Below are 140,982 nucleotides of genomic sequence, written 5' to 3'. Positions count from 1 at the left end.
GACCTCGCAGCCTCAGAATTGCCCCTGTGCATTGTGGGCTTCTGGTCAGTGGCTCAAATGCTAACCATGTGTTCTTGGGGCCTGGTGGGTCCTCTTACCATCTCCTTCAATCTCCTACAATCCCAGAGTGTAGATCGAAAGTAACTCACAGGACATGTCACACTGTCTCTCTGAAGCCTTCTCAAATGAGTCACAAGCAATTTCACGCCATTTAAAGAAAAGAGCAAGCTCCTTAAAGCCCGTGACTTTGAAAGTGGCCTTGGAGCTGGGAGCGTGGCCTCCCGTCTGAGCAAAGGCTGTGTCATTTAAAGAAAAATCCTTCAGGACCTCAGAGCGTGACGCTGAACCAGGCTTCGTGTGCTCATTTGAGTTTTGTAGACTTTTGACCAGTCGCTGTCATGCCCAAAAAGATTACTCAGAAATTGACTTTGAGCTTAAATGACTGGAGTTCAAGGTATTAGGATTGCAACCTAGTTCTCTCTTCAGCTTTCAAGTTCCCTTACAAATCTTTCTCTGTTTATATCAAGCGGATTTAGCAAGCACTTCCAAGAACTCTTTGAAGGGTATTTGCTTCTGGTAACAACATAATGAATTAAACACAGTTCACACCCTTTATATTGAATTTATAAATGTAATGTTTTTACTGACCACAGAGGGTACCTGGAGGGGTTTCCTGGGTCCCAGTATCGTTAGTGTTCCTGATCAAGTTCCATGGGTGTTCAGAACTTTTCCGTGTCTCCAGTACATCTCAATACAATTTTTTAAGCCATTTACTTGATTTTCTGTTAAACTCATTTGCCTGTTTTAACAAAATCTCCCTGGATACCTAATTAGTTTTCATATATCTATTAGATGAAACGTACCAATACCGTAAACCTGAAATTCTCTTAAATATCCTATTACCCAGCATAAGCTTCATAAGATTTCAACTTGAACTCACACTTCTAATTACCCGATTGCTTTTCAAATCAGGGTGATTAGATTCTTTCTTTAATAGGCTAACAGCATTACAAGTGAGCACAGTAATGGAGAAATAGGTTAGTCGGATTTAAATCCCCCTAAGTCCACCAAAGTCAAGCCCAGATCCTCCTGGAACGAAAAGATCCACACCCACCAAGGAGACCCGGGTGTCCTGTGAACTGGGGTTCCCAGCTCCATTCCCGGGGGGGGGGGGGGGGGGGGGGGGGGGGGGGGGGGGGGGGGGGGGGGGGGGCCTGGCATGGGGAATTTCTCCCTGGCGGCTGCTTGGTTTTTTCGGTGTCCCCAGAGCTTTCTGGATCCTGTTCTGTTTTCTGGATCCCAGACTGTTTCATATGCTCCTCCATCGCCTGCTCCTGCCTGCTGGTCCATCCTGGGCTCACATTTGCCTGTGAGCCCGACCATGAACTCTGGACCCCGACCATGAACTCTGGACCCTGGGACTTTGAGGAGGGCGGGGCCTGGCATTCTCGTGCACGCCTGGCATCTGAAATCCCAGGCGTCCGGGGCGCCGTCAGAGCGACTTCTGCCTGCTCAGCCCCAGGTGGGCTTGCATGACTTTCCTGGGGGCTGCAGAGGAAAGCCAGGAGACTGAGGCCTCCGGGGGCCTGGGGCGTGTCTGGCCGCCCCTCCTCTCTGCTGGCCCGAGCCCCGCCCAGTGCGCCGTGATCCGTGACGGAGCCCTGCCACCTCGGGAGCCTGCCCTGCGCAGCGCCCCACGCGCCTCTGTTACCACAGACTCCACCCGGTTCTTCCCAGCAGCCTGTGCAGAGAGGCGCTGGCCACCGGCCAAGTCCGTGACAACCTGTAGGCCCAGCACAGCTGACGTCCCAGAGGCTCTCCCCAGCCTCCTCTCTCGCCTCTCCAACGCCTCTTCTGGCCGCGAGCTCACGTGGCTCCCTCCCGCTACTCACTCGCCCGGTTCCCAGCAAGGCTGCCGGTGCAGGCAGGCGGCTCGGCTAGCGTGAGGAGCACAGGGGCGGCCGGGAGCCGGTGTGGCTTTAACGTGAGCAGCCTCAATGTGCTCACTTAGTTTGGGCTGTGTTTACCGTGCGCTTGATCCTTTCATCGGGACCAGAGCTCTGAGATGTCCGTGTTAGACTTTTGTGTGGAAGAAGAAGCTGAAGCACAGAGAGGCTAAGTAATCTCCCCAGGGTCACATAGCCAGTGATGAGGTCGCCACCTAGGTCTCTAATTAGAAATGCTGTCCATGTCACTCCTCCATCATATGCTGTTCAATTAGGGGAGGCCTCAGGCAGAGCCCGGGGCCTAGTTACTGAGGGAAGAAGCCCAGCTAACCACAGGGTAAAAGGGGAGGTGGGGGCATTCCAGTGGCACCCAGGGAGCAGACTTGGCAGAGATGGAGAAAACTGAAGAGAGTCAGAGGAGAGCCTCCAAGAGAGGAATTCGTGGGAGACCAGTCGGAGAGCTGCCTGCCTGCCTGCCAGGCTCTCCGTGGGCCCTGGACATCCTCGGTCCAAGAGCTTACACAGTCTTCGAAAACTGTGATCCTCTCTCCATGGTCTTTACAATCCCCTGAAAGCAAATTCCGCAGCTAACGATGAGTAAAAGCGGAGCCAGGAGACAGCGCTCAGTCGGGAGCTGCCCTCCCCGCCTGCCCAGAGGCCCTAGCAGCCGCCCCCCACAGCCAGGCCTGCCCACTGATCACCTCCCACGATGCTCTGAGATCTGTCCATTCTAGGGATGAGGACTTGGACTCGGAAGTGACAGAAGAGTTGGCTCCCTCTGGAGGCCTGTGACTTCCAAATCACAGGACTTCAAATCCTGGGCTGCCGTGGGGATATCAGCCTCCAGCTAATAGTCTGCTCAGGTGATGGGAAAGCCATCCCCTGCTTCGTGTCAGTAACTTTCCGTTGAAGCCAGTCGTTTCCAGGTTATACATAGGAGGGAGAACACAGGAAGTGAAAGGCTGCAGCTCAGAGAGGGTAAGTGATTTACCCAAAGCCACACAGCACACCCACGGTATCCTGGAGAGCAGAACACACGTCCTCTTGCCCCTGGATCTCTCCCGGGCCTCCCGCCGGGTGCACACTCTGCTCCTGAGACTCCCGCCTGGCCTGTGAATAAGCCTCTGCAGACTGATTTGGATGTGAATCGGCTCTGCCTGGCGTGCTGCTTAGTGATGGTTCTAAGCCCGCGTGTGGGTGCCTCCACTCCCCCATCTTCTATTTCTCTCCACGCCCGCGGCGCCCCCATCCCCCCGCACCCAGCACAGCAAGCACCCTCAGCAGGTGTTCCTCAGTGCCTGTGAGTGAGTGAGGCGCCCGCCATCTGCAGGGCCCACCCCCACCAGTGCCACCCAGGCCGAGCAGGTGGGGCTGCGCCGGTGAGCCCGAGGGCACCCGCTGCCGTGGGTGGAGAGGATCCACTCCTGGGGGAAGGGGGCCCGAGGCCCCAGCTGTGTCAGGGTCCCTCCCTGCCTGGTCGCTGTGGCACTGGGGAAAGCTCCTGCTCCGCCTGAGGGCCCAGACCCCTCCCCAGCCGGCAGCCTCTGAGCCCCTGGGTCCCCTGGACGTGTCAGCAGGCAGGCTTCTGGGAAAGGGGAGAAGATTCAGGCCTGGACTCGCTCAGGGGGCAGACTGGCGTCCCCAGGGAGTGCAGCCACGGGGCATGTGGGCACCAAGCACCGTCCCCCTTGGGCGTGAAAGGACTTCCCCTTTTCTGTGGCCCCTTGAGCCCCAAAGTCCCTAAACACCACTCTGCAGTCTTCACGTGGGGGCAGATTCCTGGGCCAGGGGTCTTGGGCAGGCCTCTCTCTGCCCCCCGGTGGGCTGCTGTGGGTGGTCTTTGAATCACATTGGGAAACACTTCCTGGGGTTTTTGTCCCCAGGACTGGAAGCACCTCCGCTTCTCTAGAAGAGGTTCCACGGGCAAAGCTGGAGTCCCCATCTTCTTGCAGAGACCCCTGTGTTCCAAGGGAAAGGCCCCGGCCTCTCCCTTCAGGAGCTAGCTCCGGGGCCATGTCCCAGGCTGTGGCTGCAGCTCCTCAGAAGGGATGGGAGACAGAAAGGGGCCAGGAGAGGTGGGCACAGCCTGAGAGTCTGAGCTGCACCGGCCCTGGAGGGTGCGGTGGCCTGGCCGTCTCCCCTGGGCAGCCCCGAGCAGGGTCAGCACTTCTGTCAGAGTCGGGAGGACCTGAGATGGGCCAGCCCCTCCGCGGACAGGAGGCTGGCTTTCCAGGGCTTTGGTGCCCACGTGGGGCATCTGTGGGTTCCTTCTGCGGCCCACACACTGCGGTGCCTCGAGCTCTGGTCTCAGACCCGGGAACTGTGAGCCCGGCTACACAGTCTCCGAGACCCCAGGAAGGACGCCCCAGGACCTGGGGTCACTCTCCACCTACAATGAGGATCTGGGGTCAATCGGCAGCACCACAGTGGATGGTCGCGGCGGTCTTGAGCATTGTCCTGAGGCACAGCCAGGGGGTCGGGGCGCCCAGGGCATCTCTCAGACACCTCCGGAGCCTGGGCCCAAGAACCGTTCTAGTAGTTTCCACCTAGGTCAGTCCCGTGTGCCCTCAAGTTCCGTTTCCGCGGATTCAATCAACTGCAGATTGGAAATACTGGGGAACATGGGCAGATTTCCCACTGGTGCTGGGAACCGGGACAGAGTACAGGAGAGCAGTGGCTAAGATCGGGGGCTCTGATGCCCTCTTGGCTGTGGCGTGCCCGGTTCCTGGGGATGATTCTGTGCAAGGGCACAGGATGCCTAGCTGCTGTGGCAATGCCCTGCATGAGGAGGCTCTGTGCAAGAGCCCTGTCAGTTCTGATCTCAGGGCACAGAGCTCCTGGGAAGGAAGGAATTCTTATGCTAGACAACCAGCTCCGCTCCTCCAGTTCCTGCCCGCCTTACAGTATCTTTAAGCAATGGACTTTCTCCAGAGCTACACAAAGCTCCTAACATTGCACTTTGCAACTGTGGATTGCAACCGTGGAAAAGATACATAGGATGTCCTGGTTTCTGTAACTTTCCTGAAAACAAAGAATAATGGTTGCATGGTCCTTAACCTGATAATGAGACACATATAAATAAAGATTGTTGGCTTAACTGTTTAAACCTGCATCTCCATCAGAGAGCAGGCTCCACCTGATCCCAGCTTCATCTTCAAGATCTGTGTTTGTGAATCTTTATTTTCCAATCCCCCTTCACCCCTCGCTGGACCCAAGAGTTTGGTTGTGTTGGTCACGACATGCAGGTAATTCCTAAACCACCCAGAATGACAGCCAGCTGCGTGGCGATTCCACTGGCCCGGGCGTTATGCGTGACCTCAAGGCGAGCTCAAGATGGGCAGGTGTGTGCGGGCCACGCTCCTATATTCCAGGGGATCTGCTTGCCACTCAAAGGTTGGTACTCGGGGGATGAAAATTGGAGAGGAAAATCAGGTTTATTCAAGGGTCAGTACCCTGAGAAGATGACAGGGAGCTATTATCCTCCCAAAAGACCACCTCGGGGAACTCATGGATGCAGAAGTGCAGGGCTGCCATCGTCCAGGCTGGGTGTCATTTCCTGTCTTTTTTTTCTGGCCATAACATTGCAATTGACCTTGAGGTTGACCTTCAGGGGGCTAGTTCCTATATCCTTTTTATTTTTATTTCTTTGGTACTGGGGATGAAGCCCAGGGGTGCTGAACCACTGAGCTATGTTCCCACCCTGCTTCCTTTGATTTGAGACCTGGTCTCCCTGAGTTGCTGAGGTTGGCCTCGACCTTGCGATTCTCCTGCCTCTGCCTCCCAAGTCGCCGGGACGACGGGCGACCCCGCACCAGCCAGCTCCTCTCATCCTTTAGACACACGCATCACATTCCTGCAAGTTAAACCTCATGGCAGCTCGCCAGCTTCCTGTTTGCTGACGCACAGGACTAAAGACTAAGGAGCGCATCGCCCCGTGTTATGGGAAGGGCACCGGGTGCTCTGGGTTCGGCAACCCTGAGGAAGGCCAGTTAGCAATTGACGTGTGACCCCTTAGGTGAGCCTGTCCTTTAGAATTTCAAATGCTGGGCAAGGGTGGGGGAGCAACTCCGCAAAGGGCACCTCGGGCAGGCCAGCGGCCATTGGGACCCCATGCCATCTTGTTTGAAGGCCTCCCATCCGCAGCTGCTGTTCCTGCGGGCTTCCCGAGTCCACTCCCTGCAGACACTGAGAGATGACAGTGTTCGCGTCAAGTTTGATTTAACTGCATTTAAAGCCATATAACCCCCGACACTATAAAGCAGGTACTCCCACTCTGCTTCACAGATGAGGAGTCAAGCAGATGGGTCAGTGCCCGAGGCTCTGAACCCCTGGCCCCAGCTCCAGGACAGGTGGGGAAGAAACCATGAAAAGCATCCCTTGGCCGCCCAGAAACTTCCAGGCTCACAGACAGCTGGACATGCACAATAAAGCCCCCACGCCTGTGTGCACCAGCACTCCCAGCCCCAGGGCACGTGGCTGGCCCCCAGGGACCTCCTGACTGGTGGACCTTGCCAAGCCACCAGGGGCCCTCTCTGCTCCTGCCTGGCTTTCCTCTCACTCCCTCAGAGGTCCTCCGCTCTGAAGGCCTTGCTGGGGAGGGGGACGGAAGAGTGGACCAGGGGGCCAGGGAAGGTGGGGATTGGGGCCACAGGCCCAGTCAGGGCCCAGGAGAGGCCCCTGGGAAAGTGGGGCCCTGGGTAGAGCCAGTGAGGCCCTCAACCTGCCTGTCACCACCCAGGGAAGCCATCCCCAGGGACAGGGTTGTCCCAGGGCCCAACCAGCAGAGGGGCCTCCAGAGTCAGCATGAGCCCTTCTGCAGTGAAGGGAGAGAGGGATGGAGAAATGGATGGATGGATGGACAGAAGGACAGATGGACAATGGATAGATGGAGGGATGGAGGGATCAATGGATGGATGGATAGATGGATGAGGGATGGATGGATGAATGGATGGATGGATGGATGGATGGACAGAAGGACAGATGGACGTGGAGAGATGGAGGGATGGAGGGATCAATGGTTGGATGGATGGATGAGGGATGGATGGATGAATGGATGGATGGAGGGAGGGACGGATGGATGGACAGAAGGACAGATGGACGGTGGAGAGATGGAGGGATGGAGGGATCAATGGGTGGATGGATGGATGGATGAACAGAAGGACAGATGGATGATGGAGAGATGGAGGGATGGAGGGATCAGTGGGTGGATGGATGGATGGATGGACAGAAGGACAGATGGATGATGGAGAGATGGAGGGATGGAGGGATCAATGGTTGGATGGATGGATGAGGGATGGATGGATGAATGGATGGATGGAGGGAGGGACGGATGGATGGACAGAAGGACAGATGGACGGTGGAGAGATGGAGGGATGGAGGGATCAGTGGGTGGATGGATGGATGGATGGACAGAAGGACAGATGGATGATGGAGAGATGGAGGGATGGAGGGATCAGTGGTGGATGGATAGATGGATGGATGGACAGAAGGACAGATGGACGATGGAGAGATGGAGGGATGGAGGGATCAGTGGGTGGATGGATGGATGGATGGATGGACAGAAGGACAGATGGACGATGGAGAGATGGAGGGATGGAGGGATCAATGGATGGATGGATGGATGGATGGATGGCCAGAAGGACAGATGGACGATGGAGAGATGGAGGGATGGAGGGATCAGTGGATGGATGGATGGATGGATGGACAGAAGGACAGATGGACGATGGGTGGGGATGAAGGTGGAGATGAGATTTGCAGGGCAGGTGAGTCTCCACTGGGAGTATCAGTGGTTCTTGCTTTTGGCACTTGACATTTGACAATCACAAGTTGTTTCTTTTATTTCTCCTCCTCCTCCTGCATCTTCCAAGCCCTGATGCGACGCAACACCTACTTCGGCTGGCACACAGCCCACACCTACACACAAAGCGCAGACACTCAGACCTACCGATAGGCAAACGGCTCTCTCCACTACACAGCCACACACACACACACCTGCGTCCTGACGCCTGACGCCTTCCCGTGCACCCGGGTCCTCACACATAGGCAGACACGCCTTCACGGACACGCGAGCAGATGCACCAGCGCCCAAGGACACAGACTTCCCACCACTGCGTCCTGCTTCTTTTCCCGCAGGACTTGCTTCTTTTCCACCGCTACCTACAGAGTGCTTTCCTGATCACTCGGGCCTGGCCTTTCAGAGGACGGCCGCTGCACTAGGTGCTGCCTGGGACTCGCCCTGCCCGCTGAGGCTCCCGGTGAAGCAGGAACAACAGGAAGTGACCTTCGAGATCTCCGGGGATCGTGCCACTCGGAAACCCTTTCTTGAGCACGTACTTTGTGCCGGACCTGTGTTGGGCTTTGGAGAGCCAGAGGTAAGTAAGGTCCTGTCTCCCTGGCCTCAAGAAACTTCCAGACCAAAGAGACAGGCACAGATGTAACACCTTGTCATTAAGCACACGGAATGTTGGCAGCCCAGAAAGGGGCGTGGTGCACGCCTTGGGGGAGAATCGGGAAGCGCATCGGTCCGTTCCAGCTGCTGTAACAAGAGTCCTTATTCTGGGTAACTGGAAATGTGTTGCTCGCAGTTATAGAAACTGGGAAGCCCGACATCAAGATGGCAGCGGACGAGGTGTCTGCTGAGGGCCTGTTCCTGCAGGTGGTGTCTCCTGTGTGTCCTCACATGGCAGAAGGGCCACAGACCTTGCCCTTGAGGGTGGACTCCTCATGACCCAGTCGCCTCCCCCAACGTGGCTCTTCCCACTCCAGTCTGCCCGAATCCGCTGCCCTCGCTCTCGGAAGGGCCAGCTGCTTGCCAGGGGCCCCGTGAGGGAAGCTCAGGCAGCTGGGAGGGGTCACTGCAGGAGCGATGATCGGGCCCTGAGTCGGCTTGGCAGGGCTCTGACTCGGCAATCAGCCGCCCAGCAGGCCTGGCAGGGCCACTTGGGCCTTTGAGGCTGAGCGGCCCCCTCCCCAGCCCCTGCCCCTCCCTGCCCTGCTGGGTCCCCTGTGCAGTGGCTGACTGCCCGGCTGTGTCCAGAAGCCACCCTAGGGACACCCCCTCTCCCTTTCTGGTTCCTACCAGGGCTGCCCACCCGGCCACCCTCTCATTAAGCCACCTTCCCCCTCCCACCGCCAATTATCTCTCATCAGGCAATTAGCGTTTCCTCCGCCTCTGAGCTTCTCCGCCCTGGTCCCTGGTGGTGCCGGGCTGAGTCACTTTCCTAAAAGGAGCTTTGTCAGAGGAGTCCGCCTGCCACCCCCGGCCAGCTGTGTGATCTCAGGCCGGCCACTCACCTCTCTGAGCCTCAGTTTCCTCTTCGGTATGGGGAGGGGGTGCTAACCCAGAGGATCATGGGTAGGAGAGGGGCTCACTGCCAGCTCAGGATCCCCGTTGCTTCCCCTGTGAAATGTAGGGGGGCGGTTAAGTCAGCAGTCTCCAACTCGTGGTGCCCCGGGGACAAACTTCCCCAGGACAGCTCTTGACACCTCACCTGGCCTTCAAGGCCCCTCTCAGTGCCGGGCAGAGGCCTGGGTGCCAGCAGGGGGCCGCACCCCGTCCTAGTCACCTTTTATCTGGAAAGGAGGCTGACATCTGTTGTAGGAATAAACAAAAATAGGGACATTTGGGGCCTCATTTAAAACTCAAGAGGCAGGAAGGCCGAAAAAAGTTCCACCACCCAGTCTGCCTAGCCTGCCATCCCTTGTCCCCAGGGTGCAAAGGAGGCCTGCTGGGCCCCAGGCTCCAGCCTCAGCAGGGAGCTGGGAGGACCCACCTCCCTGGAGACACTTCCCTATCCTCTGGCTGTGGGCGGCCATCCCTGCCGCCTCCTGTCACTCAGCAGGAGCAGGAATCCTGGCTGTGGGCTCTGTCTGGCTTTGTTTTTCTGTTTCTCTTTCTCTCACTTCAATAATGTCTGTCTGTCTGTCTCCCTCGGGGCAGCTCTCTCCCTTCTCTGCTTCTCCCTTCTCCTGAGTCAGTCTGGGTCCGCCTTTCTCCCCATAATTAGCTCGGCAGTAGCTCTCGCGCCCAGGCTCCAGGGCAGGGGCAGCGGGAGGCGGGCAGGACAGGAGGGAGCCTCTTTGTAGCCTGCAGAAAATGGTCCAATTAAAGACGGCTGCTGGGAAACAAGAAGAACGCAAAAACAGCCCCCAGCGAGTCTAACTGGAAACAGAGGAAAAGCCAGAAACGCTAGACAAGCACAGAATGCAGAGCCCAAGCCCCGCTGTGGCGCTTCACGGCCTGCCCGCTAGGGGGCGGCTCCCCTCCACGGGGACCGCCGGGTCGGGTGCTGGCTGCTGCTTTCCCTGGCCTGTCCCCACACCCCTGCCCCTGCCTGCTGCTCTCCTCTTACCTGGGAGCAGCCTGGGGCTGCTGGGCCTCCTCCTGTATCTCTGCCCCTCTGCACATCCTGGACTGAGGTGGCAGCACCAGGCGGTCTGTGCCTCCCGCTGGCCTGCTGGCAGCTGGGAGCCGGGAGAGGCAGGGACAGGCAGCCTGCCCACCTAAGGCCAGCTCCCTCCTGCCCTTCCAGTCCCCAGCCCAGGGCCTGCCCCTTGCCCGGCTCTCCCGAGCAAGGGACAGAAGGCGGTGAGCTGGCGATGGCCTGGCACGCACCACCTCTCCTCAAAGGAGCTCACAGTCCAGCCGGGAGCCAGCCGGACCACCACGGCCACAGGCAGGGTCTCACAGGAGGGCCTCTTAACCCAGGCCGGGGCCCACCAGGCCAGGGCTCCCAGGAACCATCTCCCCAGCACGCAGTCCGCCAGGGAGTCTGCTCAGAGTGGGCGTGGGGGCTGGAGGCTGCCTGCAGCAGAGGGAAACAGGGGACCCATTCCAGAAAATGAAAGAAAATGAAAATAAGGCCTTAGAGAAGAGGTGAGGGAGGGGGGAAATAGGGGGAGTTGCTCATAATCCAGAACAAGGAGCTCAGAATCCATGCCCTGGGCACTGGGGAGCCGTGGAGGGTTTTAGTCTGGGGCTGGGAAGGACCAAGGTATGCTTTTTGACGGACTGTTTGCAGAGAGGGCAGGATCCAGGAGGTGGGAGGAGGAGGAGCAGACTCGATGCTCCCACAGACGATCAGGAAAGATGCCCGACTAAGTGGCAGTGTCCATGGTGATGGGGGAGCCAAGTCTGGAGGGGAGAAGGTTCGAGGTGGGGGACCCAGCCTGCATGACCAAGCCTGTCCTCGGGTCAAACCCCATGTGGTCCCCTGTGCTTAGAAATGGCCCCCAGACTCAGAGCCTGATGAGGACACCTCGCCTCTATGCCCTGGAGCATATTAGGTGCTAAAAATATTCGCTAGAGAAATGAGCTCCTCCATGCCCCGTTCCTTGGCTGGCCTCCCAGGGAGGCCTGGCCTCCACGTCCTCTCTGACCTTCTCCCCAGCCACTCCTGCTCTTTCTGCTCCTGTTCTCCCGCTAGTGGGATTCCCCCATCTTGCCTGGATTTGTATCACTTCTGTGCCTTTGATGGCTTTCCTTCTAGAATGTTCTCCCATTTTACAGCACTAGGATCTCCTGAGAAACTGAGGCAGGGCAAGACCCCCTCCTTAAACCCTGATTCTTGCAATTGAGTCAGAAGTATTTCAGACATGTCACTCAGAGTAATAGGCATGAGTTTATTGAAGGAACAGGAGAAGGGAAGGGGGACACTCTCAAGGGAGACAGTGGGTCCTCTCAGAGAGGAGGGGGACATGGGTCTTCCTTGCACTCCAGTTTTATTGGGGATCCCAGATTAGTTTCCAGAGAGACCCACCCAGGCCCCCCTCTTGATTTACTGACATCAAGATGACATCAGACTTCCAAGTCCCCACTGCCATGGCAACTCTAGGTCACCTTGGCCCATGCTGACCAGTTCTAACTGGATTCTTAGCCATACATCCCCACAGATTTTATGGGGAGGAGGAAGTGACCTTATCTCCCTGCTGAGTTTTGAGATCTGATCTATGAAAAGGGTCATGGAAGGCGCCCCATTCACGGTGACGTGGGCTCCTCCTATCGACATTACTCAGGCCTGCGCTTCTCCTGCAGACAACGGAGTGTGACATCTCCTGCCCAGGCAGGCCAGGCAGGGCGCAGGTAAGTTGCTTCTTGGAAAAGAAAGCCTGTGGGCTCAGCACAGGGGCCCGTCTGATAGAATTCTTCCCTTCACCGCGTGTTCCCACCATTCACACCCGCCTGTCCCCAACACCCCCTCCACCCGACATCACCCGTCCACCAAGGCCCTAGCCCACGCCCTCCTCTGCGCAGCTTCCCCTCCTCCCCAGGTGCTCAGAGGACGCTACCTGGGCCTCTCTGCCGCCTGGGCATTGACGTTCATGCTGCCCTCGCAGCCCCCTAAAGACTCAGCGTCTGTACGGCAGAAATCTGTCTGATTCCACAGTCCTCAGGACAGGACAGGCCCAGAGAGGTCTCCGTGAAGCCCGGAGTGAGGGTGGCAGGGAGGGAGGATGGGGGTGAGAGTGGGCCTGTGGGTCATTCCAACCCGTGAGGCTTGAATTGCCCAGCTCCTGCTGGATGGACCGGTCCTCCCCGGCCGCTCCTGCTCCTTGCTCAGGGCTGCCCGCAGGATGGTTCTGCCCTTCAAACTTTCTGCTCTACCTCCTCACACCACATCTGACATTAACACCAGAAATCCTGACGTTTCTTATTTCACTGAGACTTACTGCACCTCCAACCTCACTGTTTCCTCCTCACCACAGAATTGGATGGATGGATGGGTGGATGGATAGGTGGATGAATGGGTGGGTGAATGGATGGGATAGGTGGATGGATGGATGGATGGATGGATGGATGAATAGATGGATGGGTGGATGGATTGGTGGTGGGTGGGTGGATGGATGGATGGATAGATGGATGGGTGGATGGATTGGTGGTGGGTGGGTGGGTGGATGGATGGATGGATAGATGGATGGGTGGATGAATGGGTGGTGGGTAGATGGATGGGTGGAGGGATTGGTGGTGGGTGGATGGATGGGTGGATGGATTGGTGGTAGGTGGATGGATGGGTGGATGGATGGATAGATGAATAGGTGGATGGATTGGTGGTGGGTGGGTGAGTGGGTGGGTGGAGGATGGATGGATGGATGGATGGATAGATGGATAGGTGGATGGATTGGTGGTGGGTGGATGGATGGGTGGGTGAATGTATGGATGGGTGGGTGGATGGGTAGATAGATAAACGGGTGGGTGAATGGATGGGATGGGTGAATGGATGGATGGATGGATGGATGTATAGATGGATGGGTGGATGGATTGGTGGTGGGTGGATGGATGGGTGGGTGAATGTATGGATGGGTGGGCGGATGGGTAGATAAACAGGTGGGTGAATGGATGGGATGGATGAATGGATAGATGGATGGATGGATGGATGGATGGATGGATGGATAGATGGATGGGTGGATGGATTGGTGGTAGGTGGATGGGTGGATGGATGGATGTATGGATAGATGGATGGGTGGATGGATTGGTGGTGATTGGGTGGATGGATGGATGTATGGTTAGATGGATGGGTGGATGAATGGGTGGTGGGTAGATGGATGGATGGATGAATAATCAATGGATAGATGGAGTGATTGATCAAATTAATAACTAAGAGGAAGCCATCCTAGAAGCATGAAGGATAGACTAAAATTGTGATCCCACATTTGTTAGACCTCACTGCAATTCTGGCAATGCATTAATTCACTCACCTGACATTAAAAGAGCACCTGGAATGTATGAAGCTTCATGGTAGACCCTAGGGATCCAGCAGTGGGCGAACTCACAAGGTCCCTGCCCTCCTAGAGCTAGCCTCTAGTCAAAGAGAGAGCTGGGAATCAGCCATTACCAAGACAGAGGAGTGGGATTAGCCTTAGGATGGGGAACAGGCAGGAGGCTCCTGAGCAAAGAGACGCCCTCTGGGGAGCTTCAGGGGGACTTTCTGGAAGAGAAGACATGGTAGCTGTGTCAAGAAGGCTGATGAGTAGTGGGTAGGGAGGCAAGCGAGACTGGCAGGGAACAGCGTGCACGCAGGCCCAGGAGGGAGAGAGCACGCGGCAGATTTCTTTTGGAAACCAGATTTTCCGGACCTCTGGAAAGGCAAGTGCTGGGTCAGGAAGACAGGACGGGTCTTGGTCACTGTGGCTCCTCCATAGTCCAGGCTCCAGCTCAGGACACGGACCTCCAAAGGTTGTCACCAGGAGAGATCTGACCGCGAACTCAGGGAGATTTTAATTTTAAAAAATGTCTATCAAAATGATTTCTGTTAGTGCAGAAGGACTATTTTCTTCTGATGTTTCCCCCATAAATAACACTGTGCTAAATCTAAAAATCACTGGGGAAATTAAAAAGGAGGAAATCTTGTACTGCTTTTCTCGGTGATGAAAAGCTAAGAAAACAAAACCAAAATCAGCCTCCTATCCCCGATTTAACGTTTCTCATTGACCAAGCTGACTTTTTTCTTTTTCTGATTCAGTGTAGTCTAAAAATGTCTCCATTTCACATTTATAAGGCAAAAGGTTAAAAGTTCAGAAATCAGAGCTCCTTTTAAGATGATACTATGCTTCATTGAAAAAAAATAAGCGGAAAGTCAAAGTTTTTCCTTTTGGTTAAATAATACGTTTTCTGGCAGAGAGAAGCCTTCTCACCAGCTCTCGGGAACCTGTTGAAGGAAGGACAGCTCCCGTGCAGACCCAAGGACCACGGTGAACAGCTTAGGGAAACACAATTTTAAAATTACCGTTTGATTTTCTGGTGCAGCTACCAACGTAATCAGAAAAGAGAAAGTGTCAGCCTAAGGTGGGGGCCCTTCTTAAGGAACAGGGACGGCTCTGTCCTAGCGCAGGCCGCCGCCTTCATTCAGTGGCATGATGTGGCCCAGGCTCTTCACGTCCCCTGCTGTGCCTTAGCTCTTCTTCCCCAAGTGCAAGGGCGCGGCCCCCCAGGCTGTTCAGGACGGTCTGTTCCCCGCCCCCTCCTGGCCAGTCAGCCTCTGGCTGCCGCTGTCCTGGATGTTGGGAACATGAAGTTAGCTGCCGGCACATGCATTTTTAAAAACCCAGCCATTTAAGGAAATGGCGTCTCTAAGCAAGGACTCAAAACCGCCCGGCGTTCATCCCCAGGGAGGTGGCAGCAGGCGGGTCAGCGATTCCGGTGGGTGAGCAGGGCCCGCAGGGAGGGAGGGAGCCCGTCTCCCGCCAGGCCTCTTTCCCCAGAGGGTCTCGTCCCCGCCCCTGAGACCCAGCCAGACCCCTGGGCCGTGGGCTGCCTTCCAGTGTCAGCATCAGTGCCAGCAGGAAGGCCAGCGCCATCGGGGCCGCGGGGCCGCGCTTCTGTTTCCTCTTTATTACTTCTTTGATTTTTACATTTTATTATGAAACACACATAGGAAGTAATGGATTCTCCCCTGTGCGTTCTAAAGTCTATCTCTATTCACAAAAAAATAAAAAACAAAGCCTTGTGTATTGGCCACTCAGCCGAAGGGACATTCTCCATGCCTTCCGTGGCCCTGTGCGCCCTGGCCCCGTGGCTGCCCCGCCCAGGTTAACCACCGGAGTGAATGCCACGCAGTTGGAGCCGCCACCCAACGACCTGGCACACTCTAGCAGAAAGAAGTAGCCAGACTCTGTGCGCGGGCAGAGGCGAGGGCACGCGGCCCAGGGGACGGGAGCGCCACAGGCTCTGGGGTCGTCTGGAGGGTTCTGGAGGGAAGGGCAACATCCCAGTCTGCAGCAGGGACCAGAGAGTCACAGGGGGCCAGAGGGTCACAGGTGAGCCAGCCGTGCCCACTCGGAGATGCAGCGCACAGGACGGGGAGCTTCACCGTTGTGGGGACCCACAGTGGCCGGCTCTGCTTGAGCCAGCTCACGGTTCCTCGGTGTCGACCGCTCTGCGGCCTTTCTTTACAGTTCGTGTGCAGAAAGTGTGCGTTTGCGTTTGTGTACGGCGAGACAGTACGTGACAGGCCACCATGGTCTGCCACGCCCCCACACCCCAACAGCAAATCCGCACCCCTACCACTGCCGCCAACATGTCCCCGTCCCCGCAGCCCAGGCAGCCGTGTGGGAAGTCGTGTGTCTGCTCGCGAGTGTGGGTGTGGATCTGCACAGTGGAGAGCAGCCTCAGGGAGTCAGAGGAGGCTATTTAAAGAGTACCAGGCCCAGCGGCCGGAGGCACGAAGACGGTGGCTGCCGAGGCCACTGGGCCCTGCCGCTCCTGCTCTCTCGCCTGCCTGAAGGGAGAGGCTGCACCCAATCAAGCAGGAACCCAGAGGCAGAAGGTAGCAGGGGCTCAGGGGTGGGGCTGCAGGGATAGGACCATCAGGGCCCATCCACCCAGTCCCAGCTGTGCTGGGAACAGCTATCCCCTAGCAGGGCACCCTCCCCCCTAGCAGGGCACCATCCCCCCTAGCAGGGCACCATCCCCCCTAGCATCTCACCCTCCCTCCTAGCAGCTCGCTGTCCCTCCTAGCAGCTCACCTTCCCTCCCAGCAGCTCACTGTCCCTCCCAGCAGCTCGCTGTCCCTCCTAGCAGCTCGCTGTCCCTCCTAGCAGCTCACCTTCCCTCCTAGCAGCTCACCCTCCCTCCTAGCAGCTCACCCTCCCTCCTAGCAGCTCACCCTCCCTCCTAGCAGCTCACCCTCCCTCCTAGCAGCTCACCCTCCCTCCTAGCAGCTCACCTTCCCTCATAGCACTCATCCATCCCTCCTAGCAGCTCACCCTCCCTCCTAGCAGCTCACCCTCCCTCCTAGCACTCATCCATCCCTCCTAGCAGCTCACCGTCCCTCCTAGCAGCTCACCGTCCCTCCTAGCAGCTCACCCTCCCTCCTAGCAGCTCACCCTCCCTCCTAGCAGCTCACCCTCCCTCCTAGCAGCTCACCCTCCCTCCTAGCAGCTCACCCTCCCTCCTAGCAGCTCACCTTCCCTCATAGCACTCATCCATCCCTCCTAGCAGCTCACCGTCCCTCCTAGCAGCTCACCTTCCCTCCTAGCACTCATCCATCCCTCCTAGCAGCTCACCCTCCCTCCTAGCAGCTCACCCTCCCTCCTAGCACTCATCCATCCCTCCTAGCAGCTCACCGTCCCTCCTAGCAGCTCACCGTCCCTCCTAGCAGCTCACCCTCCCTCCTAGCAGCTCACCCTCCCTCCTAGCACTCATCCATCCCTCCTAGCAGCTCACCCTCCCTCCTAGCAGCTCACCCTCCCTCCTAGCAGCTCACCCTCCCTCCTAGCACTCATCCATCCCTCCTAGCAGCTCACCGTCCCTCCTAGCAGCTCACCCTCCCTCCTAGCAGCTCACCTTCCCTCCTAGCAGCTCACCCTCCCTCCTAGCAGCTCACCCTCCCTCCTAGCAGCTCACCCTCCCTCCTAGCACTCATCCATCCCTCCTAGCAGCTCACCCTCCCTCCTAGCAGCTCACCCTCCCTCCTAGCAGCTCACCCTCCCTCCTAGCACTCATCCATCCCTCCTAGCAGCTCACCCTCCCTCCTAGCAGCTCACCTTCCCTCCTAGCAGCTCACCTTCCCTCCTAGCAGCTCACCCTCCCTCCTAGCAGCTCACCCTCCCTCCTAGCAGCTCACCCTCCCTCCTAGCAGCTCACCCTCCCTCCTAGCAGCTCACCCTCCCTCCTAGCAGCTCACCCTCCCTCCTAGCAGCTCACCCTCCCTCCTAGCAGCTCACCCTCCCTCCTAGCACTCATCCATCCCTCCTAGCAGCTCACCGTCCCTCCTAGCAGCTCACTGTCCCTCCTAGCAGCTCACCCTCCCTCCTAGCAGCTCACTGTCCCTCCTAGCAGCTCACCCTCCCTCCTAGCAGCTCACCCTCCCTCCTAGCAGCTCACCCTCCCTCCTAGCAGCTCACCCTCCCTCCTAGCACTCATCCATCCCTCCTAGCAGCTCACCCTCCCTCCTAGCACTCATCCATCCCTCCTAGCAGCTCACCCTCCCTCCTAGCAGCTCACCCTCCCTCCTAGCAGCTCACCCTCCCTCCTAGCAGCTCACCTTCCCTCCTAGCAGCTCACCCTCCCTCCTAGCAGCTCACCCTCCCTCCTAGCACTCATCCATCCCTCCTAGCAGCTCACCCTCCCTCCTAGCAGCTCACTGTCCCTCCTAGCACTCATCCATCCCTCCTAGCAGCTCACCGTCCCTCCTAGCAGCTCACTGTCCCTCCCAGCAGCTCACCCTCCCTCCTAGCAGCTCATCCTCCCTCCTAGCAGCTCACCTTCCCTCCTAGCAGCTCACCCTCCCTCCTAGCAGCTCACCCTCCCTCCTAGCACTCATCCATCCCTCCTAGCAGCTCACCCTCCCTCCTAGCAGCTCACTGTCCCTCCTAGCACTCATCCATCCCTCCTAGCAGCTCACCGTCCCTCCTAGCAGCTCACCGTCCCTCCTAGCAGCTCACCGTCCCTCCTAGCAGCTCACCTTCCCTCCTAGCAGCTCACCCTCCCTCCTAGCAGCTCACCCTCCCTCCTAGCACTCATCCATCCCTCCTAGCAGCTCACCCTCCCTCCTAGCAGCTCACCCTCCCTCCTAGCACTCATCCATCCCTCCTAGCAGCTCGCTGTCCCTCCTAGCAGCTCACCTTCCCTCCTAGCACTCATCCATCCCTCCTAGCACTCATCCATCCCTCCTAGCAGCTCACCCTCCCTCCTAGCAGCTCACCCTCCCTCCTAGCACTCATCCATCCCTCCTAGCAGCTCACCCTCCCTCCTAGCAGCTCACCCTCCCTCCTAGCAGCTCACCCTCCCTCCTAGCACTCATCCATCCCTCCTAGCAGCTCACCCTCCCTCCTAGCAGCTCACCCTCCCTCCTAGCAGCTCACCCTCCCTCCTAGCAGCTCACCCTCCCTCCTAGCAGCTCACCCTCCCTCCTAGCAGCTCACCCTCTTAGCAACTCACCATGAGGCTCTTAACAACTGTGCCTCCCTGAGCCTTAGTTTCCTCATCTGTAAAGTGAGAATAATTATAATCAGCCTCAATGGCCTGCAGTGAGGACTAAGTTTAAATTCTGGGCAACTGGCTGGCACGCAGTTGGAGTTCAATGAATGTCAGTCCCTTGTCTCCCTGGGGAAGGCCTAAAGCCAGTGTGATCCACAGGTGGGGCCTGACCTTGCAATACCCCATGGCCCCACGGTGCCATCCATCACACTGCCATTCGGTGACCTGTATGGAGCTGGACCACCTGCTGTCTGTCCCCAAGGGGGTGACATGACATGTCCCTGCCCTGGACCTCAGGACCAGCTGCCAACTTCACAGAGGCCATGGTGAGGGCCAGTGGTTGGGCCTCCCTCTGTCGGGCCTCTGCCCTCGGTGTCCCCCACGCCCACCCTGCCTCTATTCCCAGCCCTCTGCTTGCTCAGGGGCTGTCCCCAGGACCCCACCCTCAGGTCTGGCCTTGCTCCCAGTGGCCATTTCTCACCATTTTGGGGACAAGCAGAGGGAAAGAGCAGGAACAAGGGCACCAGGCAGTCGGGATGTGCGGATGTCAGTCCCAACTTTGTCACCGGGTTGGAGAGGGCCAGCTGTCCCTCACTATCTGCTCTTCCCTGCCTCCTGAAGAGTGGCACATCTGACTTTCTAGGAGGCACATGGCTGTTTGAATAAAAACTACATTTCCCAGGCTCCTTTGCATTTCAGTGTAGTCATGTGACCAAGTTCTGACCAGTGCAATAAAGCTACCACCCTAGGGGCAAGTTTTTCAACTCTCTTCCACCTTGTTGCCTTTCCTCTTGGAATGCAGGCATGATGGCTGCAGTGGGGACAGTTATATTGGGTCAGGAGGCAGAAGTCACATATCAAAGATGGCCGAGCAAACCAGGAGCCCTGGTCCCAGATGACCCTTGAGCTGCCAGCCAGCCCCGGACACTTTTCTCTATTTGTTTAATGGAGAGAGAAATGTACTTGCTTACACCACCCACTTGGGGGCTTTCTGTCACTTGCAGACATCTGTGATCTTGACTGGCAGAAGCTCTAGTGTGCAGTGTGACCTTGGACAAGTCACTTTTGTCTCTGGTCCTAGTTAATTCCTTTGAACAATCAAAGTGCTGCACTTTCAGAGTGTCTGAGGAACCTCCCTGCTCTGACACTGCCGTTGGCACCCAGGGCAGAGGCTCATTGTTGGGGTCAAAGGTTCTGCCTGGGGAACTGATTTCACAGACTCACAAGAGACTAGAAGGTAAAGTCACTTGGAGTTGAATGTCTATCAAGACCAAGAGAAAGTAACAAAAGGGTCTCACTGAGGCCTACAGTGAGGACCCTACCAGAATGGGGTCGGCCTGCCTCTCCCCCTTGTCTCCTGTGATACCCTCCCACCTCCAGCCACACTGGCCACTTTCCTGGGCACCAGCCTCGTGTCCACCACAGGACCTTTGCACTTGCCATTCCCGTCACCTACAATGCTCTCCCACCAGAGCTTGACTCAGCTCACCATCAGCACTTCAAAGAAACTCAAGCATGGCACCTTCCACTCCCATCACCAAAAAGCTGGAAGTTCTTCACAGCACTCACTGAGAGCAAAAATTCTCCTACTCAGTATTCGCTTCTATTTTTCTGGCTTTCCCCATAAAATACAAGCCGCAGGAGCGCAGGCACCTGTGTGTTAACCACCACCTGGACCTGACGCACGTGGCGGGCGTAAGTGTTCCAGAAGTGGAGAAGCCCAGGCGGGGCTGGAGGACCGCAAGGACATCGAGGTGGACGGGACTGCGTGTCTAGGGAGCCATCTCCTCTCCTCCCCCGTCCTCAGGTAGAAGATGTTAACCCCACTTGTTTTTCAAATCTGGAAACTGAGGTGGTAAGATTTTACGTGCGGTAACCTCAGAACACAGAGCTCTAAACAGGTCTGGAGCCTCTCACAGGTAGCAGGCACCCTCGGGTGCCTAGTGTGGCCATTCAGCCGGTCCCTCGTCCTCAAGCCGCCCCTCCCTGCGCCTCCCTGCGCTGGCTTTGATTCCAGCGTCTCTCACGATCGCCTGTGGAGACGGTGCTCAGAGCCTGCTGGAACCTCTGAGGTGTCTCTTCCCACTCTGAGACAGAGGACCGTCTCCTTCAGGAGGGAAACGGGGACACTGCCATTTCCAAGCATGTCCTCTGCCAGGCCCGCTTCCGGATCTCCTGCCTGCTCATCTCTTGAAGCTTTCTGCCGGTGCTGGCAGGGAGGTGGCTGTTGGGCACACACCCATCTCCCTGGACTTCCGAGCCCTTGCTTCCTCGTCTGAAAAAGGGGGACAACGATGATCCTAACCTGGGTGTGTGGTCACGAGGTCAGTGGATAAAGATAGGCTAACGGGATGTGGTTTTAGGTTTAAACCAAGAGTGTCCCCTCAGCCAAAAAGAATACGCCCAGAAATTCCCCCATCCTGTGGGAGTTCCAAACCTCCAGCTGCAGCCTCCTCGCCACTTCACAAGTTGGAAGAGTCCTCCCGCTTGCTGGTCATGTGACCTTACAGGAGTCCCTTCACCTGGCTGACCTCAGTTTCCTTCTTTGTGCACTGAGGAGGCTGGACTCGATTCTCTTCCGGCTCTGAAATTCTCAGGCTTCTTATCAAGGAAAAGTCCAGAGGAATGATTCTACTCTCCAGGGAACATTTATCAAGTGCCAGGCAGACTTGCCACTGCCTTTACTTACATTGCCTAGTTTTGTCCTCTCTGTGAGGACATCTGAAATTGTTCCCATTTCAGATGAGAAAACTGAGGCTCGGATGGAAGAGATCTGCCAATATCGCACAGGGGTGAGGTCCGTCCAACTCCACAGGTGCTCAGGACCTGGACTTATTCCCCTCCCCATTTGGGCCAGCATCCTGCTTGGCTTGACCTGGAGGGAGCCTGCGGAAGCTTCCAGGGCTTAGAACCACCTGTAGACGAGACGAGCAGGCTGCGGGCAGGAGGGTGCAGGCTGGCTGGCATCTAGGCCTCAGCTTGCACCCCAGACTCTTCGGTGCACATCTCGGGTGGTGTGTTCAAGTCTGGAGATGTTTGCAGTGGTGGGAGGGACGCGGGGGGGTGATAGGACAGTCATCCGAGGAATTTGGAAGGCAGGGGAAAGAGCCGCACAGGCAACATCACGTCATCGATGAGGGTGCCAAGGAAATGTCAGAACAAAGTGTGCTGGCAGAGGCTGGGGATGAAAACCGTTCCCGGCTGCCCCGAGGCAGATCCCTTCGCTCCCAACCTGTGTCTCTGGCGGGGAATGAGTCACTGTCGGTGTACTTCAGCACCGCGGACAGCGCCCGGGCCTTGCCCGGCCAGTGCCCACCCAAGCGCAGTGACTGGCACGAGAGCCAACTGGAGAGTCGGCCTCGCCCCCTGGCCTCCGGGGGCCTGCCATCTGGTTCAGGGAGGAAGACTGGCAGGTGAGGGAGACTCACACAGGGCTGGGTGTTCATTTGTGCTGGGGCAGGAGTGCTGAGCCAATGGCGGGCTTGTCATCCATCCATGCGCTTCACTGCTGTGTGCCCAGCCCACTCCAGACACCACGGGAAGAAGAAGACAGATGGACGAAGGGCCCACCTGCCCTTGCAGAGTTCCAGGTTGGCAGGGAGGACGGGAACCAGCCGTTTGCAGGACAGATAAGGAAAGAACTCACACTCGCGGGGACTTAGCCTGTGCGCCAGGCAGTGCGAGGAACTCGGTGCAGGAGGGTGGAGATGAGAGCCTCTGCTTTGAGTCCCAGTGTCCAGGCAAGGACACCAGGTCAGGTGACTCGTCCAAGGTCATGCAGTGACAGAGAGGCACAGCTGGGATTTGCACCCAAGTGGTCGGGCGTCAGAATCCCTGGTTTTGTAATTAGGAGGTGGGGGAGCCGCTAAAGGGTCAGGGAGAGTTCCTGGGGGAGGGGAAGCCTGGGCAGTGTTGTCCCAGGCAAGGAAGCGGGAAAGGGCAGGGAACAACTTCTGTGAAGCCTGGGACATGTTGCATCCGTCTTGGCTTTGAAAACACGGGTGGTAAAGGAGAAGCCAAAAGGCCTACCTTTGGGGGTGCTGTAGGAAATGAAGGAGTTTACTTGATTTCGTAGTTTACCGTCTCCAGAAGGTGGTCAAGTTTATCTCCTGGAAAGAGGCTGACAGTGTGTTGCAGGTTGGACGGGCAGGGACCATGGGTTGGTGGGGATGTCCAGCCAGGGGTGCTGCAGACAGAGGCGAGGCCCGGCTGAAGTGTGGCAGTCAAGGGGGGAGGTGACCTAAGGACCCCAAGGAGGGCAGGGCATCCTGGTAAGACCCCAGGCTCTGGCCCCGCCTCTTCCGGTTCGCAGCCAAGAGCAGGAGCGAGGAGCAGCTCCAGGACCCAGTCTCCTAAAGCTCATGTACTTCGCCCAAGGGGCCCAGTCCCAAATCCACAGCAGACTAGGCGCAGGAAGGTAAACCGATGGAAGGACCCGCAAGAGGCTGGTGAAGGTAGCAGTATGGAATGATGGCTGACCTGAAGAAACCAGAGTTACATGCACACACACGCACACACACACACACATGCACCTGCACATGCATGCACACACGTACGTGTGCACAGACACATACGCTCACACACGCAGACACACACATGCACACACGCTAAATGGCATTGTTTGAAGGGTTTTGAAAACATCAGTACAACTTAAGTTAATGACCCATTTAACAAAGTAAGGAAACGGCTGGTCATCTGTTTTTTAGATAACTAAGTATTCATTTAAAAAATTTTTCCCACTTTTTTATGAGTGCATTATACTTGTACAATAATGATGGGCAACTGGTCCTCTTTTAAAAATATTTCCATCCAAAGGGCAAATTGAGTGTGTTGCTGATCTCTAGTCAGGTGTGACGGTAGAGCGTATTTTGACACCGCATACATACACGGAGAGCAACTTCCCATGCTCCTGGTTGAACGCGATGTGGTCACACTGGTCGTGTGTTCCTAGGTGAGCATGGGAGGTGCGTCCCACTCATTCTGAGCTCTTTCCCGTTCCCATTCCCGTTTCCCGCATTCCCCTTTGTCTGATTCAGGGAACTTCTATTCTTCCCGCCCTCCACCCCGCCTTATTGAGAGTTAGCATCCACACAGCCGATAGAGAATTCGGCCTTTGGTTTTGGGGGTTTGGCTCATTTCATTAGAGTGATAGTCTCCAAGTTTGAGTAATTTAAAGAGCAATCCTTCAGCTGCACAGATTGGCCAAGGACCCCAAAGTCTTGGGAGACTAAGAACTTTTTGTACTTTTTAGAACCCCTCACTTAGCCATTGGCTGTCCTGATGCTCACCATCACCCCTTGAGGACAACAGGCAGAAGGACCACCTCCAAGTCACAGATGAAGAAACTCAGATGAAGACAACTCTTCAATTTCAGAGTCAGGCTTGAGTCTGGGTTTCCCAACTAGTGGCCCCCAGCTTTCCATCCTCCTTCGGCCTCCTGGCCCCTCCCCAGACAGGCCACACCCACCCACAGGTGCTCCTCCCCTGCTGCTACTGATTGGCTGGCGAGCCGACCCTGAGCCGCAGCCCTCTCCTCCATAGGTCCATGGTGTGGTGACGTCACAGGTATTTGCATGCACCAACTGGCAGCTTCCTGTCTTCCACCACACTATCCTCTTGACCGGGCTAGCCTTCGCATGGAGACGGCTCGTAAGCACCGTAATAGAAGTTGCTTTGTATTGAACTCTTAGGGGCCAGGACTGCAAAACGTGGCTCACATGTTTTCTCTCACTCAAGTAGGCTGAGGTAGACACTGTTTTTGTTTTTGTTTTTGTTTTTTCCAGTTTCTCAAGTTTAAGCATTTGCCAAGGCCACACACACCATAAGAGACGGAGGTGGAATCTGGGGCCTGACCCTAAACGCTGGGGTCTTATACAGCCCCAGCCTCTTCCCACAGGGACACAGTGTGCATTTGCTCAGACGTGGGTGGGGTCTGAGCAGGACCTGAGCCGAGAAGTACAGCTCCTCTGACCCCATTTCCTATGGTCCTGGTCCCCAAGCCACCAGTATTTGTTGGTCCAAGAGGGTCCCCTGGGGACTACTCCATCTGAGGAGGAGCTAAGAACTTAGAGCCAGTCAAGATGTGGCCAGGCTACAAGGGGACACTTGCCCCGTCCTCAGACTTGGGAGGCCTCCGGGAGACCTTCTGGGGAGCCCTGGGTTCAGGTCAGAGGTGAATTGCTGCCTTGTGCTGCGTGCCCTGGCGTTGTGCTGTTCTTGATCTCCGAGGGCACTTTCCTGGGTGGAGTTGGCCGCTGCCAGCTGGATGCGAATGAGCCTTAGCTACTCCCCTGGGCGGGGCAGGTGGAGCAGCCTGGGACCAGCAGGCCGCTCCCTCTGCAACCCAGCCCCTCCCAGAGACGGAAGAGCACGGGTCCTCTGGGGCAGGGGTCCTCCTCACGAGCCAGGGCCTCCTTCCTTGCATCCAGCCCAGTCCACCAGGTCAGCCAGCAAGTAGTGTGCTTGGGCATCCAACCCAGGCCCTGGCAGAGGCGGAGACTCGCGAGGTGGCCTCTGCCCACGGCGGCCCCTGCCTGGTTCACGTGGGGATGCTGTGGGAGTCAGCTGGTGCCCAGGCAGTCAGGGGAGGCTTCCAGGAGACCGTGGCTGTGGAACCCAGCTTGCTAGGTTGGCTGGTGTGGCTGCAGAACCTGGAGGGGAAGGTAGAACGGGGGGAGAGGTTCAGCCAGTGCAGATAGGTGGGGGACAAGACCACCCCTGAGGTGGGGCAGGAAGGTGGCTCAGAGAGGGTGTGACGGGTGAAGTGAGCACCGGTCTCTTCAGCACCAGCCCAGGCTTCATCTAAATCTGAGTCCCAGCTTGCATCTGAATCCTCTTCTCTGTGCGGTCATCACTGGATGCAGCCTGGGATGGACAGGGTAACCGCTGCCATGTCTTCTGGTCGGGACCCAGGTGGCCTCCAGCAACAACTACCCCCTGCCTGTCTCTGCCGAGGGCCAGGCCCAAACTTGGCCTCTAAGGTGCTGGAGTACGGTCTGGATTTCCCGGATGGTCATTTGGCGCCATCTGGTGGTAGATTTTCAAAATGACAACAGGTGGCCCTTCAAGGTCGGGGGAGGAGGGAGTGGTGCTGGCGGAGGAGAGGGGGAGGGAGCAGAGGAAGATGGGTAACCCATAGGGATCACCATGGATTTTGCTAGGGACAGACCAATTGGTCCTGCCCCTTAGCAACCATGGAAACAGAACTTTGGGTTGTTGACAGCTCCTTTCAGAGCCTGTTTCCTCATCTGTTCAATGGAGATAAAAAACCGCAACTGTAAAATGTTCCCACCGGTGAGGTGCTGAGCAGGCCTTCCAGGGGGCTGGAAATGCCCTCTGTGTCGGTGGTGGTCACGGATTTCAAAAGTCATTACATCGTGCACCCCGGGCCTGAGCCCTTCACTGCATAGAGACCCTCGTTCTCTGGGGTTCTCAGCCACTGATTCAAGCAACCACGGATGGAAGGGACTCAGGAAAAAATTGCCCCCATGATAAACACGTACAGACTTTTTGTCATTCCCTAAACAATAAGCGCAAGCAATTTGCATAGCACTGACATGGCTAGGTGTTGTAAGTAGTCTAAGAGGTGATTGAAAGGGCGGGAAGATGTATCAAGTGGATTATATGCAAATGTTGTGCCATTTTCTATAAGGGATGTGAGCACCCACAAATTTTGATATCTCTGGGGGTTCCTGGAATCAATCCCCCTCTGTGACCTTTTGTTGAGGACTATAAAGCAAAAAAAGGAATCAATATTTTCTACCTGTGTCATTGGTTTTGTGAGGACTAAATGAGATCATACCGGGAACCTGGCACAGAGAAGGCGATGTTCCCCCTGTGGTCACCAAGCACTTTCAAACACTGCTATGCATTCAGCTGTACGGCAAGCCTGTAAACTGACTTGCTTTTATAGCTGCGGGATTGAGGCTCAGTGGAGAAACTCGCTCCAGATTGTCCAATTCCATAGCCTAGGGCTTTCCACCTGAGCTGGCTCATCCAGCCAGGGTGGGCCCCACAGGGTTCAGGGCAGCACGGCTGTCTGGACAGGCCAGTCCTCGGGGGCCACTGCTTCTAGATTAGTGCCACACCTCACCATGTGGCTCCGGGTTCCAAGAGCGAGCTCCCCAGGAGAGCTGGGCAGAAGTGCATGCATTTTCAGATCCAGCCTTGGAAAGGGTCTTAAATGTCCCCCAAAGAAACGTGTGTGGGAGGCTTGGTCTCCGGTTGCTGGCGCTCTTGGGACGTGGTAGAAAGTTCAGGAGGCAGGGTCAGTGGGAGGAGGGTGGGACACTGGGGGCGGGGCCTGGAAGGGGGCATGGGGACCCCACCCCTTTCTCTTTCACTTCCTGGCCCCCGCAAGGTGAGCAGCTATGCTTGCCACTGCAGTCGCTGCCTTCTCACAGACAAAGCAATGTGCCAATCAACCCTCAACTGGAACCCTGAACCCTGAGCCCAAATAAACCTTTCCTCCTTGTTAGTTATCTCTGGAAATTTGTCATAGCAACCGAACGTCGACTGACACACCGAGCGTCTTCCTCGGTACTCTGCCAGTCGGAAGAGTCACAATGGTCTGCCCAAGTCAGAGAAGGGACTGAGGCCCCACCACCGGAGGGTAGTGATGTCAGGGTCACACCAGAAACCTAACCTCCTGGAAAATGAGGCCCTGCTCTCCAACCTGACTCCCCAGACTCCTAGAGCAGAGGCGCTCGGGACAGGGACACGGGCTGACCTCAGGAGGGGAGTGTGTGGGGGCTCCGGGTACTCCTGCCCACGTGGCCGTGGCCGCTGTTCCCTGAAAAGCTTCAGGCAGGGGAAGCAGGGTGTGGCTCGGATCCTGAGTGCTCCCCTGCGTTAAAGTATGCAGCGTGTTCAGAGGAGGGCTTTGGGAAAGGGGCTGGATCTTGAGGGTAGGAGGTGAACCTAGTTAAAAAGGAGCGGGTCTTGGTGTGTGACCCTGGGGACCGTGCCGCGTCCCAGGTCTCTCTGGCTCTTTTCTCCTCCTCTTCTCCCTCTCCTTCCCAGCTGCCTGGACTGAGCTGCTTTCCTCCCCACGCCCTTCCGCCACGATGCTCTGCCTCACCTCAGGCCCAAGGCAACAGAGCTGGCTGACCTTGGACTGAGCCTCTGAAACCCTGAGCCAAGATAAACTTCCCCCCTCTGCGTTGTTCGCGTCAGGTACTTTGGCCACAGCACGAGGACAAGCTGACGAACACGCAGCAGGCGCTCCCTGACCTTCTCAGGTGGCACTTCCTGCTGAGACCGCAGAGCCCCTGCTGGGCCTTAGCCCTGCTTGCGGGGTCCTGGAGACCCAGGCCGGGCACCCTGCCGATGGTGGGTGCCTGGCCTCTCCCCAGCGCTCCCTCTACACCCCCAGGATGCCTGCTCATGCCAACAGCAGGAACCCGGGCTTTCAGCAGGCCGGCCAGACAGCTGGGCTGAAGCAGCTGCCACCAGTGGGGACTTGCTTTGAAGTCTGGGTTCTGTCTCCAAAATGCAGCAGATTCTGTGTCCTGATCAATAACATCCCACTGTTGTGTGAATTCAAAAAAGTGCTCCCAATGCCTTTCACTTGCAGAAGTTCTCTCTCCAGGAATGATGATCTCACCCTGTGGCTTCCCTGACTCTCTGGCTCCTGCCACGGACCTCTGGACACCACAGGCTGGAATTCGGCAAGGCGGACCCCACCTCTCAGAACCCGTCAGTTCTGACCTTTCACCTCTGACCCATGCCTAGACACACTCTGACCCACCTTCAGTTTCTTTTTTTTTTTTTTTGGTAGGGGGTATCGGGGATTGAACTCGGGGGCACTCGGCCACTGAGCCACATCCCCAGCCCTTTTTTACATTTTATTTAGAAACAGGGTCTCACTGAGTTGCTTAGGGCCTCGCTGTGGCAGAGGCTGACTGTGAACTCTCGATCCTCCTGCCTCAGCCTCCCGAGCCCCTGGGATTACAGGCGTGCGGCCCCGCGCCCGGCTTGCCACCTTCTCTCTCTGTCCCTCTGAATCCACAGTTGACTCTGACCAGTGCCCGGGCGATGAGGAAGGATGGTCTGGCGTTGTGACAACAGGATGCAGGCTTGGCAAGGCTGGTGAGGCTGCCCCCCCCCGCCCCGCCTGAGAGTGAAAATAACAAGCCCAGGGAGAGGATGCCCAGGACGGCAGCTCCTGCTCCCGGCACTTGGGGTGTCTGGTGGCGCCCACAAACTCCTCTCGATCTCCCTAAGAAATCGGAGCAGGGCTTTATCACTCGCACCCGAGTCCTGGTTAGTCACCCCCCTGAGCGGAGACCCCTTGGGGGAGGCTCTGGTTTTCTCAAATCTTGGGAGGGGCGAGAGGAAGCAGACCCCCATCCTGGCTGGGCCAGAAGCCAGACGGAGAGGAAAGCAGGAGACGCAGGACAGCAGGAGAAAGCCTTCCAGCTCCCCGGGGCGTGAGCGCCCGCCCCTGCAGGGCTTCCGGCTGGGCAGCCCGGGGTGAGGCTAGGTGGGGAGGGGTGGGCTGTGCGTCCCCTCCGCTTCCTCTCTCTCCCTGTCTCTGGTTCCAGGCTGCCCTGAGAGTCCCCGTCAGGGAGGATGCCTCCCCACGTGGAGCCAGCTGATCAAAGCCGCAGCTGCTCTCCCGGAGGGGGACAGGGGCCCCTCAGTGGGCGTCTCACCACATGCGGCCTGCTCTCTGTGCAGGTGTGGTCAGCCACCTGAGTGCCTGGACCCCAGAGACTAGGAGACCGGTGACCCTCGGCGCCCTGGGCCCTGCTCCTGATTCATTCCGAAGTTCCCTCCTTTGCACGCAGACATCCCCCGAGAGGCCATGCATGCACCGCTGGGGAGACTTGCCAAAGCCCCTCCTTTAGTTTTTTCCAGGGAGATTGGTGCTTGGGAGGCCAGACCCAGAAGCCATGGCTGAGCGCTGGAGCGAGAAATGCCACCGTGACATCTGAGTAAAATGTACTCTGCAGGTCTGACTTAGCCCGCCACCCCAGCACCTCCCGGAGCTGCCAAGAGGCGTGGGAAGGACGGGAGCGAGAGGTGGAGGGATCCTGCAGCAATCTAAAACAGGAACCCAGGGGATCCAGTGGGTCCCATGGCATCAGTGGGACCAAGTTGGGGGAAGATCCCAAAGGCCATATGGAGCTGCCCCAGGCATCTGATGAGCTGGTCGGATCCAGGGGGTCTTTCCTGATCCATGGGCAACAGTGCCCAGGACAGGTCATGCTGCTCTGGCCACCTGGGCACATCCTTGCCACACAGCTCAGACAAACAGCTGTTCTTCAGCAGAGCCCTCCATGGCGAGCCCCTGGCCCGCCAGCTCCCTCCGCAGGTTGAATAATGCCTCAGCTTGGTTTGGGGGTTGGGGACAGTGATCACTGCGCAGTTGCCCCACAGCGGTAAAGGTATTACTCCGGCTGTCCAGAAGATGGCAGCAAAGCGTTCCAAACAAGAGGCGCCTTTTGCAATTTGCCCAAAGCAGTTCCTGCTCCCAACTCAGGCAGCGGCGATCTTGCAAAAGACCACCTCCAGGCTCAAGTCCAAGGCTGAGTCTCATTTCTTCCCCTATTTCCATAACCTTATTTCACCAAAGTAACACATTTTGCGGTGTTACATGTTTCTTCATTGCAAGCCCAAACCCAGGCACCTCCTCTGGACCCCACCCCGCCAGCCTCCCCAGACAATCCCTCACCCTTCCTGCAGGCGTCTGCCTGGGCCCGGCTGGAGCAGAAGGCTGCACGCTGGGTCATTTAGGAAGAAAGGAAGCTCATTCCTCAGTTTTGGGGAGGCCAGCAGGCCAAGATCAAGGCTCTAGCATCTGGCCAGGGTTTTTGTGCTACAGTCCCAGGGGAGGGAAGGCAGGAGGGATGGGGGGACGGGGCAGAACCCCCCACAACCCCACTGCCTATCAGGAGCAGATCCACCATGATGAACCCACTCCTGTGAGGACCACACCCATCCATTCACAGAGCAGGGCCCCCAGGGCCTGCTCACCCCTTAAGGTCCCCTCTTAACACTGTTGCATTGGAAGCCAGGTTTCCAACAAGCAAATTTTGAGGACATGTTCTAGCCATGACAGTGTCTCTTCTGATGTTTGTTTGTTTGTTTTGTCTTGTTTTGTTACTGAAAATTGAACCTGGAGGCATTTAACCATTGAGTCACATCCCCAGTCTTTTTTTTTTTTTTTTTGAGACAGGGTCTCACAAAGTTGCTTAGGGCCTCGCTGAGGCTGGTTCTGAACTTGTGATCCTCCTGCCTCAGCCTCCCATATTCTAAATAGCTCTCTCATAGTCCTGGTCCTCGATTTCTCCATACCCCACACCATCTCTATGATAGAAGATTCATCTTCCGTACACGCTCCCTGCCCACCTCCCTCCCCTCTGCTTCCTCATCTAAAACTAACTCCCTGTTTTTGGTTAAACCCATGTTCTGAATGCTTCCTTGCCTGTTGGTTTTGTCTACAATGTTTCTGCCACCTCTGGGGATTTATGGGATGCCTGGTTTGTCGCCATGGTGTTCCACCCAGGCTTGCTTCTGACCTGGGAACTCATTTCGTAGCCAAGGGTGACAAAGGTCTGTGGAGGTCTCTGGCTTACCATCATCCCTCACGCAGGGGCAGTTGGCCTGATGTGAAGGTGGTCCCGCCCTCTGAAGCTTGGAGAAGCTCCCACCCAGGCACAAGGTCCCGGCAGGCAGGCTGGGGTTCTCTTGCAGGATGCACAGCGCTCTGATCCACGGCCAGCATGAGGTTTGCGCCCTCCCACCTGCAGGTGCGGGGCCAGGAAGCAGTGAGTGGCAGCGGAATCCAGGCCTTGAGAGGAAGCGAGTCACGGCTTCGCTGGCAGGTGGGGCAGCACGAGCGGCAGCCAGAGGTGCCGAGGCTCTGGAGTGGGCCGTGACGCTGGGCTGCAGCAACCCCACCAGCTCACCTTGGATTTCTTCTCTCCGGGTCCTTGTCTGGCGACTGGGAAGAATGGACTCCACAGACCAGGATGCGCCAGTGCCACCGCAGGGACAGAACTGGGGCACTGCAGGAGGGGCGACGGCAGACTTTCTCCAGCCCAGTGAGCAAGGCTAGGGGTTTACACCCCACCTGCTGTTGGTCCAAACTTGTGCTATTGGGATTTTGGAGACATACACCCCTCCTGGCTCCACCGCTGCTTCTCACGGCTGGGTGGCCAGGGAGCCGGTCAGCAAGGCTTCCCCAGTTGCACTTGAACTTGGGGGACTCCTCCCACTTACCGTCTTTGCTCCCAGCGAGACCACGAGGGGCCCATTCGGTTGACTGATGAGTCTGGAAACTCTGGGAGCTATTTTCACCAAACGGACAGGCACAGACATGAGTCACCTCCTGTCCGCTGAGACCACGTTATCGAGTTAGGCTGGCCATGTGATGGAAGGCCCGTCTAAATCCTGGAGGGGCTTCTGGGGGCACCTCCATGTCCCTCCACGTCCAATAACAAAACAATGGAAAACCACGGCAAGCGAGAGAGGTCCGCCCGCGGGAGCTCGGACGGTTCCCGACGAAGGTCTCGCTTCACAGCCAGCCGAGGTTTTGGCGGAAGGAACTGGCGCGACCGCAGCAGAGGGGCTGCCGAGGATCCACCTTGGCCTGGCGGCCGGCGGCAAGAGAAGCGCGGTCGCAGCTGCGCATGTCCCCTCTTGTTCATCCTGTGAGTCTTTCTACCAAAGTCGAACCGGTTCCTGGTTTCTTCCCCTCGATCTCCTTTCTCCTTCAGGGTTGTTGGTGGCGGTTACTTTTGCAGCTCAGCCCTTGGGTCACAGAATAGACAGGCAAGACTCTGAGTCGGGCTGTGATTTTGGGAAGTGTTACTGTCACCCACAGAGGTCTGAGTGACAGCCGTGCAGAGCTCCACCTTTGAGGTCTGGAGATGCCAGCGCCTCTGAGGAGGTCCGAAGCCCAGCTCTGTGCAACATCTCTCCCCAAAACATCTCTCTGCCGCGACCCCTACCCACGGGGCTGGTCGATGTCCCCACTTTGCTGTGACTCCTCGGAGTTTCCCTCTGCCTTTGCAGCCCTCGGGTCCCTAAGTGACCAACTACTACTCTGTCTCTCTTTCTATAATAAACTGGTGTGGTGTATGACTTCCTGACTGGACCCCAGTGGATATAACCGTGGATGGATGAACGTGGTCAATTCACATTTTCATACTTGAGAGAAAATGAGGGGAAAATATTATTCTGAAAATTTCATAAAAAGCTTATATTACCAAATATTTCGTGATAAAATGTACAGAAGTGAGTAGGCTCCCGATGAAGAAAACTATAAAATATTGGTGACCAACATAACACATAAATGGAACCAATGGAGACACTCTATTATAGGGAGAAAGTTATGTTACTGATAGGCCAATAAACTACTATATTGTGTTAGTCACCTTTTCATGGCTGTGACCAAACACCTGCAAGAGCAACTCAGAAGAGGAAAGGTTTATTTTGGCTCACAGTATCAGAGGTTCAGTCTAAAATCAGCTGACTCCATTGCTCTGGACCTGAGAGGAGGCCAAACATCATGGCGGAAGGGCCGGATGGAGGAAAGCTGCTCACTTCATGGCATTCAGGAAACAGAAAGGGAGGGAGGGAGGGAGAGAGAGAGAGAGATCTACCAGAAGGACCAGATATAACCCCCCAGAGCACACCCCCAGAGACCCACTTCCTCCAACCCCAACCCACCTGCCTACAATTACCACCAGTTTAGTCCATTCAAATTATCAATCCAGCAAATGAATGAATACACTGATTAATAATCTATTCATAATCTATTCATTTCACCTCATGCATTAACACAGGAGCTTTTGGGAGACACCTCATGTCCAAAACACAACATTCTGCCCTCTGGTCCCCAAAAGCTCATGTCCATCTTGCAATGCAAAATGCATTTAGTCCCTTTCCAAGAGTCCGCATAGTCCTAGCAATTTCAGCATTGCCCCAAACTCCAAACTCAAAGTCTGCTCTGGGACTCAAGGCAGACCCTTGGCTGTGAGCCTCTGTAAAGATCAAAAGCAAGTTACATACATCCAACGTACAGTGGCAGAGGGCAAATATCTCCATTCCAAAGAAGCAAAATAGAAGCATAGAAAGAAAGGACAGGACCAAGGCAATACTGAAGCCCAGCTGGGAAACAAGACCTGGAGTTGCACATCTAGGGTCCAGGGCACATGGTGGAAAGATGTGATCTCCAAGAGTTTGGGAAGTCCCACCCCTGTGGCCTTACTGGCTGCGGCCCACATGGCTTCGGTCTCAGGCTGGCTCTGTCTGCACCTGCAGCCTTCCTTAGCTCGCTCTACACATTACTGGCAGCTCTTAATTTGGGGTGTTCCCACTGCAGCTTCCACTTCCTCCACACAGCCTCGTGAATTGCCCTCACAGGTGCTTCCTGCAGACTCCAACCCTGCTCCACTCTGCCTGGCCTCCCAGGCTTTTCTCTGAAATCTCAGTGGAAGCCTGGAGGCCTGTCTTCCTGTAGAACCAACATCAGACAGGGTCTGCTGCCAGCTCAGGCATAGCCAAGCCCCCCTGGACCATGCCTCTAAGTGCCTGGGCAACTGAGCAAGGTGAAACAAATCCTGGGGAAGCAGCCTTCTAGGCATTCTTGTGCAAGCAGCATGCCTCCATGATCTCTCAAATGCATTTTAACCTCCACACCCATTGGCCTGCCATGAGTGGTCTTGCTGATAACTGAGGGGCCCTCAAGGCATCTTTTCTATCGTCTCTGTGCAAAGTACTTAGTTTCTCCTTAGTGGTGGTAATCTCTTCAGCAACTACACATCCCTTGGCTCTGATATTATGCATGCTTCTTTTTTGGACAAAGTGCAGGTTTTTCAAATCTTTATCTCTGCTTTTTGTTCCTGATTCTCATAGTAATTGTGATTAAAAGCTGCCAAAAACACCCATGCCATCACTCGAATGCTATGCTGCCTTGAAATTTCCTATACCAGATTAATTAGTCAGTCACCTTTAAATTCAACTTCACAGAAACATGGGCAAATTCTTTGCCAGGATGTAACATGAATGACCTGTAGTCCAATTTCCAACAGAGTCTCTGTTCAGAGAATTCTCCATCCAGGGGATCCTCTGAAACCTCATGAGCACAGTCTTTACTGTCTGCATTCCTATCAGCTTTCTGGTCTTCTCAGATCCCACCAGAATCACCTATTCAGTTCTGTTTACAGTATTCTAAGGCCTGTATCTCCAAACTTTTCCAAAACTCCTTCCATAAACCAGTTCCAAAGGCTCCTGAACCATACAGTCAATTTATTCACAGCAATGAACCCACTTCTTGGTACCAATTTTTGTTAGTCAGTTTTTCAGTCCTGGGACAAAAAACACCTGACAAGAACAATCTAAATAAAACAGAGTTTATTTTGGCTCATAGTTTCAGAGGTTCAGTCCATGGTCAGCTAATTGTGTTGCTCTGGGCCTGAGGTGAGGCAGAACAGCATGGCGGAAGGATGTGGAGGAAAGCTGCTCACCTCACAGGAGCTGAGAAGGAGAGAGAGAGGGAGGAGAAAGAGAGAGAGAAGAGCTGTGAGGATAAAATGTAATCCCCGGGGGTCCCCCCTTAACTCACTTCCTTCAGTCATGCCCCACCATCCTACACTTACCACCCAGCGAGTCCATTCAAATTATTGATCCAGCAAATGGATCAACACACTGATTAGGTTCTAACCCTCTCGTAATCTAATCATTTCACCTCCTTCCTGAACACATGAACCTAACATGTACCTGAAGAAATAAATTATTAGTAGTCAATAAAATACTGAAAATATGGGAAACCTACATGATAGTGACTAAAATGTATTACAAAAATACACCCGTTAAAAGAGTGTGGTTTGCTTCCAGGTCCAGTAACAGCAAAATGGAGTTAACTGAATTAAACATTCTTCCAGATAACAATTATACACTCTGAACAAAATATTTTTAAACCACTATTTCAAGGACCAGAGCAATAGTGACCACAAGAGGTATGATAATCAAAAGGATCTGAAGTACCGTCTAAGAATCACGCCTATTTGTTTTCACTTGAGAGCACTCCTTGGTCCACGCAGGGTGGGGTGGCTAACCCTGCAGGAGAAAGCTGCAGCCCTGTTGGCTTGAGGTGTTCAATGGTAGAATTTGGAGCTGCAAAGAGCAAATCGAGTATGACTGTAAATCCCAGAAAGGATGAGTCATGAAAGGAGGCCCACATGCTGGGTCTAAACTCTATAAATTCCTTGGCTGATCTGAGGGTCACTAAAAAAAGGCAAGAAGGAATAAAGAGGAAAGAGAATCGATGAGTGATTTCAGCAGCTGCCCAATAGCGCAGAGACAGTTTGTAATTTGAATCCAGTCAAACTAAGTGATTGCTACAACAAATATCGACATTTTCCATGAGAAGAGGACACACTCTACTTTCTCTGAATGTACTGTGCACATTGTCCAGCATCCAATAAAAAATCTCTGTAGAATGTATGGAGAGTGAGGAGAAAGGAAAACGTGACCCACAATGCAGTGTGGCAGTGTGAGAATTAGCACAAGAAATTTAAAGCAGACATTGGGTATGTGCCCAAGGACCTTAAAGAAAAGTTCTGAATGAACAGATGAAAAAAAATCACAGCAGAGAAATGGAAATTCTGAAGAAGAACCAAATAGAAATTCTAGAATTGAAAAGTACAACGTATGAAATAAAAATTCACTGGATGGGCATGAGAGCAGACAGCAGCTGGCAGAAGGGTCAGTGAACTTGAAGCTTGATAAACAGAAATACTCCAATCTGAAGGGGAAATGTTTGAAACAAGCTACACAGGGTCTCAAAACTGTGGGGTGCTATGAGTGGGCATAATATGTAATTTCACTCTCGAGAGAAAAAATATTTGAAAAATCTACGGATTAAAAATGTCCCAAACTGGACAGAAAACATAATTTACATATTCATGAAGTTCACTGAATTCATGTAAATACAATAGGAAGTCATACCTAGGCACATTGTAATTGGAAGAAAAAACTAAAGATATTTCATGTTAATGTACATCACAGTCTAACGGAAACATAAAATAGGAAGCCACATCTGGGCACATCACAATCTAAAGACCAAAGACAAGAAGAAAATCATAAAAGCAGCCAGAAAAATAAATGAACGACAGCAAAATGAACCCCAAACCCATAATCAACTCTGAGAACACCTAACACCTACGAGGGATGGATGAATTGCCATCAGAGTCAATAGAGGCCCGAAGGAACAGAGGAGCACCTTCAGTGTGTTATAAGTGGGGTGGGGTGGGGGGTCCAAGATTATATGTGAGGAGAAAAAATAGCCTTCACACATGGGGAAATAAAGATACTTCAAATAAACCAAAACCAAGAGAATTCATCTCTTATGTTCCCCCCACCCCCCAAAAAAGGCAAAAAGAAATTCTTCATGTTGAAGGGAAATTGACATCAGAAGGAACCTCAGAATAATAGGAAAGAATGAAAAACCTAAAAAAAGGTTAACATGTAAGTCATTATTAAAGAAAACCCTTGTGACTGTTCTTAATTGTCTTAAAAGACACTCGTTAGAAGTAAAAGTGATAACAATGGCGTTTGTAGCGTATGCTGTTCTCGTGCACATGGTAAAGCCAAGCCAACGACAGGGAGCTCCTGCATGGTCACCTGGGGTGTGAAGTGAAGAAACAGTGACAAGCTAAGGATGCAGACGGCAGCGAACCAGGCCACCTAAAGCGGAAGTTAGCTCAGCGGTCTACAGAGAAAAGACCACTTACAAACGGTTGGACTAGCTCAACAGAGGAGCTGAAAGGAAGACCAACAGATGCACGGGAAAAACAGAAGACAGACAGCCAAGGGGACGACCCGTCAGCTCAGTAGTCCTGCTCAGTGTAAATGGATCGAACACTCCAGGCAACGAGCAGAGCCGTCAGACCAGATAAAAGAGCAAGAAGGAAGTGCACTCCTTCTACCGGAGGTACTCTGTCAATAGGAGGGTGAGTAGGTGAAAGGAAAAGTGGGAAGAAGATATTCCACACCAGGCTTCGGAGGCTGGAGCTGTGGCGTTAGAATCAGATCTCACGTGTCTTAAAGTAAGCATACCAGCTGAGATGTTAAAAAGTGACATAGCCACATCAGTGTGGCAGCTCAACTCACAGTAACTAAACTATAGAAACAACCTAGGTGTCCTTCAACAGATATATGGGTAAATAAAATGTGGTGTGTGTGTGTATATATATATGATGGAATATAACTCAGCTTTGAAGAAGAATGAAATTATGGCATTGCTAGTAAATGGATGGAGTTGGAGAATATCATGCTAAGCAAAATAAGCCAAACCAAAAAACAGAAAGCCAAATGTTTTCTCTGATACGTGGATGCTAATTCTCAATAAGGGGAGGGGGGCACTAGGGAAGAATAGAGTTACTTTACATCAGGTAGAGGGGAGTGAAGGGAGGGGAAGGGGTATGAGGGTAGGAAGGATAGGAGAGTGAAACAGACATTATTACCTCGTGTACATATATGACTGCATGACTGGTGTGATCCTACTATATGTACAATCATAAAAACGTGAAATTACACTCCATTTATGTATGAACTATCAAAATGTATAAATGCATTCTACGGTCATGTACAACTAATTTTATTTTATTTTATTTTATTTTTTTATTGTAAACAAATGGGATACATGTTGTTTCTCTGTTTGTACATAGAGTAAAGGCATACCATTTGTGTAATCATAAATTTACATAGGGTGATGTTGGTTGATTCATTCTGTTATTTTTTCCCCTTCCCCCCACCCCTCCCATCCCTCTTTTCCCTCTATACAGTCCTTCCTTCCCCCATTCTTGCCCCCGTCCCTAACCCCCACTCTAACCCTATAACTAACCCCTCCCACGCCCCATTATGTATCATCATCCACTTATCAGCAAGATCATTTTTCCTTTGGTTTTTTGAGATTGGCTTATCTCACTTAGCGTGATATTCTCCAATTTCGTCCATTTGCCTGCAAATGCCATAATTTTATCATTCTTTATGGCTGAGTAATATTCCATTATATATATATGCCACAGTTTCTTTATCCATTCATCAACTGAAGGGCATCTAGGTTGGTTCCACAATCTGGTTATGGTGAATTGAGCAGCAATGAACATTGATGTGGCTATATCTCTGTAGTATGCTGATTTTAAGTCCTTTGGGTATAGGCCAAGGAGTGGGATAGCTGGGTCAAATGGTAGTTCCATTCCAAGTTTTCTAAGGAATCTCCATACTGCCTTCCAGAGTGGCTGCACTACATTGCACATACATTGCAACCCCACCAGCAATGTATGAGTGTACCTTTTTCCCCACATCCTCCCCAACACCTGTTGTTGCTTGTATTCTTGATAATCGCCATTCTGATTGAGGTGAGATGGAATCTTAGGGTGATTTTGATTTGCATTTCTCTTATTACTAGAGATGTTGAACATTTTTCCATATGTTTGTTGATTGCCTGTAGATCTTCTTCTGTGAAGTGTCTGTTCATTTCCTTAGACCATTTGTCGATTGGGTTATTTGTAGTCTTGGTGTTGAGTTTTTTGAGTTCTTTATAGATTCTGGAGATTAGTGCTCTATCTGAAGTATGATTGGCAAAGATTTTCTCCCACTCTGTAGGCTCTTTTTCGCATTGCTCATAGTTTCCTTTGCTGAGAGAAAGCTTTTTAGTTTGAATATATCCCAGTTGTTGATTCTTGCTTTTATTTCTTGTGCTATGGGAGTCCTGTTGAGGAAGTCTGGTCCTAAGCCGACATGTTAAAGATCTGGAACTACTTTTTCTTCTATAAAATGCAGGGTCTCTGGTCTGATTCCGAGGTCCTTAATCCATTTTGAGTTTAGTTTTGTGCACGGTGAGAGATATGGGTTTAGTTTCATTCTGTTGCATATGGATTTCCAATTTTCCCAGCACCATTTGTTGAAGAGGCTATCTTTTCTCCATTGCATATTTTTGGCCCCTTTGTCTACTATGAGAAAATTATATTTATTTGGGTTTGTGTCCATGTCCTCTATTCTGTACCATTGATCTACCTGTCTATTTTGGTACCAATACCATGCCGTTTTTGTTACTATTGCTTTGTAGTACAGTTGAAGTTCTGGTATTGCAATACCCCCTGCTTCATTTTTCCTGCGAAGGATTGCTTTAGCAATTCTGGGTTTCTTATTCTTCCAGATGAATTTCATAATTGCTTGCTCTATTTCTGTAAAGTACATCGTTGGGATTTTAATTGGAATTGCATTGAATCTGTATAGCACTTTTGGTAGTATGGCCATTTTGACAATATTAATTCTACCTATCCAGGAACATGGGAGATCTTTGCATCTTCTAAGGTGTTCTTTAATTTCTTTCTTTAGTGTTCTGTAGTTCTCATTGTAGAGGTCTTTCACCTCTTTTGTGAGATTGATTCCCAAGTATTTTATTTTTTTCGATGCTATTGTGAATGGGGTAGTTTTCCTAACTTCTCTTTCTGAAGATTCATCACTTATGTATAAAAATGCATTAGATTTATGAGCATTGATCTTATATCCCGCTACTTTACTAAATTCACTTATGAGTTCTAAGAGTTTTCTGGTGGAATTTCCTGGTTCCTCTAAGTATATAATCATATCATCAGCAAATAGGGATAGTTTGAGTTCTTCTTTTCCTATTCGTATCCCTTTAATTTCTTTGGTCTGTCTAATTGCTCTGGCTAGAGTTTCAAGGACGATATTGAATAGGAGTGGTGAGAGAGGGCATCCCTGCCTTGTTCCAGATTTTAGGGGGAATGCTTTCAGTTTTTCACTTAAGAATGATATTAGCCATGGGCTTAGCATAGATGGCCTTTACAATGTTAAGGAACGTTCCCACTATCCCTATTTTTTCTAGTGTTTTGAGCATGAAGGGATGCTGTATTTTATCAAATGTTTTTTCTGCATCTATTGAAATAATTATGTGATTCTTGACTTTAAGTCTATTGATATGGTGAATGACATTTATTGATTTCCTGATGTTGAACCAACCTTGCATCCCTGGGATGAAACCCACTTGATCATGGTGCACTATCTTTTTAATATGTTTTTGTATGAGAATTGCTAAAATTTTGTTGAGAATTTTTGCGTCGATGTTCATTAAGGATATTGGTCTGAAATTTTCTTTCCTCGATGTGTCTCTGTCTGGTTTAGGTATCAGGGTGATATTGGCTTCGTAGAATGAGTTTGGGAGAGTTCCCTCCTCTTCTATTTCATGGAATACTTTGAAAAGTATTGGAATGAGCTCTTCTTTAAAGGTTTTGTAGAACTCGGCTGAGAAACCATCAGGTCCTGGACTTTTCTTTGTTGGTAGGCTTTTGATGACTTCTTCTATTTCCTTACTTGAAATTGGTCTATTTAAATTGTGTATGTCCTCCTCGTTTAGTTTTAGGCAATTCATACGTCTCTAGAAACTTGTTGATATCTTCGAAATTTTCTATTTTGTTGGAGTATAGATTTTCAAAATAGCTTCTAATTATGTTTTGTATTTCAATCGTGTCTGTTGTGATATTTCCTTGTTCATTCCGAATTTTGGTGATCTGGGTTTTCTCTCGTCTTCTCTTTGTTAGTGTGGCTAAAGGTTTATCAATTTTGTTTATTTTTTCGAAGACCCAACTATTTATTTTGCCAATTTTTTGTATTGTTTCTTTTGTTTCAATTTTGTTGATTTCAGCTCTGAGTTTAACTATTTCCTGTCTTCTACTACTTTTGGTGTTGGTCTGTTCTTCTTTTTCTAGGGCTTTGAGCTGTAGTGTTAGGTCGTTTATTTGTTGAGTTTTACTTCTTTTATTGAATGAGCTCCATGAAATAAATTTTCCTCTAAGTACTGCTCTCATAGTGTCCCAGAGATTTTTATATGATGTTCCTTTGTTCTCATTTACCTCTAAGAATTTTTTAATTTCCTTCCTAATATCTTCTGTTATCCATTCATCATATAATAGCATATTGTTTAATCTCCAGGTGTTGGAGTAATTTCTGTTTTTTACTCTTTCATTTATTTCTAATTTCAATCCATTATGATCTGATAAAATACAAGGAAGTGTCTCTATCTTCTTGTATTTGCTAACATTAGCTTTGTGGCATAATATATGGTCTATTTTAGAGAAGGATCCATGTGCTGCTGAGAAGAAAGTGTATTCACTCTTCGTTGGATGGTATATTCTATAAATGTCTGTTAAGTCTAAATTATTGATTGTGTTATTGAGATCTATGGTTTCTTTGTTCAATTTTTGTTTGGAAGATCTGTCCAGTGGTGAGAGAGGCGTGTTAAAATCACCTAGTATTATTGTATTATGGTCTATTTGGTTTCTGAGATTGAGAAGGATTTGTTTGACATACATGGGTGAGCCACTGTTTGGGGCATAGATATTTATGATTGTTATGTCTTGCTGATTTATGGTTCCCTTAAGCAGTATGAAATGTCCTTCTTTATCCCTTCTGACTAACTTTGGCTTGAAGTCCACTTTATCTGAAATGAGGATGGATACCCCAGCTTTTTTTCTGGGTCCATGTGCATGGTAAGTTTTTTCCCATCCTTTCACCTTTAGTCTTTGGGTATCTCTTTCTAAGAGATGAGTCTCTTGCAGGCAACATATTGTTGGATCTTTCTTTTTTATCCAATCTGCCAGTCTATGTCTTTTGATTGATGAATTCAGGTCATTAATATTCAGGGTTATTATTGAGATATGATTTTTATTCCCGGTCATTTGACTCATTTTATTCATTTATTTGTTTATTTTTGACACGACTTGGTTCCTCTTTATTTGACAGTTCCTTTAGGGTAGCTCCTCCCTTTGCTGATTTGCTTCTTTGTTTTTCATCTCTTCTTCATGGAATATTTTGCTGAGAATGTTCTGTAATGCTGGCTTTCTTTTTGTATATTCTTTTAGCTTTTGTTTATCATGGAAGAATTTTATTTCGTCGTCAAATCTGAAGGTAAGTTTTGCTGGGTATAAGATTCTTGGTTGGCATCCATTTTCTTTTAGGGCTTGAAAATGTTATTCCAGGCCCTTCTAGCTTTTAAGGTCTGGATTGAAAAATCTGCTGATATCCGTATTGGTTTCCCCCTGAATGTAATTTGGTTCTTTTCTTTTCATAGCCTTTAAGATTCTGTCTTTATTTTGTATGTTAGGTATTTTCATTATAATGTGCCTTGGTGTGGGTCTGTTGTAATTTTGTGTATTTGGAGTCCTATAAGCCTCTTGAACTTGATTTTCCATTTCATTCTTCAGATTTGGGAAATTTTCTGAAATTATCTCATTGAATAGGTTGTTCATTCCTTTGGTTTGTTTCTCTAAGCCTTCCTCAATCCCAATAATTCTCAAATTTGGCCTTTTCATGATATCCCATAGTTCTTGGAGATTCTGTTCATGATTTCTTACCATCTTCTCTTTTTGTTTGACTTTGTTTTCGAGGTTAAATATTTTGTCTTCAATATCTGAAGTTCTGTCTTCCAGGTGTTCTATCCTATTGATTGTGCTTTCTATGGAGTTCTTAATTTGGTTTATTGTTTCCTTCATTTCAAGGATTTCTGTTTGGCTTTTTTTCAATATCTCTAACTCTTTATTGAAATGGTCTTTTGCTTTCTGTATTTGCTCTTTTAACTGTCGATTGGTGCGTTCATTCAGTGCCTGCATTTGCTCTTTCATTTCATCGTTTGCTTCCCTTATCATGTTAATTATGTACATTCTGAACTCCCTTTCTGTCATTTCTTCTGCCATGCTGTTATTGGATTTTATTGATGTAACATCCAGATTTGTTTGAGGCATTTTCTTCCCTTGTTTTCTCATGTCGTTCAGGTATCAGTGGACTGCAGAGATATTGCAGATTTCCTCTATTGACTTATAGTGTCCCTGAAGATTGCTAGTGTATCCCCTCTTATCCTTCAGTAGCCTGAAGTCTTGGAGGAAGTTGATACTGCGGTGTTCCCCTAGGAAGCTGCCTCTCTAGGGGTGGCGGTCCTCAGGTGGGGTATATTCCCTGCTAGTGGGCAGAGGTGCCTCCACTTGTTGACCAATGGTCATCTAAAGGGGAACTAGGCTGCGGGCTGAGGCAAGGCCTGTTTGGTCCTGTGTCTCTGGTTTTACTGTCCTTGTGGGAAAACCTCACCCGGCGGGGAAGACTCATCCGGTGGGGAGGTCTCGCTGGTCAGTTCCTCTCCTAGAGGTTCCCCTCAGTCCACAACTACTGCCTGGGCAGGGCAGCCTTCCCAGGCAACGTTCCCAGGGGCCTGGACCTACCTCCTGGGCCTGGGAGCCCTGCCCTTCGTAGACGAGCCTCCTTAGGTTGCCCCTCCTCAGAGAAGCTGCCCGCAGTCCTGGAACCTTTGCTCCACCCCTCAGCTTGTCTCTGTGCAGCTCTTTCACCAAAAGGTGCCTAGGTCCCCGGACCAGACCGTGCTTTGCACCTAATCACCTGGCTATGCGACCCCTCCTCTGAGCAGCCACTTGGAGCCTCGTACATATGCTCCAAGTCCCAGTGACCCGCCGCTCGCCTCTTCCTCCAGGCAGCCACCCGGTGTTCTGTGTGGGCGCTTGGAGAGCCCCCCCTCCCCCCGTTGTTCAGGTGGTTGCTGAGTCCAAATAGCTCGCCGCCCAGCTCTTCCTCTGGCAGCCGCCAGAGCCCCGGCAGCTTGCTCCGAAACCAAGTGCTGTGCTGCACAGCCTCCTCTGCAAAGTTCCCTGCTGTCCGTGTTTACCGCTCCAGTGGGGGGAGGGGCGTCTCGCCGAGCAACTCTACTTCACAAAGTTCCCTGCGTTCCGGGGCTACCCCCCATCCAGGACGCCTCCCCAACGGGAGAGACTCACCCAGCGGCTTTGAGTTGGTCCCAAGTCACTCACTATCTCCTCTTTTGAATCTTGAGTCCTGGAGCAACGTGAAATGCAGCCGCCCTCTAGTCGGCCATCTTGAAACCTCCTGCACAACTAATTTTAAAAAATTAAAATTTTTTAAAAAAAATGTAAAAAAAAAGTCCAATTTTATCAGGATAGGACAATTGCACATGTACGTGCCTTTAAAAAGAGGTTCAATTTGGGCTGGAGTTGTGGCTCAGTGGAAGAGCGCTTGCCTAACATGTGTGAGACACTGGGTTTGATCATCAGCATCACATAAAAATAAATAAAATAAAAGTATTGTGTCCATCTACAACTAAAAATGTTTTTTAAAAAGAGGTTCAATTTACATGAAAAAAAAAAAAAACTTATCAAAACTGAAAGGAGGGAAAGAGAAGACCTGCAATCATGTTTGGAGGCATTGTACCTCTTTCCCGAAAACTGATGGGCTGCACAGATCAAAAGGCCTGTTAAGATCTGGGTGTCATGCGTAACACCATGAGGTACTTTGATCTAGCTGCCGTCTATAGAAAGCCACCCCAAACAATCGCAGAATGCACTTCGTTTGCAAGTGTGTACCCAGTGTGTTCTCCATCCACAATTTTGAACCTACGTTAGGTGCCAGGAACAATCAGATGTCTAGAAAGTCCCCCAAATAATTGCAAATTTAAAAACCCATCTTTAAATAGTCTATTGGTTGAAGAAGAAATCAGAGAAAATTGAAAAATAGTTTGGACCGAATTCCATGACAGTATGACATTTAAACTGTGTGCAATGCTGCAGAAGCCGAGCTTAGAAATTTAGACCTAGAATTGTAGGAAAACTCCTTTCTGTTGCTTAAGCCACCTTGTCTATTGTCCTGTGTTATGGCAACCCTAGCAAACTAACACAGACCTCTCTAACCTATGACGGTTTGACTTAGGATTTTTTTTTAAACTTTACTAAGGTGCAAAAGTAGTAGACATTTGGTAGAAATCATATTGAATCTGGAACTGGGGTCTTCTCCCGGGCCAGTCATGTGCGTAGCTCCGCTCTCTGGATGCTGTGCTCCCCTCGGCCACGTGACCATAGGGCTAAACTCCAGTGCGCTCTGCTGCCAGCACAGTGTGCGTGGAGGCGCTCGATAAATTGCATGATAGATTTTATTATGAAACAGACCTCATGTTAGACGATTTTGCCCAACTCTAGGTGAATGCATTCTGAGCATGTCCAACGTAGTCCAGGTTACGCTATGATGTTCAGAGGGGTAGATGTGAATTTGGACTCAGGAAATTTTCAACCTTGATGGGTTCATCCATACATAACCCTACCCTAATCTAGGAGCAGGTGCACAGGGTGGCATATTCCAATGAGGGAATCAGGGCTCCTGATTCTAGGTCGGAGGAAGGAGATACACGAGATGAGCGTGGAACATTTTGTGGTCCTAGAAAGTAAGGAAGGGCTTAAAAGGAGACACACACACACACACACACACACACACACACGCCCACACACATTGATGAAGTATGTCGAAGGAGAATAGAAACCAGCTGACAGAGATCCTGATGGCTAAATCTGGAATAATTTGAGCAATCAAATTAATAACGTGCTAAGGGATGATAAAACGCATAAAATAAATACTGATATGAATCAATGATGCAGTAAATTAACAAATGGAAAAAATAGACCAATCTCCATGCAGAAGAACTCAATCCATCAGTGGTGGACATTCTGCCCCCAGGGAGAAGCATAACTCCGCACTCCCTGGGGTGGGGGCAGGGGTTGTGCACCGGGCTTCCCTCCAACGCGTCCAGCACAGAAACAGGGAAGGTGACTTTACAACGGAGAAACCTGACAAACGCTACCCAGCCGGGTGCCCAAGGACAACATCAATGGCCATAAATCATTCTGATGACATATGTACTTGGTATGACGTGGCAAAGATAGCGCTCAATGATCCACCTCCCAGTCCTATAGCAACATTGAAAGACTGTACATTTAACCAGTTTCACTTACTTAACATGATACAACATCATACTGAATAACCGTAGCATGAATACTCTTTTGAGGTTCGTAAGGAATATTTGTAAGACAGACCGTGTCAGCAGCTAATATAGACTATGTTAGCCTTGGAGCAATTAAACAAAACGTCAAAGTCCTGAAAAGTATTCTGAGTGTACTCTCTCAGTGAAATGGAATTCAATTAGAAATCTATACAAAAAGGAAATGAGAACAAGCTCTACATGCTTGCAAATGAAGCAACACACTGCTAAATAGCCCATGAGCCAAACAAGAAATCACAATAGCAATTAGAAAATATTTCAGATTAAAGGATAATGAAAATGATGATGTTTCTAAGGGTGGAGGGAAATTTGAATGTTTGAATAATTAAGACTAAACACTCAGCTATGAGATTCCCTAGCTATACAGACTGACTAATGGCACCTATGATCCAGGTAATTAAGATCAGTTTGTGTTTACTGAACAATTATTATGTTCCAGGAACTGCACTGGGTTTCCTTTATGTATGTTATCTAGTTTAATTTGCAAAAACTTACATTAAATGAAAAAATTACTTGAAAATACAACTTACCATTTGAGAGGTAGTAAAAACCCTGTAGACTGATATTCTTTTGCTAATTGAATCTGTCATTTAAACTTCTTCTAGAAAGAAGCTTTCAGAACAAGACAGCTTCACTGGTGAATTTTCACAAGTACTTAGGAAGAAGCAGTGTTGATCTTATATAAATTCTTTGAGAAAATAAAGAGAAACCGCTTTCAAACTCCTTTTTATAAGGTCAACACAATGCTTATAAAAGATCTGACACTTTTATTACTGTATTTCTCGGGAAAGGAAAAGAAAATTATAGACCAATGCCTCTCATTAACATAAACATAAAAACCGTAAGTAAAATGTTAGCAAATCAAATCTACTGACACATAAAAAGATAATATATCATGAACTAATTATGTTTATTCCAAGAACACAAGGTTACTTGAACATTCTTTCAGTGCAATTCACCATATTAGCCAAATAAAGGAGAAAAAATACATAATCATCTTAATAGATGCAAAAACATCGTTTGACAAAATGCAAGACCTTTTCATGATAAACTATCAGCAAACAGGAATAGAAAGGAGCGTCCCTAATCTAATGCAAGGTATCTACAAAAACTCTGGGGTAGCGTATTTTTTTATACCTTTATTTTATTTTTATGTGGTGCTGAGGATCGAAACCAGGGCCTCATGTGCGCTAGGCAAGCGCTCTGCCACCGAGCCACAACCCCAGTCCCAGGTAACATATTTTAATGGTGAGTAGTGAATGCTTTCCACGGGGCTTAGGAAAAAACCAGGCTACCATCACTATTTCTATTCAGCCTTGTGCCGCAGATTCTAGCCAGGGAAATGATGTAAGAAAAGATCTAAAAAGTATAAGACTATAAAGAGAAGACTAAAACTATTCATATATGGCAGGATATGGAGAAAGTTCAAAAGAACCTACGAGCAAACCATTACGATTAATAAGCAAGTTCAGAAAGGCTATTTAAATAAGGTGACTTAACAAAAATCCATTGTAACCAGCCATGGTGATGCACACCTATAATCCCAGTGACTCAGGAGGCTGAGGCTGGAGGATCACAAGTGTGAGGCCAACCTGGGTAACTTAGCAAGATCCTGCTTCAAAATGAAGGTAAAAAGGACTGAGGATGTAGCTCTGTGGTAAATCATCCCTGGGTTCAATCCCCAGTACTGTCAAAAAAAATTAATTTTATTTATACATACTATAAAACAAATTGAAAGTAGAAGTTTAAAAACCTCTATTTGCAACTGAATTTTAAGTCAAGCATTTGAGCTTAAGATTGTGAAAAATTAAGGTATCCACACTGAAAGCTAGAAAACATTGCTGAGAGAAATTAAATGAGATGAAAATAAATGGATTGACATTCCATGTTTATCGATTGGAAAATTCAAATGTTTGGCTTCCAATGTCAAACAAATCTGTCTATTGAGTGCTAGTTCAATCAAAATACCAGAACTGAATTGAAAAACTAACTCCAAAATATACACAGAAATGCAGAGAAGTCAGAATGCCCAAAACGATGTTGATGAGTAAAGTTGGAAGACTCACGGCCCCAGGTAACAATTCTCCATCTAAAGTTGCAGTGCTTAGGAAGACCACATGGGGGTGCACCAGTGCACACCCAGAACGTGCAGTGGATGGAGTCTAGCAAGCCCCACCTGATTGACAGCGGTACCACTGCAATCCAGGAGATAGGTCACCTTTTAAATAGATATTCTAATGTTCTTAGATCATCATCTATTTATGTGGGGAAAAGTGATCCTTGATCCCTACCTCACGTCATATACAAAAATAATTTGAAATGGATGTAGATCTAAGTGTGTGACAGACAAAACAGTGAAATTTATGGAAGCAAATGTTTAAAAATAAAATATTTTTAAAAAGCACGCTAGCAGAGCAAGTTGGTGACATGGGCAGGAAGAAACGAGTATGCTCATACTCTGCTGACATCATCAGACATCTTCACGACCTCGTTCTATAGTTGGGATATGGTTTGAGGGTGTGTCCCAACGTTCGTGTGCGGAAGCTTGATCTAGGGGTGATGGTAGTGAGGCAAAAGAACCTTTAAGGGGAGGGGCCAAGTGGAAGATAATTAGGTCATGGGACCCAACCTCGTGAATGGAATGATCCTGCCCCTCTGTGAATGGGCCAGGTCTGGTAGGAATGGGTTCCTTCCTTGGAGAGAGGGTTGCTAGAAAAAGAGCAAGCTTGGCCCCTCCCTAGGGTCTTGCTTTCCTGTTGGGATGCAGCCAGGGGGCCCTAACCAGGACAGCACCATGCTGTCTGGACTCTCAAGCCACCAGAATTGTGAGCCAAACCTCTTTACTCTGTAAGTTACTCAGCCCCAGGTATTTGTTCTAGCAATAGAAAATGAACTGAAAGACCTTGGGATGGGCAAAAACCTGTTAGAACACCAAAACCCTACCCGTGAGATAGACGTCATTAAAATCAAGAACTTCTGTTGACTGAATTTCGGGTGATGAAATGACAAACCACAGACTGGGAGAAGCTATTGGCAATAGGTTCACCCAGTGAATCAATGAAACAAACAACTCAATTAAACACTGGGCACAAAGCTTCAGCATTTTGTAGGAGAGGGTGTCCAAATGGCCGATAAACACGAGAAGGTGCTCATCAGCACTCATCAGGAGAAAGCTAGTTAAAGCTACAGTGAGATCTCACTACACGCTCTCCAAAAGAATAAATATTAAAAAGTTTAAAAACCGAGCCAGGCTTGGTCACACGTGCCAGTAATTCCAGTGACTCAGGAGGCTGAGACCGGAGGATCACAAGTTCAAGTCCAGCGTGAACAACTTAGTGAAATTCTGTCTCAAAATAAAACATTAAAAGGGCTTCTAAAGAAGCTTTGGTGGTAAAGCACTTCTAGGTTTGATCCCCAGTACCAAATTAAAAAAACAAAAATAAATAAAAGGCTGAGCACACTAAGTGTTGTTAAAGATATGGAACACCTGGAACTTTCTCACATTTTGTTTTTGATAGCATGAATTGATACAACTATTGGAAAAAAACTGTTCAGAAATTCTGTATGAAGTTGATCATTCACCTACCCTATCAACAGATGATATAAATCCTAGGTAGCCATACAAGAGACGGTATTATACACATGTCCATCAAAAAGCATGTACAAAGCTGGGCACAGGGGTGCATGCCTGGAATTCCAGAGACTCGGGAGGCTGAGGCAGGAGGATTGCAAGTGCAAAACCAGCCTCAGCAAAAATGAGGCTCAAAGCAATTCAGTGAAACCCTGTCTCTAAATAAAATTCAAAATAGGGCTGGGGATGTGACTCAGTGGTCGAGGGCCCCCGAGTTCAATCCCTGATACCACCCCCACAAGAAAAGCACATACAAAATGTGAACAGCTCTTGTTCAAAAGAGCCAAGAATTAGACACAACTCTGGAGTCCACCGGGCGAGGTGGATCGCTGGCATGTCTGTACCGTGGAACACCACTCAGCACCCAGGGACAGCTCCGCCAATCCCAACGTGGCTGAATCCACCAAGGTAGCAGTGAGCAAAGGAGCGAGCAGGAAACTGCCCAGTGCTGCTGTCCTTGTACGAAGTTCAAGAGGTGACACAGTCCTCGTGGCAGCGGAATCCCAGCAGGGGCTTCTGGGAGCGCCGAGGGGAGGAGGCATGGCCACCCCGCTGGGACCCCACAGGCTCCCTGATCCCGGTGTGGGCTAGACGGGTGTTCGCCTTGGGAGAAAGGGACGTGATTTGTGCAGCTTTCTGTATGTCAATACTTCAGCGAAAATTTGAAAGATGGAGTGCTAATGAAGTTGGTGACAAGGCAGACATGGACATGCGCGACCTCTGCTGATCAGATGACAAGTTACCGAGCAGTCCTGGAGATGAAGGCAAGGAAGAGACGGTGCTATGGTGCCGGGTGCGGAATAGTTTCATTCTTAGGAAATCATCCGAGAGGCAGACGAAGGAGCACAGGAGACGTATGTGCACAGGGAGGCCACCGCCACGCGCCTTTGTTTATAGAGGCAACAGGTAAATGTCTCATAATGCTGTGTACAATGCAGCCATTAACGATCCTGTGGATTTTTACAAGGTTTTTGTAAAAATATCTCAGGTATATTGGAAATGAAAGGGCGGCTCCATAGGATCTGGTTTGCAAAAGTTAGAAGGCTTTCACATTTAACAAAGATAATGCTTTGTTAGCGGCAAATAAAAACTCCGCCTGAACGCAGCTCCAGCAACAGGGCGGTTTATCATCTCCAATCGCAGCAGCCCAAAGACAGGGCAGGTCTGGCCCCCTAGCTAAGTAGCTCAACGGTGCTGGGACCTGCTTCCCTTGCTTGGCATGGATCTTATTTTCAGCGCTGTCCTCCCCTGCTGGGTGGGTGGCCGCAGCACCTGCCTGAATCTCCCACTCGCCCAACCTGGTCAGGTGCAGAAACAGGAGCAGCAGCTCCCGTGGATCTCTGGAGCCAGAGGAGGACAGAGTTTCCCCAAGGCGGCCCCTGGCCCTCACCGGTCAGGGGCGGTGTCTAAACCAAACACAGAAGAGGGAAAGGGGACCCTGTCCTGTCTTTGACCAAGGACAATTGGCTCCCCTGGAGCTGCCTTGCAGAGGTGGCACCTAGAGCCCAAAGCACATGGACGTCAAAGAGTCACACAAAACCAGCCCTTTGTCCACCAGGAAGGAATGGGGGAGAGGAGAGATGGCTCGGAACAGGCAGCCTCGACTTGGCACAAGCCTTACCTTGGGTGGTAAAACCAACATCTTTTTATATTAGTGTTTTGCTCTTGGCTTTCTGCGTTGAATATATTCAATATATACATACATATATTCAATGAAAAATTAGCTTTCTTAATTTCTCTTTTAGAGGATTCATCACTTTTGAATTGAAATGTATTAGATTTATGAGTGTTGGTTTTATTTCCTGCTACTTTGCTGAATTCGTTTATTAAATCTAGAAGTTTTCTGGTAGAATTTTTTGGATTTTCTAAATATAGAATCATGTCATCAGCAAATAGTGATAGTTGGAGTTCTTCTTTTCCTATTTGTATCCCTTTAATATATTTGGTCTTTCTAATAGCTCTGGCTAGAGTTTCAAGGACTATGTTGAATAGAAGTGGTGAAAGAGGGCATCCCTGCCTTGTTCTAGCATTTAGCGGGAATTCTTTCAATTTTTCCCCCTTTGGGCTTAGCATAGATAGCCTTTATAATGTTGAGGTATGTTCCTACTATCCCTATTTTTTCTAGTGTTTTGAACATGAACAGGTACTGTATTCTATCAAATGCTATCTATTATAATGATCTTATGATTCTTAACCTTAAGTCTATTGATGTGGTGAATTACATTTATTGATTTCTGGATATTGAACCAACCTTGCATCCCTGGAATGAAACACACTTGATTATGGTGCACTATCTTTTAATATGTTTTTGTATGGGATTTGCCAGAATTTTGTTAAGAATTTTTGCATCTATGTTCATCAGGGATATTGGTCTGAAGGTTTCTTTCCTTGATGAGTCTTTGTCTGGTTTTTGGTATCAGAGTGATACTAGCTTCACAGAATGAGTTTGGAAGGGTTCACTCCTTTTCTATTTCATGGAATACTTTGAGGAGTATTAATATTAGTTCTTCTTTGAAGGTCTTGTAGAACTCAGCTGAGAATCTGTCTGGTCTGGGGCTTTTATTGGTCAGTGGGCTTTTGATGTCACCTTCTGTTTTATTGCTTGAAGTTGATCTGTTTAAATTGTGCATGTCCTCCTGATTCAGTTTGGGAGGATCATACGTCCCTAGAAATTTGTTGATGTCTTCGAGATTTTCTATTTTGTTGGAGTATAGATTTTCAAAATAGCTTCTAATTATGTTTTGTATTTCAATAGTGTCTGTCGTGATATTTCCTTTTTCATCTTTGGATAGTGTAGAGGGAAATGGGTGGAGGGGAGGGGCAGGGGGTGGGAAAGATGGTGGAATGAGACAAACATCATCACCCTATGGACAGGTATGGTTGCACAAATGGTGTGACTCCACATCATGTACAATCAGGGAAATGAAAAGTTGTGCTCCATTTGTGTACAATGAAACCAAATGCATTCTGCCGTCAGGTGTAACTAAATAGAACAAACAATAAAATAATTAATTAATGTGGTTCAGATATCTAAAAAAAATAAAATAAAATGAAACAAAAGCAGAGCGTGGTTTATGAAGCCATAGGCCTCTCCTCACTCCTTCGTGTGTTTCTGTCAGGTTCCACCGTCCTCAAAATCTGCCCCTGAGCTGCTCAAAGTCACACTCAGATGTCTGAGACTTCTAATAACATTGTGGTCCACCTCTTAGGGGAAACCCAGGACAGCAGCTCAAGGTCACTCCACTAATTAGGGACAAACACCTGAATCCAGGACAGATGGGTGCTTTATAAATCCCCTGAGGAATACACTTCTATGCAGTTCTGAAGCCAGCCCAGAGGCCACCAAGGCTGGGCAGGGAACAGGGAAATACCAATGGCTCTGTGGTGTCGTTGGGGAGAGAGGATTCTTTAACCTGTGTGGGTTACTGTAACAAAATGCCACACACTGTTTGCTTATGTCCACAAAAGTTGATTTCTTACGGTCTGTTATGGTTTAGATGTGTTGTCCCCACAAAACTCATGTGTGAGACAAGGCAAGAAGGTTTGGAGGAGAAATGATCAGGTTACAGCCTTAACCTTATCAGTTAATTAATCCCTGATGGGATTACCTGAGTGGTGGCTGGAGGCAGGTGGGGTGTGGCTGGAGGAAGTGGTTCATTGGGACGTGGCTATGGGGTATAGGTTTGTATCTGGCAAGTGGAGTCTCTCTCTGCTTTCTGATCACCATGTGAGCTGCTTCCCTCCACCACACTCTCCACTATGATGTTCAGCCTCACCTTGAGCCCCAAGGAATGCAACCAGCTGTCCATGGCCTGAGACCTCTGAAACCATGAGCCCTCTAATAACTCTTCCTCCTTTATAGTTGTGCTGGCCAGGTTCTTTAGTCACAGCAACAAAAAAGTTGACTAAAACAGAAATTGGTCCTGGGAAGTGGGGCTGTTGCTGTGACTAACCTGACCGTGTGGTTCAGAAGCTTTTTGACCATTTTGGAATCGGTGGGAGGAATTTTGAGATGCTCAGCAGTGTTATGGTCTGGATGTGAGGTGTCCCCCTGAAGCGCACGTGTGACATGCAAGGAGGCTTAGAGGAGAGATGCTTGGGTTGTGAGAGCCTTAACCCAGGCAGTGAATTGATCCCTGATGGGGTGAACTGAGTGGTGACCGGAGGCAGGTGGGGTGGCTGGAGGGAGTGGTTCAGTGGGGACGTGGCTGGAGGGTACATATTTTGTGTCTGGAGAGGAGGCTCTCTCTGCTTGCTGATCATGAGGTGAGCTGCTTCCCTCTGCCACACTCTCCTGCCATGAGCCCCAAGGAATGGAGTCTGCCATCTGTGGGTTGAGACCTCTGAAACCGTGAGCCCCCCAATAAACCTTCCTCCCCTGTGGTTGTTCTGGTCGGGTCCTTTAGTCACAGTGTGGAGAAAGCCGACTAGAACACAGGCCGAAAGGCTAAGCAAGCCGAGAGGTCTGTGAGGACTCACTCTCTGGTTCCTTGTACGTGTATTGTCGCTGTGTCCTCCTGGGGCAGATGGAGCAGCACGCTCCCTCTGACCTCTGTTGTAAGGGCGCTAATCCCTTCAGAGGGCCCCAGCAGGCAGGATCCAATCGCCTGCCAGAGGCCCCACCTCCAACACCACCACATCGTGATCAGGTCTCAACCTGCATATTTGGCGGAGGGAGATGTCGCAAAGGGTCAGATCACAGCTGAGGAGCAACCAGTGCAGGGCCACATACCCTGACCCCCACCTCCAAATTAAAGTGGAAGTCCCCTCTCTAACACCACCTCTCTGCTGTGACCTTGCCTCCTTCACCCGCCGGAATTGTGCCCTATTTCCTCCCATTCTTTAAACAATTAAAACCCTTTAAAAAAATAAACAAACAAACAACAACAAAAAAAATTACCCCTCCTTTTTTCTAATTCCTCACCTCACATTTTCCACACTCTCCTGCCATGATGTTCTGCCTCACCTTGAGCCCTGAGGAACGGAACTGGGCTTCTATGAACTGAGACCTCAGAAACTATGAGAACTCAAATAAACTTCTCCTTCTTTAAAATTGTCCTGGTCAGATCCTTTAGTCATAGTGGCAAAAAAGCTGACTAAAACAGGCAGTGAAAATTCTCTGGGCCCAGGAAGACAATCAGTAGCCTGACTAATAATCAGACCCAAGAACACTTGCTGAAACAGAGCTAATGCAGGAAACAGAAGAAAAGTTCAACTAGTCCGGCTGCCAAGTCCTGGGGGGCCACTAGCATCCTGCATGGACAGACAAATCTCAGACTGTTACAGGGGAAACAAAAAGTCACCGAGACTCACGTGAAACAGCAATTGCATCAGCAATCAGAATGCAGGAGACTATTAAAGAAAGAACTCGCCTTGGCATATTTCATTCTAGGAATTCAAAGATGGCGGACTGATTACCAGGCATGACATGTTTGCAAATGATTACAGAGTCGTGATTATTGCATTTAAAGCTTAATGTGGAAAAATAGGCTGATGCTGATGGAGACCAAAAACAGCATTAATCAAATTCAATTTTAATTCCTAAACGTATAAACTCCCACTGAAACAGAACTAGAAGGATGTTTCTGAAACATAACAAAAAGATTATCAGAACCCCATAGCAACCACTGTGGAAACAGGGCAAAGCTGAGCCGGTAACAAATAAGAATGCCTGCTGTCCTCACTTAGAGTCATCCTTGTCTTGGAGCTTCTAATGAAGGTAATAATATAAGAAAATTAACTGAGACTCATATTCAAAAAGAAGGGACACCACAATTGTTTGCCTGAGATACTCTCATCTACCCAAAAAGTTCAAGGGAATCAACTCAGAACCAAGGAAACAACGTGTGAATTCAGTAAGAAAGATGGTCAGAATATAAATGAGTAAAGATATTGATGGCGATAAAAATAGTTTTGCAATTTAAGGACAAGGACAATTCAGAATATAAGTGTAATTGAGAAAGATCCTATAGCAGCAAGAGCTATAAGATACCTAGAAATAAACCTATTAGGTCTAGAAGAAGCAAACTACATACAAAATAATAGAAGGCTGAACGCACAGAGACATGTACCAAGTCCCAGAGGGGAAACTTGAATGCGTGGGAATCTCCATTGTCCTCAAATCATCCTGTCAATGTGACGACATTCCCATCCAAATCCCTAAGACTCCTTCCACAAAACCCACACCCCCAGTCTAACCATGAGGAAACATCAGGTGAGGTACCACAGAGGGACATTCTGCCAAACACCTGGCCACCTCCCCTCCAGGGTGAGGAAGAACGAGGGAAGTCACAGAGACTGTCATCGCCAAGGGAGCCCAAGGAGACCCAGGACTAACTGCAGTGTGGAATCCCGGACCAGAGGAAGGGCGTTAGGTAAAAGTGAAGGAAAACCCAATGAACCATGAACTTAGGTTGAAAATAATGTAGCAATATTGGCTCCTTAATCATAGCTGAGGTACCACACTCATGGAAAATGTTAATAACAAGGGAACCTAGCTCAGGGCTATGTGGGGACTCTGTAGTCCCTTCTCCACTTTTCTGTAAAATTTTAAAGAAATGATTTAAAACAAAAAAGTCTGTTTTTTAAAAAATCCCATTGCATTTTTCCCCCTTAGGGTGGAAAGTGAGGGAAGAAGGGAAGAAGGGGAATCTTTTGGACAGGATTTTAAATTTTCGCCTGAAGAATACTGCATCACCACCAAAGTTTCCATTAATGGTACCTAAGTCAAGGTGAAGGGAAGAGGTTCCCACATCTCCTTCTTCTCTTGAAAACTTGCCCTCAAACAAGATCAAAAGACACCTTGTGAGATCCACCTTGGACAAAATGAGGAGCGACCATAACACCAGGTTCCAGCCTGATAGCTGGAGGGCCGCTGGAGGAGGAGACCTGAGCACCCCAGAAGGCCGTGGGAAAAGGGAAAGCCACTCTTCCCGGGAACCACAGGGACGGCCCAGGGATGGACCAGGGACAGGAGTGACCAAGGCCTGGAAGGTTGTGGCTGAAAATAAGAGGATCTTTCCCGAGGCAGGGCCGCAGCGCTTTCCTCTTCTGTCCCTGCAGAGCCGGAGAAGCCTTTCCTGGAGAAATGGACACTGAGCATGCTCCGCGTTGTTTCACCTGAGTCAGAGGAGAGTGAGGAGCAGCTGAACCGAAAACAGGTGGGGAAAGAGCCGCAGAGCCCCCGCTCCCTCTCTGCTCGTCCAAAGTCAGAGGCCCCTCCTGATCGGGCGTCACTTTACGTCAGACCCGGACTAGAGCTATGATGTCACTCCCAGCCCCCAACCCCTCACACCCCACACCCCACACGTCTGCTAGGAGAGCAGAGGATCAGGCTTTGTAAAAGAAAGAACGTCCCGGCCACAGGGCCACAGGCCACATGGCCGCAGGCCACACAGCCACAGGGCCACAGGCCACATGGGGGTACAGCTTGGCCCTGCAGGGGAGCTGCTTACAATCCTGCACCCCCGGTCAGGGCCTTGCTCTGCACAGACGTTTGCAGTCACCCCGAAAGAGCGCAATAAATGGGGAAAGACCTGGAAGGGAGACAGCGCACGCAGCACAGAGCGGGGGGCAGGGGGAGGTGCTATTAGGGGGCACTGCACCCATTAAAAAAGCAAAACTCCAAGAAACGGTGACGAGTGGGGTGTGGTGACCATGCCTGTCATCCCAGCTGCCCCGCAGGCTGAGGCAGGAGCGTCTGGTGAGCCGTGGAGTTTGAGACTAGCCTGGGCAACCTAATGAGACCACATCTCAGCCAAAGAGAGAGAGGGAAGAAAAGAAAGTGAGGACTCTCTTGCTTGATGGAAACTTAAAATATGAAAAAGGAAAAAAAATTTTTTTTGAATGTTTTAACATTTAAATATTGAAAGATAAGGTCACAGAATTCTCCAGTGAAGTCTAAAAAAGGCAGAAATTATGTTATATCCACAGAAAGGAATGCTCCCCAGTGCTAAAAATGAACAGTCTGCTGGTTCAAGTGACAACATGAATGAATCTCAAAACATGCTGAGCGAAAGCGTCCTAAAAAAAAAAAAAGACAAAAGAGGAATAACCACAAAAAGAGGAGGGGGAGGGAGGAGGGAGAGGAGGAGGGGGAAGAGGAGGGGGAGGAGGGGGAGGAGGGGGAGGAGGGATAGGGGAGGGAAGGGGGAGGAGAGGAGGGGGAGGGGGAGGGTAAGGAGTGGGAGGAGGGATAGGGGAGAGGAGGAGGGGGAGGGGAAGGGAAAGGGGAGGGGAGGAGGGGGAGGAGGAGGAAGGTGCAGCAGATGCCAGAGGTGGCCCCCAGAGCCTGCGGTGTGGTTTACTATCTGACTCTTTTCAGAAAGTCTGCAAATCTCTGCTGCAGGACAATATCTCCAGGGGAAAATGCTTCCGGTAGGTAACCAATAGGGTTGAGGATGCTGAAATGGTGGTGAAGGGCATTTGGCAGAGTGGTCGGGGTAAATAAAATGTTAGATGTTAAAAAAACAGCTCAGCAAATTAAAGGATGTGTCTGTTATCAACTCTGGTTATTATCAAACCAGAAAAGGTGCAGATGAAGGGAACTTGAGTTCCAGGGTCTCTTTGGCTCGGCAGCTGACAATTTGGTCACTGTCAGTCAAGCGAGGACCTGGGAAGAGGGAATCCACGCGAATTAAAAACTCAGGTACCCGGTGGGAAATCATCGGGTAACACCAAGCTGGTCAGAAACACAGCAAGAGATTTAAACTGGGAAGCCAGGAAGGAGTTAAAACTGCTGTCTCCAGGAGGTAGACCAATGGAGTTAACATAAAAAGATAAGGGAAGGCCAGGAACGTCCTGCTTAATATTAAAACGCACCGTAAGCTCGCCATGGCTTAACTGGTCCTGCACACATAGATAAGCCATCAGCAGTACACACTAAGGAAACAGGCCCATGGAAAATAAGGGACTGTAGCACCTGGCACTGGTGTCGTTACCAAGCAATGTCAAGGACGCGGGTTGTTCTATAATTGGGGTTGGGACAGCTATCCACTAAGGAAAAACCAGATTCCTATGCTACGCTCTGCACCGAAATAAATTCCAGATGGATCAACTGTTTAAACAAAAAATTAAATTAAAAAAGGAAATCCAAGAGAATGTTTTTACAATTTTCTGAAGGAGGGCTTTCTACCTATGATCACAAACCCTAGAGAAAAATAGAAGACATCTAAATGTCATATAGCGATAGGCATCATAAATCATACAAATTGCTGCTTTGAGAAAAAAATTGTATTTCAAAGTCTTTTGGTATCCTTAATATATAAATTACATTTACAAATCAATAAGAAAAACATAAGCCCTCAATTTTAAAACACACAATCAAGCAATTTGCAAATGATGGGTGAATATGAAAGGGCACTCATCTTGCTAATGGCATCCCATAATTTAAAACAACCCTGAGATATATGTATATCGGTGTTAAAGATGAAATAGAGTGACAGCGCTCAGCATGAGTGTGGCGAGACGAACATCCTCCTGCAAAGTCAACGAGAACTGATGCTGAGACCACTTTGCAGGACAATTTGGCAAAATGTTTTAGGACATAAAGCTGGACAGAGCTTCTCACCCTGCAACTCCACTTTCAGAATTTATCCTAAGGGAATAATCAGAGAAGCACCCAAAGGATATGTGCCATGGTCATCTGCTGCAGCATTTTGTCACGGAGACAAGCCCTACCCTGTTGAGGTGAGTGTGACATCCTCTGGTGTCTTCCCTGGACACGGCTGGTCTCATGTGGGAAGGGATGGAGGTGTGCTGCCCAGCTCGGGGATTCCAGAGCAAAGTGTACCAGTGAAAGGCACGGGAGTGACGGGTGAGAGAGCCCGGGAGAGAGGAGGAAGCTGGGGCTCGGCCGGGGCTGGAGCCGAGGTTCCTGCGGTCCTCGATTTCTTATGCCAGTGTAAATGCCAGGGTCAGGGGCCGACCTGCCACGGGTTTGGTGACTGATCATTTGGCCAGGCCGCTGGGATGCCAACGGCAGAAAATGTGCCTCCACCCTCCAGGGCTGGCACCCTTTCATAGAAGGACCTTAGAGCCCCAAGGAGCCGGGGCAGGTGCCTCGGAAGGGAAGGCGCCTCGGCTACACGGAGCCCCGCGGGGAGAGCGCCGGGTCCCTCCGGAGGCTGACGCTCAGGGCAGAGGGCCGACCTGTTGCACCCCAGGGCCAATCCCACAGCTGGGACCAGACTGCGCTCCTTCTGGACCATGCTCCCCACCTGCCGCTGCGGTGGCATGGGTCCCAAACCCGACACCCCACTGGGCAGGAACCACCTCTGGGAGAGCCCCAAACCCACTCGCACCCCAGCACCAGGAGGCTCGGCACTTCGGGAGGCAGAGCCTCTGGCGATCGGGTGGCCGCGTCTCTCTGGCAGTTCTTTTTCTTCCTGGAGCTCAACTCTGCCGCCACGTGGCTCCACCCTGAGGTTCTAAGTCTGCTCCCCCATCGGTGCGAGGCTCCTGGGGGTTTAGGCACGGGTGACATTCAGGAGTGATCCCCGGGGCTCCTGGGACTGGAAAACTGTCCCCCGCCCCTGCCTCCTTTCCTATGGGCAAGGCTCAGAATCACTTCATCCTCTGAAGGACGGCTGAATCCAACATTGCCAGCTGATCTACAGATGAGGAGACTGAGACTCGGAAAGGGGCCACGGAAGCCATCAGCGGCGACAGGACCAAGGGCCCCGGGACGGAGGGAGTGGCCAGGGCCGGGTTCGGAGGCAGTGCGTCAGGACTCACACTGACGCCTGCCCCGCCTCTGACCACCAACCTGCCACCGCCTTGTCTATGACGCAGGGCAAGCTCTCCAACCCACACATCTGGGGTCAGGGCTTTCTGCCCTCGGGCCCCTGGGGACAGGCGCTTCAGGAATTCTAGTGCAATTTCTTAGGTTTCAACCTTGCAAGTAACAGGAATTGCCTCCAAGGTGACCACCAATCAATATCCCTCCTCCTGGGATCACGCCCTGTTTTGTCCCTTCCCACACTGTACCAGGGTTGGTCTGTATGACCAACAGAGGTGTGCCACTTCTGAGATTCATTTATAGAAGGCTGTGGCTTTCTAGCAGGGCGTGACGGCACGCCTATAATCCCAGCAGCTCAGGAGGCTGAGGAAGGAGGATCTCGAATTCAAAGCCAGCCTCAGCAAAAGTGAGGCACTAAGCAACTCAGTGAGACCCTGTCTCTAAATAAAATACAAAATAGGGCTGGGTGTGTGGCTCAGTGGCTGAGTGCCCGAGTTCAATCCCCAGTACTCCACACCCAAAAAAAGACTGTGTCTATCTAGGACCCTCATATGGTGAGATAGTAGATGTTTACTGCCTTGATGGCTAAGTGTTGGGGTGGGTCCTTTGTTACGCAGCAAGAGATAACTATTGCACTGGCTTAAGCAGAAGAGGAACACAGAGAGCGGGTTCCAGGTAGCTCACCATACTCTGGAAGGCTGGAGAAGCAGGTGTTGGGTCCCACAGCCAAGGTCACACTTGAGAGCCAGGATAGCGAGGACACTGCTCCCAGCACTGACCAGCAGGCCCCGCACCCACCCCACTCCACTACCCCAACTCTGTGGCCGCTGACCAACAGCCGGAGAACCCACGGCACGGCTCCGCCCTCACCAGGAAGGACGTGCCCTGGCCACGCCTCCGTGTCCTTGGCTCCCCTCCCCCTGCCCGTGACCGCACCTTGCCTCACACAGGACAAGCCTTCAGGAAGTGTCTGTGGCTCCTCGGGGAAGAGGGTCCAGTTCCTGCCATGCCTCCACAGCAGGGACTAATGGGGGTATTTTCTCAGCAGGGGAAGCGTAGGAGATGGTGGTTTATGCGTCGTGGGGAGCTGGCCGAGGAGAGGTGGGATGCTTGTCAGTAAAGCAAAAAATAGCAGCCATGAATCGGGCCGGGGCAGTTTGATCTTAGCCATCGTTGACAGCTGGGTGAGCAACTGCTTGATCTGAAGCCAGTCCCTCCTTCCTTCCAAGACAGGGATCCCTCAGCTGCTGGGCAAGTGGACAAGACCAAAACAGAACCGTGCCCGGCTTAGCACGAGGCCGCAGGAATCCAAGTCCCCTCAACAACTCTTTAAATGTGGATTTATTTGGAGGATTTATTTCTCACCATTAAAAGGGGGACATCTTTAATAAAAGGCAGCAAAAGCAAGGCTGAGCCAGTAGGATTAGTAGTGGGACAGCAGGAATGAGAAGGAAGCAACTGCCAAAGTTGCTGGAAATAAGGGTGGAATTTGGCTCTGAGCTTCCTGGCAGCCTGTGCAAAAAGGGAAGCCTGATCAGTTACAGAGCTCCTCTTATTAGCAAGAAAGATGCTTGCCGGTCTCTCCGGGGACATGTAGTTTATTTCAGTTTTAGTTTTTTCCAGGCAGTAAATAAATCGTGAATGAGATTTCTCCCTTGGGACTTTAGGAGGGATTATTAATTGATGGAATAAAAGCCCCTGTTGTGTGGCAAATGTGGAAGTGACTCTCCAGTGACTGTCCCTTCCAGAGCCCGGGACAGGGGGCTCTCAACTTGCAGCTTGCTGGATGAATGTTTGCTTGGGTATTATCATTAGCAGTAGGAGTGGGTCTGGGGAGGCTGCAGGTGGACTTCTCCTTCCAAAGAGCTGGACTGCATTCATGTGGACCCTTGCAATGTTCTCACAGGAACCGAAGGTGGCTGGGATTCCATATTTTGCCAGGGGAGCTCACAAAATACCTGACCCCATATCCAAAGTTCTGGTCAGCTTCCTCTGTGCACTATGCCTGAGGGAGAAAATTAGGGGAACGCTTCACTAACCATTAGTCTGCATTTTGGGAAAGGACAATGAATCAGAAGTGACAAAGAGTGGAAGACACCAAGCAACAGAGTCAGGTGGTCCTGGGTTTGAATCTCACCCTACCTCGAACTAGCTGTGTGACCTCTGGTAAATCTCTTAACCTCTCTGAGCATGCTTCCTCTGTCTGTAAGAACAGTGATGATGATGTCTGCCTGGGATTGCTGAGTGGTCAAACGGTAAATGGCAGCACCCTTGAAAGGAATTTCACTTCAATTCCCTTCTCCTTCTCATCCCCCTGGTTCTCAGAGTAGAGCTCCCACGGCACCCCCACTTCCGGGTTCCAGGACCAACTCAGCTCACAGAAGGAGGCTGAGGCACAGCCTCACAGAGTGCAGACAGCTCCTCCAAGGTAGCTGCATTCCGGTCCCAGGGCCACCGTCCACCCACACAACCCACGGCGCCTCTGCCAGCCCTCCAGCTGACCTGGGCTTCCCTTCTGGGATGGCGGGCAAGCCTCCCAGCAGGGTTCCAGAGTCCTTCCTGGGTCTTGCACTAGACTTGGGCTGAAGGGACAGCTCCTGGAGGGCAGGTGGGACCCCTGGTGGCAATGCCCTATGCTATGCAGGACGAACCTGCTGCCTAGGGGGCAAGAGTCACATGCCCCAGGGCAGTGTCCCAGGACCCAACTATTTGTCCTTGGCAGAGGGAAATCCCCCCTGGGCCAGGAGGCTGGGAGGCCTGGACGGAGCCCCGCTGGAGCCCCCCTGCCTCACAGCCGCACCTGCACCGCTCCACCTGCTTCTCTCTGGCGTCGCCTCATTTCTCTGCCCACCCCTCCCCCTCCAGTCCCTGCGGCCACGAGTCAACCCCCCTGGGCACTCTGACACCTCCGTGTCCTTGCTTCTGCTGTTTGCCTTCCTGGAACGCCAACTTTCCCAAGGTGGGAGTTCCAGGCCACCTCTGCTGTCACTTCCTTGGTGGACTCTTCTCCTCCAATGGGACATGGGCTCGTCCCCAGCACCCCTTCCCCTGCCCGAGGCCCCGGCACGATGCTCGGTGTCTCGGGCCGGCATAGCCACCCGATGAACCTGAGGTGGCCCGGGTGTTTGTCTCCAGGCCAGACTGAGGCCTCCTTGAGGACATGCACCTCGGTCTTTCCCCAGCCCAAGGCTCTGCCTGGCACAGTGGAGACTCTCCGGGAACCTGGCTCTCTACTCCAATAACGATGGCACTGCTGCTGCTTCTCCAGCCTTGACCGTGGGCAGCAGAGTGAGCCTCAGAGCTCCTCACCAGAGCGGCAGATGAGGAAACTGAGGCTCAGAGAAGTGGCTGCTCACTTAAGATCACACAGAATGTAACGGGCGTGGGATTCCTTCCACGGAGTCACGAGGAGCATGATGAGGGACACAGGGAACCTCCCTCCAGGAGCCATGAGTGTGCCCCGAGTGGCCAGCAGGGACAGGGGACTCTTCCCCTGGGAGGGACCTCCCTGAGGTGTTACTTTCTGGGGCTGCCCATGCCCAATATCGCAGGCTTCCGTGGACATCTGTGGGGAGGGCCCTGCCCGGTTGCCTTCCTAGGGTGAAATCTGGCGACCACCGGCTGGGCTGTGCCACGGGTCGCGGAGCCAGCGCTGTACACCTCCCTGGAAGGACAGACCTGGCCATCGATCGGCCACACGCCTCCCAGACAACGCTAGGAAAAAGGGTTTGTTTGAAGAACGGTTGTCCTGGTTACGCCCTCCCGCGGTGGCGGGGCCTCTCTGAAGGTCCCAGCCTCATCACAACCCGTCGGTTTTCCAGGCGCCCGGGGTGGCATTTAGCCTTCCAAGCACTTTGTTTTCATGCGAATTCCTCCCCGCCTTCCCTCGCTCGGTGACCCTGAATCCCATTTCACAGACGGAGAAACTGAGGGACCGGGCGACCGAGTGTGGCTTCACCGTCTTCTCCGAGCCGGCCGCCCACCCGCGCGTCCAGGTCTCCCACCTCGATCTCGAGCCCACTTTGATCTGCACACGGGCGGTTCGAGCCGTCCGAACGCGGCCCGTCGTGAACAGTTCATATTTGGACCGAGCCCGACCCTCAGCCTGGCCGGGGCGCCCGGCTTCTACAGCCGGAGCCTGCGCCTCCAAACCAGCGGGCGCGCCAAGGGTTAAGGGGGACCTGCGCGGACCGGCTGGCGAGCCCCGAAAGGGTTAAAAATATCCGCGCACTTTTCGCCCCCGACTCTCGGGTCCCCGAAGGCCGGCCGGGAGCCCCCGGGAGTGAAGTCGCCAGTTGGCCAACTTTTCCTTCCGACCCCCCGAAAGTATCCCGGCGGGAAAGTTGGCGGCCTCTCGGTTCCCGTTGGCTCCGGCCGCCCTTTCCCGGCGGGCGGGAGAGAGCTCGCCCTCCGCTCCCGGGCTCGGGGGGCGCGCGCCCTCGGCGCGGGCGGGGGCGCGGGCCCCGGGAGGCCCCTCCGGGCCGGGCTGGGACGCGGCTGCCGAGTCCCGGCTCCGGCCCCTGAATTGGGGGGTCCGCGTCTGCCCCAAACGCCGCTTTCTTCCGTTTTCCATGTCATTTCCTGTACTAATAAGATGGTGGTCAAAGCAGGGGAGGAGAGCAGCAGCGAGTCGCCGCCGCCGCCGCGCCGAGGCTGGCGCTGAAACTTTGCCTCGCCGGGGACCCGCGCGCCCGCAGCGCGGCCGCTCCCGCCGCGGGGCCGCAGCCCGGGCCGCGCCGCCTCCGCCGAGCCGCCCTCCGGGCCGCCCGCGCCGCCCGGCCCCGCGGCCGCCGCCGCATCCCGGGGAAGGTGAGTCAGCCCGGTAGCCACTGTGGCCATTGAAAATGGCTTCGGAGAGCGCTCGGCAGTTTGCCAGCGAGCGCGGGGCGCCGGGCGCGGGGCGGCGCGGGGGCGGCGGCGGCGCGGGCAGCGGGGCCGGGGCGGCGCGGGCGCGGGCGGAGGGCGGCCCGCGGCCCCGAGGTGGGTTAACCCGCGGCAGGTAGCCGCCGCCGCGGGACTCGGCCGCCCTCCGCCTCCTTCCTCCCGGCTGGCTCGCTCGCTCGCTCGCCTTGTTACAATGTAGCCTTTTCTCTCCGCGTTCGTTCCGCCCGCTGACGGACGGGGCCGCCGACCAATGGGAGCGGCCGCCCGCGCCGAGCGTTCGGAATGAGAACGCGGTGACACGGGAGGGGCGGGGCGCGGGCCGCCCGAGGGCTCGCGCGGCCGCTGGCCTAGTTCTCGGGGGCGGCGAGGTGCGGGGCGCGGGAGGGGGCGGCGCGGGGCTCCTGCGAGGTGCTGTGCCCCACCGTTGCGGTGGCGCCTCTTCGGCAGCCTCCACCCCCACTCGCAGTCCCCAAGGTACTCTGGATGCAGAAACTGCAGAAACTTGGTGGCCAATGACCTTCCTCCGTCAAGGCCAGCGTGCCCTAGGCGAGTCGCTGCAGGGAGAGGAGCTGGCGTGGCGATGGGCCATGCGGGGAAAGTTGCTGGAGTCCTGACCCGGGTGGAGAGCGGGTCAGGCGCCCAGGATGGGCCGGGGCTTAGGGGAGAAAATGTTCAACCTCTCTTCTTTCGCGGCCCTTCGCTTCATGGGGAGAGAAGCCGAGGTATATAATTTAGAGTGGCGGAGAGGAAACACGCCCAGTTGTTTGTGTGTGGGGACAGGAGGCAGTAAGGCCAGAGTGCTCTTAATGCCTGGAAACCCCATAAACTTTGGGGATTTTGTCTGTGCTGGAGCAAAAGAATTTTCCATTCTTTTGTGCTGGAGCGCCATGCCGGTGGCACACAAGCTGGCCTTTGCCCACATGTCCCCTCCAGAGGAAGGAGGCTGGGGACTCCTGGTGTGGTGGTTGGGAGCGTGGGTCCGTGGGCCAAAAGTAACAAGCTGTGAATTCCTTCCCTTGGGAGTGGGGCATGGTCTCAGAAAGGTGGGTGCTGTCTGCAGACCTTTCCTTCTGGGAACACAGCCCGGGCCCCTTGCTTTATTTAGCTTGATGGGAAGGTTTTCTCCGTCAGAATCCCTTCTCAACAGCTGTGTGACTTTGGGCTTTGTTCTGTTACTTTCGACCTCTCTGAACCTGTTTCTCCTTCCCTAAAGAGGGGCCACCAAAACTTGGCTAGCAAGGCAGTCTGGAGATGAAATGAGACAGAGATCAGGTTCCTGAGATAGCCCGGGTTCTGGTTCATGGTTATGTAGTGTTGCTATGTGACCCTAGGTATTTCGGGAAGGCACCAGCTTGGGAACATCAGGATTACCTGAGGGTCCCACCCTGCTCCACCCAGGGCCCTCAAGGATCAGCTGATGGCAGGGTCTGGTTCCCTTCCCTGGTAACATTCTCCAAGATGACAGGCTCCTATCACTTGTCCCCAGAGCCCTGATCAGCCACCATACACCCTACATATGATTTTGACCGAGCTACTGGATCCCTCAGTTTGAGAAGTTTTATAAATTTGCTCTTCTTGGTGTCCAGTAAGATTCTGTCCTCTAGATCGTTCTTCTCTTGCACGTCCCTGGTTCTGGGTGGTTAGCAAGCGTGAGGGAGGTGAGGGGCACTGGGCAAGGGGTCAGGAGTCACCTGCTTCTTTAGCAACCTACCCGGCCTGCCCTTCTAGCTGTTTCAGGGTGGTGGTGAACATACGGGGCTCCCAGCTGTCCTTAACCTTCCTCACTGACCTCCTCCAGATTGCTGAGCTTGGCTGAGGGGTACCATCCTGCTGGTCCTTCGGCAGAAACCCTGGTATCTCTCTCCCTCGCCCAGTCCCTGCTATCCGCAAGCGCGGAGAGCTTCGACCTCTCAAGGGAATCGTCCCTCTGCCAGCTCCTCCAGCGCCTCAGTCCAGCCACAGCTGTCCCTCTGCAGGACCACAGCAAGAGCCTGCGAGGCCACCTGCAACCGCCCCCTCCGTCCCTCTCAGTGTGTTCCAAGTCGATCACGTCAGGCCTCCCAGTTTCTGCTTGAAACAACTGAAGGCTTCCCAGCGCGTGTGGGATAGAGAACGAAAATGTTACCGTGATCGCAAAGCCTCTGAGTACAGCCCTGCCTTTTCCAGACCTCATCTCCTACCCTTCCTGGACCCCTCTGATCGTACCTCCTGGCCTGGCTGCTCCCACCCCGGGAACCCTGGCCCAGCTGCCACCTGTGAGTGACTGGAGGCTGGCAGGGAAGGCCGGAGAGTGGTTCTAGAGGCCCTTAATGCCCTCCTCTAGGTATCTCCAGTTCTTCAGGTACATAGCGGGGTTGAAAGGAGGTCCCCTCGCTTGTGGGAGCAAGTGGCTGGCTGGTGGGACCGTGGGCTACGGTGATGCGTGATACACGTGGCTTCTGGGCTAAAGCATTAGCCTGCTGGCCTGAGAACCTCTGGGTGCCCTTTCCCTGGGCATGGACACTGGTAGGAGGTGGGATGTGTCTGCTTCTGCCAGTCTGGTCCTTGCATCTTCCCTGCCCTGAGTCCTTGATGGCCTGTGATGGATCCGCAGTGTGAGTGACAACAGACCTTTGTTACTTGGAGCCACTGAGAGCTGGGATTTTTTGTTATTGAAGCATAACCTAGCCTGTCCTCATGGCTGTGGGGACCAGCTAGCAGCCTAGGCAGAGTGTCAAGTAGTGACATGCTGTTCATGCACAGAAGGAAGGACGTGACTTGGGAAGCAGCCCAGCCTGGGGGACCTTTCTAGCGTGCAGATCTGAGCCTATCAGTTCCTGGCCACGAAACATTCACCCACTCCCCGGCTGCAGGAGAAAGGCAGCCTCCTGCCCCGCCCTCCAGTCCCTGTGGGGACACTGTCCTGCCAGCCTCCCCTCTGCCCCTGCCCTGGGAGCCCCCCCCCCCCCCCCCCCCCCCCCCCGTGCCCTTCCCTCTCCACTCCCCTTCAGGGAAGTTGCTGCCTCCGCCCGCTCCCCTACCTCTCCTGCCAACACCCACCTCTGAGGCATCTCCCTTTCTTGTGTGATTGGTCACAACCCCATTCTTCCATGGGATCCCAGCTCTGTGAGGGTTGGCGCAAGCGATCCAGAGTTCTGATTTGAGAGCGCCTCAGTAAACACCTCTGTGGACAAAGGACTCGCCGTGTCCCCAGGGCTGAGAATGGAAGCATGAGAGCCGCTTCTGTCCGCCGGGGACTGGTGTCAGACAAGGCAGGCAAAATCAGTGGCCTGTGGAGGAAGGACGATAAACTCCCCCTCCTCATGGGTGAGGAAGTTCCAGGAGGGCGACAGGTGAGAAGAGCCCCTTAAAGTCTGTGCTGATCTGGAGGTTAAGTGATTCAATGGAAGGTCCACAGAGCAGGAGACCCAGGGGTGACAACGATGGCGATGGCAGTTCCTGTTTATCAAGGACTTCCGTGGCTAGATCTGGTCCTAAGCACGCCCTGTACCGTGCTAATCATTTCATAACAAAATACCTGAGGCTGGGTGCTTTTTGGAGGAAAGAGGTTTATTTAGTTCATAGTTCTGGAACCGGAGAGTGCACACAGCGTGGCCCCGTGGGAGGGCCTCCTTGGCTGCCTGCTGTCATGGCGGGGGCCACATGGCAAGAGTTGGGGAGAACAGGTGGTCCCACTCAAGACAGGAAGCCGGGGGTGAAGAGGCCAGGCTTGTCCTTGTCACAGCCTCTGAAAAGAACTAACCAGGGCTGAGAATTACATCAGTTTGTAGCAGGGACAGTGCCCTCAGTGCCCCAGTGACTGCTGTGTCTTCAAGTCACTGCCCCACGGAGAACCAGGCTTTCAACACATGACCGTTGGGGGCACATTCAGACCAAAGCCAGCCCCCAGCACCACCCTCTGTGAACCACAGCGGGGGACCCAGGGCCAGCGGCTGGCTGATGTGGCCTCCTCGGGCGGCCTCCTGAAGTGAGGGCAGAAGGCCAGAACCCCTGGGCAGAGCCCTCCTTGGATGACCCCAACGCTGGGCCTGCAGCAGAGGGGCTCCTGGCTCCAGGTGTCGGGGGCCCTGGTGGCAGGGCTGGTCCAAAGCCAGCGGGCGTGTCTGCACTCCCCGCTGGAGCCCAGAGCCCCGGAGGCCCCAGAGCTCCTTCTAGGAGTGGGGCTGGGAGGGGCTTCCCGGCCGGCCCAGGGCTGTACCGGAAAAACAAGCTGTGCAGAAAGAAAGAAAAAGAAAAAAAGCAATAAAGAAAAAGGAACCATGTGCTTTATTTTTAAAGAGCCTATTTCCTATTGCAGATGCGTATCTCCAAAGGGCTGGCGTCCCAGGGTGCACCCCGCCTAGAGGCTCTGCAGGGGGGAGGCTGGGGTGGGCTGGGTGTCATCCTGTCCTCCGCACATTCACCAGGTGGCCGTGCCCATGAGCAGTCGCGGCGCTGGCCAGGCCTGGTGCAGGGCTCGGGACCCCCTGCAGCCCAGTCCTTGTGCACGGGCCACAGTGGGAGGTCACCGCGCGCACTTACCCAGGCAGGGCCGGGTCACGCAGGGGCGCAGGGAGACGGCCACTGATTCTAAGTCAAGTTATGCCACCTCTCCGAGCCTCGGTTTCCTAGAGTACCAGGAAATGGAGTCCCCACGTCGCACTGCTGTGAGGATGAGGGAGCGCAGGTGACGCCCTGCACCTAGTCAGCAGCTCCTTCGTGTTCCACACGATCGGGCCCTGCTTAGGGTTCTGCTCAGGGTCCTACGCACTGCTCATGTAAAAGTGAACAAAACCAACAAATATCTCAGCGCCCTGGGAACTTACACCATAGCAAAGGGAGGCAGAGAAAAATCAAAATAAGTAAGTAAAACAGAGGCACATTACATATGCTCCACGCTGAGGAGAAAGAGGAAGCAGGGAGAGGGAGCTGCTGTGGGCTGCAGTTCTAAACTGGGAGGGCCTGAGAAGGGCCATGTGGATAACCTCATGAGAGCGTTCTAGGGAGAGGGAGCAACAGTGCAAAGGCCCTGGGGTAGGAGCAGGACGTGGTGCGACTTGTGTTATTACTCTGCTCTTTCCGGGCTCCTCTCCCTCCATCTCCTCCTTCACACGCACTTTCCAGCCAAATAAACTGCTCAAGCCTCAGAGGGTTTTATAAAGAGGAAGCAGATGTAGCAAACAGACTCACATTCCAGAAAGCTGGAGTAGCAGCTTGGGACGAGGCTGGTGGCAGGGAGGCCAGGTAGGCGGTAATGCAACAGTAGAGGCAGGCGAGGAGGATGAGATCTGGGGCCCTCCACACAGAGGGACAGAGTGAATAGGCTGGGGCTCAGTCTTGGGGGGCCACAAATTTCCTAGAAATGTGCCTGGCTTCCCTTTCTGAGTAGCCAGGGAGCCCCAGGTAGGATCTGGCAGAGGGCCTTGGGCTGGTCCTTGGGTAGGGACGTGGGGTGGGCTGGAGGGGTCACGCTGTGCCCTGCAGAGCGGGTGGGCCTGAGGCTCGCTCCTGCCTCTGCTGCTTGGCTGTGGACCCCAGGTGAGAGGCTGGCCTCTGAGGCCTGGGCCTCATCTGCAGAGTTCCGTGATGACAGTGCCCGCCCAGGGCTCACAGTGGCCCCCAGGAAGACACTGAGCTCTGGCCAACCCAAGGCCACTGCTCAGATGTGAGGTTAGTGTGTCCTTTGCTGGTGACAGCAGTGCCTGAAAATGGGACCACATCTTAGTGACCTTTCTGCTTAGAGGTGACCAGCAACATCCTCAGAGACTCATCCCACTCCCTGGCTTGAGTTCAAGGTCAACCATTCAGCCTCAGTTTCCTCTTCTGTAAATGGAGACGGTCACGTCTGTCCTGCTGCACAGTCTGCGGAAGAAAATGTTTCCCTTGATGTTTTCGGGACCAGGTTTAAGACGCTGTCATCTCTGGGATGGCGAAAAGCTGGAAGGAGCAGGAGTTGGGCACCATGGTTCTTGACGACAGCCCCACAAGGTTGCTTCTGCATCATTTTATGGAAAAGTAAACTTGGAGCTCAGAGAGGTTAAGTGACCTTTCGAGATCACACAGCCATATTCTAGTCTTGGTGGTCACCTTGAGAAAGCCACATTTATTCAAGCAGCCCTGGGGGACTCCTTCTTGTGTGACATAGTTCCCAGCAGGTTCCTTAGGGGTTCTGAAAATGGGATGTGATTTATTGGGTCTTAATTCACACTGAGGATTTCAAGACCCTCTCCATAGCAGGAACCTGAGGGGTCAGTACTTGGAGGCACATTTGGAGAGACCAGGAGCTTCTGTGGAATGGGCCCCGGGCAGGGGAGCGGCGGCGGGGGCCGGAGGCTGCTGGCCACCTGATGTCCAGCGTCAGCCTCTGGGCAGGCCGGCTGAGGAAGCCTGGGTCCTGGCTGTGAAGGACCCTGGGCCCCTGGAGCCTTCGGTCTTCTGGGGCCTTCCCTTCCTGCTTCCCCCCCTGCCCAGCTGACCCGTGGTGGCCTTTCAGGATGCTGCTCCTGCTTCCCCAGAACCTGTATCCTGAACCCCGGAGGCAGGCAGGCAGCCGGCTCTACGACCTATTGTGCAGCTGAGAAAACCGAGGCCCAGAGACCAGAGTGACTTGCAGGTCATACGTTCAGAGTGTGCGCAAGCCCCCTCCTGACCCTGCGCCTGGCGTCCCTTCCTCCGCACGCCAGTCCCGCTCCTCCTGCAGGCGGAGCCGCGTGCGGACCTGGGAGGGCGTCTGGCCTCGTGTCTGTCTGTCTGGACACAGAGGCCGCCTGGTTGCTGCCCAGAGATCTGCCTGGCCGGCGCTCAGCCCTGCTGAGGGAGGGTGGCAGCGGCCCCCAGCCATGTGGCTGGAAGGAGCCTGGGGAGCAGAGGGGTGGTGGCCAGCGGGCCACTCGTCCCACGCTCGAGGCAGGGCTGAGCCCAGAGCGGGCCATGGCAGCAGGGGCGCTGGGCTCGGATGTGAGGCTGGGCTGGACGTGACTGAGCCAGTCAGCAGGGAGCCGCCCCCTCAGTGCCTGCTCTCCCCGAGTGACCCCCACATCGCACACTTTCCCCAGGGGAAGGAGGGACAGCCCCGGAGGGTCCTGCCGCCAGCCGCCGGGGAATGGAGACGGCCAGCGTGGGAGACTGCAGGATGGCCAGGGGACAGCTGTGGCTCCAGCCCGTCCCTCTGCCCCCAGGTGTGCACACCTGAGAATGCAGACACCGAGCACAGAGCCGTGGTGCAGGCTGGCTGGGACTTCCTGCCCAGTGCTGGCTGCACAGGTGTTGTGGAGCCCCGGGCTCTGGTGTGTGCCCTGCACCCAGGCTCCTCTGCCAACAGCATGGTGGCCCTGCCACCACAGTGCCGTGTAGAGAGCAGAGCGTGGGCTCCACAGCCGCCTGGCCACCCGCTCTGCGTCCCTGGTCCGCGGTGAGATAGGTGCAGATGCTGAGACGAGCGGTGAGGGACTCTTTCTGCAACCTGACGGCGCTGCGTCAGTTTTTATTGTGTTTTACAAAAGCGTCAGTTGGCAACAGATCGGAAATGCCAAAAAGTCTCTCCCACAGATAGTGTGAGCAGCCCTGGCGCGGATCCTGGCAGCCACGGGAGTGTTCGACGACTCCACGCGGGGACTGGGAGCGGGGAGCTGGGAGGAGCCGGCCCTGGAGGAGGAAGGGCCTTGGGGACCTGGGAACAGTGTGTGCCAAGATAGGCAAGGAGAGGACCCGAGGTCAGGGCACGGTGGGGGCTTGGAGAAGAGGAGGAGCAGGTCCTGGAAAGCAGTGGAGGGCCACCTAGGGAGGGCCCCAAATGCCAGTAGGTGAAGTTGGGACTTTGCCTCAGAGGCACTGGGGAGCCATTGATAGTTTCTGAGTAGTGGAGAGAAACAGGCTTATGCTTTAGAAATTCTGTCCAGATAGCATCAGGTGGGGAGTAAGGTCATGGTGCTTGAAAGGACAAAAGGGGCCAGGCGAGGGTCTCCTCGGGGTCTTAGCGGTCACAAGGGTGCTTCCAGTGGAATACTTGCTGGTGAGCAGGTCTCTTCCTGTCCCGAGTCAGTCCTGGCTGGACAGGACGCAGGCCTCGGGGTGGCCAGGCAGCCTTCCCAGGCTGTCCAGGTTGTGGGTTGACACCTGGACACCTGTGGCAGGCCTTCCTGACCCCACGTCCTGGGCGCAAGGGCACGGACTGGCGTGCTGCCAGCAGGTGTCCACTGGCCATCGGGGTCAGAGCCCTGTTGGGGGTGTGGCCAGAGGAGGGAGGCTGAGGCCAGGGGCTTGGCCAGGCACTGGGGTCCATTTAGGAGCTGAGTGGTGGCTGGTGACCACCTGCAGGGTCCCTCTGAAGGGCCGGGGGCGTGGCCTGTACGAGTGGCCTCAGAAGTCAGCAAGCCCCTGGTGTGGCAGCGAGGACAGGTCCTGTCCAGCCTGGGCAGCCACGGAGCTGCAGGGCAGTGTCCTGAGCTGCCACCTAACCTTTGGCTCTGTCCCCAGAGGCGCCGACTCGCCCTGTCCCGTGGCTCCTGGGACAGACCAAGGTGCGGCTGGGCCTGTGGTGGCCACGAGTCCACAGAGTGGGGCCGCCCGGGGAGCTGGGGGCGCCTCTCCCACCGGCCACACCTGTGCCCTCCTCTCTGGGGCCCGTCCAGGGTGGCCCAGCCTCTGTCCCTCCCTGCAGTTCTGGGCGGGCAGCAGGGCTGGCGGCTGTCCAGAGGGGCTCTGGCTGCCTGAGGTCCTGCACCAGGGGCCTGGCTGCCTCCTGTGGCCATCCTGGCACTGGCTTCACGGCCAGCAAGGTAGGAGTCCCCGAGGTGCCTCGGTTTGGGCAGCGGCCTGGCCCTGCTTGGAGGTTGGCAGGACCCCTGCTTACTGCGGGTCGGGGTCATCTCAGGCGCCAGGGGGACCTGCTTGATCCGTGGTGGCCCTGCTCTCAGAGGACACCACGAGCCTGGTGTGGCCCAGGCTCCCTTCATAGTGATGCGTCCCAGATGGAATCCCTCAGGGCCATGCCCAGAGGTGAAGGGCACCGTCCAGCTGCCCGTCACTGCCCGTCACTGCTTCTCGGGTGGCTGCGTCCTTCTCCACCTCCAGCTCCTCCTGGCTCTGTGCCCCGTCCTGCCCGGAGCCCCAGCTGGCTGGTGTCCAGGGGCCCTCCCCCAGTCTCAGGCAGAAACCGGACTCTGGTGGCACCTGCCAGTGGCTCCCTCATCCTCCCCGAGGCCTGCCCTGAACTCAGGACGCGCTCCTGCCTCTGGGCCTTTCTCTCTGCCTGGAGTGTTCCCTGGCTCGCTGCCCAGGCCAGCAGCAGGCTCTTCCCGGATGCCCCAGGCTCCTGGCCCCGCGGCCAGTCTGGAGTCCAGCACTTGCCACCTGCAACCCCAGGGCCCTGGGTGCAAGGACGGGAGTGGCCTCTTGTGCGGGCACAGTGGCACGCTCTGCGGAGGAAGCACCCGGGTCAGCTTGCTGCGTCCTTGGGGCAGGCAGTGGCCTCCACGGGCCCACCTCATAGACCAGCCCTGCGGCCTTGTCGAGGTCCAGCAGGGAGCTAGGTGGGGCTGGGTGACTGTCAGGAACACAGCCACATGGCCGGCTTGTGCCCGTGACTTGGTCAGGGCCAGTCCCCAACTGGGACCGGGCCTCCCAGGCTCGCAGGTTCTGCCTGTGGGTACAGGCCTATCATGGCTGGGCCATGGTGGGCGCAGCCGGGGACGCTGCCTGTCCATGTCCCCCTCCTCTTCCCAGGCGCCTGCCTCTGTGCAGAGTCCTCCTGGAGACACGGCCCTTCCCCGGGAGCACCCCTGAAGCTGGTCATTCATCTGGGGACGAGGGCGACGCTGGGACAGACTCTGGGGGTCCCTGGGGAAGCTGGACCAAGGTGGCGCCCGGTGCACCTCTGACCTCCCGGACACTCCTCGAGTCTTGTGGAGGTCCCGTGTCCTGGCTCCTGTGCACGCTGATTCCTCCACCGGCTCTCATGCGGCTGGAATAGACCTTTGCTCCTGGTCCCGCAGGGATCCCCCTGAGGCTCAGCAGGGCCACCAAGCCCGCCTATCCCTGTGGGTCTGAGTTTCTCTGATCCCCTGCTCCCACGTGGAGACTCGCTCCCCAGGAACTCTGTGTCTTTTTAATTTCATCATACTACATTTCAGTTACATAAAGAAAACACTCGCGTGTGCACGTGCGTGTGTGTACATGTATGTACACACGTATGTGTGCCGTATAGATTCACTATTGTCATCGGTACTGCCGTGCAGGTGTGGGACCAGGGCCAGCCGCGTGAGGGCAAGCACTCTGCCACTGAGCCACATCCCCAGCCCTACACGGGTATGTTTCTGCCATTAAAAAATCAAATCCTGGCTGTCTCCTTGGCAGCCACGACATTTAGGTGGCCTCACAGAGTTAGACCTCGTCGTTATTACTTCTGAAGATCCTTCTAGATCTTTTTCTGTGCACTGACACATGGAACCTGTAGGAGTACCTTCTACTAGTGTGTGTGTGTGTGTGTGTGTGTGTGTGTGTGTGAACAAATGGTTTCATGTTGTCCAGATCATTCTGAAAATTGCTTTTCTGACTTAGCATTCCATTTCCATGGCTAGAAAACCTAACTACGGTTTTACATGAACGGCTACCAGGATTACTTTTCTTTACTGATTCACCCTGGTTTGGGGAGTGGCTCCTCATTTATTCAGCCACTCCCCTCCTGCTGGACACGTAGGTTAATTCTGATTTTATTCGAGTGCCTTCTTGGGCATGTCTGGAGTTGCCGCTGCTTGGTTATGGGAGCCTGTTACATTTTTAAAGTTCATTGTGCCGTATTTAAAATTGGTCAGCTAAGAGTTTTCCCAGAACCAAATGCCTTCCCGCGGGGGCCCTGTTATTCCTGGAGACCTCGTTAGAGCCAGAGAGAAGCTCTGCCGCCCTGGCCCCGGAGCCTCTCTCCCTCACACTGGGACCTTTCTGTCCTTGCTTAAAGCCACAGTTCCAGGGGACCCTGGGGCGGCTTACGAGTAGGTGGCCTCTGGACTCAGAAGGCCTCGGTCAGATCCTGGCTCAGCCCCTCCCCAACGGTGTGCTTCTGGGGAAGTGGCATAACCCTCTGTGGCTTAGAAGCCGTGTCCCAGAGCTGCCATGGGAGCCAGCACCCATGCAGGCCAGCGCTGCGCCAGGCGCATAGCAAAGGCCCAGCAGCGTCCCCTCCCCGGTCTCCTCTCCGCACTCCCCAGTCCCCACTGCACTGGGACAGGACCTGTGCCCCTGCTGGGCGGCCCTGTTGGCTCTGGCCTTTGTGACAGCTCCGTCCCATCGTCCACTGGCATCCCAGAGGAGGCCGCTGCCCGGAATGCAGTGGGCGATCAGATTTCTGCCCTGCTTGGCCCTGGCGGGTCTGGACTGCGGCCTACGCTGAGGGAAAGAGGTCATTCTGACCATTTGCTCTGGCGAGGTGGCCAGGAGCCTGGTAACGTAACCCCACACCCCGGGGATTTACGGGCTCAGTGGGGCCGCTGTGGCTGCGGACTTGATCTCCCTCGGCTGCAGGGTGGGCAGGAGAAGAAAGCGGCCTGGGGTCGGCCTCTCCCGGAGCCACTGCGGCTGCCCAGGTGCGGTTGCCTCGGCTCAGGGCAGATGCTGCAGCTGGTTATTTACTTAGAGCTGCAGAGAAAGACCCTCTGCTCCTCCCTCACGCCCGGGTTCGGTCAGCTCCTGTTGTCCTGACCAAAATGCTGACGAGCAGCCGCGCAGGCGAAGTTCACCGCAGCTTGCCGTCTCAGGGGCCTCAGTCCACAGACGGCCGGGCCATCGCGCAGCCCCAGGCGAGGCAGAGCGTTGTGGCAGGAGGGCCCGGGGGAGCCACCGGGTCAGGACATAATGCAGGGACGAGGCCGCAGGGACGACGCACCCTTCCAGGTCACACGCCTGGTGACCCACCTCCCACAGCCTCACCCGCCTGCCTACATTTACCAGGCCGCTCAAGCTGGGGAGGACCGTCCGGGGTACAGCTCTGCCAACCCCGTCAGCCCCTCTGGATGCACCTGTATTGACACAGGTGCTTTTGGGGGACACCACATTCCCAAACCATCCCCCTGCTCCCCTCAGGAGCCTTGTGCCACGGCCTGCGGAGCCCCTCGCAGCCCCCGGAGACAGGCGCCGCCGCCGTCCTTTCCCAGAGCTGGAGTCTGAGGCCCTGGCAGGCGGACAGACTTTCCCTAGGCCACACAGGTAGCCGCCAGCAGTGCGGACAGAAGCCTGGCCATCTGGCTCTCCGTCCACTTGGTTTTCCCAAGGCCACCGATGTGCTGGTCTTGGCTGGAGGAGGCCGACTGGGCAGCCCTGCTGGGCCTCTTGCTCTGGGGCGCTGGCGGGCGGTCAGCGAGTGCAGAGGGCTGGGATTACTTCCTAAGAGGCGAGAAGTGCCCTGCTGGCCGGGGCCCAGCCTCCCCAGCGCCAGCCACAGCCCTCTTGGTAGCCCAGGTGGCCGGCAGAGCGGCTGCTTCAGCGGAGGCCCGTCTGCCCTGCTGCAGGAGGACAGGCTGTTGGAGCCACCTGGGGACGAGGCAGGAGAGCAGCCACCACGGGAGCCCGTGCGGGTGGGTGGCAGGGCAGCCCGGGCCTGCCTCTGTCCTGAGGGCCTTGCCCACTGCAGCCTGCAGGGCCGGCCTTGGCCTGGAGCAGCTGCCAGAGGCCCTCGCTGGGTCTGGCTTCATAGCAACGCTGGTGTTCACTCAGCACTTACTACGTGCACTGTGGCACTTCTTGCTCCTCAGAACCACCTGATGAGGTAGATGTCGCTACCGTTGTTCATCCTAAGGTCACGCAGGATGGAGCAGGGATGCAGAGGGTCTCCGAGCTTGCGTGGGGCTGCTCCCTCCACCGGCGGAGTCCGCCCCTTGGCAGGTGCTCTGCAAATCTGTTAGTAAAGGGTTGCGCGCGGGGAGCTAGAGTGGGGGGCTCTGGGCCAGCGATGCTGGCTCTCTGGACACGGGTTTGGAAGGGAGGGCTCAGCACGGTGCTCTCTGAAGATGTGGCAGTGGCTGCTGAGGTCCCTCTGGGAGACAGTGCCACTGAACTGCCCTGGGGAGGGGTCTGTGCCGCTCCCAGCTGTCCACGCAGGTGCAAGGTCAGGTGCTTTCTGCCTGGGGGTGTGGAGTGTCCCCTGGGCTGGCCGGTCTTGGGCTTCCTGCGGGCGAAGCTGAGGGAGGCAGGGGCCCTGCAGTGGCTCACATGACTGTACACTGTGCACACATCTTCCCGCAGATTTTGTGAGCCCGTCTTTAATGGGGGTGCCCCTCCACAGGTGCTCATGCCCCTTGCAGATTCCAGAATGGGGGCGGGTGTCTGGGGCAGCATCAGGTGAAGTGGGGCCCGTTGGTCTCAGGCAGTGACCTACCTCAGCTGCCTCTGCGTGCAGGGGCGCCCACTCTCCCCAGGCTTGCTCTCTTTATAAACAGCCCTGCAACAGGACCTCTGCTGAGTTCCAGCCTGGTCGCAGCCATGGGTTCACTGTGTGGCTTTGAGTGTGTCCCTCCCCGTCTCTGGGCCTTGATGTACCACCCTGTAATAGAGACCGGCCTCTGCTGTTCTGTCCCTCCTGTTTGAATTAGGTCTGAGGACACAGGCTGACAGTTTCTTGGAGCCTTTTGAAGACACTGGGGTGCTGGAGACCCTCCCCCTCGCCCGTGCGGATATTTGGGCATGGAGTCAGGAGCCGGGTGCTGGTAGTGATGGGACTGAAGAGCACAGGACAGCATGGGGCTGCAGGTCCCGCTCCTCCAGTGCCACCTGGGACGCTGAGATGCAGCAGGCAGCAGGGCGTGGGGAACCCTGCTCTGAGGCCAGGTTCTGCCGCTTCCTCTGGCTGTGCACTACGGTTTCCTCTCCTGTGAAATGGGTGACTGGAAACTCCTCCCAAGGTCAGGACGAGGAGGCAACAGGCCAGTGGACCCAGTCCTGGGGCACTCACCGCGTGGCCAGGGCCCGTGGGTGGGCCCGGGAAGGCTCCAGGAGCTTGCCACCAGCCTGGAAGCCGAGTCCAGAAATAGAAGACCCTGGCGACAGAGGCTCCAGATGGCCAGCTGCCCTCGCCAGCCCTGGAGGCCACGCCGAGCCGGCAGCGTGGCTCTCTCCCTCCCGGGACGCCGTCTGCATAAATCACCCGGCAGCCTTCGGGCTAATTTTACCTTCTTGGTTTTCATGAATCATTTCCCATCGGGGGCGTGTGAGCGGGCTGGAAACGGCTCTGCCGGCTGGTGCCGGGTGCCAGCCGCAGCGGAACGCCCGTGCCCAGCCCGCTCCAGCGTTTTCCGCAGGGCCCTCTGCAGGACAGGCCACCCGAAGGCCAGGGAGGCCCTGCAGACTGGCTCCTTCCAGCCACGCCCTGTGCCTCGGGTTAGCGTGACTCGGTCCAAGGGCTCCACCATGGTGGTCCTGAGGGTCTGTTTCATCCTCGGGCTGGAAGGGTTTGGCATAGAAACCCCGGGTCCCTCTGGCCCAGCCCCAAGAGTTTGCATGAAGGTTCATAGTCACAGAACACCAGGGCCAGTGGGCCCTAATGGACCATTGTACAGATGGGTAAACTGAGGCTCAGAGGGAAAAGGATTTACAAGGTCAGTGCATCAGTGGAAGAGGTCAGACTGATATTCATTTGCTGACAGCCTACTTTTTACTTATGACAACCCAACCTGACTCACATTATCTCCCTTTAATGGAGGAGCAACTGAAGAAGGCACACGGAGGGAAAACTTCCCTGTATTACCATCAGAACTGGTAGAGCTGGGTTTGCACCCAGCAGCCCCCCACCCGATTCCACCCCCACTCCCGAGCCTGCAATCCCAACCCCCATGCAGAGCTGCATCTTGCTGTGGCCCTCGGGGCTGCCTTTGCTCCTGCCCTCACCACCTCTCCCCCTTCCCTCAGGCAGTGGTTTCCAGGGCTGCCGCCGAGCCACCCTGGAAGCCCCCAGCTGACACCTCCGCAGTTCTTCATGCATCGCCCAGTGGGTACTGAGCCTCTGCCAGGTCCTGGGGGCGGGGGAGCCACAGGTGCAGGCAGGCTGGGAGGCGGGTGATCCTGAGCAGCATCTCCGGGAGCGCACGCGCCTGTGCAGTACTCCTGCCTCTGCCACTTGGGTCTGCAGCACCAGGCCCGGCCCGGGCAGGGGGCGCACAGGAATGCCAGGCTCCCAGAGGCCTGGAGAGCGAGTGCCTGGCCTGTCTGAGCAGGGCCACCACCCAACAACTTGTCGCCTGGTTTGGTGCCTGTAAAGAGTTGCCATCCCTTCCAGTTTTCCAGAAAAATCAAATATCCACATTTTCTCAAGAAATCTGTTTCTTCAAAATCGGCAAAAATGAAAATTGAAAAAAGAGATCAGCTGCCAGTCCGCCCCGTGCTTCCTTTCTTCTCTGCCTCTCAACAGGCCCGTTGAGCAAGTCGGAGCAAGTTTCCATGGGAAGCCCCACACTCCCTGCCCCGAACAACTCTTCCTTCCCTTTGCAGCTTGTCACCCACCACACTGGATCACCAGTAGTGGCAAGGGTGTAGGCTCTGAGTTGGGCGGTGTAGCCTTGTTAAACTCACTTAACCTCTCTGAGCCTCCATTTCCTATCTGAAAAACAAAGTAAACTGTACTTCCTAGATTGTTAAAATGCAGTTTGACAGAAACTCAGGTCAAGCAGGATTAGGCAAAAAAAGGAATTTATGGATTCAGCACAAGTCCCAGAGGATCTTGAGAGCTTCAGGCACAGTTGGATCCAGGAGCTCGCACACTGTCAGCAGGATTCAGTCTATCCATCCTACTCTGCTTTCTGCTGTACTGGCCCCCTTCGTAGGCAGGCTGTTGTAAGTGGCAAGTGGCCTCGTGCCCTGTTCTTTCCACAGTGCCTGAGGTAAAGGGGTTTTTTCCTTCTCAGTAGATTCCCCAGAGCTGTAGTTCATCAGCTGAGTAGGTGACCTACCTTTCCCTGCACCAATCCCTATGGCCCGTCTGCAGATACAAGCTCTGACTGATTGGCCTTCAGTCACACTCCGACCCTTAGGATGAAGTGTTTGGATGAGGGGACTTCCCAGGGACAACAGGGCTTTGGTGCCAGAAGTGACAATGGGTGCTAGCAGACAAATCCAGAGACATTCTACCATGACTGCAAGCCCAGGAGAGCAGGGACCTCGGTCACCTGGGGTGCCTAGCACTGAGGCTGGCACTCATAGTACTGGGACACACTGGAGAGCAAACAACTGTCGTGTTCCACAGTGTGTGGAAGATGCACCTGCAGCCAGCTGTGGCCACAGCCCCGCCCACCTCCCGGCCACGCCCACCTCCAAGCCCCGCCCACCGCCTCCCCTCCAGGCCAGCCCCGCCCACCTCCTTCCTCCAGCGCAGAGATGAAGGTCTTCTGCCCGCAGAGGGACACCTCCTGGACAGTGTCGCCACCCTGCAGAGCCTCCTTCAGGTTGGGGTTGTCAGCTCGCCAAAGATGCCCCAGAGCTCTGTTCCCAGATGTGACGTTTGGCAGTTATAATCATCAGTGACCAAATCACCGTGCGTTCACAGGAGTCCTCCTCCGACGGCCGCTCTGATTGCTTCCTCTGTGTTCGGGCCCCAGCGTTCATGCTGCTTCTTGTTCTGAGCCTGAGGTGCAGGCAGAGCCCAGTTCCTGCAGCCGTAGAAAGGGTCGCAGAGGAGACTGGGTAACAGCACGGGGTAGGCGTTCAGGTTCCGTTTCTGTCCGAATCCCTTCAAGTCAAGGTCAGGATCAGCCGTGTGCATGACCGGTCCATGATACTCGGAAGGGTGCCCTATAAATTCTTGATAAATGATCCTGCGTGTGTGCGTGCACATGCGGAGTCATGGACGAATCCCAGTGTAGGTGCCGAACGCGACGGTTTATCACCTGCAGGGACCATTAGCATGGAAGTGCCAGAGGCCCCATCCCCAGCGCAGTGGGACCCTTGGCGACTGCAGTGGGTGGCACTGCACCAGAACTCAGGCTAAGGGCACCACACCTCTTGTAGCAAGCAGTAAACCAGCCGGTGCGCCTCCCCAGGAATTTAGCTGTTGTGATGTTCTGGTGCAGTCACCTTGACCTGCCTAACTGCCCAGATGATTGGCAGCAGAAACGGCTCAGGGGAAGGTGAGGTTCTTACAGTTTGATGTGCCCAGTGAGGGCGAGCCGTGCTGCCCAGCACGCATGGCAGACGCCCTCTCATCTCACCCCCACGCCTGCGTGTGCATGGCTAGTCTGTAGACGGTGCTGGCCTGCCTGCCTGACAGCGGCTCCCGGTCCCTGCTGTGCTCGGGATGGTGTGCACTGGGGCCCCTGCAGCTTGTGACTCAGAGCATCTGCTCAAGCTTTGATGTGCCTGGAATCCCTAGGCAGACTCTGATTCAGCAGACCTGGGGGGCAGCTCAGGGTTTGGCATTTCCAACATGCCCCCTGCCAGGCCAGTGCTGCAGGTCCGCCGACCACACTTTGAGAAGAAAGGGTCGAGAGCACAGGTTTCCTCTGGCTCCAGTCCCTCCTTGCCCCCTAAGGGCCCAGGTGTGCCGGGAGCCTGGGGTGGCTGAGACTTTGCTTCCTCCTCAGCAGTACTGGGTTAGGAGCTGGATCACCCAGAGCACACCCGGCTCCAGGCCCAAGTGGACACGAGATAGCTGGGATGATCCTCGAAAGAACCCATGTGTCCAGACCTGGACCAGTTGCCCCCCACCCTCCTCCTTCGTCATCTGCAAATGCGGCCTCCGCTCAGATGCCCTATGCTCTGCCCACTGCCCCTGGCCCTCCGCAGGCCACACCTCCTGCTCCCGATTCTGAACTGGTCCTGGCTGATCTGGTGCTTAGATTCTGGGGTCAGGTGGACTCAGGGAATTTGTTTGGGGTCCCCTCACAGGAATAGCAAGTGGTTGACAGGAGCCCTCCCCATGGTTGGCATGACAGGGCCAGGGCCAGGGGGCAGGCTGGGACTTGTTTTTAAAACTATTAGTACTAATAAGTATTTCACTACACGGAAAAGATAGAAGAAGTCATCGATTCCCACACACCTGTCACCCGTCCTCAATAATTAATCGGCATCACTAGTAGGTTTTTAAAGTCAGAGGTGTCCGATGGGAAGCCGCTCTCCTTCCCTGGCCCTCCCTCCATCCCTGAGCAGCGAATGTTACCACCTAGCGCTGCGTGGAGCATAACGAGTACCTATGATGTGTACGTCTTTTTTTTTTTTTTCTTCTTTTTTTGGGTGTGTGTTGCTGGGGACAGAACCCAGGGCCACACGCTGGCTAGACCAAGCACTGTACCACCACGCCACGCCCCCGCCGTGTCCTGCAGCCAGGATGTGTTGATTTTATATTCCACACAGAGCTTATTTGCTCTGTGCCAGACGCAGTTCTAAGTATATTACAAATAACTCATTTGTTTCTCATAACCTGACCTTACCTATAGGTGCTACTGCAGCCCCCAGGCCCAGAGAGGCCAAACAACTCCCCAGCATCACACAGACGGCAAAATGGTACAGCTGGAACTCAGCCCCAGGCGGCCCAGCTCCGGAACCCATGCTCTTAAACACCAGGGTCTGCTGCCTCTCAAATTAGGCATCGGTCCTGACTTCGGTCACACCGCTAGCCTAATCCATGTGACAACCGTGCTTGGTGTGTCTGCTTCGCACCAGGCACTGCTCTGGTCGCCGGGGACACCGCGGTGGAGGAAGTGCCTCGCCGCCTTCCTGGAGTCCACATCCTCACTGGGGACGGAGGCAGCTAATCATATAAATAAACGCTGTGAAAGACCATGGGGATGTGCATTCTGGAAAGAGAGCATTCCGGTGGAGGGAGCCGCGGGCCAAGGCTCATGCCGGTGATGGGGCCGCAGCCCCCATGGCTGGAGGGGCTGGTGCAGGGTGGGCGCAGAAAGAGGAGGGCCCAGCCGTGGAGACGCCTCCAGCTGGCACTGTGCGCCAGAGACTTGACATCTGCAGCGGGGGAGGGTGCACCGTGGGGTTTGGAGCAGGTGGTGGGGTGCTTGATCTGTCTTATGCTGAAACAGGTTCAGGCTCAACCTGATGTGGGGGCAAGCAGTGGACAGTGGAGTGGCCGGTCGCCCTGGGGCCAGGGAGAGGCCCCGCAGCTGGGGCCAGGGTGGAGGCGTGGTGGAGGGGCTTGAGTCTGTTCCCTGGCTTCCTTCTTTGTCACAGCAGCCTTTAAAAACCCACACCACAATGGCCGCATCGGCTGCTTTCCCTCTGCCGTACCAGTTGAGGTTGCAATGACCACTCTTGCAAGGATGCTGCAGAGAAAGTTCTAGAAGCAGAATGGATTTCCAGTTATGAGCAGTTGGTAACAAGCCCTAGTGCCACACTGCTGTCCCTGGAGGTGACAGGTTACACTGGCATCAGAGGCGGTGGCCGGTCTGAATGCTGTGGCCACACCCAGCTGCCCCTCAGAGGCCAAGGCACCACGGAGTCTGACCTCTGTCGGGTCAGTGCTGGGGCCAGCTGGAGTGGGCCCGGGAGATGAGCTCACGGCTCAGCAGAGCTGTGCACCTTGGCTTGTGGCTGCAGCAACTGAAGGCCCGGTCTGGCCCCGGTTCTGGGGCGTGTGGAACGAGGACATCTCCAGAAGCCCAGTGGCCAGGCGGCTTGAGGACGGTGATCCGCCACCCCTGCAGCCACGTGGGTTAGTCTGGCCTCAGCGATGCTCCCAGAACCAGCCGATCGCTGAGCCTTGGTCCCGACGTGTCCAGCAATTCTGCTCCGTCCTGACGTGGACCCACCAGAGTTGGCACAGACCCCGCAGGTTGAGGGCGCAGTGGCACGAGTGTCCCCTTCCCGGATGCTGGTCGCACATCCTGGGTCCCTGGTCCTCTATACACAGGGAGGTTCCCACAACCCTCCTCCCTGGGGCGACCCACAGAACAGCGGCGACACTTTACGCAGTCTTCTCAGCATACTTAAAGGACACAGCCGGGAGCCACCCACGGAGGAGGGCCAGGCTGGGTGTGGGCACTGCCTCCCAGCACCTCCCGCACCCCTGTGGCGGGCCTCTGAAGCCTGCCTGGGAGTTCTTATGGAGGCTCGTCTCCAGCCCTCCTCCTCTCCCCAGAGGTCGGTGGGTGGGGCTGAAATTTTGTGCCTTTAAGTCACTTGGTCTTCCTGGTGACCAGTCCCATCCTGGAGCTCTCTGGAGCCTCCGGGCTCAGTCACCTCATGGGCATAAACTCAGGTGTGCTCTGAGAAGCTCCTCTGAGCAATGCGCCCCCACAGCGAGCTAAACTCCAAGGGATTTGGGAGCCCTGTGCCCAGAAGCGGCGATGAAGACCAAATGTTTCCTCCCAGGGCCCTGCTCCGCCGCCTCGCTTCATCGGAAGGGTGTCTGCGGCCGAGGTCCTCTGTGGGATTAGCCGCTGTGTGTTCTCTGGGTTGAGTCATGATATGAAAGCCTTACCCTCCCTCTGGGTCCAGGCAGGTCCCGTGTCTGACCTTGGCGGGGAATGCCCTGCGCTGAAGGGTTAAGGCCAGGTTCCTGATCCAGCCCCTGGAGAGGGAGACTGGTTTATTCTGAGCCTCCTCCTGAGCTGGGGGGGCCTGGCTTCTCCTGAACCGAGGGCCATCCTGTGGGGAGTGGGGCAGAACAGGGAATGAGTGCTGGGGAAGCCACCAGCAGGGTCCATGGGAAAAATGGCGCCACCCTGGACAGCCTTAAGCTCACAAACCTCGATGTGGCGTCCTCTGGCCCCCTCTCTCTGGGTCTTGTGGACTTTGGAGTCCACAGCTGGCTTGTCAGGAGTCCTGCAGGAGGACCAGCCCGAGACACTGTTCCACTGCCCTGGCCAGCGGCACTGCTGCCCTGCCGAGGAAAGCCTGGACCCAGCTGCCGCCACCCTGGGCAGGACCCCAGTTCCTGCAGCAAAGTCAGGGCTGGACGCGGGTGCTCCTGCCTTAGGGTTCTCGCACAGGTTCTTGTGTGTTTATCAGCATAAGAACGAGCAGGACAATGCCCATCTGTAAGGGCCCAGGAGACTCAAACCTGCCACAGCCCTGGGACCAGCACTGGATGGAGAATAGAACAAGGCCGCACCCTCAGACCCTCTTTCCTGCCCCTTTCTGGTTAGTCCCACGGATAATCCTGAACGTGACCTCTGACACCAGGATTGTGCCTGATTGTTTCATTTTTTTTAACTGTACGTCAACCGAATCATACACTCCGTCCTCTGTGGGGTCTTGCTTCTTTTCTGGCATGACGACTTGGCCACATGACACACGTCGCCCCGTTTGGTTCATTCCCGTTCCGACATAGTGTTCTACCCGCCCAGCCGTTTTTCAAACACGAAGGAGCTGAGTGACTGTCGTGCAGCGCCTTGGAATCACGCGGGACACGCACAGTCTCTCTGCTTTGGTTTGGGATGACAGCAGCTCACCAGGGTGTTGACCCTGATAATCACGTGACCTGTTCGTCCGAGAGTGGTGACCCAGCGGGGGAACCCACCGTGGCCTAATGCCTGCCGTCCTGGGAGTAGGCAAAATCTCCAGGCAGAATGACAAAGAAAAATAAAAGCAGGGGGGCTTCGTGGTAGAAGTGTCGGACCTCGGTGCTCCCGGGGGCATCGTGACTCGCCGCCCCTCCCGTCTCTGATTCGGGTCCCTCCTCCCCAGCCAGTTGGAGCTCAGCATCTGGTGACCAGTGGGGAAAGGTGGAAGGACCTTTCAAATGATTTTCTCAGCAGTTTCTAGCTGAGGCGTGCGAAGAGCTCCTCCGAAGATTTCTCTTTTCAGGGCTAATAATGAAACCCAGGGCCCCACGCACGAGGTAAGCGCTCTGCCACTGAGCTGCACCCAGTAATTTTAGGTGACACTTTTCTCTTATAAGCAAAAGAAGTCAGAAACACAGAACCCCCACCCCAAACTAACCACAGAGTCCCCAAATATATCCTCCCAGACCTGTGCATGCAAATCCACGTCATTATGTATAGATTTAAATGGGACTAAATAGTTTTCCATAGCTTTCACTTTTAGAAAATAGATCCATTTTTTCCCCCCTGTACTGGGAATCCAACCCAGAGACGCTTAACCAGTGAGCCATATCCCCAGCCCATATATATACATATAATATTTATTTTGAGACAGGGTCTGACTGAGTGGCTGAGGTTGGTTTTGAACTTGCAATCTTCCTCTGCCTCAGTCTCCCGAGCCGCTGGGTAGACTTTAGTTTTATTTTAATATTTTGGGGGGGTGTATTGGGGATTGAACTCAGGGGCACTCGGCCACTGAGCCACATCCCCAGCCCTGATTTGTATTTTATTGAGTTGCTTAGTGTCTCACTTCTGCTGAGGCTGGCTTTGAACTGGAGATCCTCCTGCCTCAGCCTCCTGAGCTGCTGGGTAGACTACTTTTTTAGAGTCCTTTTAGACTCCCAGCTAGTGAAGTTCCTCTGCATCCTGCCCAGGAGTGGGGCACATACTTGTTACAATTGATCACCTTCAGTGACACGTTGTTACAACTGAAGTCCATTGTTCACATCAGGTCTCAGCATTAGCAGGGAAGTTCCAAGGCTTTGGACTCGTGCATGGTGACATATGTCCACTGCCCTGGCATCTCACAGAGCAGTTTCACTCTCCTCCAAATCCTCTGTCCTCCTCTTTGTCCCTCTTGGCCCCGCAGATCTTCCTGTTGTCTCCTTAGTGTGGCTTTCCCCAGAGGGTCACATAGTTGCAGTGGGACAATATGTAGCCTTCCAGGATCAGTTTCTTCCACTCAGTCATAAACTCCGTTTCCGTTTAATGATTCTGCCGCACATAGTCATTTGGAGCATTGCGAATCGCTGTCTGATATTCCATTGTATGCAATGTGTCAACCTCTCTCCTGTTTGGGGGTTTTAAATTGTTTCCATGTTTTTGCTGCTATCGGTAACACGGGGGAAGACAGCTGTGCAGGTAAATCTTCCACCACAGCTGCGCTGCATCCTGGGGACAAATTCCTGGATATGCGATCGCCCCTGGCTTTGGACATGAGTTGCCAAGCGGCCCTCCAGAAACCATGCGCCAGACTCCAAGCACCACGTAGGGTCTGAAGGAGTGACCGGGAGGAGCTTCCCCACCCTCCTGCCAACTTGGAGGTTGGCATTGAGATTTTAAACTTTTGCCGGTTCAATAGAGAAGGCAGGATGCCTACTTAATTTACATTTATTTGAGTATTAGTAAGTTTCTTGGTTTTCTATAAAACATATTGAGAGCTTGTCTCCTTTTGCAATGCTTGTTCATATTTTTCGTTGTTTGTTTCTATTAGGGTGGGCATTGTATAGTATAAAATGGTAAAAAGTGTTTGGGTTTTTTTTGTTTGTTTGTTTGGTACAGGGATTGAACCCAGGAATGCTTAACCCCTGAGCCACATCCCCGGCCCTTTTTATTTTTTATTTTGAGTCAGGGTCTTGCTAAGTTACTTAGGACCTCACTAAGTTGCTGAGGCTGGCTTTGAATTTTAGATCCTCCTGCCTCAGCCTCCCGAGCTGTAGTACCATCACACACCCTGCTGATAAAAAGCATGTATCTATTGGGGTAATAAGTGCTTGTGAAGATTCTATTTTTTTCTCTCTCCTTTTCTTTTTTTATATGGGGACAGAACACTGGGCCTCCTCTATACTAGGCAAGTTCTTTACCACTGAGCTACACCCACCTCCCCCACTAGCCTGGCCCTATCTTTTTAAATCAACAAATTTTCACCAACCACACCCAATATCTATTATACTTTTAAATACTGATAAAATGAACGATGATCATAACAAGTATCTATAGAGTGCTTCCTATAGGCCATGCATGATGCTGTAGAACGCAACCCTAGGCACGGGGAAACTCAGGTAGGAGCATTCGTTAATTTTCACCTGCTTGTGCGTGGCGCAATGGTGTGAATTGGTTGACAAAATTAGTGACCTGGGGCTTCCATGAATTCAATAGCATTTTTGAATAAATTTATCTTTCGCATATCACAAAGGTACCGACGTGCATTTGCAAATCTGACTTACATCTAAGTTCAGGGCATGTAATTTATTCTCTCTACAGGCAGTGCTTGCTGGGTCTGCAAATTCAACTACTCCCTTTAATAATCCCAAGCCCTCCCCACCCACAGCCATGGCTTACTGTTAAGAACTATGAGTTGGATCTTTAATTTTCAGGAAGGGGAAACTCAGGCCTAAAGCCAGGCAGGAACCTTTGCAGGTGGTTTACGTCACAAACAGGACTGAGACCCAGGCTGGGGGACCCAGCCCAGGTCTGTGGGGACGTGGGCCAACCCCCTATCTTTAGGTCCCGTTGGCATTAGAATGGATGGTAAAGGATGCTGTGGTGGGTACCAGGGCAGACGCTCCAGATTCCCATGGCGCTCTGCTCCAGGGGGACCAAGAGGGCAGAGACTCAGGGCCCCTGTGCACCAGTGCTGGGCATCCCGGGACCCTGGCGCCCTGCCAAGGGTGAAAAGCGAGCTGCAGCTCCAGGGCTGCTTCTGTCCCCTCCTCTGGGGTTTGCATCTCATTGCTGGGCTTGCAACAAGCTTAATCTCTGCGTGTGCAGACTCCAAGGAGCCAGCTGGGAGGGAGCACGGCCAGCAGCCTGGTCTCCTGCGGGAGGCTGCCCACCGCCCCTCCCCCAAGCCCTTGCTGGGCAAGTGGGGCCAGAGCCGTCTGCAGAAAGGGCTGCCGATGCTCACCTGGCCCAGGCTGCACGGTGCCTGACCTGTGTTCTCTCTCACCCCAAGTGGAAGGGCATTCGGTCCCCACATCCCGACTCTCCCTTCCCTGGCTTTTCAGCCCTCCATGCAGACACAGGGGTCTATCCCTATTTGCAGTCAGAGCTGTCTGAGCCTGTGATGCACTTCAGAGTTGTGCACATCAGTCATAAAAGTGAGGGTTGGTCCTTGCACCCCAGGCAGCTGGATTCTTCCAAGAAGGGAGAGAATTTAATTGTGCATACAGTCAATAAATAAGTGTCAAATAATGAGAATGCTATAACTCATCCTGTTTCCCTTTTTGTTTTGGCTGCAGGAGGCCCAGAACTAAATGGAAAGTTCAATAGTTCTCTTGCAACAGATTCTTGGTATAATTGGTTCCATTCTTTCTCTGTGAGGCCTCTGACACCCTAGGGTTGTTTCTTTTAAAAAGAATTTGTATAGGTGCTTAATTATACATAATAGTGAGATTCATTTTGCCATATTCGTACATGCACGTAACATAATTTGATCACTCTCATTCCCCAGTGCCTTCCCTTTCTTTCCCCTAGTGCTCTCTAGCTGTTTCTTAACTGTCCCAATTAGTACAGGTCAAGCATCCCTAACTCCAAAATTCCAAATCCAAAATGCTTCACATCCAGAAACTGCTGAGCACAGACCCTAAGGACCCAACTCTCACATTTTGGAGCATTTGGGATTTTTACTTTCAGGCTGCTCAACCCATATAGGCTGTGCAACTATTCCAAACTCTGGAGAAGTCCCCAGTCTGAAACTTCTGGTCTGAAGCGCTCTGGATGAGGGATGCTCAACCTGCATGTGCTTCTGTTACAAAACAGGGCACATGGGTCCCCAAAGTAAGGTGTGCTCCTCCCCTCGTTCCAAGGAAGTTGGTGTGGTGACGACCAAGACCCCCAGGTCTCTGCTTGGAGACAGACAAATGCTTCATCTTCTCCTCCCTGTCACCACCTTGCCTCTGGGCAGCCAGGGTGAAATCAACATTCCCCATAAACCACAGCCCTGGGCTCTGCCTAAGCGCTCCCCCGGCTTTTATCTCATTGACTCCTCGGTGGGATAACCTGGCAGGTGTCAGTATTTCCATTCAGCACTGCTGACTCCAAGGCCGGGAATCACAGTGACGTGTCACCTCCTCATGCATCACAGCAGCCTGTGAGAACCAGCCTCTGGCCTGGCAAGCACATTGTGTAGGAGAGGGCACAGGGCGAGGAGGATGCAAAGCCATAACCAACTGGTCTGGGTGGCATGCGACTGTACGCCTGCAATCCCAGCCCCTTGGGAGGCTGAAGTAGAAGGATCAAACGTTCAAGACTGATCTTGGAAAATTAGCACGAACCTGTCTCAGAAAGGAAAGGAAAAAAAAAAGTCAGGAGCGGGAAAGTGGGAGGGCGCCCCTGGTTCCATCCCCAGTGCCAGACCTCACTACCCACCTTCCTTCCTTCCAAGCTCTCTCGGAGGTGGAGTTGAGAGTCTCTACTGCACCCGTGGGACACATTGGAAAGGGACAGTCTTACAACATAGGTCATTTGATCATTAATTCATTTGGCAAATAGTAATTGAGAGAAAGTCTCTGTGCTGGACAAGGCACTTGGGTGCACGTTAAGGAAGGCCTTCTTGGTGGCCGCTCGGTCCTGCAGGCGTGTGGCCCAAGAGTGAGGGCTCCTTGCCACGGGCCCCCATGCCTGCGGCCTTTTCCCAGCCTCCCCTGGGCCCGGGCACTGGAACAGGTGCTGAGAATCCCGTGGTGACTGTCCTGGGAGCTCCGTCTATTATGGGAAACATGTGAATCAAATAGTGTGCTGGCAAAGGAGCTTTATAAATGTGACAAGTGCCATGAAGCGTGGCTTGGGGCCAGTGGAGGGTGTTACCAGGGCAGGGGCCAGGAAGGGCTGAAGGATGGGTGATGACCCAGACATGAAGGTGGGGCTGGGGGAGGGCACAGGGCCACGGCAGGGGACCCCTGCCCTCCAGTTCTGAGCAGCAGGTTCTAAAAAGTGCCCGGGTTTGCGGGTGACTGACTTACAAATGAATCCCACCCAGTGGAGAGATTCCTCTGAGTGAGGTTGCTCATCTCCATCTTCCTTCCTTCCTTTCTGCAATGGGATGTGCAGACCGTGCCACCCCCGTAACCAGCCTCTGTCCCTGTCATACGGCCACTTCTGTGATGGAACCTCCTATTAGCCACATTTTCCAGGTGAAGAAATGGGAGCATGGAGAAGTTAGGTGACTTGCGGTCTTAATCAGCTCCAGCTGCCACATCGACACGCGTTCACTTCACAGTTCTGGGAAGTCCAAAGTCAGGGGCCAGGCTACTCAGTCCAGGTGATGCTGTCCACCCAGCAGAGGGCCGGCTTCCGGTCTCACACCATGGAGACAGCACCTTACCCTCAAGACCTCAGCTCATCCTGCTGCCCGCCTCACAGCGCCAGTTCCCAATACAGTCCCGATGGGGCTTAGGGTTTCACCGTGGGAACTGGGGGCTGCGGGTGGGGCTGGGACTTGAACATTCCTCTAACAGGCCCAGGGCCAGTGCCCTCAGTGGGACCGGGCTCAGCCTGTTCCTCTCCAGGCCCAGATTGCTAATTGCCGGGCCCCACTGCCTCCTGATGTCATGAGTGTGAGTATTGCCCCTCCAGTGGGACCGCTCCTGAGGTGGAACCGGTTTCTGTTGGTGATCCTTTACAAATCCAAGGGCCTTGCCCCCACCTTGTGGCGGGGCCATGGGCTGGACCATGGGCCAGAGGCTGGGTTGAGGACATGGCCTGGAGACAGCCAGGCCTGGAGCAGGACCACTCAATGAGGGGCGTTCCTCTTTCCCACACTCCGAGGCTGCTCCCGGGCCTCCAGGGCAAGCTCCTGCAGCAAGGGTCTGCGCGACCTTGGGCAAGTCACTAGACATCTTGCCGCCCAGGTTCCTGCCCCGCTGACCTGCAGCCCCGTCCTTTCAGGGTCGCCGGGGATCCCTGGGCTGCGGTCCGCCAGGCGCCGGGCTCCCACCCTGGGCGGCGCAGGTGGGGAAGGCAGTGACCGCGGTGTCGCGGCGGCTCGGCCGAGCGGGCGCAGAAGCTGCGGGGCGCCTTTTGGGGCCCTGCGCCCTCGCCCGTCCTCCCGGGCGCTGCCACCCCCGAGACGCCCGCCTGCGCCCCGGCGCCCGGGCCCGAGTGGGGCACAGGCCGGGAGGCGCAGGCACCCTCCCGCCGCCCTCGGCTCGCCAACGCCGCTCCCCGCCGCCCCCCTGCAGGCCGCCAGCCAACTGCGTGCCCCCGGGGCCGGCAAGAAGCCACATGCCCCCGCAAGGAATGCCGGGCGCCAGGCGGCGGGGGGCGGCGCTGGGCAGGGCCGGGCCGGGCGGGCCGGGAGCGCCCCGCCGGGAAGGCCGGGAGCCGGAGCGCCTGCCCGCGCCGCCCGCCGCCCGCCGCGCGCCCACTCGGGCCCGCCGCTCGCGCGGGGCCGCAGCCGCGGGCCGGGGGTCGGTGCCCGGCTGGGGGCGGGGCGGCCCGGCGGCCCAGGTCCCCTCCGCGCGCCCCCGGCCCGGCTCGGAGGAGGGCCAGGCCAGCGGCTCCCCACACCCCTCCCCGCGCCGCGGCTTTGGGGCCCCGGTGGGGAGCAGGGGCTGATTAGCCGAGGAGCAGGGGTGTGGCCAGCGGGGCCCCGGGTAGTGAGTCACACCCGCCGCTCGCCCAGTCCCGGGCCCCAGCGCGGCCCCAGCCCGAGCGGCGCGCTGTCCCGCCCGAAGAGTGTCCCCGGGCTTGGCATGAGGACCCCGGGGTGCCCAGGGACCGGCTGAAGCCCGGCGCGGCGGTGCAGGGCGGTAAGCCGCGGACGGGGACGCCCTGGGGGTGGGGCCTGGACCTGCTCGGCCTGGCCTGCCCGCCTGTACCTGCTGGAGCTGGCACGGGGGCCTGGCCGCGCTCCCTGGCAGCCCCTCAGTCGGGCTGCGCCGCCAGGCACTGAGGGCCCATTTCATCCGCCCACCCCCTTGGCCACAGTTGGACTTGAGTTGTTCCTCCCTGAGTCCCTGTGCAGAGTTGTCCCCAAGCTCATGTGGGTTCACGCCCTTTACCCGTTGGTCTTGGGGTCCAGGCTGTGCTGCCCAGCCCTGCCGCCTTGCCTCAGCTGCCCCTGGTCCCTGACCCCATGGGGCTGGTGGCTCCAGTCCTCCCCAGGACCAGCCCAGGATAGAAATGGCATTTCCTCTTGGCCAGGCGACAGCTGTTTTTGTTGTCTGTGTTCTCAGGCGCTTCCTCTGGGGATGGCAGGGAGGGTGACCAGACTCCGAGGGACCCCTGCTTGCCCTCTCCTCCACTCACCCCGCTTCCCCTGTCTCTTTGATCCTCTTCCTGTGCTGCTCCTGCCTCCTGCGTCCCAGGACAGAATGACTGAGAACATGAAGGAGTGCTTGGCCCAGACCAAGGCGGCCGTGGGGGACATGGTGACAGTGGTGAAGACGGAGGTCTGCTCGCCGCTCCTCGACCAGGAGTATGGCCAGCCCTGGTGAGGCCCATGTGGGGAGCAGGGGGAGGGACTGGACAGGGCTGGGTGGGGAGCCGGGTAAGTGCCCATTCTCTGCCCGCCCTCCTTAACCCTGCTTGGGGCAGCTCCCAGGGCCAGAGGTGGGTGCGGGCTCGAGAACTTGAGCTGTGGCCCAGGAATGGCAGGCCACCTGGGGCTTCTCTGCCCACCTGTGTCCCCTTGGCCGCCTGGCCGGGTCCCCAGCCTCTCTCCCCACCAGGCTCTGATGGCTGCTTTGCTTTCTTTGCCAACCCTTGTCCTGGGCAGCTCTAGGAGACCAGAGCCTTCGGCCATGGAAGTTGAGCCCAAGAAACCCAAGGGGCAGCGCGACCTCATCCTGCCCAAGAGCTTCCAGCAAGTCGACTTCTGGTGTAAGTGGAGCTGCTGCTCTGGCTGCACCGCCCTCCGCCCCACCCCCTCCTGGGCCGGGGATTGGCAGCAGGGTGCTCGGCTAGGATGGGCCAGCGCAGGTCTGTGCCCCGCTGGTCCTCATCGGTAGCCACAGAGGTAGCTCTTGTTGGCCATCTTCCAGTTGAGGACACCGAGGCTCTGTGAGAGCCAAGTACCCAGTGCCGGGTCCCACGACCCTCGGATGGACAGTCGCAGTTGAGCCCGGACCCATCAGGCTCTAAAGCCATGTTCTCTTCTCCTTTTGCAAAGTTGAGATAAAGGGAACTAGTGGTGTCCTTGAGTGGTGGCTTGGTCTCTGAGGCCTCGGCGAGGGTAGCCGGTCATGGCCTTGGGTGATCCTGCTGATGACCCAGGGGCCTGAGGCTGGCTGACAGAGCCAGGGTGTCACATGCAGCGTGCTCTCTGCTGCCTGCGCCGTCCTGGGGTGGCCTCCTCTCGGCCCTCTGCCTCCGCCCTAGGGGTCCCAGCTCTTCGCGACAACAGAGACCCTCCCCTTCTTTCTGTCCCTGCAGTCTGCGAGTCCTGCCAGGAGTACTTTGTGGACGAGTGCCCGAACCACGGTCCCCCCGTATTTGTGTCTGACACACCGGTGCCCGTGGGCATCCCAGACCGGGCTGCCCTCACCATCCCGCAGGGCATGGAGGTGGTCAAGGAAGCCAGCGGAGAGAGCGACGTGCGGTGTATAAGCGAGGTCATACCCAAGGGCCACATCTTTGGCCCCTATGAGGGACAGATCTCCACCCAGGACAAATCAGCTGGCTTCTTCTCGTGGCTGGTGAGTGTGCCCTGGGCAGTTCCATGGGACAGGGAAGGAAACCAGCAGGGGGAGCCGTATGCTGGCCCAGGGCCTTTCTGCAGGAGACTCTGGACATGTGGATGATGGCTGTCCCTGTCCCCAGCAAGGCTGTTCCTTGCTGTCCACCTGGCGGTCATAAGCAGAGTGGGAAGTTGCCATCAGAGCCAAGGGCAGCATTCTCAGTCCACACCTGTGTGCCTGTCAGGCCACCGGATGGCATTTACACAGGGCTCAGCACCCCTCTTCCACGTGGAGCTGGGGACAGTGGGGATACAGAACAGGACGTCCCTCCTGGAAGGCAGTCACAGGTGGTGCAAGGCCAGGGCTGGAGAAGCCTCCTGTGAGACAGCCAGGTCCCCACCCCAGGGAGCAGGCCGCTTGGGAGGGTCCACTGAGCCAGGGTGTGATGTGTGACCACCAAGACCAGAGAGGGGAAGCAGGATGCTCCGGGAACAGCGCAGAGGGCCACGCCTGTCCACAGCGCCCAGTCCCTAGGTCAGCCAGCTTTGCCATTTACTATCCAATGTGACCTTGGAGGAGTCATTTACTTCTCTGAGCCTGTTTCATAATCTGAGGTTAATAATAGCCACGGGCCAAGATGAAGCCAGTCTGTCGTGTGCGCCGGTTAGTTTATGGCTTCCTTGGTGACACGCAAGGATCAGCTATGGTTACTGTTGTTTGTGACCCAGTTGCGGGGTGGGGGAGATGTTTCCTTTAGCCTAGAACTTGAGGAATGAGTGGCAGTTAGTCTTGAAGGGGGTGGAAAATGCGGCGTGTGAACAGTGATACCGAGGGAGGAAGCAGGAGCAGGCTGCGGTGGCAGCAGCAGCCCTCACCCTGGAGTGGCAGAGCCGGCAGGCGGGAGGCAGGCTGGCCCTGTGTTCCTGACCAGGAGCGCGTCCTCCATGCTGAGGGCCAGCAGAGCCAGGACCTGCGCAGGCGACCGCGTGGGAACTCCAGGCTCCAGCTAGGAGGCTGGGGACGTGGCTCGTAGGACAAATAACCAGCCCCGTGTGCGCGGGCGCTAGAGGGGGTGTCTCTGAGAGAGGTTAGGAGGGGCAACCCCTGGAACATGTCCGTGGGTGGGACGTGAAATGAGGAAGAGGGGTGTCCAAAGACAGGAACCAAACCGGAGCCACTGACAGCGAGGGGAGAGCGCGGGAGCGTGGAGAGAGGCTGGTGAGGGGCAGCCGGTTGCCACTTACCGTTTGGATGCGTCTCCTCTGAGCATCTCCTCCGTGCCGGGCCTGTGGACGCAGTGGTGGGCCAGATCAGGCATGGATCCTGTCCTCATGGAGCTTCCTGTGCAGGAGATGAGGTTCGTCCAGGAATAAGATAAATACACGTAGAATTACAGATCTGCTAGCGAATGGCGGAGTGAGCCCAGAGAAAGTGAACAGCTGGGGAATTAGCATGGCCAGACATCAGGCAAGGCTTCCTGATACTGAGCCGCCACTGAAGGAAGAGAACGGCCACCAAGTGAGGGCTGGGCATCATATGGCTGGAATGGCATGAGCAAAGGCCCTGGGGCAGGAGGAGAGAGTGCAGTATATCTAAGCAACTGGTTAGTGGTTCCTGGAGAGCAGCAAACATAGACACCTAGAGGAGGTGGGAAGGGAGGGAAGGCGTCCACGTGGGCCCACTGAACCACACGAGTCTGCTTGCTCTTTAAGGACAGCGAGAAGCCTTCACCTTGTTTGGAGTTGGAGGTAAGAAGGAGTGACCTGAGCACATTCATGATTAAAAACGCAACTGTGACTGCAGCCTCGAGAGCTGATTGGGTGCATGCTGTGGAGCAATGGTCAAGAATAGAGGGCTGCTCGGGAGGCTGAGGCAGGAGGATCACAAGTTCAAGGCCAGCCTCAGCCACTTAGCAAGGCCCAGTCAACTTAGTGAGACCCTGTCTCAAAATAAGAAATAACAAGGGCTGGGATGCGGCTCAGGGCAGAGCACCTGGGTTCAGTCCCTGGTGCCGCCTGCGGTGGAGGAAGTGGGCAGAGAGGCGCAGACAGCGAACCGGACCGTGAACCTTTTCAGAGACAGAGCTCTGACTTGCACGAAGAGGCCTCCCTGAGGGAGAGGCTGTCACAGGCAGCACCGGGGTCATCGCCTCCGACAGGTCCCTGTGGGTGCTGGGGAGGCGGGGCTGGGGAAAGGCGGTGGTTTGGTTTTGGACTTGGGTTTGGAGTACCACGACGTCCACTTGCAGCTAGACGTCAGGTAGGCAGGTGGAGAGGAGGCTTGGAGATGTCACCTGTGCACAGGTGGCCCATAGGGTGGGGGGCGTGGGGGCAGCACTGAGGGGCTGAGCAGAGGTGGAGGGGACCAGGGCTCTACCTGGGGGGACTCCAACACCAGCATTCCAGAAGGGGAGCTGGATTCGGAAGCGATAGGAAAAGGTGGCCTGAGAGGGAGGAAGAGACCAGGAGAGCGGGTGTCCTGGAAGTCCAGGGAGCGGGGAGGGCCGCGAGGGCCACAGTGGCCCATGGCCAGAGATTCTGCCTGGAAGCCAAAGTGGGAAGGACTAAAAAGTGCCCACTGGATTAGTGCTGGGGAGGTCACAGGTGGGGTCAGCAAGAGCGGCGGGGTGGTCCCCACCTGGGGCATCTGGCAGTGGCCTGGACGCTGGCTCCTGGGAGGTGGAGACCCGGGTCCCTGCTGAACCCTTTGCCATACCTGGAACAGTCCCCTCCCATGGAGTCTGCAGAAACCCAGCAGGGGAGCCCTGGGGCTGGACCCTGATCCGCAGGGAGGTGACCAGCAGCATCTCTTCTTTGGTTAGAGGTGAGATAGAACTGGAGGAGACAGGAGAGAGAACTGGAGAGAGGCCGCCATCCCTCGAAGTCACCGAGGGGGCTCTGCGGAAGACACTGGAATTCCAGCGGCGATGCTGGACGCGGGAGGGGCCCGTCCCGCCTTCCGGCCGCGGGAGGGACAGACTGGAGAGCGGAGCGCGTGCAGGAGGAAGGGAGGTGTAGCAGGCCAGATAAGGACCCCTGCAAACACGTCTCCGACCTCATCCCTGAACCTGCGACGATGCCATCTTATGTGGCAAAAAGGAGTTTGCAGAGGTGACTGAGGGGCCCCCTGAGATGGGGACGTTGTCCTGGCCTGTCTGGTGGGCGGCAGTGTCATCACAAGGATCTTTCCAAGAGCGAGGCAGGAAGATCAGAGGCAGGGAGAAGGTGTTCCCTGCGGGCCCTGAAGGTGGAGGAGGGAGCCAGGGTCAGGGAGGCCAGTGGCCTCTTGGGCCGGGGAACCTCCAGGAGGCTGCAGCCCTGCTTGCGCCTTGCTTTGAGACTCCTGACCTCCAGACCTGCAGGAGAAAACTTCGTGTTGCTCTCGGTCACTGTGTGGGGCGCTTTGTTCCAGCAACAGCGGAGATGGAATGCAGCAAGCTCACGGGTGGTGGGGGCAGGTGCACCCCTTCCACTCTGTGACCCCGAGAGGCAGGGGCACTGAAGGCCTGCCGAGAACAGATGCTCCAAAGGACCCAAGACGCCCGTGTGCGTGCCCGTGTGCGTGCCCGTGCGCGTGCCCGTCTGTGGCGTCCAGGCCTCAGGAGCAGCACTGCCTGCTCAGGGGTGGGCTGGAGAGGAAGGAGAAGGGGCTGAGCCACAGCGCGATGTGGGGCTGGGGTCTGGAAACTCCACATCCCGCATAAACCGCACTCACGGGTCAGATCCTGTCCCGCTGCCCTTGCCGTTGTCTTCTTGATCTTCTGCTTGACTTTAGCCATCCAGCAAAACACACCATGTGCCCAGCCCCTCAGCAATCCACGCACGCCTCACGCTGGTGGGAACAGTGACAGTGGCCACCGGGAGCCTTGGCCTTCGTGTTTATTGAGCACTTAACACACCTCTGGGCTGCGCTTGTCTCATTTGATCCTCATGGTGCTCCTGCGCACATCCGTCCTTCCGTCCATCACCGGGAGCGGAAGCTGAGGCCTGGCGGGTGCAGGTCATTCTGCACAAAGCTGACCAGCTGGTGCATGGCTGCTGGCCTTCAGGCCTCCCTGGCCTTTCTGCCCTCTCCCTGCCTCCTGGCCTTGTGGACTCCGCTTCAGCTTCCTGCACAGCACATGGGCCCTGGCTCCACTCAGCCTGTAAGAGAGCTGGCCCCACTGTGTGCAGAGCCCCACTGTGTGCAGAGTGCCAGCGAGCACCTGGGTTTCGATGGACCGACAGGCCATTTCCACTCCATCTCTCCCTTGTGGCACAGCCTCCTGGGCCAGGTGTTCTGTACTTACTTCTGACTCTTCAGGAAAGAGGTGCCCCTTCCTCTGCTTCCTCATCCCACCGGAATTTATAAACACTGTAAATATTTGCCAAGGTTGCCCGGGCTACCCCCGGACGCTGCAGGCCAAGGACAGGCTACAGGGCGAGGTGCTGGGGGCCACCATGCAGCCCTGGGGCCGCTAGAGAGGCAGGAGAAGAGGAGGGGTTCCTGCGGATGCCTTTCGCTCAGACCCCACCTGTTCCAGGGAGGATTTTCACTACCTCGCGGGATGCATCAAATACACCACGATGGCAGATTTCAAGTGGAAGGAAGAGAGAAGGGCGGGAAAGAGGGGCGGAGACCCTGACGGAGCCAGAAAGAGGCTGAAATGCAGGCCCGCCACACTGATGTGTTCTTTGGGTGTCTGGGGTCCACATCTGGCAGCCCCCGGCACCCTGTCTGTGACGTGAAACGTGCCAGGGAGCCGGGAGCAGGTCCGCCCTTCTAGGCAGACGCTGGACAGACTGGCCAGCGGCCCTTGTGAACAGGACACTGGTGGCTCACCCCGTGGGCCTCCAGCCTGCCGGGCCACTGCTCGGGGAGAGCAGGTGGGAGGTGGCGTCTCAGTGTTTCCCATTTCAGCTGCCGTCATCATAAAATGGGGATTTCTTGTAGACTTGAACTTGGCGTGTGAAAGCTCGGGACACAGAATAGAGTCTGAGCGAGGCTGAGCAGCAGGGGACAGTCGCCGTGCCATGGGACGTGGCAGGAACAGGCTGGTCTGCCCAGTTGGGAACTCGGAGAAGCGAGGAGCAGCTGCTGGCCCAGGAGACGTGGCAGGGCCGGGCAGGCGTGCGCTCCCAGGCGGGGCGTTGGGGCTGGCTCCTTCCTTTCCTTCCTTCCTTCTTCCTGTTTCGGGGAGAGGGGTGGGTACGGGCCCTCGAGCCCCCTCAACCACAGCCACATCCCTGCCCTTTTAGTTGCTTAAGACAGGGTCTCCCTGAGTTGCTTAAGGGCCTCTTTAAGTTGCCAAGACTGACCTTGAATTTGCCATCCTCCCTCCTCAGCCTCCAGGGTCCCTGGGATCCAGGGGTGCACCCCTGCACCATCTTCATGCTTTCAAAATCCCTACTAACCGGTGAAAATGTCAAACTCTGTGGAAAGTTGCAATAGCCTGACAAAGACCCAGGGGCCCTGCTTTTGGAATCACCTGTTGCTACATAACCTTTGTTTTAGTTTTTTGTGCACAATTATCACCCTCGCACGTGCACGTGTGCGCGCACACACTCTTCTTTTCTGAACTGTTTCAGATTTAGTTCTAGACATCATGAAACTTTACCCCTAAAATCTTCAACTCCTGTTGCCTGAGCCTGGCGGCCCCTGTGCCAGGGTGGGACAGGCGTTTTCCCAAAGGGCAGCCGGGTAGCCATTTCAGGCTGCGTGGCCACGCCCTCTCTGCCCCGCCCCGCCCCTCCACTCTGCCTTAGTGCGAAAGCAGCCGAGAGGGTTCGGCCGTCTTCCAGCACGGCGTGTCCCCATAAAGCTTCCTTATGAACCCTGAAATTTAAATTTTCTATCAATATGAAAGTCATATAAATGAAATTAAATGATGAAAAAAATTTCCAATCTTTAAAAATATGCAAAAACCATTTTTAGCCCACAGGCCGTATATTTGGGCTGACCTACCATGAGTGGTGGACGAGCCCTGTCCTGCAGAACCAGGCTACAGTGACTGCAGCCAGGAACCGTCGCCCAGATGCAGTACCGCGTCATCGGCAGTCTAACGCAGATTTCCCCAGGTGCCCTGAGCAGAGTCCGCTGAGATCGCACCCTGCCTGCGTTCCTGAGCCTCCGTTTTCTGGATAGTTCCCCTTGCTTGCTTTTGCTCATTCCAAATGTGGACTCTGTTCGGAGGGTTTGGCCCTTTGTTTGTGGAATTTTTTTTTTTTTTTTTTTTTTTTTTTTGCGGTGCTGGGGTTTGAACCCAGGGCCTTGGGCTTGCAAGGCAAGCACTCTACCAACTGAGCTATGTCCCCAGCCCATGTTCCACATTGAGACCTGCCGGACTGTTTCCTTATGCTCGCTTTAGGTCACACTCTGGCCTGGCAGTACTGCATCTGTCCACTCTCAGCCCTTGAGACGCGGTATCTCCGTTTGTCTTGTCTTTTGGTCACTGGTTTTCGTGATTGTTGCTGATTCTTGTCTGCATCGATTATTATTCAGGGTTTAAAATGATTTTTCTATTTCTTCCATTCCTTCTACATTTAATACTTGACATTCCTTGTGCAAAAAAAATGAATAATGCTCATCCTTATCTCCCACCCACCCCCATTTAGAGGCTGTTTTTGGTATGGTGGGGCCTCATGAGTCCTCCTCTCATTCCCGGGATACAGTCCATCCCTGTCGTTATTCGCTCCGATGTGTAAATTGCCCGGGATCTGGCCAGTGGGAGCCCGTTCAGACCGACTCTTTGTTCTTGTGACACATCCTCATTTCTTGGCACAAAAAGATCTTCCGGCCATGGCTTCTAGGAGTTCTGGTTTCTCTTAGCAGGAGACGCTGTTTAGAAGCCGCCATCTCAGGACCAGGAGAGCCTTCGCTCCGGGCTACCCTTGCTTCTGGGCCTGCACTGGCACTTGAGGGTCAGGTTGAAATGGCCTTCAGGTCAGAGACATGTGCAAAGGCCCAGGGCACTGGCAATGCGAGGCGAGGAGGGTCTAGGGTAGAGCTAGGTCCTAGGGCTGAACTGAGAAGGAAAAGTGCATTATGAACGCTCGGCTCAGTCTGAGCATCTCCAGGCATGAATGTGTGGCCCTCCATCTTAAGGATCCTCTTTACATCAGAAGCATTGAAGAGGCTCAGCTTGTGTAGCTGCTTTACAGAAGTCGGTCATTGGGTTATTAACTCATAAACCAAACCACAGACCCCCCGGGCCCTCCACCAAGATATAATGTGCTGTGAGCCAGTAGAGTTACAACTCTCAAACTCCGACATTGGGACAAATAGAGTGTGTGACAGGCGTGATGGCCCACACCTGTGATCCCCGCTGCTTGGGAGGCTGAGGCAGGAGGATCACAAGTTCAAGGCCAGCCTCCACAACTGGGTAAGACCCTGTCTCAAAATAAAAAGAGTGCTGGGGATGCAGCCCAGCAGTAGTGTGCTGGCCTAGTATGTGTGAGATCCTGGCTTCCATCTCTATTATTGAACAAAAAAGTATAGCATGAAAAGTTATTGTGGGCTGATCCAGTATTTCCATTATAGATCAGAAACTAACTTGACCCCCTGTGCTCCTTGGTTCCTTAGCATATTTTATTACCGTAGTGATGTTCCTCGCTCATGTGACCTCCAGGTGCCTCAGTGTTCATGAAGTCCCAGTGTTGGGTTAATTTTATTTTAATGCTACTCACAAAAGTCTGAACATGAAGCTGGGCAAACCCAAACTTTTTTATACTTATTAAACAACTATAAAAAATTCACAAATGCAGTAGACCAGAACCCCCCCCCACCTCCCAACATCATTCAAATTAACGGCAGCATTTTAACGTGGTGGGTGTTGTTATTTTGTGTCATCCTGAAAGGCACGTGGCGTGACTCCTCACACAGAATCCTGCGGCTTGCAAGCCGCGGGCTGTGGTTATTTTCCCATGCTTTGTGTCCATTTGAAACTCTGGGAAATCTGTTGGCCCCAGGTCCTGGGCTTTGGCCTTTTTGCCAAAAGGCAGCGTTTACATACGAAGCTTGCAGCTGTTCTTTTTCATGGGCTCATGGTAATAATCGGTGCTGTGGAGTCAATGCTTTGAAACAAGTTAGCTCGGTATTCCGTCGGCAAGCTCTTCCTGGGAAGGGTCAGAGAGCCGGGCGCTACAGACTCCTCCGCCGTGTCTGTGGCGAGTTCAGGGTCCCTGTGCTTACGGTGGGCGACGGCCCTTCAAGCTCACTGTGGCGGAAGCCTCGTAAGTCAGAACTGCCTGCCAACCTCCCGACCCAGGCCCCTCCCTCGCCACACAGCGCGCGGTGCAGCTTGGTTGTCTCCCCTCGTGGTCATCAGGCTGCCCAGGGCCTCGGGCACTAGTGTGCCCGGCACGCAGAGGGGCTCCTGAGAAGGCGGGCCGGCGAAAGGATCAGGCGGCAGTCTGGGTGTCGCGGTGACTGTCGCTCTCAAGGCGTTGTAAAGTAGAGAAGCCCTACGTCAAACCATGTGACCCAGAACCTTCTGCCCTCCATTGCCCAAACCTCTTTAGTGTGGACATTGGAATTCCGTCTCATTTCGTTTCATGAAATATTGCTCCTTTTGATCAAATCGTGGTTACTTTTAAAGCTCCCAGAGTGCTGGGGACTGAACTGAACCCGGGGCCTCGCGCGTGCCAGGCAGGTGCTCTACTGCTGAGCCGCACCTGCAGCCCGGACCCTCCAGCCAGTTAAGAAACACGCAAGCCATCGTTGGCCGTCAGGCGCGCAGCAGACAGAGGCTGGGGTGGGTCGCCAGGACCTCGCTGCTGACTCCTGGCAAGAACGTTCTTGCTGGCGTCCCTGCCCCTCAGCTGCAAGCCTCCTCTGTGCTCCTGGCTCTGGGGTGCCCTGCGCTTCGGCTGACCTGTGGGGCTGACCCGGCTCCACGCTGGAGGCCAGAGACTTGGAGCTCACCGCTCGGGGCCTGGCTGCAGGCGGCCGCTCCCCCGGGAGCCCCTCCACCTCGCAAGCCCGCTGGTCGTGTGCTGAACCCCAGGGCAGGGACCAGAGAAGTTCGGGCCACCTGTCCTCACTCTAGAGCAGAATCCCAGGGCAGGGGGCGCGGTGGTGAGGACCTGGGGCTGACTCAGCCATAAGCCTGTGCTCACTGTGGGTGTGGAACTCTCATGGCGATTCCTATTGATTTTTTAAAATTAAAACATAGAATTAAAAACTCTTAGAGAATGTTTGGATCTTGAGAATGTATCCACAGACTCTGGTTTGAGAAGCATTAATTCCTGGGAGACTTCCTGGCCTTGAGGGCAGGGACACGGAGTTTCCTGTGCAGAGGGGAGGCTGACCCACACCCCGGAGCTGGTTCAGCCCCTCCGACCCCAGGCGCCTTCAGCAGATGCTGCCTGGGCTGATGGGCACAGAAACAATGACCTCGGCACCGATGGCTGCCGTGTGCGTGTGATCAGCGACCTGTGCCTTGGCCCTTGGGGTTTCACCACCAGCCTGTGGGGTGGGACTCACCTCCCTCCACAGGCTGGGAATCTTGGGCCTGGAAGGCCATGTCCCCTCTCCAAGGCTGTGCTGCCCCTGTGGGGGCCCGGACTTCAAACCAGAGCTCCGTGCCAGGCTCCAGGCCCCAGTGCGACTCTCTCGGACAGTCCCCTGCCTCAGCCGAAGCCTCCTGCTTTACTCAGCTATTTCGCTATTGTGACTAAAGGATCTGGCCAGCACATTTATAGAGGAGGAAAGGTTCAGTTGAGGGCTCAGGGTTTCAGAGGGCTTAGTCCGTAGAAGGCCGGCTGTACTCCTCGGGGCTCGAGGTGAGACAGAACATCATGGCAGAAGAGCGTGGCAGACGGAAGCAGCTCACGTGAGATCAGGAAGCAGAGAGAGAGACTCCACTCTCCAGATACAAATATTCACCCAAAGCCACGCCCAATTCCCACCTCCTACAGCCACACCCACCCCGTTCCACTCAGTTAACTCACAGATCGGGTTAAGACTGTAACCCAGTCATTTCTCCGCTGAACCTTCCTGCGTGGTCTCACATATGAGCTTTTGGGGACACCTCACATCCAAACCTTAACACCTCCTATGTCTTTGGGGGACCCCTTCCAAGCATCTGGGGCAGGGTCACTTCCCATGCTTGACCACTGCTGCTGAACCTTTGGCAGATACTAATCTTAAAAGAGCTTGACGAGGTGCTGCTTACAGGCCATGCCGTTTACCCATCAAAGTGTGCTGCTCGGCCATTCCCAGTACAGTCACAGAGAGGTGTGACCATCGCCGCAGGTGACTTTTGTGACTTTAAAAAGTCCTGTGTCCTTCAGCTGCGTTCCCCTCTGCCCCGCCCCTCCATCCCTAAGTAACCCCCGACCCGCTTTCTGATGGCAGATTTCCTGTTCTGCACATTGACCTGGATGAGATCACAGAGCGGGCTTGGCGTCCTCCAGGTCTCCGAGTCTGGCCCGGGCCCCCTACCCAGCCGGCCGGCGTCCCATTGGGTGGATAGACTGTGATGTGTTCACCTGCCGTCCCCTGATGGGCAGTCGGGTTACAACTTCCTTGTGGCAGCCGTGGACACGCATGTGGATCCACGCTGTTCCTTCTCTTGTGTGCAACACCTCAGTGTGGAGTTGCTGGGTCACACAGTAACTCCATGGTTAGTCATTTGAGGAATAGACAGTTTTCCAAAGAGACATCAGTCAGCATCTCGGCAGGCTTGCTTCCTCCATTCTTGGCCACACTTGTTTTTATCTGACTTTTTGACGCCAGCCATGCTAGTGGCTGTGACCTCTCATGGTGGAATTTTAGGCTTTCTTCTCAGTTTTTCCTCCCTCTTGTTCATTGCACTGGTTATTGGGGAAGGGCCACACAGGACAGATGTTCAGGTTGTGTACTGAACAATGCCATGGGCTATTTGCCCATCAACCTTGGTAGCTGCTGCCCTCTTCCATGCTAATTTGGAAGACCCTTCCAATCTGAATCATGACATTTCAAGTTGGTTTTATATGATGTCTCTCTGGTCACAGGTTCATCCTAGCTTGCCTTTTTCTCTTCCTTTTGGCAGTACTGGGGAGTGAACCCAGGGTAGTTCTACCACTGAGCCCTTTCTATCTTATTTTGAAGCTGGGCCTCACTGAGTTGCACAAGCTGACCTCAAACTTGCCATCCTCCCACCTCAGCCTCCTGAGTGACTGGGATTACAGGCGTGCGCCACCATGCCCCACTTCCAGTTTGCTGCCCCCTGATGGGCAGTCTTCTGGGTCCAGACCCTGCATGCTAGTCATAATGAGGAGGTAGGTCTCAGGCCAGTCTCTGTGCTGGCCGCTCCCTGTGGTTCCGCTCCAGGACTTCAGGATGACCTTAACCTTCACCAGGGGCCATGTTCCTTGCCAAGCAGTGTGGAGCCATGTGTTGGGGGTGGTTGGTCCTGGGCCAGTTCCCTTGGCTGGGCACTTTTTACAGGCAGAGCCAAGGGACTTGTGAAGGGAAGAGCCACCTGAATTGGCCACAGGCTCCGGACTCTCATGTCCCTGGGTTCCGACCCTGGCTCCTCCATCTCCATGTCTTTGGGCTGCCTCTTGTTCTCTCTGAGCTCCGGGTTTTGTCCATAAGACAGGGATGCATGCTCTCAGGAGCGTGGCTCGGGGGGTTGCTGGGATGCTGTGCTGGCTCAGACCGGTGCCTGGCAGTGACGAACAGGTCCCAGCCAGCCTCCCTCCAGGAAGGGAGCCCCGTGGGCTTCAGGAAGGGCCGCGGGTAGGTGTGGAGGGAAACATGTGAAAGCCGCATGTGGAATCTGGGACTGCGTGCAAGCTGGTTCCCGTTACCAGGCCCCAGAGACTGCGTGCAAGCTGGTTCCAGTAACCAGGCCCCAGGGCCTTTTTTAAGCATTAAAAAAGGAGGCAATCCCGCCATTTATGAAACCTGGACAGACCTGGAGAAGTGAAATAAGCCAGGTGCAGGACATATACTCCCTGATACCACTTGTATTCATTAGCTTTCCCTCACTGTAACCAAAAACCTGAGGCAATTAACTTATAATGAGGAAAAGGTTATTTTGGCTGACAGTTTTGAAAGTTCCAGTCCAGGATCTGGCAGACCCACAGCTCTGGGCCTGTGGAGGGCATGTTGGACAGCAATGCCAAGGAGCATGTGCTGGAGCAGATCGCTCACCTCACGACCAGGAAGCAAAAGGGTGAAGGAGCCAGTGTCCCAGAGTCCCCTTCAAGGGCACACCAGCAACGACTTGAGGACCTCCCACCAGGCCCCACCCCTGACGGTTCACCACCTCCAAGAGGGCCACGGACTGGGGACCAAGCCGGTAACACACGTCCTTTGGGGGACACTTAGCCAAACTCTAACACCTTTACATGAAGAATCTTAAATAGTCAAACTCAGAGAACCAAGAGTTGGATGGTGGTGCTGGAGCTGGGGAAAGAGGAAGTAGGTGTCAGGCCAAGCGTGGAAAGTTCCAGAATGTAAGATCAGTAAGTCCCAGAGCCGCACTGAGCAGCACGGAGCCTGCAGGGAACCAGACTGTGCAGAATGCGTAAGCCCGCCCAGGAGCAGAGGTCTTGTGTTGCGATCACCATGACAACGGTAATGATGAATGCATTTAGAAAGCAGGGAGGAGACTTTTGGAGGTGACGGACATGCTTAGGTGACGGTCGTGCTTGTGGCTCAGTTTGCGGGACGGCTTCACAGGTGTAGACCTCTCTCCAGACGCCTCAGTTGTGTGCATCAAAGACGTACAGCTTTGAGTGTTTCCATCAGACCTCAATAAAGTGTTTTTTTTTTTAAAAATGAAATTTGATAAAAGGTGGTTTTAGAACAATAAAAAGAAGTGCTCGTTTCCTTATTGGTAAGTTAGGATGACTGGGTTACATCCTGCTTCACATATGAGCTTCACTTCTTAGGCGGCTCAGAAAGTCGAATATGCACAAAAGGCTAATGTTCACAAAATGCTGCACACAGTGGAGGCACCTGGGGTCTGGATAGTCTCAGAGGCCCCTGTCCAGCTTGTATGTTCTTCACTTCATGTTTCTGGGCACAGAAGAAGCCAGGGTTCAAGTTCAAGTTCAGGGCAGCCTCTTTGTTTCCCTGGTCTTCGGTCTGCTCAGCTGGGGAGTGGCTGGAGAACAGACCATGCTGCCCGCCTCCCGGGCTCTGGGGAGAAGCCTCTGAAGCTCCAAAGCCCCTTGCCAACTGCGAATGGCCTCACAAATCATTTTTGTGACTGCTTTGTTATGTGAGGAGGTGCAGGGCGGGACCCAGGCTGCTTTACGGATTCAGCGGGCTCCTGAAAGTGCAAGCAAATCAGGTTTCTGAAAATCCGATTTCTGCAACCTCTGGTTCTGGCAGCGTTCGGAGGAGCTGAGCGTGGCTCCTTGGTGGCGGCAGACATCCGGCTGCAGAGCGGGCTGTTCCTCCCCGTCAGGATGCCAGTCTGTGCTCGGCAGATTCGCTGGAACCAGAGGCCACGCTGGAAGCTCAGGCCCGGCTCCAGGAGAGCCCTGGTGGACGAGGGGTCATGGGGCCACACCCACCTCTCCACACAGTGGACGAGACTGCGTGGAGTGGGTCATCGGAAACCCGATTTTAAGTTCCAGCCTCTCCATGGCTGTGACCTTGGGCGTGTTCCCTACTGGCCTGGGACCTCAGATTCCCGGTCTGCAACATGAAGACAGCCTGAGGCACCAGAAGGCCGCAGTGCGGAGCACAGGACCTAGACGGTCTCCGAGTGGCTGCTGTCGTGGCTTTTCCTCCTTGTCATCGCTGGTGGTTGGCACCACGGTGAGAAGTGGCTCTCTGGCCCTCCTGGACCGGGTTTGACCCTCGAGGCCAGAAACTGCTCTGGTCTTATTTTTCTTCTCGTCTGTGCAGGTCGATTCACCAGATCTTGGTTTTAGGTGAACCCTGGGGTCCTTTAGCAGGGAGGGGACTGGGAGTCAGTCTTCCAGGGTCCTGGGAGGCCTTCGCTGTCCCGTCCTTGTCCAGGACTGGAGATCCACAGCCTGCTCCTGACAAGTGTGGCCTGGACTCCTCACTGAGCGATCGTGGGGTCTGCGGGCTGCAGGGTCCCACCTACCCTCTGCTCAGCACCCTGTCTCCCCTCTTCCCAGGGTCTCAGTGTGGACTCCGTGCCCCCCGGGAAGGTCCTCGGCTGATCCAAACACAGGCCCCCAGCTCTGGGTTCTCAAAACCCCACAAGGTCCCCACCACGTGATTCCTGACCACGCAGTGCCACCGTGGCCTCTCTAGTGTCCGCTGGACTGTGGTCTGTGACACCATCTTCCTGGAGACCCTGTCACTGTGGCCACTGTCCCCGTGACCTCAGGGAGCACAGGGATACACCATTAGAGAAAGTCCTGATTGGCGGGGAAGAGAAGCCAGAACAAGCCTTCAGAAAGCCTCGGCCCTGCCAGCGACAGAGGCCTAAGGCAGCGCCATGTCCCTCCCAGCGCCCCCCGGGCAGAGCGGCAGAGGTGATCACAACTCAGTGGCCACCGACCCGCAGACCTCCCACCCCCCGGAATGAACAGTATCTAACGTGGTCCTTTCATTAATAAGTGCACTCACCATTACGGGGCCAAGGGCAGCCGATCACCGAGGGCCTTCCTCACCCATGGTGACGGCCATGCTGCAAGGATAGTTGTGACCCCACGATGCAGATGTGTCTGGGGACATTGCTGGAGGAGGGGGCAGAGCTCCACGTTCTGTCCATTTATCTTCCTGAGGTTTTTATGACACAAAGGCGGATGAGTCTCACAGACAGATGAGGCAAACCCTGCCCCTGCCGTCTCTTCTCCTTTGCAGAGATAACACAGATCGAGGGTTCCACACGGCTCTCCCAGACCGTTCATGCTCACGTAGGCACATGGATCTGGCTGGGGTGTAGCTCAGTGGTGGAGCACTTGCCCAGTGCCCACAAGGCCCGAGCTCTGCTGATAGTTGTATGGGTGGGGGGCGGGGGGCAGGTACGTGTGTGCATTACGTTGTGCTGCTAAATGATTGACAGCTGATTGACAGTGATGGCGGGGAAGTAGGTGCCCAGTTGTGTGGTGTCAGAGACTTTCGAGCTACGCCGTGTGAAATTGCTGAACATGGAATCAGGATAGAATATGAAGTAGCAACTAGCAGATGATGTTTCCAGAGACAGTAGAGACACTAAACCATATTTACAGAGACAGTAGAGATGTACAGAGACAGTAGAGATGTACAGAGACAGTAGACGTGATATTCTGAGAAGTATATGTGTTAGTCAGCTTTCTGTTACTGGAGCAAACTACCTGAGATAATCAACTTTTCTGGTGAGGGAGGGTCTGTTTCCAAATCAACTGATAGATGATTAACACCATCATCACTGAAAATGCTCATTGTAGTTAGGGCTTTAAAGGAAGCGAGAGGACATTGGAGAGCCAGTGCCATAGGAGAGGACGGGTCTGTTCTGTGGAGGGCTCAGTCTTGATCATTGGGCCCCATTGCTTCTGGGCCTGTGGTGAGGAAAAGCTGCTCCCCTCCTGGCGGCCAGGAAGCAAAGAGAGGACTAGACCGGGTCCCATATTCCCCCCCAGGGTGCACCCCAGGTGATTCAGGACCTCCTGTGAGATGCCACCCCTTAGAAGTCCCACCACCAGCTCCAAGCTGAGGACCAAGCCTTTAACACACCCAGATAGAAATAGAAGTGACGCAGAAAATAGTGAAATGTAGTAAAATAATTTGCAAGTGGTAAGTTTTGAATATTACCTTTTAAAAATGTATAACTTATTGAACTGTAATTTTGTATCATTCAGTCTTTAGTAATGGCCACGTGTAACAGGCAGTTCACAGACTTCCTGAGGTCCACCCTTACTGGTCAGTGCAGGCTATCTTCAGCATACCACTCTTGTCTTTCTTAAATGTTAATGTATATAATTTTTTCTTTGACTTGCCTTTTATTTAAAAGGCTCTATTCATTCGTTCAACCTGCATTCTAACATCCCCACGGGAGTGGGAGAGCCCTGGGCTTTGTCTCTTTTGGCCTGTGTCTGGGGAGGAAGACAGTCCCTTACCACATCCACAGATAGATCAGTGTCATCATCAATGGAAATGCTCACTGTCATTAGGACTTTAAAAAAGTAACAAGATGCCACAGAGCTAAAACTGGGGTGGGGATGCGGGGTGCAGGGGAAACCTACATTAGGGTCAGATCAGTAAAAGGCTTATTCTGTGGAGGGGACACAATCTGAGACCAGCGAGATAAAAAGGGCCTTGGTATCTTTTAACCCAAGCTTTAGATAGCTGGGTGGGACATTTATACCAGGACGTGGTCACTTGGGGGCCATTTCTACCAGATTCCCAAACACACAAAACAATGCTGCACATTATTCTTAGAAAATTCTTGTGCCTTAGAAATGAGAGGGCTCCCCACCAACTTCAGCACTGTGGTCACCCTTGAAGGGAGAAAGGGAAGACGGATGGGTTGGAGGCGGAGGAAATCTTTAGCTGCATCTTGGGATTTTCTTGAAGCAACAGGAGAGAAAGATCTGAGATGATGGGTGTGACTTGTTGGCTCTCGCTGATGGACACAGGTTGTCAGCTGCATTATTCCTTATCATTTCTCAATGATTGAATGATTTTACGATCATTGTTTTTTAAGAGTATGGAAAAGAGGCTGTAGGCATGGAGTGGCCCAGGTTAAAGTGCGTCCCCAGAGCAGCATGGCTGCAGAAGAGTGAAGGGCAGAGAATCCCAAGGTCAGTTAGACGGCTGGACAGGGATACGCCCTTGAAGGCTGTGACCTTATGACTTTTACCATAAGTGCAGTGAATAAAATCAGGAGCTAGTAAGTGAGATGATCTGACTTACAATGAGTGAAAATTTCCCTGTGCTCTGGGGAGAATCCGTGTGGGTTAGGAATAGCATCGGGGGTTCGTTAGGAGTGGGTTAGCTGTGCTTCATGAGGCCTTTGGGGGAACCAGCCTTGATCTAGCTCATGTGCCCACACTTATCAGGTTGTCTGCTCAATCAAGCTGTTGGACAAGGAAAACGAAGGAACATGTCCTCATGGAACCCAGAGGGGCAGAATGAAAGAAAAAGATGGATTTGAAAACAAGAACTGGTTACAAAACCTGTGAATGAAAAATATCCATTGAATGAAAGGTACCCCTTTTAAAAAGAAGCAAAGAAAGAAAGGAAAACCTGAGTAGATGGGAGGAGCTTTGGACTAGACACAGTCAAAGAGAGAGTTAGTGAATTAGAAGCGAGTTCTCAGGAATTTACCCTGAGAGATAAAGAAAAAAAATATGAAAAGGTAGTTTAAAGACGTGGAGCAAAGAAGGAGGTACTCCCATGTATGTTTAATAGAAATTCTACCAGAACAGACTGGAAAAATGACTAAGAGGCTGTGTACTCAAAAGTGTAAAGACTGAGAATTTTCCAGAATCAGAAGAGACATGTCTCTGTTTGGAAGTTCTCCTTGAGTAATGAAGAGGATCTTATGAAATGGATCATGGTGAAAATGGCGTGAAATCAGCAAGAAAGGGAAAGTCTGCAGATTCACCATGGGCAGATCACCTGTGGAAGACCAGCCTTAGGCTAGCGGTTGGTCTCCACAGGATTGGGAGAAAACAGCCTGGCCAGCCCGGAATCCCACACCCTGACGCTGATATTCAGGAGCCATGGTGGGGCTTCTGGAGAAGTGGTCCTGCTCCAGCCCCAGGCCCTTGGGTATCTAGAGACTAGGGGGCCAGAGCCCTCTCAGGTCACACACACCACTTGTACCACGGTGGCTTCCATCTCCCACGGTGGCTGCGGAGAGAGACAGGCCAGATCCAACTTTTGCTGCTATCACACGAGGCTATTGCAAGTGGCCTTGTGGGCCACGTCTCTGGGCATTCCATTGAGTCAGAGGTTGGAGCTGGCGCCATTCAGCTCTTCCCAGAATTCACAGCACCTTGTGTGTGTGTGTATGTATGTGGGCATGTGTGTATGTGTGTGTGCATGTGTGGTGTGTGGCCACGTGTGTGTGCGTGCATATTACATGTGTGTGCACACTTGTGTGCGTGTGTGTCCTCCCATCCTCTGGGGGGAGGGTAGGGAGGTGGCAGGGATTCTGGACCCTAGCTTGGGTTTCAGTCCTGTGGCTTTGGGGACATTGTAAGAGGATGGCAGAAAGGGGGAGGTGAGGCCGTGGAGGGGCCAGGCCCTGGGCCCTGGGTTGGGAAGGAGCCCGGGGGCAGGAGAAGCCCTTCTAGAATGGCCCATTCTGACGGTCTCTCTGTCTTCCAGATTGTGGACAAGAACAGCCGCTACAAGTCCATCGATGGGTCCGACGAGACCAGAGCCAACTGGATGAGGTGAGTGCTCTCTGCTGCTTTCTGGGAGCCTTGCCCGGCCTCTGGGAGGGCCAGTGACAGAGGCCTCTGGACTGCTGTGTGCAGAGCAGGGCCGTGTCCACCTCGGGGGCCCTCCTCTTCCCCAGCGTCCATGAGGGGGCTCTGGAGGAGGACTGTGGGCAGGCTGGGGCCACAGGGACCCCAGAGGCCTCAGGTCCTTGGTCGCATTCCTGGGGACCCTGCAGGGCCACAATGCTGTCTCGTGGGGCAGATGGCTGGTGCAGGGGTGCGGCCCAGAACCGTTCAGATGGTACCCGGGGGGAGGGGGCCTCTGGCAGAGGCGCGGCCCTGCTGTCCCCGCTGCTGGGCCCGAGTGATTCCAAGAGTGATTTCACCCCGGGCCAGTGTGTGACAGAGGGTCCTTAAAGGCTAGCCGGAGGCAGCAGGAAACTTCCCGGGTCGCTCCAGTGGGCTGAGCTGAGTCTGGGGCCTGGGGCTCAGCACTGGCCTGCGGGGAGCCCTGCCGTGGGCAGTGGGGTGGCCGAGCAGGCTGGCCTCTCGCTCTGTGGGGGCTTCTCTCTGGGACCCCAGGAAGGTGAACGGGGTGGGGTCTGGTTGGGGCAAGCAAGAGGGCCTTTGGCTGGACTGGACTCTCTGCACCATGATCCTGGCGCCCTCTGTGTCTGTGGTCTGGTGACCCGCAGGTGCTGGAGGCTGCAGGCTGCAGAGGAGGGACCCTGCAGTTAGGGACTCCACGGAGGAGGTGGCTGCGTTTGCACTGTGACGGGGGCAGATGAGAAGTGGGTTGGAGCCAGGGAATCACGACGGGGCCCTGGGCGTCCTCCGAGGGCCCCACGACCCTGTGCTCCCGTCGGTGACTTCCGGCCAGCCGACCGCGGTCTCCCCTTCCAGAGCATAGGCTCATCCTCTTCCTCGTTGGGGAAGCTGCTCCCACTGCCACTTGAGAGGTGCAGAAGCAGGGTCCCCGTAGATAGGCAGACGCCCAGGTGGGGTGTGGGGACAAACTCACGCCTCCACCTCTTTCCTATGCCCGGGTCGGCCGGGGCCCTGAAAGTGGCCCCAAGAAGTGGGTCCGCAGTTCTAACCGCCGCCTTCTCCCCTGCCTCTGGGTCCAGGTCAGGACACCCGCATGCTTCACTCGCTTCCACCCAGACCCTGTGCTGGGCACCCGGGTGGATCCCCCGGCCCTGTCCCTGTGGCCGGCTCAGGGCTCACCCTGTGCCACAGAAGCGGCTTTTCCTGTTGTGGTTGTTGCGTGGCATCTCACTGTGCTGCTGGGGCCTGGGCGGAAGAGAAGGGGCCTGTGACAGGGGCCTCAAAGCAGCCAGGACTTTGGAGACACCGTGGGCAAGTGGCACAAGGCATTCACACAGGCTGTCCGTGGACGGCGCGGGCCGGGCCTCTGCCTGGCTCTTCACCCCGCCCCTCCGGCCGCGCTCCAGGCCACAGGGAGGGCGCGAGTGGTTCCGGCCAGGCCGTCCCCTGCGCGGCTCGGGGTGCCCAGCGCTGCCCCTAGAGCCTCGCCTGCTGCCCTTGCTGCACCCTGAGCTCTGCCTGCGACCGGACGTCCTCACACCCCAAAGAAGGGGAATCCTCACCTGAACCACGTAGCGGTCGCCCGGCCCTGCGGAGCCTGCAGGCCCAGCTGGCTGGGTGGCCAAGGGCTCTGGCGTCTGTCAGGGGTCCACGGTGATTCCCGGGTGCTCAGGTCGAGAAGCTCTTGCTGTCGGTCTCGATGCCACAGTGGCCACACCCAGGTCCAGCGCAGGGCGAGTTCTTGCCCAGGTTCCCACAGTCACTAGCAGAGCAAGTGGAGGCTGGGGCTCTGGACTCAGGGACCAGGCCAAGTGGCTCCCTGGGCTGTGGGGGGCCCTGGGTGGTGGGGGGTCCATTCCCATCACCTTGCTTGGGTTGCGACCTGCCCCTGCTCCCTGCCCTGCCCTGACCCCAGGTGGCGCCTGGGTGGTCCCTGCAGGAGGGCCCTCAGCTTAAGGAGCGGGTTGGGGATGGCTGTGTGGGCAGCTCCCACTGGACGGCTCCTTCCACCGGCAGGTGCTCTGACTGCCTGTTGTGGCCTGGGGCGCAGGGTGATGAATGGAGGCAGTGTCTGCAAACCGCGGTGGGCAGGAAGAGAGCATTGACCACGTGGTCCCCTGAGCCGGGGCGTGTGCGGGGGTCCTCGGCAAGGGCTGCTTCTCCCTCTGGGAGCACCGGGCAGTGCCTGAGTCATCTTGGCAGTCGCAGCTTAAAGGGTGGGTGCCACTGGTTTGCGTTGGGTGGAAGCCACAGGCGGTGATAAACGTTCTACATTGCAGGACGTCCCCCACAACAGAGAATATTCTCAGCCCAATGCCCGGGGTGGCATGATCAAGAAACCGCATCCCATCTTCCTGACAGCCCTGGGGAGTGGCCCTGGGATGGTTCCCCTAGTTGTCCAGAGGCCCTGTGGCCACCAGGGAGACAGCCTGTAGTCTCAGGTCTGCATGAGCCAAGGTCTGTGCCCTGCCATCGCGGGACGCGGGTACCAAAGGCCCTCCTCTCCCCAGCTTGCGGGGCCTGGGTTCTGCAGCGCAGGGCGGGGCGATCTGGAAGAGCCCGCTGCCACTGGCCTTTGACGTGACGTGGGAGGCAGAGGAGCCAATGGGTCCCCAGGTTTCTCTCTGTACCCTGGTGGCCTCTCTTGGGTGGGCCTTTCAAACCTCGAAGCACCAGTTAAAGGATGGGCAGCAGCACAGGGTGGAGAGGTTGAGCTTCAAGACGAGAGCAGGTGCTAGGCCAGATGCCAGGGCTCCACTGTGCCCCTTCCTGGTGCCCCTGGCTGCCCATGAGACGGAAGCCAAGGTCACTCCTGGTGCCCATCGGAGTGGAACTTGCCTTCCAGTAGATGCTCATGAGCTCTTCCAATTCAACCAGAAAGCCACAGAGCCACCCAAGAGACACTGCTGGTGGAGAGCGTGGGAGAAGCCTGTTTCCCTGTGCCCACAGAAGTGGGGACTGGGAGGGGGCAGGTGGCGGAGGGGCCGGGGCCATACGTGTTGGAATCAGCGTTCTGTGATGACGGACTTTGATGGGCAGCACCAGCTGAGGCCACAGGCCCCAGCTGCCCATGTGGATGGTCGCCCTGCAGGCCGTGGCTCAGCTACGTGGTTCTGTTTGAACCTGGCTTTGTAGGGTCCGTAGTCTAATCCCAGCCCCGCTGAGGATCCTTTCTTCCTTTTTTAGGATTTTTAGGATGCTTTTACATCACATACCTTCCCCCACTTAGAACCACCCCTGAGAAGTTGGTGTGTTGGTACTGCCCTGCTGGACGGGGAGAGGGAGGCAGGAAAGGTCACTTGAACCTCCCCAGCACTCGCTGCTAGCAAGAGGCTAGGCCGGGCCTGCTCCGCACGCAGGACCCGTCCAGCGCCCCCGCCTGCCTGACCCGCATCTCTTCCTCCCACCCTGCCCTCCGTGCGAGGAGTAGTAGAAGGGACCTCTCAGTAGGAGGAGGGCGTGGGGGCCAGGTTGTCCCAGGTGCCTCCTGGCTCCCCAGCTGGGGCTGGCGATTAGGAAGGAGGAGGACCACCCGCCTTGACGGTCATTTACCCAATTGTGCTTTGTGGGATATTCAACCCAAGGAACGTGGCACCCCTGGCTGAGCGTAAGAGGAAGCCCAAGTTCTCCAAGGAGGAGCTGGACATTCTGGTCACGGAGGTGACCCACCATGAAGCGGTTCTCTTTGGGAGGGAGACCATGCGGCTGTCCCATGCCGACAGGGACAAGATTTGGGAAGGCATAGCTCGAAAAATCACCTCCGTCAGCCAGGTCCCCCGCTCCATCAAGGACATTAAGCACAGATGGGATGACATGAAACGGAGGACCAAGGACAAGCTGGCCTTCATGCAGCAGTCCCTGTCAGGCCCCGGGGCTGGGGGCCGGGCCCCTGCCATCGTGCTGACCGCCCACGAGAGAGCCATCGAGTCGGCGCTGCTCACGGCCCGCTCGGGGCGCAGCTTTCCCCGGGCAGAACTGGACGGCACCGACAGCCCTTCCACCAGCTGTGAGTATCCTGCCCAGCCGCTGCCCTCGCCCCCTCCCCGCCCCCATCTCCCCTCCCGCGGCCCCTCTGTCCTGTCTCCGCTCCGTCCCCGCTTTCCCTCCGGAACGTGCGCGGAGGCTGGCATGCCAGGAGCTGTGCTGGCAGCCAGGACGCGGCTGGGTGGTGCCCATGTAGCCCTGCCCTGGGGCAGCTCCTGAGCACGGGGGCGCCGCCAGCTCGAGCTAAGCCCCTGCAGGAGTGATGGTGCAGGGGCGAGGGCTGTCCTGTCCAGGAGGGGCGGGCACAGGGGCGCGGGCTGCAGGGCCCGCTGAGGGTCCCTGACAGGCAGGTTCTTCCCCGAGCGCTGCACGTGTCCCTGAGGTGGGGGGCAGTGGCAGCAGGCACCGTGGGGCTGGGAAGGCCCCCGAAGGAAGTGGCAGTGGGACTGAGCGGTGAGGGCACGGAAGAGTTAAGGGGCCCGAGGCTGCCGTGAGGGGAGGGCGGAGGCGCAGGCCCCGAGAACAGCGAGTACGAAGGCCCCGCATCAGGAAGGTCTTGGCACGTTCCCGGAACATGGGGAAGCCAGGGAAGCCCCAGCGCAGCGGGAGGGGGTGGGCGGGGGCAGGACGGCCCAGCCGGCAGGCCTGGGCCTGGAAGGAGCAGCTCCTTTCTGGTCGCCTGGACCAACTGCGCTGCTCCTGTCCTCCTGTCCACTGTGCCCGGCTGCCTCGGTCCACTTCCCTCTGGCTCTGCCCACCTGGGGCTGCCCAGGCGTCCTCTCCTGTCCACCCCACCCACACTGCCTCTGTCCCCACCCCTCGTCTCCCTGCCTTCCCCCTTCGCTTCCTGTGACTCCGATGGACCTCCAGGCCAGGACGCTGGGGCTCTTTCCAGTTGGGGCACCAGAAGGGAGAGCGGTTGGGGCCCCGGAGCACGCCCTCCCCTCTGCCCCTGCACAGTCCGCCCCCACCCTCAGGCACGGTCCCTGCTGGAGGCCTGGAACAGGGCCCCAGCCAGCCAGCAGCGGGAGGTGGGCCCTAGAGATTCCTGCCTTCCGCCCAGGCCCCTTGTCATGGGGATCTGCTGATTTCCTGTTTGGCTGGGGCTCCCGACAGGTGGCGATTCACAGAGTAGGATTCTCAGGACTGGAAAGGAACATGGAGACCGTCGAGTCTCCTTGTTACGCAGACAAGGAAACAGTCAGAAATGGTGGCTCCAGGTCGAGTCAGACCCGGACTCGATCGCACCCGGGTTGGCCAGCGCCCCGTGGGTCAGGCTTTCCCAGTCTTGGGCTGATTCCACCCAATTAGGAGAAAAATTTTACATTCAGTAAAACCCAGTCCCTGCATCCTGCCCTGCTCAACCCCTCCATCTCCCCGAAGCCTAAGTAACCTTGACCAGCAGGAGCACCCCCACCCTGCCAGGGACACTCGGTGGCCTGAGGCCTCGCAAGGGAGGAAGTAGCCTTAGCGAAGGGGCCTCACGCCTTCTCGCCCTCTCTGGAATTCCAGGGGGGTGACTGCTGTCCCACCGAGCAGGACCAGGAGGCACTGGGCTCTTACTGTGCTGGCTTCAGTGAGACCCTGGGAGCCCTGGGACCATCGTCCTTCCTGTCGTCTCCCAGGGCTGGTTCTGGATGTAGCCCTGACGGTCAGGGTGGCCTGCGTGCTCTTATTCCTGTCATGACAATCTGCCCACGACTTTGTCACCTGAAAGCTGAGACCTGCATGTCTGGGGGCTGGTCCCCTCCCTCTATCTGGTGGCAGGTGGCAGTCTGTCTGATGGTCCCTACGTGATCAAGCACTCGGGTGCGGCGCCTGGGCCTGAGCTGGCTACCGCCCTGGGGGGAGGGGCACGGCAGGGCGGGGCTCACTCTGCACAGCTCTGCCCACCCGCTACTGTCCCTCCCGCCCTCCTCCAGGCTGTGGGCACCCCTGCAGCCATCTAGGACTGCAGATTCCAGCACGGCCACCAGGTGGCCCCAGGCAACTCAGAAATGGCCTCAGGGAGGCTGGAGCTCACAGCCAGAGCACACTGGTGCCCTTGGCAGGGTCACTCCGCCTGCAAGGCACCTGCGTCTTTAACGAGCCAGCGGGGTGGCCCAGGGGCTAGTATGTGGGTAGAGAGATCTTTGACGGTACTTTGCAGCAAGTGAATCGCAGAGGTGAAGTGACATGGCGGAGGTCTTGAGCCACTGGGTTGACGTGCTGTCACTGGGGCTGGACTCTTGCCCCAGAATGCGGCTACTGCCACGGGAGCGACGCATCCTTCTCCTGGGGTGCCTGGCCCGCGCGCCTCGCGTGGGTGGTGCCAGTCCAGGCCGAGGCGTGGCAGGGTGGGGGGGCTGGGTGTTTCCACGGGTGAGTCCGCACCCAGCGCTGCCCGCTGCTCCCTGTGGTAACCATTTGTCCTTCTCTGCTTCTGTCCCCCAAGATGATGAAGATGAGGAGCTCCCTGGGCCCTCGCGGCAGCCTCTGCGGCTGCCCCTGCAGCGGTCTCCGGAGGAAGAGGCCCACCTGGCCAGGCCCACCCTGCTGCGCTCCTCCTCCTCCTCCGACCAGTCCGAGACCGTGGGCCCCAAGCCGGAGGCCCTGCCCAGCACCTCGCCCGCGGCGCAGGCGGCCTGCAGGAGCCCGCGGCCGCACCCCAGCTCGCCCTCCCCAGGCCTCGACTGGCAGCTCCTCCACATCCACGCCCAACAGACCGAGGTGTTCCGGCAGTTCTGCCAGGAGCTGGTGACCGTGCACCAGGACATGGCCAACAGCATGCACGTCCTCGGCCGGGCCATGGCGGAGCTGACCAGCCGCGTCGGTCAGATGTGCCAGACGCTGACAGAGATCCGGGATGGGGTCCAGGCATGTCGGCAGGGGCCAGAAGGTGCCGCCCCCACAGGCTCCGCACCTCTGGCCCAGGAACCCCCCGCGGACGCCCCGCGAGCTCCCCCGGCAGCAGCCCCCACGCGGACTACCAGGTCTCGGAAGAGAAAGCACAGTTTCTAGCCCCGCCAGGCTGTGCTAGGAGACACGGAGGGAGGTGTCTGGCTGTGAGACCGTGGCCAGTCTCTGGGGTCCAGGAACAGGACCAGTGACCCCTGTAGGACTCTGGGGCGCTGGCACCCCCACACAGTGCCACCGGCTCCTCATGCTCTGGGAGCCCGTGTCCAGCCCCTCCTCACCTTTGACGGAGGCTCAACATGCAAGAAAACCCCTGCTTGCTGCTTGCTTGGCCTGGAGGCGCCTCCTCCTCCTGGTCTGTATCCCCTGGCAGCGACCTGGTGGGTGGGAGCGCGAGTGTGGGGGGCCATCTCAAGGGAACCCCGCTTCCAGCCTCAGGGCTCCGCCTCGACCTCTTGACCTCCTGGTCCCTGATCCTGCTGCTTTCCAAGTGGGCGTGGCTCGAGGACACCTGGAGCTCAGCTCTCATGGGCGGGGCCGTCCTCACCTGGCAGGGGCTCTGGGCCCCGTGAGGTGCCTGCCTTGGCCCTGGCTGGCCCTGGTGCAGTGCGCGTGCTCGGCTGCTGTGCTTGCCTTCCGTGGAGGGGGGCGGAGGTCTTACGTTCTTAGGGCACTCTATACTTTTCTCAGGGCGTTCTCAGGACAGCCTGAGAGGCAGCTAAGTTGGACATTATCTCTACCATTCGCATTTCATAGGTGACAAGTGACATAGCCCATTAGTGGGAGGCCAGGACTGTGGATTTGTCCTGCTGCCCTGTCCAGAGCCACATCTGGAGTCCAGGCCAGGGGTCTTGCTCCTTGCCTGGCCTCTGCCCCTGCCTCGGCTCCCCTGGTGGCCTGGGGGTGGTGGCAGTGTCAGGCGTGTCTCCCACTGGGCCCTGGCCCTGGTGTCAGGGCCGTGTCTGGGGAGAGCAGGTTCCAGGGACCCGGAGCCCGTCCGCGCCAGCACGCCTCGCTCTGCTTCTCGGCCGCATACGCACCAGCTCCAGCCGCTCGCAGCTCTGGGCTCCTGTTTCCCTGGGGTGGGGACCTGGGTTCTTAGAGGTAGGTAGGTGTCGGGATGGGGGTGCCCTGCTGCCTCTCCCCTGCTGCTCCCTGGCCTGGGAGGAGATCTCCTGCCCCCAGGGCCACCGTGGGGGTGGGGGGGCTGCTGAACCAGCGCCTGCCCAGGCCCTTCCTGAGTGCTGCTTATGAACCCAGCTGCGTCCACATGGGAGAGCCCAGGGCAGCCGCCATGTCCCTGTGCCCTGGCTCCATCCCCCTACCCTCTGGTTCTTTGGGGGTTCCTGCCCCCCAAACTGAACCCTCTCCTGCCCAACAGCCCAGGGCCTTGATCGTTGCCTGGAACGCCCGCACTCCTCGCTGGATCCCAGATCACCTTCCCGAGTATTTTTGTTAAGATGGCAATAAAAAGAAACTGCTCTCACGCGGTGAGCACAGCCAGGCTCCGGGATCTTTCTTTGGTGTGTACGCTCTTTCTTCGCTTCTGGTGGAAACCTCCAGGCCCAGAGCAGGGCTAGGTGACGGGAAGGCCTGCTGGGGACAGGGCTCCAGAGTCCTTGCTCACCCCGGCCCCACACACTCAGGTGACTGTGCCCAGCCTGGGCCAGGCCCTCAGGGGACAGGGAGGGAAGGCGTGGTCAGAGGGAGGCAGAGCACCCACCTATCAGACCTTCCGTTGTGTCTCCTGTCTGACACCTAAGTGGGATGGCGCTAAACAGTGTGGCCCTGTGTCCCCTAAAAGTTAACTCAGGGTTCCAAGGGAAGATGGTCCTTGCTGGCAGGAGAGCCCAGGGCATCAGGGGCTGTCGTTTGCCAGTGCACTTTAAGGACCACCCTGAGACACGAACCTCCGGGGGACAAGTCCCTGCAGATCCCGGTGTCAGTCTGCTGCAAGTGAGGCCTGTGTATGCAGATCGGAGGCTCCTCAAAGCCACTGAAGTGGCTTCCTCGGCTCCGCTGGGAGTGCCCTCAGCAGAGTGGCCAGGGCATTGCCCTGGCTTGCTGCCAATCACAGAGCTTCTCCCAGGCAGGAATCCCAGGTCTTGACCCGGCAGCCCCTTTCTGGATGATGCTAACTTACCTTTGGCTTTGGACTCTAGACCATCCTCTGCAGGATGACCTTGGAAGTCAAGGCTGCCCCACTTCCAGGAGGGGCAGCGGTGCTGGGAAAGTGGGCCTGGGGTCTCCCGCGACCCCCGAGGTCAGCGTGCCTAGTGGCTCCTTCCTCTGGTCCCAGGGCCAAGGAAGGGGCCAAGTCAGAAGCTGTAACTCTGAAGTGGAGGTCGGAGTAAAGGGACAGGGAGGTGAAGGGTCTCCACAGCTTGGGATGGAAAAGGGCCATATCTGTCTCTTGGCATCAGTGGGGACCAGGAGGCTGGCAGGTGAGGACAGGGAGAGGAAGTAGACCCGTGTGTGGCCGTGAACTGGGCCAGTTCCAGCTTCCTGTGGGGACGCATTCTGGCTGGCTGGGAGGTGTTCCGTCCAAGGTCAGGGCAGGTTCCGTCAGGAGGGCAGGTGCAGGACCCAAGGTCCCTCCCAGCCCAGAGGCTAGTTCACAGGGGTGCAGGGCCCAGCCTGTTCTCCGTCCTCCAGGTGCACCTCCCTGGTGGGACAGTTTCCTCTTCGAGGGAGAGCAGCAGGCTGAGCCCGGCCTTCGCGGGTCCCCTCCCGTGAAGCACATGCCTCGTGGGTTATTTTTCTCAAGTTGGAACTGACAGTCATTTCCTGACCTAGCTAGAAAACATGGTGCCGTGGACAGGACACAGTGGACGACACTCGTGTCCAGTGGACGACACTCGTGTCCAGTACCCGAGGCCCTCAAGGAGGCAGGAATGAAATAACGCATTATCCCCACGGAAGATTCAGTACAGAACCCCTGCCTGCCCCTCGGAGGCTTCAGAGGTGCCGCGTCTGCAGGTGGGGTGCGGACTGCTGGCCGACAGCCCCCGCTCTGCCCAACAGCCCCGGCCGGGCGTCTTCTACCTGCTTCTCAGGGCCTCCTTCCAACACCGGGTGACCCGGCCGCTCAGAGCCCCAGACCTTTCACTCCCTGGGAGCCTGGTGCTCTGCAGGGAGGGCTCTTGCTTACCTGCCCCCGTGTGAGGGGACAGACTCGGCTCTTCAAGGAGGGACTGTTGTGGATGGGGACAGCAGGACTCTGAGACTAGACCAGGCCACTAGGTATTAGCTCAAAATACTTAAATAAAAGGAGACGTAATTAGAGGATTTATTGTACCTCAAAAATCCTATGAACACAGTCTTGGCAGGGGACTCTGCTGTGATTCACCGAGAGCTGCCGTATATTTCGAATTTCAAATGCCAAGTTTAAAAACAACCGAATACAAGATACAGAACACATCGGGTCTGTCTGTGAAAATACCTCGCGATCTACACAAAGGCTTGGGATGCTCTTTCTACACGTTGGTTCTTGAGTAGAGAAACCCCGGGGGTGGAAGGGGAAACTGGCTGGAATCTTTCTCAACCTTTTGACACCCTCAAGAATGGATCTCTGATACTTACCTGTCCCTCAGCTGTCTTTTCCTTTGAAAGCTGAGTAACGGGGAAATGACTCCATCCTTTCGCGCTTGAATCCTTTAGAATGCGACAGGAGGGGAGAAGGGGACAGTGACCTCCTCCCGCTGTGCTCTGCCATCCCAGGGACTTTTGAGAAGGAGGATGAATGGAGTGGAAATGTTTGGCGTTACTGCTCTTGCCTTCAGTGCAAATTACTAGGCTGATTATTTTGGGATGTCCAATCCCAGAGTCTAACTAAATCGGGGAGTGGAAATTATTTCACATATTCAGAAAAAACCTGGACGTGTGTGGAGAAAAGGCCAGCTCTGCATTTGGAGAATTAGGACAACATCTCTGGGCCAGGGTCCTCTTTAAGTTCTCGGCTGACACCATCAAGGTGGGGGGCTTGGAAATAGCCACCAGGTTTTCACAGCTTACGGAGACTGAAGCTGGTGTCTGATTCTAATGAGAATGCAGATGATCCGAGGCCAAGATCCTGGACAAGATGCAAGTGCTTGCTCCCAGGGTGGACTCACCTCTCGGGGAAAGCTGCCAAAGCTGGAGTTCTCTTGCCTCTGCTGGTTCTTAGTTCCTGAGTTCTGTGCTATGTTCCGTTGTCAGTGGATGATTCCCTGGGTCCCAGTGGACGCCTTCTGAGGCCACGCCCCCTCTGAGGCAGATTTGAGTAGATTCTGCAGGACCTCTGAGGGGAGTTCAGGGTGGGTGTGAGGATGTGGGTGCTGTCCCTGGGCGTCTCCAGTGTTGACCCCCAGTGCTGCTGGCCTCTGTGCCTACCACCAATGCTGGAATTAGCATTTGTCTCTCTCTTTTCTTTCTATCTTGGAGACATAAATAGTAAGAGCAAAAAAATCCTTATTGAGGAAAACTGTAAAGTTCAGAAAATCACAAAGAAATCCAATTGGCACAGATCATACGGCGAGGACGCGGGTCTGCGTCCTGCAAGCAGCGTACGGGGGCTGGTTTTTAAAGCGTCGTTGGGACCTCGGGTACGACACTTCCCTCTGATACTCTCACTGTGTTAGATCGCCACGGTTTTGCCACGCGATGGAAGATTCTTTGCAAACATCTTTTCTGTGGATAAGTCACATTCCGTCGTGCGAATGCACATCGTTTACTCCGGTAGTGAAGCCATGTGGGGCGTGGGCTGCGAGGTTGGCACACCCGCGTGCGGTGTATCTGATTGTTCTGGATCTGTGTTGCCAGTGTGTTTCCCAAAGGGCTGTGCGGGTGACCACTGTGGGAGATGCCGCTCATGCCACCTTTACCAATACATGTTATTATCTTATCATTTGGATCTGAAGCTGAGTTGGTGCTTTACATACCCACGTAGAAGCCATGAGTCATAGTGGCTAACCTCCTGTTTGTTAGCTGTGTGTCCTTGGACAAGTTACTGAGCCTCTCTGAGTCTCTCTGACCTTAAATTATTTGGTTAGATTGAGTAGTGTCTGCCAACCTTTCATTGTCTCTTGTTCCCCTGCCTCCTCTGTTCCCATTGGGCATTCTGTTGAGACTTTTGAGTCTCAACATTTTTTGAATACTCTCCCAGGTACCTTGTCGTGAAGGTTCTTTCTGCTAGGTTTTGTGAGATACTGAAAACAGCCCAAAGACCCCTTACCTTTGGAGGTCTGTGAAGGGTCAGGGACCCCTGCAAGTAAGGGAGGTAGCTCCCCTGAACCTGGGGACTTGTCACCTCTCGTGCCCACACCCAACCTGGCAAGCCCTCCACCAGGGTGGCCGTGGTTCTCACCTGTGCCCCTCGCCCCCAGGTACGTGGTCATCTCGCGGGAGGAGAGGGAGCAGAACCTGCTGGCCTTCCAGCACGGCGAGCGCATCTACTTCCGGGCGTGCAGGGACATCCGGCCTGGGGAGCGGCTGCGGGTCTGGTACAGCCAGGACTACATGAAGCGCCTGCACACCATGTCCCAGGAGACCATCCACCGCAACCTGGCCAGAGGTGAGTGTCCCGCGGGGCCAGGCCCATGGGCCTAGCCGGGCCCCCGGGTCTTCCAGAGGTCACCGAGGAGAAGCAAATCCAAGCCCCAGCTGTGGGAGGACGGGGCCATTCAGGACCTCGGGGGGTCCAGACCTGCGCAGGGGTCCAGGCCAGGCAGTGGCCAGCCCAGGTGTTCTCTCCCCTGCCGGCGGTCTCGCAAAGCCCAGCCACACAGCTCAGAGCGCGGAGAGGAGAGGCGACCCCCACAGCCAAGCCAGGAGGCTGGACACACTGAGCCCGTTCCCCCAGCGCAAACTCACGAAAAGATGTCACACTCTGCCAACACCTCGGCAGTCACAGGGACAGAGGACATTGGCTACATGCTCACCGCGTGCTTGCTGGGTTTTGCTCCCGTGTGACCCTTACAGTGGCAGCTTCCCCCAAGGGCGGGGTGGAGCCACGTGGGGACCACGTTTAGAACAATGTGAAGGCCCCTGTGAAACCATTTAATAGTAATGATCCCGCGTAGACGATTAGCCGTGTCTTATACACCGGCAAAGGGCATCCAGGACATACGGGGACCCGCCTGGTCACCTGGCTGGGGAGGCAGCCCTGGGTTTCCCGCCCACAGCTGTGGGACTCCGGGTTCTGCGTTCTAATCCCAATAGCTTCTCAGACAAAACCAATCTCTTCCAGCTTCCTCCTGGGCTCACGATTGGCTGTCCTAGTGAACTGATGTGAAAGAACAGCTGCTTTGGAAGAAGAAGCCTGGGAGGGGGCGGGAAGGGGTCTCAGGCCTGAGGAGGCTGGTGGGCTGGTTGTCCATCGGGCTTCATGAAAATGAGTCATTTGAATGTGGTTTAAAACACTGCCCAGCCCCTGGCCTCCACTCCTACTCCACCCTCCACCTGGCCAGGGTAGCGAGGCCAGGCCCTTCTTTCCAGGGGAACTTCTTCCATTAAAGCCACACATCCAAATGCCCAGAGTCCATCTGGTCCCAGGAACCCAGGCTATGCCCAAGCCCCACCATAGCATGTTTCTGATCAACCTGCGTATTTGAAGTCTGTCACCCAGAAGATGATTGGCGCAGGTGTGGGATGACTTGTTGAGGCCAAGTTATGTTTAAAGACAATCAGAGCAAAGCCAATTGTGGAAAGAGGGCACAGCTGCTGCCTGGCTTGGTAAAAGGTCTCTGGTGACTGATGGCAGTGAGAGGGGACCCAGTAGGCACTCTTACCTCTTGCCTTCTTTGGAACTGGGGGCCAGGCTCGTGCCGATTTCACTGGGGAAGGCATGCTCCCAGGCTGAGCTTGCTGTGGCATCCACTTGACCTCCGGAGATGCCTCCTGTGAAAGTGTCTGAAACTTAGTAGGTCCTCAATCAGTCTTTTCTGCATGGACAAAAGAAGAAGTGAACAAAGAAGCTCAAGACGTTTCCAAAAGAAGCATACCACCAGAAGAAAAGGAAACCGAGAGAATTCCTATCTGAGGATGCAGGTGTCATCCCTTGGCCATAACCTTCTTCTGGATTTGTAATGTCCTTTTTCTGTCCCCAGTGATTTCTTCAAAGCACCTCAAGCTGCATCATCTTCAGAGAGCTGAGACTCAAGGGGACCACTCAGAGGAGGGAGTGGGCTCCCCGGAGTGGTGGCTTAAAAGAGGTGTGACAGACAGGCTTGAAGGGAGATATCCAGAGCTGGGAGATACAGGAGCAAGGCATTTCTGTGACTGGCCAGGCCGAGCAGTAGGAAGTAGGGAGGACACTGAAAGCCACAGTGGGACATGCCACAGCGGTGGGTGTCCTCAGCCCTGAACGAAGCCCTTGGGTGCAGTTATATAGCTTAGTGGCATTTAGATGAATGTTTTTGTAGCTTGTTGCTTTGGCTGTCCCTGGTGCATTAGTGGTGTCTTATGTTGGCATTGCCAGTCATGATCTCGAAGGCGATCCCCTTGCTCAACACTTCCTGGAAGGAGGTTTCTTTGTCATTGGAGACTGGTATGCCAAACCAGGTCAGAGCGTGAGTTATGAGTCTTTATTAGGTAGGGACATTGGAGCCCAGAACTTACCTGAAGAGAGTCTAAATTATTCCTTTGTGGTTATCTTAGAAGGACAGGATGCTTCTCATGCTCATATTCAAAAAAGTTGTTCTGTGATTGACTTAGAGTCATTGACCTACTTTGAGGTTTTGGTTGGGTCTCTTTCCTCCCTATTTCTTGGGAGAATTTGGAATGAGATTCACAATGTCTGATAGTTGTTTCTGGCCAAAGGTTTTTCATGGGAGGGAACCTTAAGTCCAAAACAGCCTCCCACTCACCCTAGGATGTTTGGATGGCATTGTCCTCCCACACAGGGACCTGAGGAATCCCTGGTGGTTTCTGGTCTTGACCTCCCTATCTCCCCAGCTGATGGCTGTCTGTCTGGTCCATGAGAAGGTAGAAGGGTAGCCCTTGATTTTTAGAGATTCCAAATGGGCAAGTGCTTTTTCTGACCTGTAAGACAAATGTGTTGGATTTTTTTTAGAGAGTGCTCTTCATTTCTCCTCTTTTCCATAGCTCAGCTGATGTAGAAATGCAAGCTAGGGAGCCATCTCCAAGAAACCTTGGAGATGAGACTGTTCTCTAAGCATTGATGTGAGGAATGACAAAAGGCATCCAGAACAGGTTCATCCCTTTTGTGTTGTCACCTGTAGGAAACCTGGAATTGTACCAAGGGCGGGGCATAGCACCTGCCTGGCATGGAACATCTGAATTGAGATCCCCTGGCCTCTAGAAAATGCAGCCATGAGAAGCCTCATTTCAGTAGATCTTCAGGTCAAGTCATTTTGCAGTCACATCAGCCAGGGCTTCTGCCCCTCACCTAAGATGCCTTTAAGATTTCCAAGCTCCACAGACAGCTGTTGGAATTTTCTGAAAACTGAAGCAATTCCTCTGTTTCCTTAGTGTCTTACCCTCAGGGAGTATCAGCACTTCCATGGTAGTTTATGATATGATGCTGGCTGTTTTAAAGAGTCAGGCTAAAATAATTTATTATTGGGGAGCTCATCAAAAGTTTGAAGCATCCCAAAGCAATTAAAAGGAAATTGAAGTAATTCACATGATAGAAAGAAATAGAAAAGGAAACATCTTGTGTCAGGTGAGGAAACAGCTGTATGTTGAGACTGCTTTGGGTCATTGTAACTATCTTGTCCTTTATCTTTTTGGAGGTCACCATCTTGGAGCCTTCAGCAACTGTGGGTATCCCTGTCTTCCCTCTTTTTCCAGGCTTAGTCATCAGTGAGAATCACAGATCATGCTTTCTTTCATGTTCCTGGTCTTCTGATTGCTAGGAGGGTTAGAAAAGACCGTAGCTAGGGGACAGACTTTTCCCTAAGCGGGCCATCTCCAGAACAGCCCTGGGGAAGGCAGGAGTGGGGCTCCTGATGTTGCCTGTGAACCTTTTACCAAGTCAAAGCAGCCATCTTCTAATTCCAAGGCTGGAAAGGAAGCCTCTAGGGTTGGGGGAATCTGTTCTCACTCAGCTCTGAGGGATGTTCCCACCCACACAGCTGGATGGGGTGGGACTTCCTCTCCCAAGGACAGCAAGTCCTTTTGAAAGAAGGCACAATTACCCTCCCCTGTCTGTTTCTCTCAACTTGTAAGTGTAGAGTTTATATGCATGAGGCTTCTTTGAAACTGCTTTTTAAAAAACGTTCCTTCCACTTTGCGGGTCCTAGGACCAGTGCCCACCATCCACCAACTTGGTTTTTATCACGCCTGTCCCAAAAGGCTTGTTCCTGTGTCAGCTGACCCCTTGCAGAAGTTCTGCTTTCTTTCTGTTGGTTTCTCCACTTGGGGATTTTCCCCACTTCCTTACACCCTGGTTTTCCTTCCTAGGAGAGAAGAGGTTGCAGAGGGAGAAGTCTGAGCAGGCTCTGAATAACCCAGAAGACCTGAGGGGTCCTGTTCAGCTCCCTGTGTTGAGACAGGGCAAGAGTCCCTACAAGCGTGGCTTTGATGAGGGGGATGTGCACCCCCAGGCCAAGAAGAAGAAGATCGACCTCATTTTCAAGGATGTGCTGGAGGCCTCTCTGGAGTCTGCGAAGGTGGAAGCCCACCAGCTGGCGCTGAGCACCTCACTGGTCATCAGGAAAGTCCCCAAGTACCAGGACGATGCCTATGGTCGGTGTACAACCACCATGACCCACGGCGTTCAGAACATCAGCCAGACCCATGGGGAAGGGGACTGGAAGACCCCCCAAGGGGTTGCCAAGGATCTAGGCCCGCTGGAGGAAGAAGAAGAGGAGCCTTCGTCATTCAAGGCGGACAGCCCCGCCGAGGCCTCCCTGGCGTCCGACGCCCATGAGCTGCCCACCACCTCCTTCTGCCCTAACTGTATTCGCCTAAAGAAGAAGGTCCGGGAGCTTCAGGCAGAATTAGACATGCTTAAGTCTGGGAAGCTTCCAGAGCCCCCTGTTCTGCCTCCGCAGGTACTGGAGCTCCCAGAGTTCTCTGACCCCACAGGTAAGTGGCTGTGGATGCGGTTATTGCCGGAGGGAAGAGCGCACGGGGGCTGTGAGGAGGGCGGCCTGTGGGCCTCCGTCGGAGCCGCCTCCTGGGGGACCTGAGGCGCCTCTCCTCAGGGGTCCACGGCAGGGCTGCTCGCGGCTCTGGTGGGATGCTTCCATGCTGCCTTGTGTCCTCCCCGTCAATAAAAGAAGTTCTGCTGCAGGAGGGGTGTGTCTGTGTTCTTCACCCATTCCTTTCTCTGGTGTCTCACCCCAAAGCCCGACTCTGTCCCCATGCCCCAGCAGGGTGTCCTGGGAAGCCCTCTCGGCTCCCCAGACTCAATCTGAAACATATCCTTGTCTTCTGTCAGGTCTGTCCTGCCCCACATGGTCCTAGCTCCCCACCAAGAGCCTTCAGAGGAGGGGACTTAGGGCCCAGGGCACCTGGCTGCATGGCTTTGTCCTTCCATGCTGGTGCTCGGATCTCGGGGAGCTAGTCGAGACCCGGGGTGGGTTATCAGTGCACCTCTGCGGCGGGGCTGGGCTGTGCACGGGCACCTCCTCCCCTAGCCACACCCCTTAGTTCCAAGTGAGGTGGTGCAGTTACTCAAGCATGCGTCTGAGCTCAAGTGCATTCTGACCCCAAAGTCCCCTGGGGCCATGGCCCAGCTCCTCATTCCAAGGCGGCACGGCTCCTCTGGCCTCAGTAGCCCCGGCCTTCCGCGTGTGACCTGGGGATGTCTGGTGCACCTCCATCGGTTCTGCTCCTCCAGTTTGTCTTTCCAGCCGATGTGGAACATTGCGATCTCCGGAGCACCCACAGGGGGTGGTGAGGGCAGGCAGCCTGGAACACGGTGGGCGGTGACCAGAGGCCACCATGGACTGTCCACAAAGAGGAAAAGTCTCATGTGGAGAACAGGAGTCTTGGAAATGAATTCCTGGCTGGGGTTCCATCCACCACAGGCTGCAGCGCGCTCTCCCTTTAAGGCAGTGTTTCCCGTTCGTTTGGAGAAAATCGATGTTCTTTCCACAGGGCGTAAATGTTTCTTTCACATTTATCTTCCAGCCTCAGAAAGCATGGTCTCTGGCCCCGCCATCATGGAGGACGATGACCAGGAGGTCGACTCAGCAGACGAATCCGTCTCCAACGATATGATGCCCACGACCGACGAGCCGTCTAAGATGTCCTCGGCCACTGGACGCCGAATCCGGCGCTTCAAGCAGGAGTGGCTGAAGAAGTTCTGGTTCCTGCGGTACTCCCCGACCCTCAACGAGATGTGGTGCCACGTCTGCCGCCAGTACACCGTGCAGTCCTCGCGCACCTCGGCCTTCATCATCGGCTCCAAGCAGTTCAAGATCCACACCATCAAGCTGCACAGCCAGAGCAACCTGCACAAGAAGTGTCTGCAGCTGTACAAGCTGCGCATGCACCCCGAGAAGACGGAGGAGATGTGCCGCAACATGACCCTGCTCCTCAACACCGCCTACCACCTGGCCCTGGAGGGCAGGCCCTACCTGGACTTCCGGCCCCTGGCCGAGCTGCTGAGGAAGTGCGAGCTCAAGGTGGTGGACCAGTACATGAACGAGGGAGACTGCCAGATCCTCATCCACCACATCGCCCGGGCGCTGCGGGAGGACCTGGTGGAGCGCATCCGCCAGTCGCCTTGCCTGAGCATCATCTTGGACGGACAGAGCGATGACCTGCTGGCCGACACAGTGGCCGTGTACGTCCAGTACACCAGCAGCGACGGGCCCCCGGCCACGGAGTTCCTGTCCCTGCAGGAGCTGGGGTTCTCCAGCACGGAGAGCTATCTCCAGGCGCTGGACCGCGCCTTCACCACCCTGGGCATCCGGCTGCAGGATGAGAAGCCGACCGTGGGCTTGGGCGTGGACGGCGCCAACATCACGGCCAGCCTGCGGGCCAGCATGTTCATGACCATCCGCAAGACGCTGCCCTGGCTGCTCTGCCTGCCCTTCATGGTGCACCGGCCCCACCTGGAGGTCCTGGACGCCCTCAGCGGGAAGGAGCTGCCCTGCCTGGAGGAGCTGGAGAACAACCTGAAGCAGCTGCTGAGCTTCTACCGCTACTCCCCGCGCCTCATGTGTGAGCTGCGCTCCACGGCCGCCACCCTCTGCGAGGAGACCGAGTTCCTGGGGGACATCCGGGCCGTGCGCTGGGTCATCGGTGAGCAGAACGTCCTCAACGCCCTCATCAAGGATTACCTGGAGGTGGTGGCCCACCTCAAGGATGTCAGCAGCCAGACGCAGCGGGCGGATGCCTCGGCCATCGCGCTGGCCCTGCTGCAGTTCCTCATGGACTACCAGTCGGTCAAGCTCATCTACTTCCTGCTGGACGTAATCGCCGTCCTCTCGCGCCTGGCCTACGTCTTCCAGGGTGAGTACCTCCTGGTGTCCCAGGTGGACGACAAGATCGAGGAGGCCATCCAGGAGATCAGCCGGCTGGCCGATTCCCCAGGGGAGTACCTGCAGGAATTTGAGGAGAACTTCCGGGAGAGCTTCAACGGGATCGCCATGAAGAACCTCAGGGTGGCGGAGGCCAAATTCCAGTCCATCCGGGAGAAGATCTGCCAGAAAACCCAGGTCATCCTGGCACAGAGGTTCGACTCCCGCAGCCGGATCTTCGTGAAGGCCTGTCAGGTGTTTGACCTGGCCACCTGGCCCAGGAGCAGCGAGGAGCTGGTCAGCTACGGCAGGGAGGACATGGTGCAGATATTTGACCACCTGGAGGCCATCCCCACCTTCTCCCGGGACGTCTGCAAGGAAGGGCTGGACCCCCGAGGGAGCCTGCTGACGGAGTGGCGTGAGCTCAAGGCCGACTACTACACCAAAAATGGCTTCAAAGATCTGATCAGCCACATCTGCAAGTACAAGCAGAGGTTCCCGCTCCTGAACAAGATCATCCAGGTCCTCAAAGTCCTCCCCACGTCCACCGCGTGCTGCGAGAAAGGCCGCAGCGCCCTCCAGAGGGTCCGCAAAAATCACCGCTCCCGCCTGACCCTGGAGCAGCTGAGCGACCTGCTGACCATCGCCGTCAACGGCCCGCCCATCGCCAACTTCGACGCCAAGCGAGCCCTGGACAGCTGGTTCGAGGAGAAGTCGGGCAACAGCTACGCGCTGTCCGCCGAGGTCCTCAGCAGGATGTCGGCCCTGGAGCAGAAGCCGGTGCTGCAGGCCGCGGACCCCGGGCCAGAGTTCTACCCAGACATGTAGGCGGCGCTGCAGAGGTCACTAAGCGGTTGACTATTTTTTTAATCTATACTCATAAGCTTTGATATATTATATAAATATATATTATATTATATTATATTATATATATATATGTATATGTATATATATATATATATATATATATATATATAAAACCCACACTGAAAAATTTTTAAAAACCAAGGGGACACATCCACCCGAAGCGACTGGGAGCTCTCAGAAAGGAATAAGGTCGGAAACCGACTCTTGTCCACACACTTGGCAGCTTTAACCTCCGTGGTGACTCATTCCACTGCAGAAGCATGTGCTGGCCACGCGTGTTCCCGCCCGGTCACCAACCGCATAAGCTAGAATGACGGGTCTCTGTCATCACCTCTAGGTAGCTCCTTCTGTTTCTGTTTCCATTTGGGGTGGAGGGAGCAGCTGGGTTGGGGTTTATGTTCTCACCTTTATTCTGTTGGGTTTAATGGTAGGGTGGGATGGGGGGGGTTCTTGGCTTCTTCGTTGACATTCTGGTTCGGCTGAATCGGGTCTCCGATTTCCGTGGTGTGGGTTGGGGTGTCCTCCTCCCCAACCCTACTTCAGCCTGATGGATTTTTAACTCATTTCCTTCACCGTCCCACAAACATAGGTGTTTGTCAAACTGTGAACCCACTGCAGCCCGTCCCCCTCCTGTCCCTGGTAGTGCACGTCTCCTTCTGGGCCCCTGGATTGGAAGATGTTACCTGTTCTATGGAAGGCAGAATGGCCTTGTGACCAAGCTTGCCGTCCAGGGGCAGGAGGAGAGGTGGCTTTCGGCATTCCCGTTTATACGTGGTGGAGGATAACGTGGTAGAATTCCAGTCAGATCCAGGGCTTCTGGGGAGACGAAAAGCCAACAAATCCAGACCCCAACAGGGCAGCGATTTTTGGCTAAAAACAAGTAAAATGAAAAGTATATATTCGAGCGACATGAATTATTTATACTCTGTCTTTATAATCATGTACTGTGTTGGGGTATTCTGTTTTCCTTTATAACCAAGCACCTGCTGTGTCATTAAGGAGCGGAGCTGTCAGTCCAAGTTGTGCCCTGGGTTGTGCATCACTCAAACGAGAGTCCTTAGAGAGGTCGTCTGGGCTGTCCGCTGCTGCACAGCCTGGCAGGAAGGTGGCGGGAGCCTGGGCAGTGTAGCTGTGCCTGTGAGCTTCCTTTTTGTGAACAGGGTAGAGATGTCCCAAAGAAAAGGAGCAAACAGGAAGTGGGACCAGATTCTCAAGGCATCAACTTAGACACACACACACACACACACACACACACACACACACCACAACCACAATATAAGCTTTAGAAATGGCCACTTGCCTACTCCCTGGGCAAGCAGCGGTTTAAGCTAGAGGAGTCTGACCCACGCTCTTTCGGTCATTTAACTACCAGTATACCTCGCAAGGGAGTTTTCAAATATGTGCGTGAGCTGTTAAAACTTCTGTTCATGTTTCTACATCTGGTTTGTATGTTTTATATGCAGAGATCCTATAAGGTGGATGCAGGCCACCCTGGGGAGGGAGGAGGATCTGGACAATGCGTTCGAGTCAGCTGTCTTCTCCCCGCCGGTGCAGGGTGTTGAGCTGGGGCCGCAGGTGAGGCCCCGAGCCCTTGGCCTGTGTGGCTGAGACTTGCTAACACTGGTGGCTTCCCTCCTTCTTGGTGTGTCTGGTCTCTGCGGCCTGGTGCCACCGTATGGAGAACCACAGTGGAAACGTCAGCAACACTGAACGTCGCCGCCCCTTCCTGGTCCCGCCAGTCCTTGTCCTCACAGATCCTTCCTCTCACCCCATGGTCTTGGTGCTAAGATAACTTTAGAATCATTGCTGCTAGTCAATAGCTTTTCATTATAAATATATATATATATATATATTATATATTATTTTTGAAATGTTTTTGTTTGTTTTCAATGGTGATGTATGTAGCATGTTAAAACAAAAAACCAGAAAACAAAACTGGGTTCCTCCAACTGTCCCACTGCCAGGCCTCCTATGCTGCCTTCTTCAACAATCAATGCACCCCCGCCTGGTGACCACCCCGCCCCCAACGCGCACGCGCCTCCCCACCCTCCTCTGAGCAAGGAGAGAGCAGGAAAGGCCCAAAGCCCCTTTGGATGCTTGAAATTCCCAGCCTGGTTCCACCTGCCCGCCCTGAGCTGGACCCCTAACTGGGTAACCCCTAACTGGGGTCACCGTCAAGGCCAAGTGGGATTCTGTTGCAAAGCACAAGGTCCCTCATTCCCCACTCCTGCCTGGGGACTTCTGGTCCCCTCGGGCACACAGACCACTGTCTGGGGAATGTCACCGAACATGGCAGAGACCGAGGTGGCGAGAGCAGGGCTGGTTGGCAAGGTGGCCTCAGGCACGGGGCAGGAACAGTGGGGGGCTCCTCTCCTCTCGCCAACAGTGGCCTTACCCCTCCTTCCCCTCTGAGCTTCCTCGCCCGCTGCACGGGGACCCTCTCAGGGAGGGTCAGACCACTCCTGTGAAAACAGGAGAGAACCAGTGTCTGTCTGAGCCCTAGTCAGGGCGGTGGCTCTTTCCCTGCAAGGGCCCGAGGCCAAGATGAATGAGCTCCAGTCTTCAGCTCGGGGACGAGATCCCTCCAGCCCTGGCCAGTGCCTACCCTGAATCTGCTGAGAGCTAGGAGCAGTGACCAGCCTCGCTGCCGCTGGCAGTACTTGGCCCTAGGAGGTCACGCCCTGTAGTGGCTTGGGGCTCTGAGCAGCTGGACTCCTAGGTGGTCTTAAGTCCGTCAGGGGCCCCTCAAACTTGGGCACTGGCGGCTTCTGCCAATTCAGCTGAGCCTGGACTGCGGCAGACACTCTAGGCTCCGTGCCTTGGGACGGGGGGAAACAGGGAACGACTTGGGAACACGCCACTGCAATCTGCATGGGGTCTTTTCTCAGTCTGAAGGCTCCCTGGGAGGCTCAGGGAACGCCGCTTAAGATTAGTGTGGCTTCTGTCCTAGCCTGTCCCCTTCTCTCCTCCTTGAGAAGGGCTCAGTGGAGGGGACGCTCAGGGTCTGGCGCAGGGAGCCACATGCTTTACTAGCTCAAAACCTTGACTAGGTATGAAAACTGTGGACAGGTGGCCCCGGCCTCCCAGATGTGGTGACTGCAGATGAGATGGGGCCGTTTAACTCAGCCCTGGCTCAGGAGTGACCTCCACAGACATAGAAGGAAGTGTGTGTCTAGAGCTGAGACTTGTCCTCCCTGGGTGGCCAGTTGGAGGTTTTCTTTGGCTCATGAAGAGAGTGGACAGTGAGGTCAAGACTGAGGCCCAGGTTGGTGACCCAATGTGCCAGGTAGTTGCTCTGCACAGCCTGGGGCCACAGCCCTCGTGATTTAAAGGATCTGCTCTTCCTTAGTGTCTGTGAAACAGGCCCTGCCCGCAACTCCTGCCGGGTCAGAGAGCCCAGGCAGCGCTGCCTGCTGGGACAGGAGAGCCCACCGAAGCAGCAGCCTTTTGGGCCCCTTTCTTTTTATTTTTTAATGACTGCCTGCGACACCTTGCGGTGCTGGGCACATCCTTGTTTCTCCAGCCTCATTGGGAATGAGAGCAGGATCAAGCTCCGGGACCTGGCTGGCCAAGTTCAGTGCTGGGTCCTTGAGTCTGTGGTGCTTGGGGGTCTCTGCCCTCTGCCCCGCCCCATGTTTCCACGTCCACTTGTCTTGCTGAGGCCCCTCTTCTCGACTTGCTTGTGCGAGCCCTTTAATTTGGAGAAAGGACTTTGTAATTACTGAAAGCAATGTTGAAATATTTTCCATTTGTTTGGAGGCGACACCAAGAAGTAATGGGGGAAGCCTGGGGAAGGACGAACACGGTCGTGGAGAGGAGGAAGTGGACACAGATTTGGCCCAGCCTGGCCTCGGGCTGGCACCCTGATGGGCTCCAAGGGTAGCCCCATGGAGACCCACCCTCTTCCGTTCTCCTCCGGCTGCTCTAGGCATGGGGCTTCTGTATGGAGGTGTGCTCTTGGCTTATGGTCTTATGGGTTCACTTCCAAATGGAATTTGTGCTTCTTGGTCCACGCATCCCATTTTGGCAGAAGGTCAAAAGTCTCACTGGCACTTAGGCACGCCCTCAGGTCCCTTTAAGAAGCAGCCTAGCCGGGCTGGACTGGGATGGCCAAAGCAGACAGGCCAGGCCTCTGAGGCAAGAAAGGAGGGTGCCCGAGGCAGTGGAGTTCAGACACCTTACTGGGTTCTAGAAGGTTTGTCAAGAGATGAGCAAAGCCCTTTTCCTGCTTGGAAGGAGGCCCTTCTCTTGCCCTTGTTGGTCGGGGTGCCTCAGTTGAGTGGATGAAGCTGTGATTTCAAGGAGCCTTTGAGGTCAGCTTTGCATGTAAGCCAGAGGAAGAAAAAGTGCCCTTTGGGGAGAAAAATGGTACGGTCCTCCTCTTCCAGTTGGCACTCTCTCCCCTCCATCCCTTTAAGTGGTATCGCCCTGGAAATACCTATGCAATCCAGCCTCCCGGAGGCCTGCATGGAAGGGGGTGTGTGCGGTGTACAATACTGTGTTACAACATGTACATTGTATATATGGACAGCTACAGGGCGTCTACACAGAGTAAGATTAAATCACGTCTATATAGCTATAAATAATATCCTATATATTTATACATTTCTATGTTTTAAATAGATATAAAAATAGAGTCTATCGAGCTGGAAAAGCAATGGGGAAGCCTGTCAATGTGTTGTGCCAAGGGAGAGGCAGGTCCCTGGAGGAGGGTGGCGGGTAATCTCAGTGGGCAGCCTTTGCTGGCCCTGGGGCCCTTGGTCCGAGTTTGGAAGGAGACACCACCCCCTGAGCTCCAGCTGGTGTGCCCCTACCCCCCCACCACAAGCCTGTGCTTAGGTGGTCACTGATGCTTGGCAATGCAATAGGGTGTGGTCGCTGACCCTGTTGAAGGGACCACTGCACAAACTCCCCACGACTCTCCCTCACCAGGAGTGGGCACCGTGGGCAGCAATAGGAAAGGTGCAGGGCGCTCAGGAGAGGTGCTGCCGCTGGCGGCCTCTGCTGCCCCCTAGAGGCCAGGCTCTGAAGAGCAGCCGTCGGGAGCGCCTGGCCGCGTCAGGCCTCGCGTCTGCAGGGAAGCGGGAGGTGGCGTGGGCAGCGCAGCATCTCCAGGCAGGCTACCCTCCACCCCGAGGCTTTCTGGCCAGAGCGGAGGGCATCTGCCAACAGGGAACGGCGGGAGAGACGCAGCCACACTCTCATTAGTGCAGTGGCCACTGGAGTTCAGAAGCAGGGCTCGGTCCCGTCCGCTCTGCGCAGCTGCCCCGCCCGCTGTACTCAGGACGACGCGGTCCCCTCCTCCTGCACCGAGCGCGCCCCTCCCCGCCGCGGTAACAGGCGGGCTTCTTCGTTCACACACACTGTTCTGCTTCTGTGGCTCAAGGCAGAGGCTGAGCGGGGACCCAGGCCCATGCACTTTCTGTGGGCAGGGTGCCACTCTCAGCTTGTCCCCAGCTCCCACCAGGAGTTGGGTAGGGGCATCAGGGAACCAGAGGGGCCCTGGTGCACCCGGCAGCTTGGCGGAGATTCGTGTGACTGCGACAGGCGTCAGGAGCCCTTTGCTTCCAGTTTGCCCCTCGAGTGGGGGGAGGGGCTGGTGGCATGACTGCCCCTCTCCAGACCGGCCTCTGCCTCCCGGCCCCACACAGGCACCTCCTTCCGACCACGCCCCCTGGCCGCGCCCACTCTTCCTCACCACCCCACCAGCATACCTCAGTCTCCAGCAGAGCCACCCTGGACCTCGGCCAGGCCCGGGGCTGCCCTGCCAGTGCCCACGCCTTGAGGCACACTAGCTGCCAACCGGGTCTCAGAACCCTCTCCAGTGCCTGGCCAAGAGAGTCCAGGCCTGGCCCGAGCCGTCCTCCCTCTCCAGTGGGTCCACCCACGGCCAGGGAATGGGCATCCCCGGTAGCAATCCCACAATGCACTGTACCTCAGAGAGAGAGAGAGCGGGCCACGGGGCATCAAGGGGACCAGCCTCCGCACGGAGGAGGACAGCCGGTGACAATACTGCTCACAGGAGACCCAGGCCAGGCCGCCCTCGGGCCCCCTGGGTCTTCGCTTTCCTCTGGGGAAGAACCAGCAGCCCCAGCGTCTGATTCCATCTGTTTCAGCCCCTCTCTCTCCTCCTCTTCACCCCACGCTGCTGAACCGA

The 140,982-nt window shown here is 55.0% G+C and overlaps 1 protein-coding gene across 6 annotated transcripts; it reads left to right on the top strand.

Annotated features, from left to right (window-relative positions):
• The first annotated feature begins 65,714 nt into the window (after positions 1–65,714).
• On the top strand, positions 65,715–134,826 carry Prdm11 (PR/SET domain 11). Of its 6 annotated transcripts, none has more exons than XM_047518370.1 (8): positions 65,715–65,922; positions 95,033–95,157; positions 95,443–95,546; positions 96,099–96,361; positions 114,560–114,627; positions 126,906–127,093; positions 130,945–131,571; positions 132,622–134,826. In XM_047518370.1, the coding sequence occupies exons 2-8, from the start codon at positions 95,039–95,041 to the stop codon at positions 134,784–134,786; spliced, it is 3,534 nt and encodes a 1,177-aa protein (XP_047374326.1). In that variant the 5' UTR covers positions 65,715–65,922; positions 95,033–95,038; the 3' UTR covers positions 134,787–134,826. The 6 variants fall into 6 exon arrangements, with proteins under 6 accessions (XP_047374326.1, XP_047374325.1, XP_047374324.1 ...); XM_047518369.1 differs by lacking the exon at positions 65,715–65,922 and adding an exon at positions 94,047–94,474 and having other exon boundaries at positions 95,038–95,157; XM_047518368.1 differs by lacking the exon at positions 65,715–65,922 and adding an exon at positions 94,047–94,474.
• Positions 134,827–140,982: the final 6,156 nt, after the last annotated feature.

Source organism: Sciurus carolinensis, chromosome 11 (genome assembly GCF_902686445.1).
Source record: "Sciurus carolinensis chromosome 11, mSciCar1.2, whole genome shotgun sequence".
NCBI classification, from domain to species: domain Eukaryota; kingdom Metazoa; phylum Chordata; class Mammalia; order Rodentia; family Sciuridae; genus Sciurus; species Sciurus carolinensis.
This window is presented reverse-complemented; position numbering and strand designations above follow the sequence as displayed.

Coding starts and splice junctions, on each gene's coding strand:
- Prdm11 (XM_047518370.1), top strand. CDS start 95,039: ATGACTGAGAACATGAAGGAGTGCTTGGCCCAGACCAAGGCGGCCGTG. Junction 96,362..114,559: donor CTGGCTTCTTCTCGTGGCTG/GTGAGTGTGCCC, acceptor TCTGTCTTCCAG/ATTGTGGACAAGAACAGCCG. Junction 127,094..130,944: donor CCACCGCAACCTGGCCAGAG/GTGAGTGTCCCG, acceptor TTTCCTTCCTAG/GAGAGAAGAGGTTGCAGAGG.